This window comes from Schistocerca americana, chromosome 2 (assembly GCF_021461395.2).
Source record: "Schistocerca americana isolate TAMUIC-IGC-003095 chromosome 2, iqSchAmer2.1, whole genome shotgun sequence".
Taxonomy (NCBI): Eukaryota; Metazoa; Arthropoda; class Insecta; order Orthoptera; family Acrididae; genus Schistocerca; species Schistocerca americana.
The window spans coordinates 497,359,856-497,504,034 of record NC_060120.1 but is presented as its reverse complement, the minus strand read 5'-3'; positions in this window follow the sequence as shown (position 1 = coordinate 497,504,034).

The following is a 144,179-nucleotide window of genomic DNA, read 5'->3' as shown; positions in this document are numbered from 1 at the left end:
TGTTGCTCCTGTGATATTGCAGAAAGTCTTCGAAGGAATGCAACCACTGTACATGATTGCTAGCAGCGGTGGTCAGGGGAATGTAGTGCCGCAAGAAGACCGGCACTGGAATGTCACATGTCACTACCGAGAGGTGAGACCATCGGGTTCGGCTTATGACTGTGGCGCATCGTGCATTTACAGCAGAAATTGTAGCTAGAGTTGGTACCGAAGGGGTGTTGTTACAAACACGTTACTTCAATGGCAGCTCGGAGCTAGAGGTTCTGTACCATCCATTCCACTGACCCCAAACCACCTCCACTTGCGACATGCAGTGGTTTCAACTGAGAGCTCATTGTACGGCAATGTGTAAGTCTGTTGCATTTCCTGATGAAAGCTGGTTCGGTGCCAGAGATGGCCGTGTGTTGGTCAGAAGGATGCCAGTTGAGGTCCTGCAACCAACGTGTCTGCGTCATAGACACACTAGACTTATAACTTATAATGAGTGACTGTCGCCACCTCCTCGAACGACGGCTTCAAACCGTCAATCAACCAACAAGGAAGACTGGAAGCACGTAAAGTTTTAGAGCTGTGTGGCAGACCTCAGCTTTTCAAACTATTCCATTAACAAAATACAGCAACTTAGCATAAACCTTAGTTGCTCATTGTCCCAATTGCATTACCAAGCAGGGTCCCTTCCTTTCCTGGAATGAACCCGAGTGTCGTTGAAATTCATATGCCAGCATTAAAGTAATATCATTCCATTTCACTGCTTCAACTTCAAAGTTCAGTTAAAGTATTCATAGCTGGCTACAATATTTAGATTACACAAGCAGAAGTTGAGAGTGCGAGTTTTGTTACCATATTTTATCTTGCCTGTAACTGCAGCTCAGCTTGGTACGTGCTAAATTTTACTATTGTTAATTGTTCAGAATCATTTAATTCATGTTCAAAGTTAAATCTCTTATTTCTAAATTGCGTAGATTCAAGTAGCTTTTGAAATGATTGTTGAGGTAGCCCAAGACTGACGTTATTTTATAGAATTTCGTAGTGCTTCAGAAACAAAGTTCACTATTAATTATAGTCACTAAATAAACTTTCAATTTTCCGGTTTTATTAATTATTTTGCTAAATTAAGTCAGAAATATAGCGAAATTTATTACGTCTGACAAACATTCAGTTTTCACACAGCACGTGTCAACCTTCAGTTGCCACGCTTTTAGTGCTAATTATATGTGCATTAATCTTTCATTTTCAGTTATTATAGTAGTTGTCCATAGGACTGGCGACTGTAATTTTCCCCAAATCTCAAATATCTAATTTACGCCAGTTAATTGTTAACCTAACGAAAACACATTTACTTTCGTTATTAATTTTACCCCTTTTCTAAAAATTAATTTCCACCAATTTCATTTGCATTTTTCCCTTAATTTAGATGTAACCCTTTCCTCCCTCTTTACCGACAAATTAACTTCGGTGACGATTACTTTTCCCAAATTTCCATTAGGTGCACGTGGTTTAATTTTTACTGTCATTAAGATTGATAAGTGAGGGGGAGGTTACAAACAGCGTGCACCAACGACTACTCGCTTTCGTAATAAATCACCCATCTTAAAATTTGCTTGTTGTGGGATATTTTGGAGCCAGGATATATTCACTGTAGACTTTGTGCCTTTTAAGGTATGTGTATTAAAATTATGCTATTAGGTCTATACTGGAATACAGTGCCAAGTTATGGAGTAACTTTGCTGAAATCCGGACAGAAAACTCATTCTGCTACCCGCTTCACTATTTTTCACTATCTCTAAGACCTATTTCAACATCGCCATATGAGTACTATGAAGAGTAATATGAAGAAATAGGGAAAAAATGACTGTCAGAAGAACTGACTCAGCATACAGTAAAGTAAAAGCAGCCGTCTGTGTCATTAAAAGCAACGGTGGCAACATTAAAGAGTGCAACGGGAATTCTACTGTTAAATGCAGGGGACAGAGCTGATAAGTGGAAATAATACGTTGAATGAATCTATGAGGGGGAAGTTCGTCTGACATGATAGAGGAAGAAACAGGAGTCGATTTAAAAGCGGTAGTGGATTCAGTATTAGAATCACAATTTAAAAGACCTTTAGAGGACTTAAGATCAAAATAAGGCATAAGGGATAGATAACGTCTATTAGAAGTTCTAAAACCATTGAGCGAGGTGGCAACAAAACGATTATCAACATGTTATGTACAGTCTATGAATCTGGCGACACACTATCTGACTTTCGGAAAAATATCCACACAATTATAAAGGCTGCATGAGATGATAAGTCCGCGATTTATCGCACATTCACTTAACAGCTCATGCATCCAAGATGCGGACAAAATTAATATACAGAAGAATGGAAACAAAATTGAGGATGTGCTAGATAACGATCAGTTCGACTTCAGAAAAGGTAAAGGCACCCAAGAGGCAATTCTGAATTGCAGATGATAATGGAAGCAAGACTAATGAAAAGTCAAGACGCGTTCATAGGATTTGTCGACAGGAAAAAAGCGATCGACAACGTAAAATGGTGCAAGATGTTCGAAATTCTGAAAAAAATAGGAGTAAGCTATAGAGAGAGACGGGCAATATACGATATGTACAAGAACCAAGAGGAAATAGTAAGACTGAACGCCCAAGAACGAGGTGCTCGGATTAAAAAGGGTTTAAGACAGGAATGTACTCTTTCGTCCCTACAAAAGAAAGGTTCAGTAGTGGAATTAAAATTCAAGGTGGAAGGATATCAACGCTACGACTCGCTGATGACATTGCTATCCTAAGTGAAAAAGAATTATATAATCTGCTGAATGGAATGAAAAATCTAATAATCGCAGAATATGGATTGAGAGTAAAGCGAATAAAGACGAAAGTAATGAGAAGTAGCAGAAAAGAGAATAGCGAGGAACTTAACATCAGAATTATGGTCACGAAGTAGATGAAGTTAAGGAATTCTACTAACTAGGTAGCAAGATAACCAATGATGGACGGAGCAAGGGGGACATCAAAAGCAGACTAGCTCTGGCAAAAAGGGCAGTCGTGGACAAGAGAAGTCAGGCCTTAATTTGAGGAAGAAATATCTCAGGATGTACGTTTGGAGCACAGCATTGTATGAGAGTGAAACATGGACTGTGGGAAAACCGGAATAGAAGAGAATCGAAGCATTTGGGATGTGGTGCTACAGACGAACGTTGAAATTTACGTGGACTGATAAGGTAAGGAAGGTAAGGAATAAGGAAGTTCTGCGCAGAATCGGAGAGGAAAACAACATGTGGATAACACTGACAAGGATGAGGGACATGATGATAAGACATCTATTAAGACATCAGGGAATGACTTCCAGGGTACTAGAGGGAACATAGAAGGCAGAAACTTTAGAGGAAGACAGAAATTGGAATCCATCCAGCAAATAATTAAGGACATAATTTGCAAATGCTACTCTGAGATGAAGATGTTGGCACAGCAGAGGGATTCGTTGCGGCTGCGTTACACCAGTCAGAAGACTGATGACGCCAAAGAAAAAAAGCTTACTTTAAATGTGACTGCCTTGTCCACATTTTCGTGGGCGTATTCGTATTTCACATACACACAAACTTCCCTCAATGGCTGGTTGCGAAACTGCAAGAAATCCTTTACTTTTAATATGCTTCAATATTTAACGTTTTTTTTAAATAGTTCGGTAGTTAATTTAAATACATGATCGAGCTTACCTGTAATGATTCGACAACATTATTTACTTTAAGAGTAATTTACTTCGTAAATCACATCCACTTCTTCTGGGGATAATGCAAGTATATACTTTGTCAGAAGACGGCAAGTTTTCCACACATATATTTACATGTATTTCCTTTTATATTACATCAGAGCGGATCACCCAAGACTTGCAATGTTGTTTTTAAGAACAAAACACTGCAGATCACATATTACGTAAGTGATTTCACACGAATTAGGTCTTTATATCTAATAGTAGAATAAAGAGAAAAACTGTTATTCCCTACCATGTAAGCTATCTACCAATGTACATGGATATCTAATAGTAGAATAAAGAGAAAAACGGTTATTCCCTATCATGTAAGCTATTTACCAATGTACATGGACACTATAAATACGTAAAATTAACAGATTCACTAAGTATAGGAGTATTTTTACCAACGGCGTCAGCTGACGTGCGTTTCCAGAACTGAAACGTAAGAATCTCCATCATTACACATGGCAACTTGTCAGAGACCTTGAGTTATGATTACGAACTGAACAACAGCGGTTGAACAGCCGGGCTATATCATGTAAACACTGATATGTGCTACTGTTTTACTATTACATTTACGATAAGGGCTAAAATGCGAAAAAATGTGTTGAAACATGTCAGTTTAAAAAATTAAAAAAACGTGAACACGATCTAAAATATCGAAGAAATTGCGGTATTAGGCTATAACCACATGAGACTAGCGTCTCACAATAAGAGACAAAACATGAAGCTAAAGACAATGAAAAAGCTTTTCTCATAATTTCACCTTTCCGTATATGTAATCTCGAATTGCTTAAATGATCGGCACAAGAGTTATTTGTGTGCAGTTGGGAGTAGGTTGCCATTAACGCGGCGTTTAACCTTGAATTACTAATTCGGTCTATGGTTTACAGCTATATCATCCATCAGGGAACTACATTTGCATCCTAAATAGGATTGCTAATCCCGTCAGTGAGCTTGTGTAACTGTAAACGACTCTGCTACTGCAAGGACAGAATTTGGGAAATGGAGCAGGAGGATAACGCCGATTATTGCAGGTGCAACAAAAAGAGACAGCATGGCACTTCCCGCCCCCCTTTTCCCAGTGGCCAAAGAGTGACGTGGGTAAAAAAGCTAAAAGGAGGACTGGTAGGGCTTAACGTCCCATTGACGAGTTCATAAGAGGCGGAGCACAAGATCTAAACAGATGAGGGCGGGAAAGGAAACCTAACAGGTCCTTTACAACACACACTGAGACATTCGCCTTAAGAGAATCAGGTAAGCGTTGAAAAATCTATGTCTGCATACGTGGACATGAATTTGAACCCGAATATTTGCGAATGTGAGTTTGTTGTTGCATCCACTGTGCCATCTCGGTGGGTGGGCGTGAATAAGGATCGTCGTCACTTCACATGGAAGTCCAAGTTGTTGCCGTAACTGGTGGTTATCGCTCCGTCGATAAGAAGATGATGCTTGACTGTGATAAGTCGACACTAAGAATTTCAGTGCAAGTATTGGTCTTGTAGAAAAATGACTCCTCAAATAATATTGGACTAGTCATTGAAAATTTAAAGTGAAGCAGGTTCTCTCATTGATATTGCGATATGAAACTAAAGGTGCTGCAAGGGTAGCTGATAAGTGTCATTACCGTCTAAAGACCAACGACTGGATTCACGTACTCCAACAATTTTTGCTGTAAAAGTACTTAGAAAAAATTTTAGTACCAGGAAACTTGTAAGATAATAAGTAATTAATGTCTGAATGTAATAAAGTCTATAAACTATAAAATATACAACAAAGAATGAAACGACCTTGTCGCTAACGTACAGGCAGGAGTAGGGACAAGAAAAGAAAAAAAAACGTAGATGCTGCCGCTCCAGCATTCGTTCTCTAAACAAAATACAAATGAAACGGTCACACAAAATACGTTTAAGCTACATATTTATTTACTCAGTCATATCATCTTAGGGTTTGGGAAGCTGTCAATAATCCTCGGAACTGTTATACTATAATAGCAAGGAAATTTATATTCTGACCTAGCGCAATCGAAAATTAAATCTTGCTGCGAAAAATTTAGTGGAGTCAGTCACAGCACTATCAATTTCCCATACACTATTGTGCAAGTTTAAATATTGGATCAACATTTGTTGTTCCCGTTTAGCTTTCATACATCTACTTTGACATTTATAACTAACATATTACCCAGATTATTTTAGGAATACATCTTCCTCCATCATACACACATGCGGAGAAATATATATATAATAGAAAGAAAGAGACAGAGAGAGAGAAGAAACAACAACATCAACAAATAAAGAGAAAAATGAAAACTGGCCTACATACAACCACCAAAACACCAATAAAAAGAACATACGGTCGGCAACGCTACAGACAGAAAACACATCGAGGAAATAAACATTTTTAAAAACAGACTTGTGGAAACCCTAATTTTGATGGATGGAAAAGACCCACCATGGTTTGACAATCATGTTAGGAAAGTGCTATGATGTCACTGAGAGCCATCCTACGAATTTAAAGTTTGCCTTATCATCACAGATACACAAAATATTAATGAAGCCAAAATAATGTAACGAAAAATATGAAAGTAAAGCGCTATGTACCAACTTGACACAAATTCCTAAGAACTTCTGGTCTAATGTTGTAGTATAACTGCTCAATACACATCTTTTTCTGTCAAGATTCGGATAATCTGATATAACCTAACTATTATGTAACTATATTTTAAAGCACAATCCAAAGATTTCGAAATTGCAAATTATTATTAGAGTTTTTGTAAATGTGGACTGATATAAGAATTGCTATATGGTGAGAAACATCATTATTTATGTATTTCGAATTACTGCACAGTTTTGTTCCTTTGTGAATATTTGGATTTGAAGTTATAAACATACTGTTTTACTTAATAGTTCAAAAATATGAAATCAACAGAAGTTTGTATATCTTTTCGTTTTTGTGAAAAATTAATCAACTGTAATTTTTTGCTCAAAGATATGTACTACATCAATTATGTAAAAATATATTTGTATTAAAACTGTTGTATCTCTCTCCTTGATGACTTAGTGTGCGTGTTTCGTTGTGGCATCAGGCAGTTGCTAAAATCTCTTTGTAAGAGATTCAAGAGTATTTTTAACAATATATGATTTACTGATGTTCATAAAAAACAACATTAAGGAAGATATACACAAGATTTTCTGAAATACTTCTTCAAATGCAGGTATCAATCAATCCAATAATACATGTGGAAGGAGGCCAAATTTTTACCAGGTATGTATAACACGTTGGCTGAGACAGTAGATCTGTTTAATTCAACACATTAAGTTTATTAGAGAACAGAACTTATTAAATCTTATATTTTAATGTTTAGAATATTCTTCATAATCAAAAATTTTTCTCTATAATTTACTTGAACTTATAATGAAGATACTTATAATGAAGATACTTGCAATTGCAAGTTGCAGAAATATATGTAGTGCAATGCTTTATAAACTGAAGGAGTCACGTTTAGATTCTGAAAAGTACAACGTGCAGTAAATCGTGTGTAAAAAATTTGGTGATATTAAAATGTGACTGAGAATACTGCTGATGCTTAGTCTTCATCGTGCTGTACTTCTTCATTCCCAATTTAGTTCTTATTGGCTCACTGATGTATATATAATAGACCTATTATATTTATGTCCACTCTCTACAACAATAATAACTACTAAATTCATTTTGTAGCATGAGGTTACTAGGGAGATAAATACATTTTACATAAATGGATATACAGTAACTTAAAAATAATTATAACTCCCTTGCAGTAGAATTCTACGTATAATTCATCACTGTGTGTAAAATTCTGTGGGAAGGAACTATGATATAATTTTGTAACCACTTATTGATTGTAAAGCACCTTCTATGATTAAGGAAATGGCGAAATGTAAACAAGTGATAGTGCAGATTGCCTGAAAGTAACAAACTAGTAGAAATGATTTAGGACCCACTACAGCCAGGTTCATGATTAACAAAAAAATCTGAATCATGCACGAAAAATTAACATATAGGTACCCTGTTTCCAAGCTAGTTACCCTGGAGTCTTCTTTTATCGAATTTCTTGAGGTGTGATACTTTTAGTATTTATAGCTTGCTAATGAACACCTGGACTCACAAACATTTGCAGCACTTATGCAATAAACTTCGAGTAGGACGAAAACAAAACACTTCACCAACGCCAAAATAAACCACATCTAAAATGTCATTTGTAGGTGCTGGAAACCAGTAGGGTTACCGATAAATACAATTACAACCGAAACGGAATCGCTGGAAGCAAACACTTACCACTTGTTTGTCGAAGTACCAGTAGTTTAGCGTCATTTAAATAGCGGCGGCGTGGCTATAATACATGAAGGTAACTCCATAATTTAGTATATATTGCAGTCTTTTTCATTCTTAACACAATAACGTATTAATCAACGTTATCAGGAAAGTCTCCAAAATTTAATTACGTAATAAAGAAAATTCTATTTTTCCGTCATTATTCTCTTCCCAACGGGGTTTGGTACACAATATTTGTAACTGACCCACGATATCCTCTATACTGGCAATGAGACAGAGTTGACGATCGAGGACATATCTGGAAATTTTTCTGCTCAGAGAAGAAGCTCGACACTCTGCAGACAGTTCATAAAGAGACCTGCTGTGTGTGGAAGAGCAATGTCCAGCTGAAAATTCGCGCCACGTTTCCGTCGCATGAGCGGTATCTCAAGAGGATGCATGATGTCCGTGGAGTACCGTTGTATCGTCAGAGTTCCATCAATCAGTACCCAATGGGTCTCCAAACGATGACGCTGGGAGGAACTGTTGGAACGTTGGAAGAATAGGTCCCCTCACCCCACCCTGCAGCTTGTCACCATTGACGATTGTTATTCACAGCAGTGCAGAAACGCGGTGCATAGTATTTGTCTTGTAACTGAGCGAAATGTACCAGAACCGAGGGTGAGCTACACATTTAATTCAATTTTTGAGCGACATACCCTAAACGAAAATTGGAAGCCTACAATCAGCTTCAAAGTAATTTGCTTCTGACATTTAAAGGCCACTGTCTGCAGACAAATGTCTGCTCTCCGTGGTGATAGAAAATCACTTTGAAGTCTTTATCTTCTACAGAAGTCATGTGAAGAATCTGAAATTGCATATGATATAGGGATGGGAAAATCTACCGGTTAGAAACTGTACCGGTAATTTAGTTTTGAAAATCAGTAATTTTACCGTATTTGTTTGTTCTTGATTATAACTGGTGCTTTTTCTATTTTTTACTGACTGCCAGGTAAAACAACAAAAGATCGATTAGTCGCAACAGCAGCACTATAATATTTGGTTTTTAAATAAACTGTTCTTTTTAAATGAAGAACTTTTATTTGTAAAATTGCCACTGCATTGAAATATTGCCTTATTACAGAAAATGGGAAGAGCGATCAGCGCTATTTTAATAAAAATGCTGAAATAAACGAACAGCAAACACATGGCACAAAAACTGGTACACCATTGCTGCGTCAATAATGTACTTGTTACCATATGGCGTGGCCTATTACATGGTACACGTGAACATGCTGTGTGTAAGACTTGCCCCATACGCTGTGCGTGGTAATTTACCGATGTCATCGTTGGACATTCGTTGTGTTACAGAATGGTACTTACGAAGTGCTACATTTGCTGATAAAATTAAAAACGGGAGAAGGCCACAACAAATTTACGACATCATATAACGAGAAAACTTAAAAATTAACAAATTCATTCACAGTTTGCAAGAAAAATAGAAAGTATCTGATCTACTGCATCTACATGCTTTCATCTGCATGTAGCTCTTGAAAAGGGACAAATAAACATGAAAAATAGAGTTATTCTATCCCAGTTTTCATCCTTTACCACTGACTATATGTAATGTTCAAATAGTGGTATGATCCCCGATTACAACACGAGTTTTGAGCAGAGTTTAAGAAAATATGAATTAGTAGATGAACACCAGTGACTTTTAGTACTACTCAACCACTTTTCAGTTTTGGAGAAAAGTACCCACCTGGGGACAGATTTAGTATTAATTTATTCGTTTATTTAAATTAATAGTTTGATTCTATGTATCTTGAAACCGATGGAGTTAAAATTTTTCAGGCATTCTTAGATTTCTGCATTTCTTCTTCTTCTCGTTTTAAAGCCCCATTGGACCACTTCAGTAAATCATTTTCTGGTCGTCTTCTTCAGTAAGTTCTCTTTACGAATTTTCCAGTACCTTTTCATTCTTTATGATCTTTTTATCGTTCATCATCTGTAAATAACCTTTTTATCGTACATCGTTTGTCTATTTTTGGTTTATATTTTTCAGTTTCTTTAAATTCATCCATTTTGTTTTGGAAACGTCCAAGGTTAATTCTAGCCCTGTCATATCGTTCCTGATTTCCTGTATCCAGTCTGCTTGCTGCATCATGTTCCAAAGTTCCTCTATGATTTTTCTTGGTAAACTTGTTTCTAATGTCCACATGTAACCAAGAAAGTGATCCTTTGTTTCCATATAGTATCTGTAATGGGCTGCAGTTCGTTGTATGCCACTCCATTTGGTAGTATCCACCACCGTCCATCTATTTGATATTTGTTAATTATGCATTTTCTAGCTATTCTTCTGTACTTTTAGAATTTTGTTGATTCTATTTCTTTGAGCGTCTTTTAAAAGTCATCTCTGGTTGAACAATCATCTTGTAATATTTTAAGTTAGATCTGGGTGATAGACTCTTTTGTTTAACGTAGATCACACAAATTTTTGAGCTTTTATCATTTTATTTGTTCTTTCTTGTCACTCAAGTTTCCTGTCCGAGTTGTATGTTATGATTTCTCCTAGTTATATTAAATATTTCACTATGTTGCTGTCCTATTACTTATTGAAATGTGGGATGCCATCATTATGTCAGTCTTTTCGAATTGTATCCGAAGCCCTATTTTTGTGCTGTATTTTGCGGGCTTGTTATTTGATATCTGGTTTTTTGAGTGTTATTAGGTAGTAACACCACATCAAGTGAAATATGTTTGATCTTTCTTGGTTCCAGTTCTTATTTCCTCATCACATAATAATGGCAATAAACCATCTCCCTGTCTTAACTGAGCTTTGATTGTAAACAGCTCAGATATTACTTCTCTGAACTTAAGTTCCAATCTGGCTTTCGTTAGTCATTTTCATTGATTTGCGATGGAGTCTGGAATGCCTCACTGTTTTTTCATAGATGATCTGTGGGTACGATTATCAGCTTTCTTGAGGTCTACGAAGGTTTTCACTTGATGTCTTCTTTTGTAGTAATCCATTATCAATTTCAAAGTGATTTTGTGTTTTGTGCAGCTTTTCCGAGGCAAAAATCGTTTTTGGTGTTCTCCTATTTCTATTTTAAAATGATCTTTACAAAGATTGTATCTAATTCTTAACGTCACTTTATATGTGATATCGAAAAGGGAATTTCGTCTGTAATTGTCTGGATTTGACGTTTCTTACATTTCGTGTTGTCCAATGTTGTGGTAGTTCATTTATGTTCCAGATGCATTGTTGCATTGATACCTTCGCTGGTTCTGCTGCGTATTTCTGATACTGTTTCAGTTTTTCACCTTTCTTTGTAATTTTTGAGGTCTTTAAAAGCTTTGTAGACTTTATGGGTTGTGGGTGGGTTTATACTTGCTGCTGCGTTTGAGGGGTATCTGTTTATTTGAAATAGGATCGTCATAATTTAGTAATTCCAACGGTTTCTGCTAAAATTTCTGTATATTTATGTCGCTAGGGACGATATTAATATTTTTGCCTTTTAACATTAAAGTTGAAAAGCCATATGTCAGTAATACACTGTTAAACCTTTTGTAGTAATTCCTTGAATTTGTTTTTTCGCCTTATGCTTTTATTGTTAGAAGTATAGCGTTTTAGTATCGCAATTTAACCATCATTATTTTTTGGGTTATCCTTGCTTTTTGTGAATTCGAAGTGTGATTCCTCTGTTTATGACTTGATAACTCAACCATGTTTGATGCCTATTTACCACTGTTTCAGAACACCCATCGCTTCACCATTAGTGTTTTACCCTTGGATCAATTGGAACTAAATGTTAAGCTGTTTGTTCAACTGGGAAACTATTCCCTCTGGATCATCTGTTATTTATATGTCACTTGCGTGTTCTTCGTATTCCTTTTTATATATCGGCTTATGAGGGTCATGGATTCCCTTCATTTCAGGATAGGATTTTTTTCTTTGTCAATAGAGTGAATTTAATTTTTAGTGTTATTGTATAATGATTTGATTCAATGTCACTCCCTCTCGGAGCTGTCACATAGCAGATTTCCGGTGATAATTTTTATCCTTCCTAATATGATCCAATTGCCATTCTCCTTTGTACCACGTTGGGTGTATCCAAGTTTTGACATTATTTTGCCTTCTCGTGAAGTATATTACTTTGAGATTATGTCATGGTTTCTGCAGACTTCCACCAATCTCATGCCATTCGTGCTTGCTCTTCTTTGTGTTGCCCACTTCCCTATTGTCTCTGTTGATGCATTGTGGACTCTGTGACGACGGCTGATACGTATTCCTTTATACAATAATTTACCAACAGCCATATGTTGGTAAATTATTGTATCAAGACTTCCCTATTGTGTCTCTTTATCACTTTTTCCTTCCTAAATGCGCATTAAAATCGCCAATTAAAGTTTTACTTTGAATTTTATTTGTTTGTTGCTGTCTGATTTAAGAGCTCTCAAAATCCATCAAAGTCCTCACTATTTCTTTCTTATTATTTTTATCACTAGCTGTGTCATGGGAAATTATTATTCTGAATATTTATTTTTGCACATATTTTATACTTAGTGTTGATAGACTTGGAAGTTGTGATTTAAATCCAATAACAGGTTCAATTAGTTTCAGACCGACCACAAATCCTGTTCCAAATTGTGGACAGAACCTTTAGTCATTGCTTCCCATTTCTTGAATTCCAGTTATTAGTAACTCTTTAGTGATCGGTTTCACCTGTCAAATTTTAGAGTTTCCCTGGTTGTATGATGGACTTCATGTTGTGTGTAGCTATGTAGTTTGTCTGCCCTGTCTTGAGTTTAAATTTTTGTTTTCTGTCAGTCTTGGATATTTTCAGATGCTCCAACTCATCTAAGCTCTGTTTCAAGACTGCACACCATACCTTTCTGTAGTTTTCGTTGGACATTGCCCGGCGAATGAATTTTCCCTTAAAGATATCTGAGCCGTGGCCAGCTCGCGCTCATGCCGTTTGTTCTTTGGAGTTTTGTCTCAATCGAGTAACATCCTATTTCTCCCTGAGTTTCTGCCACAACGAGTTGCTGACTTGCCTCTGTCAGTGGCAGCAGCAGCGCTTAATGATACTAGTACTGCTGTACCATCTTTCGTGTGACTGCTATATTTCCGTATGGTGGTGAGTGTGGTAGTGGTTTGGTTGGGACAGAGCAGCAAGGAAGTCTCCACGGCGCGAGGTCAGACTGGGACCACTGGCGTTGTGCACACATGGTCGGATTGTGAGGCGCTAGCTACGAGAGCTACAAAGTTCGTTGCCTACAGAACCAGGACGCTGAAGTTGAGTGATCAGTTAACCTGTTATGAAACCTCAGTTGCTGTGACATCTCTTTATTCATTGCCAGTTGTTGTGTCCTTGGCCATTCCAGCTACCAGCAACGTATGGTGTGTTGGAGTTGGAAATTTTGCAGCTGTCTTCCTGTATGGTCTTTAAATATTAAATTGGTTTGTTACTTATCAGTGAAGTGCACCAGCGGTATTTTCTGCCTTGTGGTCGTTAAGGCCCCAGTTACCTGTCCTGGTCGTTAGCATAGTTTTCCAGCAGCGTGTTTTCTTCGCCAGGTCGATGCTGTCCAGCAAGGCGTGTAGTTCAACAGCCTGTTAGTTGTTTGTTCATATTTTTTTAGACGCCAATTTTGAAGACATAGTGTGGCTGATATCTTAGACCTTGGATGATATTTTCTGTCGTCATACCGTTGGGGGTGTGGAAGGGAATTGAGTAGGTTGTAGGCCAGTCCTTCAGCCATGCCTGGGTCGGGTTGCCATCCGATTATTTAACCTTACTCTTGGCTTCCTGTCTCACCTCACCTTACGTTACGTTAAAGCTACCTCTTCAAGCCGACCCTTGGAACACTTCTGAGCACCACTGTTCTGTTGGTTTTAGATTGTAATTTACCATTTTATTCTGATGTACTGAGCCAGGCCTACAGCCTTTTATTAATTTAGTTTGTTTTAATTTTAAAGTAAGGCCTTCAGCCGACTTAAATTAAAATTTGATGATTGATTTTTCTAAAAACTAAATTTTAAAAGTTTGTTCTATCTGAAATTCTTTTTGTCAATGCCCTAAGTCCTGAGTCGTTCAATGTCCAATGTGTGGCCTTCAGCCAAGCTTTTACGTGAAATACTTTTAAGATAAGGCCTTCAGCCATCTTAAATTAAAATTTTCAAAACTGATTTACTTAAAAATAATTTTTTTTAAATTTACTCTATCTGAAATTCTTGTTACCCAGGCTCTAAGCCCTGAGTTGTTCAATGTCTTGTGTGTGGCCTTCAGCCGAGTATTTAAGTGAAATTTTTTTTTTTTTTAAAAGTAAGGCCATCAGGCACGTGAATTCTTTAAAGTAATTCTTATAACTTATGTTCAGGCCTTCAGCCGTTCATGTTTTTGATGTGATTTTGGGCATTCAGCCCAGGACGTATTGCAAGTTTTCTGAACTAGGCCTTTAGTCATATTATTTTAATTTGATCCTTTTAAGGGAATGTGTAATTAAGTGGTTCTTAGGAAAATAAAGTTTGTGTGTTTTGTACAACTAACAGTAACTGATTATGGCCCCTCCACAACCATAACCTGATCTGCTCTACCGTGCGAAACCAGATTTCAATATCCCTTCATGTTTAACTTTAGAACGTTGTCAGCCTTGTCTGAAGCAAACTTCGAGTTATCATCTTACGGTTGTTAACCTTCTTTCTATATTTATTACAAGAATTAGTGGCAAGAAAAAACTGAAAAGCAGTTATTTCAGAAACAGGTTATTTTTGGGAAGTATTCCCCGGTTCCACTTGCGCTGAAAAAAACCGTTATAACCGAAATTCGGTTGTTGCAGCAATAAGCATCATCCCTAATGTGGTAAAGTATTCTATAGAGTCTCTACGTCTGTCAAAAATCTGTTTTTATGCCTTTGCTTTTAACGAAATGCAGAACATTTTTATGGAAGGGATAAAACTTTCCTGCCCGTTAACAAGGTAAAACTTATCACGTCATAACTCGAAAACTATTGTAGTCACTGAAATATCTTTTTCCAGGTGATTAGCAAATTATCTCACTCGAAAACGGATATTGCGACAGCTGTGAATGACATTGTATTTCACCTATAAATGCTATATCACCTAAAAGTTGCACCACAAATATTGCGCAAATGAAAAGTGCTACCGATGTGCGGTTTTCACAGAATGTATTAGTAGTTAGGTGCTCGTATTTTTAGCTAATAAACGGTTTCAGTAACGCTTAAAAACAGTATATTTTGTACAAACATACAATTTTCTAAGTAGGACAATGCCCACTGACACCAGCAATCTGAAAGCAGGGTAAATTAGAATGTCAGGGGTATTTGTTGCACGATTCATGTGCGAGTCATTGATGAGTTGTGCTATTTTCAAAAGTTCCCACTCTGATTCTTGTACAATACGTTGAAAGGGTACAGTACTGCCCGACATTGAAAATAGGTACAACATACTTTATTAGTTTTGTCAGAACAACACGTTTGTTTTGTAAAATAACTCAATTTCAATTAATACAGTGAAGCCAGATACCAGTGTGGGAAAGAATGACAATTTATTTATTTAATTGATCCCACAAAACAAATCCCTACATCCAGTTTGGTGAGATCTGTGAAATGAATGAATGTATGATCGTCTGCTAACCACAGATAGTGAATGTCAATATATGATCATCTTTGAGACGATCCTTTGGCCACCTTTGGTGGGACCAAAGAGATGAAATTTACCTGAGCTTTGAGCGCCTGAAATGTGGCTGACCAATACGGTAGCAAGGTGCTCCCCCACTTCAGCAGAGGTGCGAGAGGACCTCAAGAACGGCCATGTTTCAGCACTCTGCCGCTGGATCTTGTGCTGTTAAGACCTGTTTTAGTTGTGCTCCGTAAAGACAAAAGAGTGGAGACATGATATGCATGTGGAATATTTAAGAGTAGTTTGAAATAATAATTTCTCTATTTCAGGAACTTTTGTGGGGAGAATTAAATGTCAGGCAGGTAATATTAATGGGATTGTAGTAATCTTCGGAAGTGACCAACGGTCACAATGAAAGCACATGTAGCAATAAGTTGAAATACTTCCGTGTGCTTAAGTTAAGCTGAATTACTAGCGTGTGTACAATAAGTTGAAATATTTAAGAAATAGCGTATGTACCATAAGTTGAAATATTTAAGGAATGGCGTGTGCAGGACTTGAAATTAGAGACGAGTACTTCCACGTGATGAGTACTGTATGAGTCTCAATCTGTGTATGAGACAAAGGATAAAGAGAAGTACGCGTCCATGGTATCAGTTGAGGACTCGCGTGTGTGATGAATATGTTCTTAATATTACTTTGCGTGATATGATTCCGTGTGACGCTAGATTCAAACTCTGAGAGAGAAGCAAGGTGCGTCGGCCGTCTATCCAGCAACGCCACTTGGCTTGCATTGCACAGGAAGACGTGCATATATCTCCAGAGTTCATAGTAGGAAAGTAGAATTACGAAGTGGGGCAGTGTCGTGTGAAACTGGGATAAATATTAATTGAAGTGGGAAAGCTGAAAGTGATAATGTTTTGACTATTCCCTGTGTAGTATTTCATATTGTAGTGTGGTGTATGTCATGTAATTTGGGTATGTGTGGTTTGCATGGGAGAGTAGCGAGGTAGTTTCAAAAGATTAGTGGGTTATGCGTGTTCCTTTTGTACTGCTCGGTCTGGAGGAAAGTTTCGTGATGATGATTGTGAGAGTCGAAGTGTGAGAAATAATAAAAGATCCACCATCCTATCCAGAAAGTGCACTGTAGCGTTAAATAATTACGAGACCATAAGGTAATCACCAATGTTAAGCCATGCCCACTGGGCGGAATTTCTCATGTGTTATTGTAATAGGTTATAGAATTTGTGTGTTTAGGTTATAGAATTTATCAGAATAAATAAGATAGTGAAAAGAAAAAGATTGGTGGACTTTTCCTTCGAATTGTATGTTGTCATGATGTCCCGAATTTATAATGTGTGCGCCATTCATATTCAGTGCGGTGGCCACGTGTTGATAAAAGCCGTTAAATAAATGACATAAAGAAAATGTGGTATTGCCAGTGCGTAGTGAACAGTCTGAGTTCTGTAAATCACTGATAGTCAGATGTGCGTTTCCGCTGCGTATTATTCATACAGGAGGTTAATTTGTGACTTAATTGTGAGTACGAGAGTTCATGTTACTCGATAAATAAGAATGAATCCACTCGCTTGGCAGACCAATCATCTTGCAGGCCTGACTGCTTGATGCCACAGTATGAGGAAGGCATGTGGGTGCCTCTCAACGTGTGGTAGCATACACTAAAGAACGGCACAACTGAATACAGTCGTTACGTGGATTCTGACTAGTAACAAGAGAATTGACTATCATAGATTGTGTTGAAAATGACCACTGCACGCTTCCATTGTGGTGTGGAACGACTATTGCACATGTGCCAGCATTTCAGCGAAAATGTCGTAGCAGACTGCAGCAATACTTCGTTACATATCATTGAGTGTAGTTGGTATGACCTTGTAGACGGCGCCTTTCAGCTTTCCTCACAGAAAGAAGTTTACAGGCATCAAATCTGCAAAACAGGCCGGCCAAGGTACTGGTCCTCTGTGTCCAGTCCAATTATTTCGAAACAAGACGTGAATATATGCTGTAGTACTTCGTGCACTATGGACTGGACAGCCATCATGTTTTTACCACAAGTGCCTCCTTGTCCTAACATCCGTAGATGATGGTCTGTTAGTGTGCTGCGATACTTGGGCGAGTCCAGTGTTCCGTCTATGAAAAATGAGCGTACGATCCGATGGTTCACTATCCCACACCACACACTTACGCTCCGTGGACATTGACTCTCCACCTGATGAAGCTAAAAGGGATTGTCAACACACCATTTGTGCATGTTTCAGTGTTTACGTGGCTATGAGCGGTAAATGTAGCTGCATCACAAAACAAGAAACATGATAAATCTGGAGTTCTTGGTGTTGTGTTCTTCAGTCCGAAGACTGGTTTGATGCAGTTTTCCATGCTGCTCTATCGAGTGTAAGCCTCTTCATCTCCGAGTTGAAGTATCCTGTCTTAATATCCATGTACAGAAGTTAACACGATTCTCACACTCACTTCCACGCAGCTCTTGATGAAGAGTTGAAGTATCCTGTCTTAATATCCATCTAAAGAAGTTAACATGATTCTCGCAATCGCTTCCACGCAGCTCTTGATGGAGAGAGATGTAATGGCGATCGAACGTATGCGTAGGTACTTGCCTGATTCATTTCCTTGTGCGATTGCGTTGGAGCTAACTTGCGGATCAACTGCAGCAGCAGCAGCGGGAACGTTTATTTCCTCTTACGTCGTCACTTGCTTCCTTCTGTTACATTTCTAGGTGTTAAACTACCATTTTCCCTTCTCATCATTCACATACTGTTTCCTGCAGAGCGTATCCTTCATTGGGCCAAACAGATGGAAGGTACGAGATTCGGGATGTAGGGTAGATGAGGAAGAACAGTCCAAAGAAATTTCTCCTGATGACGACATCCTCCTGAGTAGTCTCCGTACGGAGATGCAAATGGCGGACTATTTTGCCTCCGGAGTATTTTACCCGTCATCATTTAACCATACAGTAGAACTGCATGTCATCGGAAAAAATCGCGGCTGTAGTTTTCTGCATTACCAGCACAGCAAGACCATTTTGGTTGATGATACAAGGCCAGATCTGTCAACTGTTGCCCTGCAGCTACAGAAAAGGCCGCTGTCCCTCTTCAAGAACAATACCGCTCCATTGTGGTAGTACCTACGGTACGGCTATCTGTGTCACTGAGTCACGCAAGCCACTCCACCGACGGCACGTTCCATAACAAACATACATATAGAACAATAACAAATAGCTTTTAATGAAGCAAAATGTGAAGCTGATATAATTCTCACCAAGCAGGTAGTATTAAATGTATAAAGTAAGATGGAAATAAAGTTTCAAGAGTGGAAATAAAATTCAAGTCGAAAGGGTATCAACGACAAGATTCGCTTATGACGTTGCTATCCTCAGTGAAAATGAAGAAGAATTACAGGATCTGTTGAATAGAATGAACATAATACAGAATATGGATTGAGAATAAATTGAAGAAAGGCTAAACTAACGAGAAATGGGAGAAATGAGAACAGCGAGAAACTTAACATCAGGATTGATGGTCACGATGAAGATGAAGTTAAGGAATTCTGCTATCTAGGCAGCAACCCATAACAGGCGTCGCAAAGAGGTCATAAAAAGCCGACTAGCAATAGCAAAAAGGGCATTCCCGAAAGAAGTATACTAATACCAAATACATACCTTAATTTGAGGGAGAAATTTCTGAGAATGTATGTCTGGAGCACAACTTTGTATGGTAGTGAAAGATGGACTGTGGGAAACTCGGAAAAGATAAGAATGATGAGCTCCTCCGCCGAATAGGTGAGGAAAGGAATATATGCAAAATACTAACAACAAGAAGGGGCAGGATGTAGCTAATCAGTTAAGATACCAGGGAATAACTTCCAAGGTACCAGAGGGAGCTGTGGACAGTAAAAACTTTAGAGGAAGGGAGAGATTAGAATACATCCAGAAAATAAGTCAGGAAGTAGGTTGCAAGCGTGAAATGAAGAGGTTGTCACAGAATAGGAAATCAAGGCGGGCCGCATCAAAACCAGTCAGAAGATTAACGGCTCAAAGAGAAGTATACCCAGACACATGATTTTTTAAAGGTAAACGGCTTGATTGGTTGTCATCTTTGGGAAATGTGTGATTCATTCGTTGCCCTTGTTACCGCCTTGACTGCTGCCTTGCATTCTATTCAATTGCAAGATGTTTAGATGGCTGTACATAACTCTCTTCTGTATACGGCCTTAATACACTATTCGCCTTATGCCTGGATTTGATCTTCATTGTAGGTAAATTTCACTCGTTGTTTTTCTAGTCGTAGGTCACTTTTCTCTCTCTTACTCCGCATGAAGGCTATGTGTCAGACAGAGTTAAGGGTCTTGTTTCTTCTGATTGAAATGAATGTTTTTCTGATATATTGTGTATGTATTGCAGTACTCTTCTTTAGAATTACTTCATAGTTTATAGTTTGGTACATCACCTAGCAACACCCCTGCCTACCAGCAGATTTCCCATTTTCATGGATGTTGGTTATGACGTTTTCAATATGAATTTTTATTACTTCCGGCTTATTGCGAATCCGTTACCATATATATTACATTGGCTTCACATTTTGCTTCATTAAAATGTTTCTGTTAAATAGGTGGCACCTTGTAAATCTGTGATTGTCACATTATGTTGACATCTATTTATATTATCGTTTTATTAGTCATTAGTAATATATGGAACACGGTGATGCAGATAGTTAACGTGGTGTTGACCTCCAGTAAATAGTTTTTGTTTTACTAGTATATGACAACATATAAATAAATACTTTAGCTTCAGATTGCACTCATCAGTATATGGATGTGATTGTTTTGCTTCCGATGATTCACGTTCATTACTATTGGCATTAAAGGTTTTTTATCAGTTTGTGACACAGATATTATCATCTGTGCTCAACATGTACGACTAATTTTGATCTCCAGTTAGTAGATTCTCTTCTACTATTACGTGGCATATATATATTGTTGTGGGTTGGCAGGAGAGCCAACACCGGGTTATTAGGGGAAGCTGAAATGGACGCGTTTTAGCTCACGCAGGCTGGCGTGAGGTCTAGAACAGGACAAGGAAAATAGAATTTAGAAAAAAACGGACGTAGCTGGTGGAATACTTAACTTTAATCCATTAATGATGAACGTCGCTCTTGACGGTACATTATTCATAATATCAATAGTAACCGGTAATGGCGCCTTGTTAGGTCGTAGCAAATGACGTAGCTGAAGGCTATGCTAACTATCGTCTCGGCAAATGAGAGCGTATTTTGTCAGTGAACCATCGCTAGCAAAGTCGGTTGTACAACTGAGCGAGTGCTAGGAAGTCTCTCTAGACCTGCCGTGTGGCGGCGCTCGGTCTGCAATCACTGATAGTGGCGACACGCGGGTCCGACGTATACTCACGGACCGCGGCCGATTTAAAGGCTACCACCTAGCAAGTGTGGTGTCTGGCAGTGACACCACATATATATATATATATATATATATATATATATATATATATATATATATATATATATATATATATATATATATATATATATATATATTCACAGAGTGTTCATCTGTCTTCTCTTTTTATTCCTTAATTTATCTATAACTTTGGTGTCACATCCTTTAACGTTTTGGTTTGCTATGTGTTTACCTTATATTAGCACTGCATATGATTTGATTACTTGCATTTTACATCGCCCATTTTGTTATGTATTTTACACTGTTATCATCGTGGTCTTTACAGGATGGTCTAACGTAACGCTGAAACTGCTAGCAAAAATGAAATGAGACGTGAGATTTAGACGGCTGAAGGTGTTTTGATTTGACATTTTATTTTTAAACCGATAGCAGTCTTGATGGTTAGTCGCGAAGGACTTTGATAAAAGAGTCATGAGGAGCGTTTTAACTGAACCACAAGCGTGGAACAATATTAACAATTTCGAACGACGGAAATTAATTCTAAACACTAGTGAAGGTACGTCTATAGACCCAAGAACGTCGCGTAGGAAATACAACGCAAAAAAAAGCAAAGAAAAAAGAAAAGAAAAAAGAAACTCAACCTGCAGGAATTACCCGAATGGGACGGAAACTGATAGATATGATGTACATGTACAGACAAACAAACTACGACAGTTTCACAAAAATTTCATGATGTGTTCAAGAGAAAGAGCTTCACAAACTGAACAAATCAGTTACGTATTGGTTCACCTCTGGCCGTTGTGCAACCTCTTATTCCGATTAGCGCTGTATGTAGGATGTCCTCCTGATGGATATGGTGCCAAATTTTTTCCAGATGACGCGGTAGATCGACAAAACCGCGAGATGGTTGGAGGACCCTGCCTATAATGCTCTAAATCTTCTCAACTGGGGAGAGATCCGGCGACCTTGCTGGAAAAGGGAGGGTTTTGCAAGCACGAAGACGCAATATGACAAGCAATATAAAATCTCGGCTTGTGTGGGCAGAGATTTTCTTGCTGAAATGTAAATTTAGGTTGGCTTTCCATGAAGGGCGACAAAACGAGGCACAGAATATCGTCAACGTAACTCTGTGCTGTAGGGGTGCCGTGGATGACAACTAAAGGTGTCCTGCTATGGATAGATATGGCATCCGAGACTTCGCTCCTGGTTGTCGGGCTGTACGGCGGGCGACAATCTCGTATCCTACCGCTCTCCAGATCGTCTTCAGACATGCCTTCGGCCTGAAACCACATTAATTGGAGTAGATTTGTCTTCAGTAACGAGTCCTGCTTCAAATTAAGCCCCGATGATCAGCGAAGACGTCTCTGGAGACACACCGACGGTGGTGGGATACCAACCTAACTGTAGCCAGCCATACGGCTCGACAACCAGGTGTGATGGTCTGAGATGTCATTTCACGTCTTAGCGGTACCCTTTTGGCTGTCAACCGCGGCCCCTTACAACGACGATATTCTATGCCACGTTTTGTTCTCCTTCGTGGCCAGTCATCTCCATTATAATTATCCGGGCTGTTATGCGGTGGTCGGTTGATGAATATTACGAAAGGCTCTACAGGGAGGCAATCGAAATCGCTGAACACCCAAATAATTTCAACCGAAAGGAGGAGGGCGTGAAATTAAACGGTATATGGATGCCGGTGTTAAAGAAGGTGTGTACCACCCGTCCACTACTGGGTGATGGCAACGGCGATCGACGGCAACGGACAGCGGCCAATTGCACTGACGTTTTCAAAACACGTGACTTCACGCCGTGGCGTGGGAGCGCGCGGACACGGAATTTAGTGGCAGTCAGTAGCGAGCCAGTGGGTGTGTTGGACCTTCCATCGAGCTACGGACCCCCTTGAAGATGTCTCCCGCAGTCGGAGACGAAACGTTGGGAATCGACACAGAATTCATCAACCGACCACGGCATAACAGCCCGGGTAATTATAATGGACATAATATTTCCGGCCGAGAAAGTCTACATCGTAGTATCAGTCATCATCTGTTTACATCTCAGCAAGATAAAATCCGCCCGCACGAGGCGAGAGAAAGAATGCTTCGTCTACCTACGAACAGGGCGCACTAAGAGGTGATTCGGCTCATGCAGGCCTTTGACTGAACTGTGTACCAGATTTCCAAAGTGTTACCTAACAGACATGTCATCACTTTACAGTGAAGGGCTGCAGTACGTTAAGCGATTGATGGCCTGGGCAAAGAATGGTTTCTCAACAGATTCGTGACTAGAAGTCGGGGAAGAATGAATTGCTTGAAAGTTTACTTTGCTAGGAACGACTTTCAGTTTCAATGTACTGTTACTGTATGTCATCAATCTATATCTGTGGGCAGAATCTCAATTTTATAGCTGTGAATTTCGCTGCTTTCTTTACCAAAGTTATTTTCGCAGTTACATTTCCGTTTACTTATTTACGTAGCTGTTAAACTCCGATAAATTATTCACAACAAAATCCGTTATTCAGTACATGAGATGAGGGAGAGGAGAGTAATAGGGGGTCTCCTGAACAAATCTTCTCATTGGTCACTGACTCTGACCATCAGTGACCTTGCTCTGTAATCTCAATCAGAAGTTATATTAACTTGCTCCGGGGCACGCTTCCCTCTCTTGAAACCCGATCCACACCACATACATCTTTCTCCACAAGAAATGTCTCTCTTGGCCAACGCCTGCTTTACGGATCAAGGAGCCGTTAGTTCTTACTCAAGTAGCTCCTCATTTGGCGTAATGAGGCTGAATGTGCCCCTTTCTAGTCCTGTCGCCAGATAAATATTCCTGGCGGAGTATGGAACTGAACCTGTGTCTAATGGATGAGGCGCTTACTCTTCTATGGATTTGAACATACATACATACATACACACACACACACGCACACACACACACACACACACAGTATAGAAGACGTCTACTAATATTACACTCTGCATTGTCTGTAACAGCAGAAATACTCTGACGCTTAATGTAACCAAAACGAGGAAAGTGATCTACGCACTGCAGTACTCACCATATGTGATGAGAAAAATATTAAGAGGGGGTGCTATAAAGTAATGCCTCCCAATTTCTTCTGTGAAAACTCTTAAGGCATTTTAAATGAAAAAAATTACTAAGATTCTACATCTTTAATCATGTCTACTTGAGCCGCTTTAGGGCTTCGAATTGCAGCTTGCAACAATGACGGCGTGTAACTTAACTACGTCAATGCGTTAAAAACTGCGTGATGTAATCAAGTTTTGAATTCGAAGAGTCCGTTCGCACGTGGACCACCCTCTCCTTCAGCTTGACAATGCTACACCACACCCGAGCGCTGCGACATCTACAGCAACCGGACTGCAGGGGCTCACTATCATGGATCGTATCCATACGGTCTCGACTTGACCCCAGCCGATTGTCATGTTTCCAAAACTGAAAGAGCATCTTGGATAAAATGACTCTGATAATGAAGAAGACTTGCAAGCAAAGGTTAGGTTGTGGCACCTTCAACTAGATATTTTCTGCAGTGGCGGTATCAACAAACTGGTCTCTCGTTGAGAAATATGTGATCGTCGCCTGAATGACTACATGGATAAATAAATATGCTGACTTAAGGAATAAAGATGCAGGCCGACAGTTACGTTTGTTTCATTTAAAAGCCTTACGAGTTTTCAATACAATATGATGAGGCATTAGTTTTCAGCGCGCGCTGATAGCAAGTGTATGAGGAAAACCGGCACAGTAGATATATAAGTTGGTGTACACAAATTAAAGCTGAATGTAACGTTCGCAAGATGTATGATTACCAAGGAGAATAGCTCGATGAAACTTGGACAACACATACAAAGAAACTCCAACAGCCTAATACAGAGCGTAACTGAATAGAAATTACAAATTTATTCAGAGACAATAATTAAACTGAGGTCACCGCGTTTAATGATTGTTCTGGCAAAAGGCAAAATATGGCCCTTAATAGGGTGCGTGATAACCACGGACGAAAGTGCATGCACTGAAACGTGCCCCCATCCTGGCCATAACAGTGATAAAGAGTTCTTGTGATACACTGGAGAGCCAAAGAAGCTGGTACACCTGCCTAATATCGTATAGGTATCCCGCGAGCACGCAGAACGCCGCAACACGAGGTTGCATGGATTCGACTAATGTATGAAGTAGTGCTGGAGGGAACTGACACCCTCAATGCTGCTGGGATGTCCGTAAATCCGTAATAAAACGAGTGGGTTGAGATCTCTTCTGAACATCTCATTGCGAGGCATCCCAGGTATGCTCGATATTCATGTCTGGGAAGTCTGGTGGCGAGAGGAAGTGTTTAAACTCAGAAGAGTGTTCCTGGAGCCATTCTGTAGCAACGCTAGTCGTGTGGGGCATGGCATTGTCCTGCTTGATTTGCCCATCAGAATACGCAATGGACACGAATGGATGCAGATGATCAGACAGGATGCTTACGTACGTGTCACCTGTCAGAGTCGTATCTAGACGTTATCGGAGGTCCTATACCAGTCGAACTGCACGCACCCCATACCCTTACAGAGCCTCCACCAGCTTGAACAGTCTCCTACTGTCATGGAGCATCCATGGATTCATGAGGTTGTCTCCGTACCCGTACACGTCCATCCGCTCGATACATTTTGAAACGAGACTCGTCCGACCAGGCAACATGTTTCCAGTCATCGACAGTCCAATGTTGACGTTCGCAGGCGAGACGTAAAGCTGTGTCGTGCAGTCATCAAGGGTACACGATTGGTGCTTCGGCTCCAAGAGTCCATATCGATGATGTTTCATTGAATGGTTCGCACTCTGACACTTGTTGATGGCCCAGCGTTGAAATATGCAGAAATTTGCGGAAGGGTTGCACTTGTGTCACGTTGAGCGATTCTCTTCAGTTGTCATTGATACCGTTCTCTCAGGATCTTTTTCTGGCCGCAGCAATGTCGGAGGTTTGATGTTTTACCTGACTTCTGATGTTCACGATATGCACGAGAAATGGTCGTACAGGAAAATCCACACTTCATCGCTATCTCGGAGATGCTGTGTACCATCGCTTTTGTGCCGACTATAGCACAACATTCAACTCATTTACAACTTGATAACATGCCATTGTAGTAGTAGTAACCGATCTGACAATATCGCCAGACACTTTTTGTCTCATATAGACGTTGCCGGACGCAGCGCCGTTTTCTACCTGTTTACATATCTCTGTATTTGAATAGGCATTCCTTTGGCGCTTCACTGTAGATCATTCCTTTCCTGTATCAGCACTGCTGACAATTGTTGGATGGGCGTTGGTGGATGAGGATGTGCTGTAGTTCGTGCCCCCGCAACGCATTCCACATGTGCTCGATATAACTGAAGTCCGGGCAACGGCAGGCCAGTCCATTCCACGAATATCCTATCGTTCCAAGAGCTGCTCCATCTGCTTAGTTCGATAACGTCACGCATAGTCATAAAAATGAGGTCAGGGCCCAATGCACACGTGAAGAGATACATATGGAGTGGGGATACAGTGTCACAATAACGTAGACCTTTGAGTGTGCCGTGTTCAATGATTTGGGGATTAGTAAGGTCATTCAACATTATAACTGCCTCTACCATGACACATAGTCCATCAAAATTCGTGGGTGCATTACGTGTTCCTCCTTCTCAGCGTATGATGGTTTGTAGCACCCTGGAACATTGTGAAAAATGATCGTTTTGGTGGTCCATGTGCTATGGTGACGGGAGACATGATGTTGCGTGTACTGACTTCTAAGTCTCTCAACACGGTACAGTCGCCGGTCAGCGTTATTGTGACGCTGCACTTTTTCTTTGTGTGCATAGTTACTGTTGAGGTTTATGCCCTGACTTCATTTTTATGGATGACATTCCGCGAGCAGGTTGGATAGAGCAGATGAAGGAGCTGCCGAAACGGGAGAACATTTGGCGAATGGAGTGTCCTGGCCGTTGCTCCGACCGACATACCGTTGGTGAGACTTACTGCAGCATTTTCACATGCACCAACGACCGTACTGGAAGAGGAATGGAACGTCCTGCAACAAGAACTCCTTACCAACCTTATAACCATCATGATAACAGATTCCAGAGCATGCACTGCCGTCAGTGCTAGTCACACTCCGGCTGATGTACTGAGGATCATCTTGAATTAATCAAAGCAGTTATTGTGTTAGAATAAAAGTATCGTTTAAGTTCGTCTAATTTCGTATTTATTCAAATTACCTACAACTGCATCTACATCTACACTCTGCAAGCCATCTGATGGCATGTGGCAAAGGGCACTTTTCATACTATTAACTGATCCCCCTTCCCTGTTCTACTTGCAAATCGCGAGGGGCTGTGTAATAACGTATCTGTTGTTTCCGAGTTTCATCATAGTATTTTACTCGTCAGTGACACACCATGCAAAAGTTTCTATCGGCCTGCCATTTTTCACACCAGTGAGTTATGTATATGACTCGATGACTCACCGTTTCAACGCCCAACCTGGCGGGATGGCTGCTATTTATATCTGGCGGCGCGGGTTTTGTTGAATGGTTGCCGCAAACGTCACCCACGCATCTTGACTAAATGTCCTTGTTTACAATAATTTCGCTGGTCCCAGAACGGGCATGCCGGTTGTGGCACCTAGGCAGGCGGGAAAGCTTCATGCTATGCCAGGACCTTGCGGCATGTACACTACTGGCAATTAAAATTGCTGCACCAGGAAGATGACGTGCTACAGACGCGAGATTTAACCGACAGGAAGAAAATTCTGTGATATGCAAATGATTCAGAGCATTCACACAAGATTGGCGCCGGTGGCGGCATCTACAACATGTTGACACCAGGAAAGTTTCCAACCGATTTCTCATACACAAACAGCAGTTGGCCGGCGTTACCTGGTGAAACGTTGTTGTGATGCCTCGTGTAAGGAGGAGAAATGCGTACCATGACGTTTCCGACTTGATAAAGGTCGGATTGTAGCCTATCACGATTGCGGATTATCGTATCGCGACATTGCTGCTTGCGTTGGTCGAGATCTCATGACTGTTAGCAGAATATGGAATCAGTGGGTTCAGGAGGGTAATACGGAACACCGTGCTAGATCCCAACGGCCTCATATCACTAGCAGTCGAGATGACAGGCATCTTGTTCACATGGCTGTAGCGGATCGTGCAGCCAAGTCTCGACCCCTGAGTCAAAAGATGGGGACGTTTGCAAGACAACAACCATCTTCACGAACAATTCGACGACGTTTGCAGCAGCATGGACTGTCAGCTCGGAGACCATGGCTGCAGTTACCCTTGACGCTGCATCACAGACAGGTGTACTCAACGACGAACCTGGGTGCACGAATGGCAAAACGTCACTTTTTCGGATGGATCCAGGTTCTGTTCACAGCATCATGATGGTCGCATCCGTGTTTGGCGACATCGTGGTGAACGCACATTGGAAGCGTGTATTTGTCATTGTCATACTGACGTATCACCCGGTGTGATGGTATGGGGAGCCATTGGTTGCACGTCTCGGTCACCTCTTGTTCGCATTGACGGCACTTTGAACAGTGGACGTTACATTTCAGATGTGTTACGACCCGTGGCTCTACCCTTCATTCGATCCCTGCGAAATCCTACATTTCAGCAGGATAATGCACGACCGCATGTTGCAGGTCCTGTACGGGCCTTTCTGGATACTAAAAATGTTCGACTGCTGCCCTGGCCAGCACATTCTCCAGCTCTCACCAACTCAAAACGTCTGCTCAATGGTGGCCGAACAACTGGCTCGTCACAATACGCCAGCCACAGCTCTTGGTGAACTGTGGTATCGTGATGAAGCTGCATGGGCAGCTGTACCTGTACACGTCATCCATGCTCTGTTTGACTCAATGCCCAGGCGTATCAAGGCTGTTACTACGGCCAGAGGTGGTTGTTCTGGGTACTGATTTCTCAGGTTATATGCACCCAAAATACGTGAAAATGTGATCACATGTCAGTTGTAGTATAATATATTTGTCCAATGAATACCCGTTTATCATCTGCATTTCTCCTTTGTGTAGCAGTTTTAATGGCCGGTAGTGTAGCTCTCTTTTCACAATGATCTTTTGTCTTTGACTCGTGCCGTTACACTTTTCCTCTACTAGAAGTCTCTCTGAGTTTGTACCAGAAAGTAGTTTTCGGAGACCTTTTTGCACACACATTTCAAAAGACACGTGAAAGCTAGGTCCCTTTCATGATCACAAAACACGAAAGATGCACTAGTTGAAGTAATTCAAAGTTAAGTATGTCAATTTACACAATAGAACGCGAGAGACAAAGAATCAAAACTCATAATCTTCTCTTCTCAATTCTGTAATTCAGAAAAATTTAGAGTTTCATGGTGGTCATTCACCACTCAGTCCCGAATACCGCACTACAGCACAGGCAGGTCTGCCTTCTCCCAGAACGAATATAAAAATGTCTTGTTCAAGATTTAGGTCAAAAGTATCTTCGGAAGTTAAAATCTTTTAGCGACCTTTCAACACCCAGAATGTGTCACCTACACGATCAAATACCACTAGTTATCACAGGTATACCGGTACTTTCTTCAGGAAGGAATGTAAAAGCGTCCTCTCAAGATTTTAGTGAAAAGGGGCCTGAATAACTCCCTTGAGCTCTAAAAGTCTCTGACTCTACATGATTTCAGCATTGTTCTGCCACTTTCTGCTTTTCGATTGGGTGAAATCGATCCCACCGAAATACATCGTTCTTAAGATCTAGGTAGATGATTTGACACATCTTGACTACTTTCCACTCTAAATCATTTTTAAATTACTACTATTTTTAACATAAATTCTAATCAGTATTTAAATGATCTTACTGCAAAATAGTCAAATATTTTTTTTAAATAGCTGCGTAAGTATTACACGGTACGAGATATTATTGTGCATTAGGTTTCTGTGTTATTATTGAAAATACGATGTTCTGCCAACATTTGCGTAATGGAAAGATATGAAAAAGATAATAAATCAAGAAATAAAAGAAATTAAGATACTTAGCTTCCGGGGAGGATAGTTATAACGCAATGCTATCATCTGAGACATGGGTTACCGAAAGCGCAATAAGCGTTTAAAAGTTGTTAATTCAGAGATTCACTGTGAAAATGTATAGACACTGAAAATGTTAACTTCTGCAGTCTGAACGGCATTGAAAATATTGTTGTATCACTGGATGTGCGCCATTTTTCTGAGATTATACATGTATTCAGATTTGCTTTATTATATAACTATTATTTACTGTCGAATTTCTAAAGAGATGTGACTTAGCCATCTTTCACATTCTCCCGAAGTTTGCATTGCTGGTGCATTCCGCATACTGCTTGGCGAGCAATCACTGTCCAGCTCTCCTCTTCTGAGATTTTACCCATTTCTGGCCATGCTGCTCAACTTCCTACCTGGCTGGCGTGTAATGGTCTCTTAGCTGGACCGGCCACAGCACGTCCTGGGGCCTCAAGATAGCTTTTAGCTGTACAGGCAGATTCATCTCACCTTACAAAAAGCTCTGGGCGGCTGATAAATTCACATACATAAGCCTAGCAATACAGCGTGATACTTCATCATACCTGGTCTCAGCACGTGCAGTGAGTATTCGTTTTCACTGTAATCACTTCCCGTGTACATTCATACATCGGTTTCTCTGTGCACAACAGGTTGAATTCGCACAACAATGGGACTGTAGGTATGGGCTTCGCAGGGCACACTGTAATTTACTCAGCCCAACACTACAAAAACTCCAAAGTGTAGGACATCCTGTCAAGCACTACCAGTAATACGTCACTTACCTTCAATCACACAGGTATCTTCAGAGCTCTTTGTGCTACCATATAGGAGTACCTGACAAAGTGCTCTGCACATAAGGAGAATTTGCATCCGAACTTGCAATAGGCTTCTATCCTAGGTGATGTAAACATTGGCCATATGGCAACGCAATATTGCTAGTAGTTCATGCATGCAGGTTATTTTTCCTGTACCTTCTGATACCATTAAAGGAAATGTTCTAGGGTTAACAGCGCTGGGGTCATGTGCCCACAGGTGGCTTGGTTCTGTGCTTTCTACAACACTGTCACCTCAGTGCGCCCATCAGTATTATTATCCACGAGGGACTGTAGAAATCTTGCGATGGCCAGCTGTCAACGACATGCAGGCTGGCCCTAACTACACCTATATATGAAACTTAATGTGGTGGCCGGAGAATTCTGGCACTATTATGTAGTAAATCTCTTTCAGTGCTGACTAACTACATGGCGTGGAGTCTGATGACCCCATGATTATCCTATACGTCATTCTATACCAAGCGCAGAAGGGAATTTACCTTTCCCACGGTACCAAGACTTGAAAATCCGCCCTCATGCATCTACAAACCATCCTTCTGCCAACATCTGAGCTGTGGTACGAGTTAGGTGGTCTGGCAGAGTTTCTCCAGAAGGTGTTGGCAGGTGGACCACACATTTGTCTACAATATGACTTGCAACTTTCCAAAAGTATCATCCAATCGCCGTAATATATTTTTCTGCCAAGACGCTGAAGTTCATCCCTAATGTTCAATGATGCTCGGAGAATTCCACTTCCAATTACTGGATGAGGGAGACCGCCACTATCAAAATGATTACTTCAACGACCTCTGCACCCCATATCGACCCTACCACCTGTAGTCCTCCAAGGACTGACCCTGAACTCGGTCCAGATTGCGCCCTAGAAGAAGAGTAAAGCTAGGAAATCTCCCAGGAAGTTTCATATCAGCGCACACTCCGCTGCAGAGTGGAAATTTCATTCTGGAAACATCCCCCCGGCTGTGGCTAAGCCATGTCTCCGCAGTACCCTTTCTTTCAGGAGTGCTAGTTCTGCAAGGTTCGCAGGAGAGCTTCTGTAAAGTTTGGAAGGTAGGGAACGAGATACTGGCAGAAGTAAAGCTGTGAGGACCGGCCGTGAGTCGTGCTTCGGTAGCTCAGATGGTAGAGCACTTGCCCGCAAAAGGCAAAGGTCCCGAGTTCGAGTCTCGGTCGGGCACACAGTTTTAATCTGCCAGGAAGTTTCATATCAGCGCACACTCCACTGCAGAGTGAAAATCTCATTCTGTAAACATCCCCCCGGCTGTGGCTATGCCATGTCTCCGAAATATCCTTTCTTTCAGGAGTGCTAGTTCTGCAAGGTTCGCAGGAGAACGTCTGTAAATTATGGAAGGTAGGAAACGAGATACTGGCAGAAGTATAGCTGTGAGTACCGGGCGTGAGTCGTGCTTTGGTAGCTCAGATGGTAGAGCACTTGCCCGCGAAAGGCAAAGGTCCCGAGTTCGAATCTCGGTCGAGCACACAGTTTTAATCTGCCAGGAAGTTTCACATCAGCGCACACTCCGCTAAAGAGTGAAAATCTCATTCGAGGAAGAGGAAGTTTTCAGTTAGCTCACTAGGCCATCCCTTGACCTTATTGTTCAAGGGTAAACAGGACTAGCCAAAGGGATAATTGGTTCATTCCTTTAGGTTTTACCTTTTCTCTCTGCGACTTCCCTTCCCATTTTGAGGCAGGGATTCAGAGGTACCTTTCAATGTGTGGATTAGTCCTACAAGCACCACAGTGATGCGAACCAGGAATTGCAGTTTTACATTGACCGGAGAGGTCATTTCAATCACCTGATAATGCATTTGGTATCATGTAGTGAACTTCTTTGATTTCCCTGTCAGAATATAATGTGTGGTCAACATTATTCATTGCCTTATATGACACTTGCATATCTTGCCTTCTCTTTCCATGCATGCTCTTAGGGCTATAGGGCTTTCGTATTTACCACTTTAACCTGTTGTCATAAATAGCAATTAGCTATTAGCAGTCAGAAATATTATGCACAGCTGGTACGTGTTCCACCCCCTCGCCCCAGGAGGACGGCTGTAGTTTAGCCTGTAAACAACCATACACGGAAATAATCCTATACTTCGATGCACTTTTGAGCTATAGGCTGGTGCCACAATTTCTAGTGGAGTTTCCCAGTCCGTATGGTGACTATTAATGTAATAACATTTAGCCCTACTGCACTCGTTTAAACTCACCTAGCGAGGTACCGCTGTGGTTCGCACGCTGGTCTCGCATTTGTGAGGACGACGTTTCACACCCAGTTCCGGCCATCTGGATTTAGGCTTTACACGATTTCCCTAAATCGCTCGAGGAAAACTCCGGAACTCCTTCTTTGAAATGGGATGGCCGCTTTCCTTTCCCATCCTTGACACAAACTGAGGTTGACCTCGATGTCGACGGGACGTCTTCTTTGTCTTCTTTCTTTTCTCTTGTCTTCTTTCTTTTCTCGTTCAATCCTCCCATTTGCTAGAGGATATTGAGACACTTCTCGGCTACTACTGACAGAATTTTCTCTCTGTTGTATATTGGCACATTTTAATCGAGTAACAAATGCTATTGCGTCATGATAGGGGGGCACAGCACGCCCTACGCAACTAACTTAAGGGTGCTGCGCGCGCAGTCTCGCTTTCAGTATGTGTTCCTCAGTTTCCTCATTGGTGGCTTTAGGTCTAACAGCAACCATGATTCAAGTGTTTCAATGGAGGCTTAGCGTTTTGCCTTGTGCTGTCAGTTTACAGCACAGTGATTAGGTGCATCCATCTTTTGGACTGTTCGAGGAGACACACTCCGAATACTGCACGTGAGGGAACCTTGGCCTCAACATGCTGTAGTCTGAAGGATCGGACTAGTCACTGACCTACGGCTGGTGCTTGTAAAACGCTAGCAGTTTCCTACGTTGTTCTTGGCGCCAGGAGTGGAGCACCAGAGTGAATTTAATCTGCTGAGAAACATTTAAAACAAACACTTTCAGCTTTTCTATCACAGTGGGGTGACTTGGTATTTCTGTGATTGGCGTTGCAACAATGACGTTAGCTAATATTTGCCTTTCAGTGGCATTGCAGTGATGCCTCACCCTGTGTTCTCCATTACAATGGTTATAGCTGCCGTACCAGAAGATTGACAAAATTCACGTGTTAAATTATTAAATTATGATTCGTTTTGCAGGAATTATGTGCCCTCGGAGCCATTGTTTACTGACATTTGGCTTAAGAAATGGTTCCAGGTACAGGAATATCTACCCACATACACTTACGTTCCAACTTCATTATGTGCTATTCTGGTTATGTATTTGGTGTCGACATAAATTAATGTAAGTTCGTGTTCTATGGTACTTAAATTAAGCTGTAAGCTGTTGTGACTACAACTGATTAAGCAGAACGTCTGTAGCATTAGTAGTTGCTTTATTTAACACGGCAGCCTGTGTTCAGAAATTAAAAAATTTTCTTGTATTTACAGAGAAGCTCTAATAAGTATGCTCCATGTGTTCTTCAGGAATTGTCTGCTTTCATGTTTGTTTATTGTGTATATTTTATACGTTTCCATGTTTTTTAGAGTTTTTCAAATGTAGTAATTGCTGTGTTGGGACATTACAGTGCCCTGGAAAAATTGTAAAATTACATCATTTCACCTGACAGTGTGCATATCAAGATTGGCAGTGGAAGATGTAGTTGCTTATTGTAAACTGGATCCATTGATGAAAGATTTATACAGTCTTTTAGTGCTCGTGGAGTACGTGTGTTAAGCATGACATCAACCAACTTGTGTAAATTTTATGGTTTTATGTGACAGCAGCACCAACATCGAGTCATATAAAACGATTTCTGTTCTTTTCTCAGTAAATGGGTGTTTACTGGCGGTGTTCACTCCTACCTGCATGCTCTTTTTCTCTCCCTATGTAATGTCTGCAAAACCGCTTTATTAACTCTGCCATTTGATTGGCTCCCTGATCAGTTATTGTGGTCTCCAATATCCATCACTTTTTAATTCATTGGTTTACATTTGCCTGAGCTACATTTTCCACCAGCTGATCCGGCACAGAAATCATAGATAAATAGCGCGAAACTTCTGTTGGTCTCTGGCAAACTCTATAATGAAATTTGCTGATGATTGAGCTCAGCCTCTTCTGATCAGGTACACAGTTTGTCACATATTGTTCGACGTCCTGCTTGAGCGTTTTCCACAGACAATTCTCCACAACAGGATTTTCAATAGTTTGACGACCTTCATGACCTGCTGAGTTAGAGTTGTAGGTTTGCCTCAACTCTTGATCATGTACACTTGCTGCATGACTGTACATCGTTCATACTTCGTTTGATTGCACACTATTCCATCGTCAACGCAGTACTGAGCTTGAGTCACGAACTGCTGGCAGCTGTGGTCAGTGGTCTGGGAACTGTGTCACTCGTCCACAGAAATGATAACAGCTCAACAATTTGTCACTTACGACTTAATTCGTCAGTGTTCTCATGCGTATTTACGGGGAGACTGCTTGGAATTTTAAGGCAAATCAGCCATTTTGGTCACGCTTAATTCCTTACATCTTCTTTTGATATGAATTGCGATCCATTGTCTGATAGCACTTGCTTTGGTTTGCACAGGTCCATTTCGCGGATATTGCCTTACCGGTTGCCTTCCTTAGGGGGTAGAGCTTACATATTTTGAACATATTTCTGACCCCACACATGAGCTGTGTGAAATTGCTACGGGACCAGTGGACCAAGTAAATCGACGCCCACAATGTCTTTGATTCCATTAGGAATTTTGGGGTGCATGGGTCCCTGATGGTTAACAGTAGTTGTCTTAGTCTTCTGGCACACATCACGGGTCCGTAATATCTTTCTAATATTTTTGCTCATGTGAAAGAAAATATAATTCTTCCTTAGCTTTTCTAGACATTTGTTTGCGCCAAAGTGGGCATTACTGAAATGCGTGTACCACACCAGCTTCTCAATAGCGCGTTCCAGAATGTACAACTTCCATTCCTGCGACGATTTATCCACACTACAGTATTAAATGTTTTGATGAATTAAATAACATTTTCTCAATTTATCTTCTCCAGCACACCCGTATCTCACCTTCACACTCTTCAATGCAACTCTTCATTTTGCTGTCGTCGGATATTCTTAAGTAATTCGGTAACAAATGACTCTTATTGAACACCCTTGATCAAATTACTGCTCAATTCCTGCCCTTGTGGTCCATTAACAATTATGTCATCAACGCCAGGTGGCATCCTCGAAAGTGCATCTGGTATGATATTTTGGTTCCCAGTTCGGTAGACAACACTAAATTGATATTCTTGTAAGGCAAGGGCTTATGTGGTGAGACGCCTATGGTATAATTTTCCATCAAGTAGAAAGGTCAATGCCTTATAGTCTGTGACTACCTTGGTGGTTCTACCAGCCAGGTAATATCTGAATTTTGTGAGATTCCCACATGTCAGCTAGTGACTCTATCTCTGTGACTCTATATAGCCGTTCCCATTTTGTTAGATCCCTGCTTGCAAATGCGATTGTTTTAACATTATCCGAGTCCATTTCATCCAACTAGTATAAGTGCACTCCTAATCCATAGTCTGAACTGTCACAAGCCAAGTGAAACTCCTTGCTCAAGTCTGGGTGCGAAAGCAGCTTAGGATCGCACAGCTGTTGCTTTATTTCCTCGGAAGCACGTAGGAATTCATCTGTCCAATCCAATAACACTTTGTTCTTCAGCAGATTCAACAAGTGTGGGTTACTAAGTGACTGTCCACTTATAAACTTCCTACACCATCCACATAAACCAAGGAAACCTCTTAATTGCTTCTTGTAGCGCCGTGCAGGAAAATCCTTGACCGCTTGTAGTTTGTCCTCATCCCGTTTGATCCCTTGTGTATTGACGATGTGGCCAAGAAACTTAACTTCACTCGTTCCAAAATCCGATTTCTCCAAATTCGCTGTCACTCCTGCCTTCTCAAAGCCATGAGTACCCCTTCAAGTGTTTTAACATGGTCTTCCCAGTCTGCAGTTGCTATCAGGATGTCGTCAACGTGCCCAGTGACCTTCTTAATCAGCTGCTCACCTAGTACCTTATGCAATGCTGTAACAAAGGCAGAGGTGGAAATATTAAGGCAAAATCGTAGAACACGGTACTTGTAGCTTCTTCCTTCATACAGGAATGCAGTCTCCCCCTTATGCAGGGGGACCTGCCAGTACCCCGATCTGAGATCAATGATACTGAATACTCTTGCCCCATGAAATTTTTGGAGTAAGTCTTCCAAATTCTCAGGTCTGTGTCTTTCTGGAATAATAATTTTACTCACTGAACGTGCATCCAATACTACTCTGACATCTCCATTTCTCTTTTCCACAACGAACAACAGGTTGTTATATTATCTAGTTGACCTTTCTGTTATTCCCATTTGCAATATTCTCTGGAGCTCTACTTCCACTGCTTCACGTTTCGATTGAGGTATCGCATAAGGCATTTTTTTTAAAAGTTGTTTAGCTGTTAAAGTGTGCCGGCCGGTGTGGCCGAGCGGTTGTAGGCGATTCAGCCTGGAACCGTGGGACCGCTACGGTCGCAGCTTTGGATCCTACCTCGGGCATGAATGTGTGTGATGTCCTTAGGTTAGTAAGGTTTGAGTAGTTCTAAGTTCTGGGGGGCTGATGACCTCAATCTGAGGTCATGTAGTGCTCAGAGCCATTTGTTAAGGTGTCAGATTGTTTGGGCCTTCAGCCTAATTGAAAGAAATGATTTATTATAAGGCCTTCTGCCTTTTAAATGTCTGATTTTGCTTTGAGTCTTAGGTTAATGGCTTTCAACCGATTTTAAATTAAAGTGGTCTTGCCCTTAAAGCACGAGATTGTATGCGCATTCAGCCAGTAAATTAATGCTGTTTTTTTCCTTTTTTTGGAAAATTTTCTTGGCTCTTGTAATGTTTGGTCAAATAAATAAAGTTGTATGTTCGAGTGTAACTGGCAGGCGCTTATTTTGGTCCCTTTTCACAATTTAAACTACCTGTCCTGTCCTGCAGGTTTAGCACGGCGTCTGACTGGTAGCAGAGCGTCGTTGTGCTTGTGCTTGCCATTCTAGTTGCTGTCTCTTTCACTCCTTTTTCTTTTGTGTTCTGTGGCACGATATTGTTTTGGCTGTTACTTGTTTCAGGTGCTTATCGTAATGGCAGTCACTGTCGAATGTTTGACTTTGTTGAGGGATGCACAACCCCGTCCCTGGTTGCGCCGCTTCGCTACTTTCAAAGTAAAGTCCTCGAAAGCGTTCCTTAAGTTTTGGAAACACATAAAGTCGTATGGGACCAATTCGGCAGTGTATAGAGGATGATCAAGATGGTGAACACAAGACGTCAGATTGTTGCAGATGTCGGAACGGTCGTATGTGGTCTGGCATTGTCATGTTGAAGGAGGGGGTGTTCCTTGTGCGGGCGAACTCTTAGAATCCGAAACTCGCTTACACCACCCTGTTTTTTACGCACCATCGCAGTTACACTACAGATCGTCATGTTAAGGGTTACAGTCGGAGCCCTTTATTGACAGACGGCCCCAATAGTGTGGACATGGAGGATAAAGCTGTAAAATGTTAATAATAATTTTCTTACTTAAAAAGATTTAAGGGTTTTGACGTAAAAAATTCGAGGCATTACTTTTCAGCATGCCCTCGCATGTTTGACACCTGAACATGGCTAGGTTTTCTATATCATATTATCCGTATTCCTCAGTTTCAGTAATTGCATAAGGGTGTCGCAAAAAATTTCGGTACTTTTAATTTGCTTGCCCTGCGTAAGATCCCAGTAAGATTCCACAGAATTTTACTACAGCACTTAATGACGGTCTAAGAGCACGCAAAACCGATGTAAGTGACCACGCGGGGTTCCCTGCGGTAACATTCGCTATCGGGAGACCGCGTTGATGAGATCACACGACATAGTGCAGGAGGACACGCCTCGGTCGGCCAGAGTCGGTGTCGCTCGGTGTGGGGCAGCGGCGGCGACGGCGGCAGCGACGCCTGCGGGGGCGGACCGTGGCGGCGCTCGGCGCCGACCGCCAGTGTGGCGTCGGACGTGGCCGTGGGCGCCACGCGGAGCGGACCTCCTGCCGGCCGGTGAGTAGACGCCGAGGCGAGCCGAAGCGCCCACCGGCGAGCGAACAGTAGACGCTGATGCGTGGCGGGCAGCCGACTCGCAGGGGTCGCTGCTCTCGATGCACTGTCTACAGTAACTGTGGACTGTCACAAATCTTGGCGCCTATTTGTTTTCTTCCATTTTAGACTTTTTATTATTTTTTTGTGAATACAAACAATACCAATGCAGTTCTCAAGTCGAGTTTCTAGTGTCGTAGTCGTTTAGAAATTTCATGTAATTAACTGTTACCCAAACCATATATATTTTTAAATTAACAACGTAGAGTCGGCACTAATATACTGCCGAATGTAAGTGCTATTGTTAATTAAAAGTTTGATTAACTGGATGAAAGGTTACCTTTTTAAGAACTGATTTGTGTTGCAGTGTGTGACTATGACTAGTTACATATTTTATCATATGTAGTGTTATTACTGGTTAACCAAAGCCCTAGCAGTTACGTAGTTACCCCCTGCAGTAGACAATTACGATAGTGATGTCCATCATTGCTTTACTTGGATTCTACCTTTTTTTTCTGTAGTATGGGAGACATTACATCAATTGTACTACAATGGAAGGATTCTGTCAGAACATTACAATAATGCGATGTACTATTTCTTTACTTATTTAATTTGCTTTTTGGAAGTACCGTATAAGATTCCACGAATTTTACTGATGTGGTGACGGCGGTTCATGGATACACGAATTTCACCTTATACTTTTAGCAAATTCACTGTTTAATAATTTTGTGTGAAATGTTGGTAAAATGAATATAGAAATGACATACACTGCTCACGCAATCACAAATTTAATAATGCCTGAAACGCACATACTTGGTCTATAAGCTGTATGAATAAAGGGTATAATTCAAACTATCTTAAATATATATAATTAACACGTACATTATTTATTTTAACTATTGTCTTAAGGACACAGTAATTAATTTTAGAAATTATTTAGGTGCTCTTTGATAGAGTAAGAGTAGAATTTGATGAACTACAGTGAAAGCCATTTGACAGCACCCGTATTTCATTCAATTGTCTCCTTTTTCTCATTGATTGAAACACTGTCAGTGATAATGCAATTAACAAGTCGATAATAGACAACATTAGACTGATTCTATTATGAACTTAACAATTTTAAAATTTTACTTGCAATAGCCCCTACTACGCACTGTTACAACCTCGATTATTTACCCCTACAATAGTTCTTTCAAAAATCTGATTACCGTATATTAATTAACCAGTACACTTGTTTCGAATTCGAGTGAGATGTATTAGTAATAAGATATTTTATAGACATCACCACGCAGGACGTCCATGAAGGTAAATTTGATTAATTAATTGCACTTTTAACGAGAACTATCAGCAATGATATATCACAGTGGAACAAACATTTTCCGTTCGTAGTGCTCAAGTTAGTCATAATGGATCGTGCGTTCTGTGAAAAAAGGACTTGTGACTAATTTTTACGTTCAGTGGACGTTGTTGCTGTTTTATTTTGATTATAATTTGACTGCATTTTGCATCCATCTATAACTTTCTTGAAAACTAAGAGTACTCTCCATTTGCAGAATCACATCCCTCATAGAACACTGTCTTTTGTTGGACGTCTAGTGCCTGCTGCCGGAGTACAACGCTAACCGTGCACCTAGCGGGTATGAGCGTATAATGCTGTCCAAGCGACTCGCTCCAAATCACGTAGACACTCTTTAAATTAAATAATTAAGGCCAGAATTTAATAGTTGACTGCTGGAGCATTACGCTTTTGTCATCCGTAAGACAGATATCGCATTTGGTGTGTTCAGAAAACTGCATTTATGCATTACAGAAATTTCTGTAAGAAACAACAGAGCATATAGGAGGTTATTTCAGTCATCTTAGAACAATTATTCAAATGGTTCATGATTCGTAACTCGGAAGGACAGATGGGTAATTTACACACTCAAGTTAACCTCAGAACTGGTCGTACGCCATGAGGAAGAGCTGCTTTTCCAGTTGCGAATGCAAATCAGAGCCCTTGTCATTTAGAACCACACATAATTCGGCGCTTTGAGAAGATGATACCATATTATGAGTATTTATTATGCACACAGGTCACGGGGCTCTGTTAACTATTTGAACTCTGAATATATTTACCATCAGCAAATGATTGATATTATTCATTCTAGTGACATGGTCGCGTACAGTGGTAGCATTATATAATTCCTCTATTTAATTGTTAAAAAATAGAAGTTAGTGTATAGAACATTTCATTTATCACGTTATTAACATCACTAACTTTTAAGCGTGGAATGAAATAGTAGCAATGAAGAGGACCCAAATTTTTGGTAACACTTGCGTATTAACATGTCTGTGGAAAACTGTTCTCTTGTCACTGTAAGATACTTTATTGCACCAGTTATTAATTGAGTGGGCTCTTTACTGGTGACACATACGTTCAACGGAAGTTCGGAGTCGGTAAATTTTTAAGTACTGCATATGATCTGCTTATAAACGTTTTTGCGTCATTTTACTGAATCCTATACTGGAAATTGGTTGCAGTTACAAATTAAAGTCCTTACGTACTAATCAGCACTACCAATGAGTTAGTTTGCATCTTACTTTTTTATCAATAATGAAGTGAATCACTCTGCAGAGAGGCATTACCCAGTGTTGGTACTTCGTCTCATATTCTGATTACGTTTCAGCGCTGAGGAACGTGATATGGAGCAGCAGAATGCTGTCTCTCTCATTTACTACTTCGACGAAATCGGTTGACTGAGAGGTCAACTGTATATTAATTTCGCATGTACACACACATAAAATGCATAAAATTACTTTCCCGTAACAGATTTTCAGTTGTTAAGCCATTCCTTCTACTTAACAACTGATTGTCTCGAAAATAGAAGCGCATAAATTTTCAACGTGAAAAGACTTACACCAATTGCGGATTTCTGTTTGAAATTGTCTTTAGCAACAGAAGCGTATGTGTAATTTAGCTGTATGAATTTAAAATCTAGCACATCATTCTCATTCTATCGGCAGCACGGCAGTGTGTAGTCATTCAATTTTCGACTGAAACCACAAAGTCATACGCGACAGTTTATCATCTTCATTGAATTGGAAACGTCGGGCGTCCATCCTTCAAACAAACCGTCCAGCCACTCGATAACAAATAAGATGATTCCCCAAAAACTTCTCTTTTAAATACGACAGCACGCCGCATATTTAAAGTTCTCTCTATAAGGTGCTTTCTGATAATTCGTTCATTACTACACGTTTCCACTCAAAATAAAATGAGATTGACGCTTCATGTTCCAGCCAGAGCGATAAATAAAATTGAATGTGCTATCAATGTATCTCTCTTACTGTTGCAACGGCAAAAAGCATCCATAGGCCAACATGTTTTGCGACACAATCACAAAATACTGGAGTGTGATGTGTTGCTCATAAGTGATAGTTTCGGGGGCACGTCGTGCGACATAAGCTGGTAGCCTTAAAAACCTTTCGCAGTTTAGAAGGAAGAGCATAAAAATTTCGAGTATATCACTGAAGGTGAAGTATTCCAGAATCCAAGATGAGAGCACAGTGTTAGCTCCAGTTTAGATCTGCTTATGCTACGTTTACTGAGATGACTTATCACTATGGATTCAGCTTGGTCTCCTCCTGTTAAGACCTCTTCATTTTAAGACCTCTTCATTTTAAGCCCTCTTCCCAACTGGTTGGGCAATATAGTTCTACTAAAAATAGTAATAAATGTTGTAACTCTGTCCTTTTGTTTCCATGTGATCTGAAAAACCTTTATGGCCACAAATTATCTGCAGCCAGTACGTGTATTTGTAACAGAGCCACTTAATATATCCGCGATATTATTTTCTTTCTACTTCATTTCTAAATAATCTATATTCTTTTTGTGAAGAATTTCATGATTTAGTGACTATCAGTTGGTGAAAATACAATAGTCAAGATACGACAGTAATGGAAAGAGTACGTGGCGTAAATTTCTTCACTGGATACTCTCCCATTCCGTTCAATTGCTTCGAAAATACGACAACATAATCGCATCACCTTTTGCGAAAAAAACAATTCCACTCTAAATTAAAAAGTGATTTTCCTGTTAAATATTGTCAGTGCACAATTCTCCGTTAAGCTTTTCACCACGTTGTACAGGTACCGTCAATCTTACGAAGCAGCGACCAAGAAGATGCACAGAGTAGCCAGTTGTTTCGGCATCTCACCTCAATTATCTCGTAGCTGATTCAGTTCACTACGTCAATAAACTGCATTATTGAATTCTATTCCCTTAGGGCAGTTTGGCAGGCAACGCAGATTGAGCTGTTCCTCCCAACCATAACATCTCTGATCACAAATGTTCTGATTAAACCTAGGTAATCGCTTTATCAAAATCATATACGCAATAAGAGAATGTGCATTAGATGGACATATTTTCTGACACGCAGTAACTGATAATTAAACAGTACATTATCCCTCTCATTTCCCCTAATAACTGTAATCGTGGTTCCCAAGCGTTCTATCGTTTAAACTGTGGTAACCCGATTATAATACAGCAATTGTGGAGGATGTCCTGTATAAAGTGGAATCTGAAACTTGGTTTAATTTGGACTATCACTTAAACTACTGTCAGAATCCTCGTTAAGTAAGTCAAGGACATTGAAAACGAACCGAAGACAGAATTACAAACCTTTGGAATTTTTATGTGATGCTTTCTCTCGGAGAAATGAGACAAGTAAAGAAATGAAACAAGTCACTATGTAGGTGAGATTTTTCTTGTAATTTTTACCGTTTGAATCTTTAGACTGTCGACTTCCTTATTCTTGCTGAGTTTATTCACACAACTACTCACTTACAAAGATCGGAACATTTTCTTTTAAAGTTCTGTAACCATAGTGATAATTACGCTCGAGTCTCAAGCTAAGATGATCCGAAATGGAGAAAAGAAATTCTGTTGGTTGTTCGAAGTGCAAAATGCAACAAATTATAATTTGGTCTCTCGTGGAATGAAGATCGGTTTGTAAAAATAAGCAGATAGATTCGAGAGCGACACACTGAGGTGCATACACAGAAGCGATCAACATTCAGTAGCTTTGTTTCCAAAGCGACACAAGGCACTTGCCAACACATTGTAAGCTTCCAGAAGGTAGGAGACGAGGTACTGGCAGAAGTAAAGCTGTGAGGACGGGGCGTGATTCGTGCTTGGATAGCTCAGTTGGTAGAACACTCGCCCGGGAAAGGCAAAGGTCCCGAGTTCGAGTCTCGCTCCGGCACAAGGTTTTAATCTGCCAGGAAGTTTCAGTGTAAGCTTGTTTGCTAACAGTTATCTCACAACATCTTTTTCCAGTCTCAGAGATTGATCTTGTTAGTATTCACTATTTAAATATGTAGGCTGTTATCGTATTGCTGAGTTTATACAGATCAAAATCCTCACTACTCCCCTTTAGTGCGAGAGAAGGTAGAGCTATGGAGTTCAGTTGTTTCAATCTCTCATAACTTTTTCCTCTCATCTGTATACCCGCTATTACAAGCGCATTTACAGGTGCGTCTGCTACTACAACAATAACAACAAAACTATGACATTTACGAGTAGGCCCTGTTACTACCAGCTCCAACAAGGATTTTCTACTGCAACTAAATTTATGTTGCAAGTACTTGCTACCAATGCTAGTGCTTCAGCTACGATTACTTAGAATAATGTTAGGGTCTCTGACCCTCGAAGTACACTGTACAGTCCGGTGTAATTCGTCCTTGTAACAATCTGAGAAGAATGCAGAAACTTTATTAAAACTGGAATACAATTACCTTGTCCGCACCCGATCGTCCGTGCTGTAGGATCCGGCAATATCTTATTGCTTCCAGATAACATGGCGACTGTTCCATCGGAGCAAGCGATCGTTCAGCTATCAAACTTCGTTCTCGTACTCTAGACTCGTCTATTGACTCTGATTGTCTTTGCTAAATATACTTATGTCTTGCTTTTTCTGGCGCAACATCAGCCTGTGAAAGTCTTCCTTTAGTCTAAATTATGTTGTAAACAGATTTACGTCTTAAAGCCTGCCTAGCAGTCCTTGCAATATCTTGAACTAGAAAACATTTCCATAGGACATGATGTGGTGTGTTTTTATTTCGCCACAGTCACAGCTGGTCGCTGTCGTCTTACATATTACGTTCAGATAAATCACCTGTACATTCTACAGACGAAAGAGAGAAAGAATGTTTAATATTGTACTTGAAAAGTAAATACCTTACTGCATTATGTTTTAAACGTAATTATTAGAATTCTTTCTGCAGGAAAATTTTTTCGTGTACATTTTTATAATTGTGATTCACTTTGAGATTATAGTAAAAGTAATATCTTGTGATGTAAAATCCGAAGGAAAGGATCTATATGCCTCGTCCCTGCTGAGTCGTCTCACTTAAGACGGTGGTACAGAAAGGTCAGTAACATCTATCAGTTGAGACTGATGACAGTTTATGGTATCCAGCAAACAAAAATAAACGCTTTCACTTTGAAAAGCAGTAGATGAATGCTTATAAAAGAAGTTGCTTTCGTTTCGTAAAGTAATTGACGAGTTCGTAAACGTTGTTTTTGGCTCGCACGGGGCGAAAGCCTAGAAGACGTGGTGCGTTTCTGTGCATAACGGAGTTTGTTATTAAAGGGAAGAGGAATATCTGTTGCACCACAGTGTGATTCGTGAGCTGTAAATCTGCGTAGCTCCCGCGGCACCAGCGAAATTAACCTCTCTCTGATTGTTCGGAATTAGTTCCTCTGAGTCAATGCGGTAGGCACCTACAGTCTAAAATTTACGCTTGTCAGTACAGTTTCATGATAAGATGAAAAGCAATTTTTGCGTAGCTTCATAAACTGATGTACGAGAAGTCTGTTAACTGTTTGTGTGGACCAAACTTGTTTCTACCGTCTGTCGAGACGACAGCAATACAGTGCAATGATCTGCAGTCACGTAGTACCGCAACAAATCTTTCTTTACAATTTGGAAGTCTGTAACGGAGTGGCAAACTGAAAGGAGTGCTTTCAAGAGTAGCGTTCTACCAGTTGAGGTATCTGAAGCGCTCCTCAAAGATCGATTCAAAGCTCCAATTCACGAGTACCCTTTTGCTAATTGAGAACGGTAAAGACCTCTTGAGGACAGATTCGTTTCATTAACAGACATTAGTTATCCTCGTTTTTCTCACAGCGTTTGCCGTTTCAGTACTTCGATTCAGTGTTATTCGCCATTGGCGAACAACGTCAATTGTGATACGTTGCAAGCTGCAATAAATTCCTACGTATTTCAACAAAAAAGTACAGTGTTTCATAAAATATGTTCGACGGTCATGATTCTTTCGAAATTAAAGCTAAGCACGTATTTAACAACTACGTGCTATATAATAACGATTTGACATTCAATATGCTAGCTAGTCCGATAAGCCATCGTCTTCGCACATATGCACTTAAAGCACTGTGGTTACTCGGACACAGCAGCTTTCTGGTGTCACAAGGATATTGCATTCGATTCCTTGAAATAATTTTCTTATTTTACGATAGTCATTATCACTCAAATTCAACCACTATCAGGTCCGGAAAAACATGAGTAATGCCAACTGGTGAGTTATATGACCATGTTCAGTGAGGAGAGGTAACGTAAATGCAGTTGTTTCTGTTAGCTACAATAACTCTTATCACAAACATTGTGACACGCCCTTTGCTCCGGATAAGACACGCCTGTGCAGATTGAGGATCGCAGGTGTGTAACACAGAAGGTAACTGGTCCGATTCGTTTTCTAAACGATTACAGTTATTTGTTATACATTCTTGTAGAAAGAATTCGACAACTTCAGTGCAGTTGTCGTCAGGAGTCGGAAATTTCCACCAATTAAGGAAGATTTACAGTGTGTGTTGCTTGTTATTTTCTTGTGTGTTTTAGCTTACGACCGAACTTTCAATTAAACGAGTACAAAGGCAAGATTAAAAAAGTCTTAGAACTTTGAAACTAACGCAGGTTGCCTTTTATTGTAAAAATCTTCGATTTTTTATTCAAGAGGCCTCAAACATTAGCTGCTTTTTTGCATCAGCTAGTTTACTACTTACACACGGTAAGTTCTTATGTTCCATCCAGTAGTCTGTGTCTCTGTTCTTTAATATCAATATCCAAACATTCTTTTATTAGCCACTTGCGTATACCGGTGCAATTCCTGTTAAAATGTTATTAAAGTATTACGCGGATGAACAAGGTATTTGTGTGTGAACAATACTAAAGACGATGCATCACAAAACATGTTAGAAGAAAATAACTACACAGTTTGCAACAAAATGTCTAAAGATTTCTTGTCGAATAAGATCGCAGTGGGAACACTGTGTTTCCGGAAGGCTACTCCCTCTTTCCATCTTCATCACAAACTGAGCTATATAACAAGTGGACTGATATACTGTACTGTTGTGTCTGTGAAGATTTTCGTGGCGCGTCATTTCTATAAATACGCTATATGAAAACACTTGCTACATAATTCAGTGGTTGGGACAGTGAATACGTATTTGCGTGGAGCGGGCTTTAAATTCTCGATACCACATTTAGACAGTTTGTGGTTTCTATATCGACCCACTACCATGAACGCAATAACATCAACAGCTAAGGGCGCTCAATTGTAGCATTCTTTCATCTTCATTCTTGGAGTGTTGTATTCTCTCCGTCGAGTCGGTTTTAATACATCATTTTCCCGGAAGACTGTTGTACTCGTATGGCCTGGGCGATGTCTGGTGCTTGGAAATTATAGAACCTGCCTTGACAACGCGATGTTTCCGAGCAGCAGTGAGCAGTTGTATTCGTTGTATGGCTCGGTCTGCGAAAGCAGACGTTTGCAAAGTCGTGCGTGTCGGACTGAAGCAGCAGGCAGTAGGACGTATTAATATTCATTACCATATTAAGATGACAATCTGGAGCTGAGCGCTGTATGAATATAATTTTGAGTATCGTGGGAGTAATTAAAGTGAAGGTAGTAAATAATAATGGGGGAATTTTACTTGTATCTTACATGAATTAATTGTTGTAAATGGCGACTGTGTCATCGATTCATTGAGATGTTATTACATATTCAGCTCCTGACTGGCGTATTTCCAGAAAAGAAGTTTGACCCAAGATGGAGATCAGAAAATTAACTGGACGAACTCATATGGCATAAATTACTGTGACTTGGCTAAATATGTATAACACAATTGGCTTAGAAGGCCTCCGGTTTATTTCCAAGAAAGGGACAAAGCTCAGGAAAAGGAGCGGAGGGGAAGACATACGATTTGGGACTGGAGGAAGGCGTAGGAGAGAGGGTGGGGCAGGGTAATGTAAAGGAAGAGTGGAAAGGGAAATAAAGGGCATATGAGGAAGGTGACGGGAGAGAGAAGTTGAGAGTGCAGTTTACAATTTTATCGAAAGTCCTCATTGCATTATAAAACTGACAGTAAAATTCAGTGTTATTAAGCATGTCAAGGTTTTAAGGAACTTGGTTTGTAACATCAAACCAGTCATAACCAATGAAAATCGCTGCAACGGTCCAGTAGTTGTAGACATTAAATAATTCAGATGAAAGAAGCGATTAAGAATAGTTTTACATCGTACACGTGAAACTGTGTAATAAACGAGTTAAATAACACCAGTCCTACGTAAGTGATCCGATAGTCTTGCAACGGCAGACTTTCAAAGAAGATGCTTTTACGAAATAGGGTCCGTAACAATGAAGATTGTTTTTGTCTACTCAGAGCTTATTTTGTAAGGGGCATAAAACACATTAATAGAGTTCTCACACGTTACTATTCGAGTGGATCATTAACGTCTAAACGTAATGCAGCCGTAGCCACACACATTTTAATACGGTGTACTGTATTCATAAACTCGCGTACAACGTTCAAAATGGTTCTGAGCACTATGGGTCTAACATCTATGATCATCAATCCCCTAGAACTTAGAACTACTTAAACCTAACTAACTTAAGGACATCACACAACACCCAGTCATCACGAGGCAGAGAAATACAACGTTCAATCAGTGGCTTTTAAAACTACATTTTGGTGTCATACCTTCAAATTTAACGGTTTCTCTGCAACAGTAAGGTAGTTCTGAGGAGGCCCACATAAAAAAATCGGCTCATATTAGTGCCAAAGATATAAATACTGAGTATCCTAGGAAAGGATCACATTATTTTCTTATGTTACGGTCTAGCAGAGCAATCAGGTTTTAAGCTCCCTTATCGCTTAGTAATGTGAGATTAGAGATTTCTTTTCCCCGATCCTACAATAGTAAACAGACCTTGGCAGATGGACGATGAGCTACATCTCACGCACGGTGCATTACAAATCAAGTGTATTGGCCTACAGAGCTTTTAGAAGGCAAGAACACCACTCGAACACAATTCGCTAAAGTCACTCACAGTTGTTTTCCAGTACAGCCCCTGAAGTTTTACTACACTGTACAGGGGGGAAGTGATAAGTTCCGCAAATTACGAGCACAACTGCATACCTCCGAAAGTGCTTCATCCAAAACTCTCACTTACACTTGAAGCAAACGTATACACGTTTCTTTGTCATTGGCCATGGGAGGCAATTAATTTATTTATTACTTTTTACCCTTTTATCTATAATTTAAACACAGGTTCTATTCGTTCTTACACAAATTATTGCTATCAACAGTAATTTTTTTGCTATAACTCGGCAACTAATTATACAATATATACTATTACATCCCACGAAATACCACTTCCCATCACCACAATTATTTCTGTTCTTAATAAAAACTACACCTCTACCAAATCTAACTACGTCTATCACTACTTTAGAATCCTTAGTTCTTGTCTACCATACAACGCATTCCAACTTTTGCCGGTCTGTAGCCACAGTTGCCAGTACTCTGAGCGCAGAGAAGGGCGTTGTGCTCGCAGCTGCCTCTTCCCGATGTCTGTCGGCTTCATGATTGCGGTGGACGTCTGCCCTACTCCGGGGGAGCAGCGTTGCTGCTGGTGAAGAACGAAGCAAAATTCCGGCCCACGTCTACATCTACATCTTCACTCCACACGCGGAGGGTACGTTATGTACCAGTATCGTTTCCCTCTCTTCCTGTTACACTCGAGAATCGTTCGCGGGACGCCGGTTCTTGATGCTTCGGTACCGAGACACTGACCACGGTTGAGTGTCCACTCCGGTATTGTCATTACGATCGCCTTGCATGAGACGCTGGCTGTTCTTTTGCCTGCAGCTGTTCACCTCAGCTCTCTTCGCTGTTTTGCTTCTCGACCTTCTCTCGCAACCAAGCGTAGTGCAGTGCACGGGAGTTAATTGATAAGCTAACGCGTTACCCAAGGCTTTTATTGAAACAACGTCCTCAGTATTGTCCAATATTTGCCAATTTGTCCAGCAACTCATTCTCTCTTTCACATCGAGTCTTCGTGCCTATTCAGTTGAAGCCGATTAGTAGCAGCAACATCGGCATACAGTCGACATTCGCAGATAGTATTTACTGGCGTGCCTTCGTCACCACTGGCACTTTCAGAGATTTGACTTCGACCAATTCAGTGCCAGTAGGTAGCTGTAAGGCCCGTGACCCGTCAAGAAGTGTGTCTCTCCTCTTCAGGGTTTCAGGTGCCTCATTCCCAGTCTCTGTTTTATATTTGGCAGAAATCCATAGGTTAGCCACGCTGTTTGTACCACAGGTAGCGGATCTCAATGTGAATTCGCTGCTTGCTTGTGGCCCATATTGCTATTAATTCAGAATATGCGTCTCATGAGGCCACCTTTTTACCTATCCGGTGATCGAATGGACATATTCGTAGAATTACCTGCAGCTACTCAATAGACACAATACTAAAAGCTTTCCTTAAATGAAGAAGTGTTCAACGTTGCACCCTGTTAAACTACCGTGCTGCCTATTGGTTGCCCTCTGTTGTAGTTAGAAGCTCCGTTCATTTCTCGATAATTACGCGATGTTTCGTTTCTTATTATCAAATTCGGACCAGACCTGGTTAAATGCACAATTTTTGTTTCTCTGATCGTATTACGAAAATATTTCAGAGTTATTGTTGACCTGGCAGGATCTCATGTGTGCATGGATATTGCTGTCATTGTCCATCATTTTCTTTTCACTAGACATTGTTCAAGTACACTTATCTACAATACATCTCAAGCCTTTACATTACTAAATACACATTCAAATCGTAACAGTAAAACAGTAAAACAAGGAGGCTTGTATCTTGCGGCTGTTCTTCGATGCGCCGAATACATAATAGCTAAAAAAAAATAAAAAAAAAATACGGTCCGGTCGGAATTGCTCAGGTGCACACAAACTGTACAGCTACGTCGGAATGATAGTACACATCCATCCGGACATACGATCAATTTTCCTTTTTATTGATATCCTGCTTCTGCCCCCCGACCCATTGCGTGGTGTTAAACGTAAGCTCTAGAAACATTGTTTTTCATCGTTTCCTAGCTTAAATTAGCTACTGATATTTTTCAAGGAGGTAATTTGAATCCGTTTACAGCCGTTGTTATATTTTTCGTTACTTCGTAAACGGTTTTGGTGTTTCTGTGGTAACTCGATGTTGCAAGTAATTAGCTCAGATGGCTCGAGCTACCTTCAAATGCATGCTACTAGCTATGAGAACATCAGTGTCACCTCACAGCAGTTCTCGTCTGACCTGTTCGCTTATCTTGAAACATGCTTCCTCAGCTGCTGTTCAGCTGGACAATACTACCACCTTTGCTATTGGTCTGTACATGTGGTATAAATGGCTCAGTAACGAGGTTTCTGAACCGATAGTTTCTTAATTTTCTTTTTCGTAAGGGTGCTTCAAAGATAATATAGCTATTACTTAGGGTGCACTGTACCGCAATATAGCACTCCGTCTTCAGGCCACAAGTGGCCCATCGGGAGCATCCGACCGCCGTGTCATCCTCAGTTGAGGATGCGGATAGGAGGGGCGTGTGGTCAACACACCGCTCTCCCGGTCGTTATGATGGTTTTCTTTGACCGTAGCCGCTACTATTCGGTCGAGTAGCTCCTCAATTGGCATCATGAGGCTGAGTGAACGCGGAAAAATGGCAACAGCGCATGGCCACCGGATGGTCACCCACCCAAGTGTCGTCCACGCCCGACAGTGCTTAGCTTCGCTGATCTCGCGGGAACCGGTGAATCCACTGCGGCAAGGCCGTTGCCTATACCGCAATAGACGAGAGAGAAACACAACATATTCATTTCGTCAGCATTCTCATGATATATTTAGCGTATGCTAATTACACAGATTTCATGAACATGTTATTTTTCAACGTTGTTGCTTTCCTTTCTTTGCTTCAAGAAACAAAAGAAATGAAGTGATTCATGAGGCTTACACATTTAATGGTCACTATTTTCCCGAGTGTAACCGAATCCCGACCAGAAAAACAAATATTTTCATCTCCCACTTCGATTATCACAGTTTTTTGCCTTCGTAAGACTGATCCACTACAGTTGCTAATATCAAAGAATTCCATGCACAAAGAGGCCCTGATAAACTCACATTCGTATTGTGAGTACACAAATTAGGAAGAAGAATGGGAAGAAGACTGGTGTTTAACGTCCCGTCGACCTTGAGGTCGTTAGAGACGGAGTAAAAGTTCGCATTGTTTAAAGGATGGTGAAGCAAATTGGCCATGACCTTTGAAAGAAATCATCTAGTCATTTGGCTGGAGCTATTTAGGGATAGCACGGAAAGCCCAAATCTGGATGGCCAAACGGGGATTAGAACTGTCGTCCTCCTGAAAGCTAATCCAGTTTCAGAACCACGCGCCACCTCGCCCGGTTCACCCACAGCTTTGAGTAGTATTAAGTGCACTGATGGCGTAAGATGTTAATAACCGTCTGTGACACTAAAATTTATCAAGAAGGCACATGTTATTTTGCAGAAAAAGGACACTATACTCTTTGCAGATAAAAACAAACAATTGTTATTTATTCCGTGTTTTAACGACTTACTCATTTGAAAATTCTTATAGAACCGGCACTTTCATTGGAACGTAGAACGCTGTCAGGCTCTATGTTAGAACCAGCGTTTCCTGCGGATGGCACTAGTATGTTCAACAGCCAAGTGTGAAATATTTGTTAAAAAGAAACAATGTTTCCGTGTGTAACAAAAAATATCCCGTATAATTTTCCGGCGTAGCATTTCTGAAGCACTGATCATGAATCTCATTTTTTCAGCAGCCGTATAAGTGGATAAGCTCCATAGTGCATTCTTTCGAGAATACTGTCAAAGTATTGCACTTGAGCGAATTGACACTTGTTTGACTAATGTAATGATATCGGCCAGTAATAATTAGGGTAGAGATCAATAGGTTTCGATTCGAGGTCGGGAGTGATATTTTGTTAACTACTATTCTCGTCGAAGGCGGAGAAAATGGCTCGCTAAGAGTTAAAATGCAAGTGGCAGATGCTGAAGTAGACGGAGGTCATCGACTCCTCTTTCAGATAACTTTAATCCGATTTCCAGAAGCAAGGAGCAATAGATTTCTAAAGTTGCTGATATTCAAATTTAGTGATTGGTCTCATACTACAACCTACAAGGGAGAAATTGATGTAGCGCTTAGTGTGAAAGCAAGAATGTAAAGTTGTTTTCGAGTGCCTTGCCCGTGTGTCAATTACCAGCCGTTACAGGTCCTCAGTTTACATGGCATGCAATTCCAGTTGCGAATATGGACAACCATCAACTGTGTAATGGAATGACGACAAGGAAAATGCCTTACCTGGATCCGAACCCGGGTTTTCTGTTTATCGTGAGCGATCACCTTACCATTCTTTTCGTTAACCCCTTTTTTTCGCGGGCAACTGCTCTGCCGACTTTTTTTCTATTTTTGTATTTATTTATTTTCTTCCTATTTTTTTTTCTTTTTTTACTGAGAACGGAAGGAAGAAACAACGCAAAGAAACATTCCTATAGCTCCCCACATGCGGTGGTCGTTACTGCACGAGCGCCGTACTCTGGCATTGTTCCTTTTTTTCTTTTCTTTTGTATTGACGAGTACAGTCAGCGGCAGGCTGGATGAGAGAAGCCGGGCAGGCGTCGAATTCCGAGGCCTGGCACCGTTAGGCTCTCCGACCACGACTCAGGGGCAGACGCAAACTTCCGTATGCATGCCTGTCGCAAGGAGCATTGCATTGTACTTCTGAACAACGCAGGCACTAAAATATCAAATTTATCCGCCGAAACCGGGCAAGCGACTTTCAGTTAAATTATCTGCCCTGCACGGTAATATAAAGTACGAGTGCAGGTCGTAGACACACGACTCAAGACATGAGGAAGTTTTGGTGCGGCCATGAGTCGAGATCGGATAGCCGACTGCTCGCGACACAAAGCAAATCCGGCACAGCACAGATTTTCACTGTCGTCCTTCTGTGATACAGGTGATGGTTGTCCACGTTCACAACTGCGAATTCATTTCATGCGTTTCATAATGGCTGTAGGCGCCGCAGTGTCCGTTCCTTTGGACATGCATACATATCCGAAGGGACATTGCATCGTACTTCTCAACTACACAGGTACTGCAATATCGGACCGTCCGAGGTTTTGCTGTACAGAAGTCATTCAAAAGCATTTCAACCAATTTTGTGAAAGTATTAATGCAGACGTATGAGTACTGTGACATTTTTAAATTCCTTATATTTGTACTGCTTTGCGTTTATTTCATACTGAACATCAGCCGGATAGTATTTAAAAAATAACAAATAAGAGAAAATATATACAGGGTGGTCCATTGATAGTGAGCGGGCCAAATATCTCACGAACTAAGAATCAAACGAAAAAACTACAAAGAACGAAACTCGTCTAGCTTGAAGGGGGAAACCAGATGGCGCTATAGTTGGCCCGCTAGATGGCGCTACCATAGATCAAACGGATATCAACTGCGTTTTTTAAAATATAAACCCTAATTTTTTATTACATATTCGTGTAGTACGTAAAGAAATATGAATGTTTTAGTTGCATCACTTTTTTGACTTTGTGATAGATGGCGCTGTAATAGTCACAAACGTAGAAGTACGTGGTATCACGTAACATTCCGCCAGTGGGGACGGTATTTGCTTATTGATACATTACCTGTGTTAAAATGGATCGTTTACCAATTGTGGAAAAGGTCGATATCGTGTCGATGTATGGCTATTGTGAACAAAATGCGCAACGGGCGTGTGCTTCGTATGCTGCTCGGTATCCTGGACGGCATCATCCAAGTGTCCGGACCGTTTCCGGATAGTTACGTTGTTTAAGGAAACAGTAAGTGTTCAGCCACATGTGAAACGTCAACCACGACCTGCAACAAATGATGACGTCCAAGCAGGTGTTTTAGCTGCTGTCGCGGCTATTCCGCACATCAGTAGCAGACAAATTGCTTGAGAATCGGAAATCGCAAAAACGTCGGTGTTGAGATTGCTACATCAACATCGATTGCACCCGTACCATATTTCTATGTACCAGGAATTGCATGGTGACGACTTTGAACGTCGTATACAGTTCTGCCACTGGGCACAAGAGAAATTACGGGCAGATGACAGATTTTTTGCACGCGTTCTATTTAGCGACGAAGCATCATTCACCAACAGCGGTAACGTAAACCGGCATAATATGCACTATTGGGCAACGGAAAATCCGCGATGGCTGCGACAAGTCGAACATCAACGACCTTGGTGGGTTAATGTATGGTGCGGCATTATGGGAGGAAGGATAATTGGCCCCCATTTTTTCGATGGCAATCTAAATGGCGCAATGTATGCTGATTTCCTACGTAATGTTCTACCGATGTTACTACAAGATGCTTCACTGTATGACAGAAAGGCGATGTACTTCCAACATGATGGATGTCCGGCACATAGCTCGCGTGTGGTTGAAGCGGTATTGAACAGCATATTTCATGACAGGTGGATTGGTCGTCGAAGCACCATACCATGGCCTGCACGTTGACCGGATGTGACGTCCCCGGATTTCCTTCTGTGGGGAAAGTTGAAGGATATTTGCTATCGTGATCCACCGACAACGCCTGACAACATGCGTCAGCGCATTGTCAATGCATGTGCGAACATTACGGAAGGCGAACTGCTCGCTGTTGAGAGAAATGTCGTTACACGTATTGCCAAATGCATTGAGGTTGACGGACATCATTTTGAGCATTTATTGCATTAATCTGGTATTTACAGGTAATCACGCTGTAACAGCATGCGTTCTAAGAAATGATAAATTGACAAAAGTACATGTATCACATTGGAACAACCGAAATAAAATGTTCGAACGTACCTACGTTCTGTATTTAAATTTAAAAAACCTACCTGTTACCAACTGTTGGTCTGTTGTGAGCCATATGTTTGTGACTATTACAGCGCCATCTACCACAAAGCGAAAAATGTGGTAAAACTAAGACATTCATATTTCTTTATGTACTACACGAATATGTAATAAAAAAATGGGGGTTCCTAAATAAAAAAAACGCAGTTGGTATCCGATTGACCTATGGCAGCGCCATCTAGCGGGCCAACTATAGCGCCATCTGGTTTCCCCCTTCAAGCTAGACAAGTTTCGTTCTTTGTGGTTTTTTCGTTTGACGCTTATTTCGTGAGATATTTGGTCCGGCCACGATCAGTGGACCACCCTCTATATTAGGTTGGACCCCAGTTTTACATGTTTTATTCGTCACAATATAAGGTTTCTACTAACACGATAAAGACTCGTTATTTAATTTTGATTATGGCAGTAGAAGGCGCACTAGCTCTTTAAGAAGGTAATGCCAGTTTGCGACTTATTACCTGAACTGCTATTATGTCCATATGTGGTGATACGGATCCCTTTTGAACTAGAAACATTTATGAGCAAAGAAAGGAAAGGTCTTTCGTAAAATTCATTCTCCATTATTCAAACAATCAGCAATGTTGTTTCAACGGATGCTCAACCAAATTAGTGAATATTTTTGTGCCCTAGCAATAAAGTCTGAATCAGTAGTTTTCAACGTTACCGGAGGATTATTTCTCAGGCTGTTGGACTGTGTAATTTTCACAGTGCTCTTTCATATCTTTGAAACACCAAAATATTCATTTGTAAATGTAGTTGGTGTAAAGATGTAGTTTTGACTTTACGCATTTCCCACGGTCGCCATACACGACCAACGGATCGCAGGTATCCTTGGGATGCGATAGTGCCGCAGTCGGTCACTCGTCTCAACCCAGCCTTGCGACGCAACTTCAACAAATACTACGAACACCACCTCCGTGTCCAGATGTTATACTATGGAAAATGTGCTGCTATGTTTAGCAACAGCTGCAGTTGATCTCTGTATTCCCAAGGACACTTGCAAAAGATAAATAATGAAACGGATATCGCAATTTTTATACAGTCCTGGTTGACTCTCATAGAAATAAAAATCTTGGTTTATGTACAACAGAAGGCAGTGTCGAAGAATTTGTGATTTATTCTGTTAGTGCACCATTTTGACTGTAAGGGTTGACCATTATGCGACTTTGTGCAAGTGGCCGGGGAAAGGTCCGTGAATGAGACAGTCTCACGGTGTTACCTGTTATTCATCATCTTGGTAAGACGCAGCTGTAACCTACGTAGCTCTTAACTCTTGCTTTATGAGCGTCTTTTCATTCCATCTGCCACGAAACATTTAATAACATGTGTAGAGAAGAAGTGATCTTCTTGTATCTATGGCATTGTCAGTTCATGGCAAAACTTGACTCTTTTCTCCTCAGTGCGTGGTCAGTACCTACAATTCTTTGCAGAGCACAGAAATCACCTCAAATTTACATTGCGGTTTTGTGGTGGAATTGCTGGTGTTTCCTTTTTTGAAGGGCGTTTGTGGAAAAGGAAGCATAGTTCCAACGTTTATGCGAAAGTTGTTATGTACACAATACGAGCTATTGTGGGAAAAGAAATTATTGTTGCCTTTTTTAAAACATCTGTAGATTTGGCATGTGAAGGGTATACAAAATTATTGTACATTTCTGAAGTACCATTAATTCATCATATACTCTCATCTTATGATGGCGAAATTTTGAAAACTACCGTTTGTTTGAGTAATAACAGATTACGTTTCCCAGTTACATGAGTTGCACAACCTAACTGTGCTGATTATACCTTTAATCACTCTATTAGTATTCAGTCGCTTTCTGGCTGGTTGGTGTCGTACATTTATTATAATTGTTTCTTAATGGATTAGAGTCACAGAACTGTAATACATGATCGTAAAAGACGTTACATCGCGAACAATTGTGGGCCGGTGAAATGGAACATTGACATCCATAAAAACTTCATCGTTGTTTAGGAACATAAAGTCCACGAATGACTGCAAATGGCCTGTAGTTAGCCCAGTGTAACTATTCCTAACTATTCCCAGTCAATTATATGTTCAGTTGGACCAGAGGACCCAGTCCATTCCATCTAAACACAACCACACCATTATGGAGCCACCACGAGCTTGCACAGTGGTTTGTTGACAACTTGGGTCCGTGGCTTCGTGAGATGTGGGCCAAACTCGAAACCTGCCATCAGTTCTTACTAACTGAAGTCGGGAATCATCTGACTAGTTCACGGGTTTCCAGTCGTCTAGGTCCCACCCTATATAGTCATGAGCCCAGGAGAGCCGTTTCAGGCGACGTCGTGCTGTTAGCACGGGCACTTGCGTCGGTCGTCTGCCGCCACAGCTCTTAACGCCAAATTTTGCCTCACTGTCCTAACCAACACGTTCTCCGTACGTCGTTCACTGATTTCTGCGGCTATTTTACTCAGTTTGCTTGTCTGTTAGCAATGAAAACTCTACGTAAACGACGCTGCTTTTGGTCGTTAAGCGACGGCCGTCGGTCACTGCGTTGTTTGTGGTGAGAGCTAATGACTGAAATCTGATATTCTCGGCACAGTCTTGGCACTGTGGACCTCGGAGTATTGAGCCCCTAACGATTTCGGAAGGGGAATGTCCCATGCGTCTATCCCCAACTACCATTCCGCGTTCAAAGTCTGCTAATTCTCCTCTTGTGGCCAGAGTCACTTCAGAAACCATTTCATATGAATCACTTCAGTAGAAATGGCAACTCCACAAATGTACTACCTTTTTATACCTTGTGTACGCGATACTAGCGCCATCTGTTCATGTGAAAATAGCTATCCAATGACGTTTTGTCACTTCAGTGCATAATTTAGGATGTTTACTTGTGTCACACTGCTTCTGTTCTGCACAGGCTTTTCGCAGTAGTCGAGAACTTTTCTCTGTAAGGTTTTGTTTATTCGTATAACTCTCAAAATTGTATGTATTTAATTAATCCTTCAGATCTTTTGTTTACAAATTTTCGAATCATCAATCTGTAACCTACGCACTGACACCAGCCTTGACGAAGCCAATTGATCTCGAATGATTCTACGGAACAGCCGGCCGAAGTGGCCGTGCGGTTAAAGGCGCTGCAGTCTGGAACCGCAGGACCGCTACGGTCGCAGGTTCGAATCCTGCCTCGGGCATGGATGTTTGTGATGTCCTTAGGTTAGTTAGGTTTAACTAGTTCTAAGTTCTAGGGGACTAATGACCTCAGCAGTTGAGTCCCATAGTGCTCAGAGCCATTTGAACCATTTTTTTTGATTCTACGGAACAAGACGCAAGTCTGCAGCTCGGGGTCGTGCGGTAGCGTTCTCGCGTCCCGCGCCCGGTTCCCGGGCTCGATTCCCGGCGGGGTCGGGGATTTTCTCTGCCTCGTCATGACTGGGTGTTGTGTGATGTCCTTAGGTTACTTAGGTTTAAGTAGTTCTAAGTTCTAGGGGACTGATGACCATAGATGTTAAGTCCCATAGTGCTCAGAGCCATTTGAACAATATACATGAATAAAAGACACTAAATTGGGCAACTGCAAATAATTATGACAGGATTTGAACCAAACTACTCTGCAATATAAAAGTATGACTTCCGTTTCTGAGTTTTAATGTTCAAGATGGCTCTCAAAAAAAAAAAAAAAAAAGAAAAAAGAAAAGAAATGCCGCTCGTGACTAGTAGTACAAGGACGTTTGACAACAATGGATGTGGGACACGTGTAACGCAGGAAACAATCGACGTTCCTCCGAGCTGTATACGCCTCCCGCAGACTCACTTGCTCTTCGTGTAGGCTGTATTAATTTTACGATTGCAATGGTGACTTTTCCAGAGAACACGGGCAGAGTACCATGTGTACGGGATGTGCTTTCATTAGCGCGCAGGAAGAAATAGACATCTCATCGGCTCGCGCGCCTGTCATCTCTTACTCAAACGCCAGCCTTCTCCCGTAGCTCTCGGCAAAGCCGCAGCTCGCGCCACGTAAATACTGCGCTGAGTGTTTATGTTCCTAGCGTTTACTTACGGCCGACTCGTTTGTTTTCGCAGACTCTCGCCACTTTGGACACATTATCCTAGAGGTCTCTTTCCACGATCCTCACAAACCGTCACCCGAGACCTTGTTCTATGGAGTCCGGAGCTACATCTGAATGTTAGGCACCCATCTCACCAAATAAATCTTGCCTCAGTATGCTGTTTCGTCCAAAATGTCTGTGCGTGCGAACCAAGGCATACAGACAATATGTCTGAAGTAATAGATTGACACACTTCTTTAGCGACGAGAACATTCACATGTATGGTTAGGTGATTTAACGGAGAGCCCAAACAGCGAGGTCATGGATCCCATAGGATGAGGAAAGGAAATCGGCCATGCCTTTTCAAAGGAACCGTCCCGGAATTTTTCTGAAGCCATTTAGGGAAACCACGGAAAATCTAAATCAGGACCATTCATATGGCTTACACTTCAAATAGACCAGTCAAATAAGATCCAGTACGTAATACACCACATAGTTATCTTGGATGATGCTTACTAGGTGCCGATGAAGACAACGTAGAATTAGTTTCCGTTCTCCCTCAAATATTTAAACAGTTTTTACGATTATTTTGGACAAATTGGCTTGGCATGTAGGTGACACTCTAGTTTACCGCAAAATGTTAGTTCGGGGCTTTCAGCTATTGATTTCATTGAACTGCAAAGTTTGTACTTAGTTTGCCTTCACTGGCACATCGATCACAAACTCCAGATAAGAAAAGCGTTTGCCAAGGGTTCTTTACAAAGGTCTAAAATGAGATTGTTAAAAAATTGTTATTACTACTCCTACAGGCTCTTACTTTTGATATCCCAAACCTTATATGCAATACTATGAAATTTTCACGTTCCGAAGCAGACTTGTACATTAGTAGTTATATACTTATATGGATACGATGTCTGTTCTTTCGGATATGTCAGAAAGAACAGACACCATATCCGTATAAGTATATAGTTCTGGCAATACAGGCCATGACCTTCTTCTGTGGGAATGCACACATATTCCCCGATCTCTTACGGGACTTGGTAAGAATGTCTTCGACGAGTAATGAGTGTGTTGGTGTGGGACGCTACGAATGTAGTGTGTGGACATACAAGGTCAGAATGTGGGTCTCGCGGGAGGCGTGCGCGAGATCCTCCCTGAAGTCGCACTCTCCTCTGTGCCCTCGTTGGCTCAGATGGATAGAGCGTCTGCCATGTAAGCAGGAGATGCCGGGTTCGAGTCCCGGTCGGGGAACACATTTTCATCTATCCCCGTTGATATATATCAACTCCCGTCAGCCGCTGAAGGTAATAAATTACTTCTAATATCACTGGGTGCCTAGTATTCAGCTAATAACATCAGTTTAAGCAATCAACCCCGAATAGAGGGTTTTCTAGAATTATTCATGTAATACTTAACAACGTAACTCGACAAATGGTGTTCTTTTTACGACACTGTTTTGATAGTTTTATGAAGAAATCCCGCAATAGGACATTCGGATGAGTATCATTCACACCCTGCAATTCCGAAGGTTTAGAGAGTAGATATGTGGAAAATTATTGAACACAAGCTTAACGTGTTATGCATCCGGGTTGTTGACAAGAATGATACAGAAACAATGAAAAGAAAATGAGGATATTTTATGTGACTCTTAGTTTGGCTGTACTAAAGTTAAGTGGACCAAAGAGGCAGTTCTGAAGTTGCGCTTGATAATGCAGGCATGACGAAACAAAAATCTAAAAACTTTCACAGAATTTCTCGACCTAAAATTGGCATCGGATATCATAAACCGTTGGAACACGTTAAAAATCTCTCGAAAAGTATACTCTTTAAGGAGAACAGATTAACAAACGTACCAAGATTAGCAAGAAGAGGTGGCGAAGAGAGAAGTGCACGGATTAAGTGGGTGCATGCTTGCAGATTTTCTGCTACAATATTCAATCTGTGTACCAAAGGAACAATACCGCAAATAAAGGGCAGCTTCAGGATTGGGACTGAAAGAGAATATGAGGGTGAAGCATATCAAAAATAAAATTCGCTGACAACATTGCTGTCATCTGTGAAATTTAGGAAGAATTACAATACCCGTTGAAGGCAATGAAAAGTATCCTGATAACAGAAGATGAATTAAAAGTAAACGAAAGAAAGACGGTGTACGCAGAAGTGGGTTGCGTGAAATTAGCGACAAATGTAACGTAAAAACTGATTGCCTTACAGAAGCAGACTAGCACAGGCAAAAAGAGCAGTCTTCGCTAAAATAAAACTACTGGTATCAAACCCAGGTCTTTGTTAGATAGAGGAAATTCTTAGAAATGTACTTTTGCAATTCGACAGTGTATGAAAATGGATCATAGATTGCAGCAGAAGCAGATAAAAATAGAATGAAAGCATTTGAGGTGTGTTTTTACAGGCACTTGCAGAAAATTAAGGAAACCGTTGAAATGGTAAATGAGTATATTCACTGCAAAATACACGTGGGAAGAAATATATGGAAAATACTATCTAGGAAAAGAAGACAGGAGGACAGCTCATTGATTAAGACATCAGTGATTAACTCTGGCCGGCCACTGTTGTCGAGCGGTTCTAGGCGCTTCAGTCCGGATCCGCGCTGCTGCTTCGGCTCAGGTTCGAATCCTGCCTCGGGCATGGATGTGTGTGATGTCCTTAGGTTGGTTAGGTTTAAGTAGTTCTACATTGTAGGGGACTGATGACCTCATATGTTTAGTCCCATAGTGCTTAGACCCATTTGAACCATTTTTTTTATTAACTCTGGCAGTGCTAGAAGGTGCCGTAGAAGGTGAAATTTGTGGTGGGGACAGAGATTATATTACTTTCTACAAATAACTGATACCCTTGTTTGAAAGTGATAGTCTGAGGTGACGAGGTTGGTGCTGGAGAGGAAACGTGGAAAGCGGCATAAATTCTGCCAGAAGACTGTTGGAGAAATGTGAAATCTTCAACATGTAAACTCACACGGTAGTAATGGATCTCTTTCTCTTCTCTTAACATCAGCAAAACATAAGCAAGCCATGGCTTCCATTAATTGGCCGCCCTGTGTTTCAGCACCTAAAAACAGTTGTCCGCATTAGGTGACGTTCATTATGTTTCACACTTGTTATCAAACATTAATTTATAAAAGTAGCTTACAGGAAAAATACAAGCCGATTTCCTGATGATGTTTGACACTTTCAGGGTTGATGAGAAAGGGTAAATACATCAGTTTGAAGTAAGGGACCTGGTGCGGAAACGACCGAGTCGGAAGATATATGCAAACATTGTTCCGATGCCTCTGATGGTGAAATACATGTACCAACACTATTGTCGCTGAGATTATACAGTAGAAAACATTCAGAGGTGGTAGTAATGGACCAAACCAATAAAAATGTGTAGTAAACATTGGCTTCAAATTGTATACCTTAAGAGCTGTGAGCTCTTGTTCACGTTATTCTAGTGATAGCAAAATATGTCCGTCTCTTTCCACACACACACTAGCAAAGAAGACCTACGCTGTACACAATGAAAATGGACAGAGAAACGTAGCTATTGCGTGTAAAATATGTTACGAGATCTTTTTCCTTAATATTGGTTAACAGTTCCACGATAAACCGAGCAATGGCAGCTGTGTCTCTAATATCAGATTCTCACTAATCGCAGCTTAGTATGTGAGCACGTAATCAGTGGGAAGTGTCAAAAAACGTGACTATTAGTAGTAGTAACGCGTGTGGGATTCGCATCAGAAAAATGATTCTGACTCTTTATGCAGACATTGTTATTCGCTTACGTCTTCTATAATGACTTAGACAGTCTCTTACAAGTAAACATGCAGCTGGTACCTCCTCCCCTCTTGTTAAGTAGCTTGTAAAATTTGGAAACGCCTTACTGCACATAACACATAAACGTTCTGTATAAAAAAGTTCACCAAAACACTTCATAAACTTTTGGGATGAACCGCAGCCTTCAGAGCTGTCTACGTAATTTGTATATATGTGAAATATTGAATATTCTTTTTTCAAAAACCTGTCTCCCCGTGCAACGTGTGCTTTAGATGTCGTATTCAACTTCTGAACAAAACTGAGTGTTGGTTGGCCCTGTGATGGACATGGTAACAGTGTGGTCAAAAAAACATAAATCTTAACAAAATGCTGAATCTGAAAAAATAAAAATGAATCTAATTAAATGCTAAGAGAAACTAGTTGTGTCCTCAGTGAAAACTATTTAATTGACGCTCGATACTGAAGTACTTTTTGGAATTTGCAACATGAAGTTGAATGTCTGACTCAAAATATCCACGACATAAGATACTGCTCTACACAAAAGAAAATAACTGTTTAATACTACCTTTACTGCTCACCGTAAATTAATCTGCTTACTTAGTACAATACCTGAAAATTCTGACGAACTGCTGTTTGCGCCCAAGAGGGTAAAGTGACAGGAAATTAACTTACCCTTGCTCATCATGCTATTTTGAATCTTGTGTACCGATGTTCTCGAACGTAAACTGAAATCAGCACATGTAGCAGCTAGAGAAAAATAAACTTCTCTAAATTTTACGTTGCTTGCCATAAACAATCGGTGGCTGCGAGTGGCAATGCACACATAATAAAATATTTCAAACTTTACTAGGAAATGATGAAGGACAGTTTTAATTACAGAAAAAGCTTTCTTCAAAAAATTAAACTTTGATAACTGTCAAAAAAGACTTGCAATATAAGAAGACTCTAACATTTACGAAATTCTGTCACTACAAAAATTGCAGGCGTATCAAACAGTTGCATTGTTAATGACATAATGAAAACAAAGAGATCCAATTTACACAAATCATTAATATCATTAGTTATCCAGGGACAAAGATTGCCTTCAATTGATGGTCCTGACAAACAAACATTTTATTCTTGCACGTGCATAGGTTATCTTGAAATATTACTCAAAAACATCTTCCACATCAATAAAATCAATAAAGCAGTTTTATGAAGAAGTTTTCATCTCCATAATAAAGTATTCCAGTTAATTTTCCCAGCTTCACAAATATCAAATCTCCTTCTCTGAAACTCAACTGGTGCCTGTAATACGAACGCCTCAGCGCTGCACAACCGACTGACAAGAAGTGCACCACAGATTACATTAAACACCGTGTTAAGGAATTTATCCGGTACTCGTACAGCGCGCTTATGCATTTTTATCCCTGTACAGCAGAGTTGAATTATTTACAATGACGCAAAACATACGAAAACCTTAAAACTTGTCCATTTAATTCATCCCTTAGACAGTCTCTTTCTGTCCTGAAATAACGTGCCTCTGATATTATATGGTAGTTGGCGTCTACCTCTAAGAAAGATTGATCGAGATCGCAGACACGGGACAGAAGTACGTTTCAGCCACATTTATTAAAAAGACATACAAAAAATATATAAACAGATTAAATATCTACAAATACAGCAAATAACTTTGGATTACTGTTTGCGACTGAAGACTGATATGTAGAATGGAGTGCAACCTTGTTATATGAAAACGTCTTTCACACAACTAATAAATTTGATGAGTATTGGCTTTTTGCTGGTAGCAGTGTAGATCTGCTAGAATTCAGTACATTCTTGATGAGAAACTTTAATTATTAAGCACTGAAATCAACAAACTTTAAATGAACTCTGAATAGAATAAAAAATTGACGTGAGAACTGGAGAATGAGTGACGATCTGGCTTGAAATAACGCAGCTGTAAACAGTTTAGGCTCCAAGTCATTGTTAACTGATTTTCACGAGCACTGTCTTGAATAATTTGAGTTCACAATGTCAATAGTGCAAAACTGTTCAAGTTTTATCCCTGGTGTCATCAAAATACCGTTAAATTATGACCGTTAGGTCAACACACTTCGTTAGGCGACAACTACGTAAAGTTCCGACACTGAAATTGCCCTTAAAAGCAGAAATGTAACTTCAATTTGAGGTGTTACCAAAGGAGAACTGTTAAAAGATAAACTGAAATCTGACTTAAACCTATGTATTGTACTTAACTAATATATATCTGTGGGATCTTATTTGTATTGATGCTCCGCACCAATGAAACGTCGGTTACCAGTAGATATTGTTGCTGCAGAAATGTGTTGTCGGCAGCTTACTATCTGAGACGACTGCTGCAAGGTCTCTGGTGCCGACGCTCCGTTGTCTTGCCAGTCGCTCATCCGTCAGAATATACAGTAAATAAAACTTCAGTGGTCAGAAAGGAGAACAGGACAAAATCAATCGAGTTAATTTAATAACAAGAACGCAGATTTGCAGAAACAATAGTGGACGGCCGGTTGAGCAGCAACCCCGACGCAGAGTCCACTCGTTTATTTTTCATTTCTCCAAAATTAAACCGTTCAGGAGATCGGCTCACTTACAAATTCCGATCTAATTTTGAGTATACGAAAACAGACCACAGACCACTGTCCCAAACGAAGACAGTCCGTTTCATTCATAATAGTCAGCTTAACTCGTAATAGCAATCCAACATCGCTCACCATCGATCCTGTCTCTGCGTTCCTGTCCCTTCGTAACATTATTCACAGATATTAATTTCCCTAACGGACTGAACACCAAAAATTATAATGAAATTACATACACACAAGGGATTAACATTACGCAATAAATAATAATATTGATCTTTTAAATTTGTATTTTTGAAACGTTTCAAGGTAATGTTTTGGTATCTCGGCCAGAAAGTAAACAGTGTTAAGTCAATGACACTTCATCTTAAGTGCATGACTGGGTGTTGTGTGTTGTCCTTAGGTTAGTTAGGTTTAAGTAGTTCTAAGTTCTAGGGGACTGATGACCATAGATGATAAGTCCCATAGTGCTCAGAGCCATTTGAACCATTTTTTTTTTTGTTGTTAAGTGCACTCACTTAGCAAGTAAACAATGTTACATACTCCTTGACATATTTTAAGAGCAGAATTTTGGATAGAATTAACGACTTTTCTAATATTTTGTTAGTCTATCCCTTTTTTGAAAACAATAACTTATCTGAATAAAAAATGATGATGGATGTACTTCAAATTTCGTGTTTTCCAGATTTCATTTGAACTTTGCTGTGCAACTTCTCGAAACAACCAACTTGTTCCTTACTATTGTTTACAGCGGATGTCTTCATATACTTTTTATTTCTGCAATATTTTATTCAACTGACACGTTCCGCATTAGTCCTGTAATATTTGTCGTGAATGTAGTCTACCAAGCAGGGAACCACCTGTACAAGGTGATCCAGCTGTCTTACCGCTGGGATTTATGCAGCCCACAACGCCTTCAGATGCCACATGCAAGATTATCATATTCTCTCACTTACTAAACACAAACTATTAGTCGAACAGAAAAAAATGAACAAGATATTTTTGTAGGAAATGCAATGTAATTGATTTTGTACTGAGATATGTTACTGCTGGTGGTCACGGTTTTCGAGTTATTCAAGAAAAACGCATTTGTGGGTCACATATGTACGTTTTTCTTTAATTATTTCGAAAACTGCAGTCTCTAGCGGAAACGCATTCGAGTACAGAATTTAAGTGCGTTACATTTCCCGCAAAAAGATCCCCTTAGATTTTCTGTATGTCTAATAGTCTGCACACAACGACAATATGACAATCTTCCGCGTAACATTCGATGGTGTTGCAGGTTGCATAAAACCTAGCGGTAGCGGCAGCTGAATCTCCGTGTATACGTAACTGGCTTCCTACTCATGTAGTTTCGGCTATTGTATAGGGCAGACAGTTTTATTTTAAGCCACGCCACGCTATAATCCATGAGGTCCCACTCTTGTATCTCGTTGGGTGATTAAATGTATTCCCGTCTGGAAAGGCGCGCTATCAGCAGTGCATACAGTGACGTCAGCAGGGCCGGCCAGGGTGAGGCTACGGAAGGGATCAGGGGCGGCTCTCTTCTGGCCGGTGTCCGGCCAGACAAAACAGCAGCGGCGCCAGCCCACCCTTATCTGCTAGGCAGTGAACACACGGCGCTGTGTCCCGTACGGCGGGCGCATTAACTTCAAAACACATTCACTGCTGCGTAACGTAGGCGAGAATGTTTTAATTAAAACTGACACACACCACTGTGATAGCTGCTACCGGACTCGACGCTAATTAGAAACACATCTCTGCCCTGAAGAGCCGAACATCGGTCTGCTTCTCGGGAAAATATATCCGATCAAAACAGGCGACGAAGCCCGAGGCAAATGAAAGTCTGCTCAGTAGTTCTATATCTGTCTCTGTCTGTCTGTCTCTCTCTGTCAGCAGTGGCGTGCCAGCTGTAGGATCAGCTCTAATGACGTCGTCACTGAAGGAAGTTGTAGCTCATCTCACTTTCGGTACGCTATCGAACACAAGCGAATTCGTTGGAAGAAGTCAAGTTTGTACTAACTGCAAAAAAGGTTTTATTTCTCTTCTAGAATTTTTACGATGTCTCGACTGCACATTAAACCGAAAAAAAATTGTCTTAGATGATCTCTACTGGCGACACTGGGTTTGAATTTGCTGTTTTGTAAACAAAACGTTACAGTTCCCCAAAAAGAAACTATGTCTGTATTATCTGCTCAATTAGAGACACCCAACAGTGTGATGCAAGAAGTTTAGAGCGTTTCATTAATCTGATGCGATTATCTAACTTCCAACGAAGACGAGTTCCACCATAATAAAATACAAAATTTGAAGTTTCTAAGGATTAGGAACGGAGACACATAAATGAACTATTTATGGTTACATGACATAAACCAAATGACATGCATCAAGCTTCAGGAGATATAAACATGGTTTCATATGAAACAGCTAGGAAAAGAGTAAAAAACAGTCTTTGTACATCTTTCTATGAATGGAGAAGAATGAGGTCTTAAAAAATAAGCTACCACAAAACGTATCCTATGCTATGCATCCTCTCCATACTTTCAGAGTTGATTTAGGAAGAAACTGGCAGTGAACAGCGATCTGAAATTTCGACCACTTTATTGTCGATCGCTTTGACTTTGTTTCGGCTGTAGAAAGTAAACAGTTTGGCATCTGGAAGCCACCTGTTAGCAAATGATAGGAGGAGTGCTATATCCTAAAGCATATTATGGAGACAGCGTAATCTATCACTCACATTCAGCCCCCACTCAAATTTCAACACGGAAAAGTTAATTTGAATCACTCAGAACACTAGGTAATTCATGTGAGAGGTAGCAAGATCCATTCATAACAAGGTTACAGGGATGAAAACGTCGGTGCATATTACAGCATGCATCAGTCAGTTACCTACAAACATTTTATTGTAAATTATATGCGACTATCCTTTACTACCATTAAAGGAAGGAAAATATGCTGGCGACAATATACTATTGATTAGTTATTAATATTATCGATAGAGCTAAAAGCAGCACAAGGTTGCCTTTTTTAAAAGAGCTACCAGGAACATAGTCATGGTTCAAAATCATTTGATAGCAGAAACTTTTTCATGCTTTCATGTGAATGAATTCATTTGTATCTGCTGATGGTATCTTTACATCAGCCGTTTTCAACAGGAATTTTCTATGCTCCTCCGTGGCACGAATCATTTCCAACAGTGTCAGTGTATAACACCGATAGCTATCATTTTTTGTGTATGCCGACTGGAGGGTGCAAACAAATTGGAAATCTTCTCTCGTTTAAAAGCCACAGGCGGAACAAAAGCAGTGTCTGAAATATCAATAACAACGTTGCGTGATGGAAAGAATTTCATTTTTGTCTTACTGCATCTTTAATTATTAAAAGCGCTTCATTCCAAGCAGTTTCTGAAACATCAGTAGTAACATTATTTGATGAAAGGAGTGCACGTTTTGCTTCCTTATTGGGCCTGAATTATTGAAACTGCAAACCATTCCAACATTTAAATTATTTTTTTTATTAGTTACAGCATCTGTAAAAAATTTTATAAGAATATGTGCAAAGGAAGCATAATATTGTTACTTATTCACTTAAATTATCTCGTTATCACTCATGGTTATAATTTTTTTAGAGTGTATTAAAGAATTTATTTTAATTCTTACTACTACCTCGGTGAAGTATTTTCAACTTATAATTAGAAATTTCATTACGTGTATCGTTAGGAGTAGTCGGCGTAGAATGGATGGCATGTGATCGTCGGAAAGCACTGTTTTACTCTGTATACATCTAAAAGTGTATTTACACGAATAAGACGCTTTAGTTTTTGTCTATTGGAAATAATTCCGATCCTCCAATTCAGTGTAACGTTTTGTGGATCCTTCCCTTGTTTGCAAGGCAAATGTCTGGAACTAGAAATCCACTCCAAAAACTAACAAAAAATTCCTGACTCTACAACGAGTCACAATTCCACACCCTGAGACTCTATCGTAAATTTCTTAAATGGTTTAATTGTCCTTTAGCTTTCATTACTAAATAATGTTATTTAGTAAGCAGAAGCTGACCCCGCTCTTAGTCATTTTAGTCAAGTAATGTATACCTGTAAGGTGTCATGGAAAATACATTAGACTTCGGAAAGGTCGCTGTTTGTCGTTATTTTCATCAGCATTAAAAGGATGATATTTGGTTTGTGGGGCGCTCAACGACAAATTTCCACGGTTTTTACAGTCCAGTCTCGTCATTTACCCGTGTGATGATGAAATGATGAATATAACACAAACACCCAGTCCCCGGGTGGAGAAAATCCCCTACCCGGTCGGAAATTGAACGTGGGACTCAGTGATCCAGGGTCAGTAACGCTAGCCACCAGGCCATGAGCTGTGAACTCATTAATAGGAGGAGCGTGGGACTGATCATCTTACATTGCATTGCATATGAAGTCAAAATCATCATCGAACATCTAGTTCCGCCTTCAGGGCTAAAGAATCTAATTTGACTTCGTAATACGTTCAGTATGTCTTCAAGAAAGTATGATCTCTAATACAGAGCTCGCTTTTGCATCGGGGGTAAAAAAAAGTAAGCGTGCTGAGAAGTGACCTTTACTCGTCGCAGATAGTATAATCATGCTGACTTCCTTTACGATATCGGCTGCAGCTATAAAGTGATGTTCCTGTAGCAAGAAATGTTCTTCAGAGTCGTCTTTTTATGGAGGACTGGAGGCAGGAGAGCTGTCGAGTAATAGGATTTCCACTACTCAGAGGCATGTGCGGCAAGAGCGGATGGAAGAAGGAAATAAGGCACAGCTACACGTTCTAAGGCTGCAACAAGGAGACGTCACCGCAAACGAGAAATAGCGTGCCAAGGATTACGCACTGTTCGTTGAAAGTAAAAAATGTAGCTACAAAAGTCAAGATATTAACTACACTTTGTTCAGGTATTCTCAGTTCATGCAACTAATCTATCAAAAAGACATTTGACTTGTATCTTAGTTGTTCGATTTATTTACAGGGGAAACTTTTTCACTTTTGTTTTAAATAATCTACAAGGAGTGTAAGCCTTAAATGCCATACAGATAGAGATAAAGGAAATAAAACAAAGAAAAATCGTGCTATTATCTGAAGTCACGTATAAGACGGTAAATTACATTCTTGGGTCGCATAATAAATATTTTGAACAGAAAACTCGCGAACGCACATTGATAAGAGCGAAAGAGTTGCACTACACCACCTCACCATAACTGTCTTATGAGAAAACAGAGGCACATGTACTTCAGTATTGGCATACGCATTTTGTGATTCAAGTAGCTTACGTAGTGAGTACTAGAAAAAAATGGCAGAACAGACGCAACTTAGGATCATCTTCGTTTCGATTTCATGTGCAGGTTACATTACGCTTGCTCCAACGGAGAGCAGCGCGCTTCGTTACAGGATCATTTAGTAATCGCGAAAGCGTTACGGAGATGATAGATAGACTCCAGTGGAAGACTCTGCAGGAGAGACGCTCAGTAGCTCGGTACGGGCTTTTGTTGAAGTTTCGAGAACATACCTTCACCGAGGAGTCAAGCAGTATATTGCTCTCTCCTACGTATATCTCGCGAAGAGACCATGAGGATAAAATCAGAGAGATTAGAGCCCACGCAGACACATGCCGACAATCCTTCTTTCCACGAACAATACGAGACTGGAATAGAAGGGACAACCGATAGAGGTACTCAAGGTACCCTCCACCACACACCGTCAGGTGGCTTGCGGAGTGTGGATGTGGATGTAGATACAACAAATTACATGTCAGTGTAGCACTATTTTTCACTCGCTTTCTACAAGTAGGATAAGCAGGAAAAAGGTTTCTAAGAAAATGCATCTCCGGTGTCAAAACTTATCTGGTATCTTTTACTTCATCGTGTGAAACATACACTGCTAAGACACAATAGTATGAGCTCCATCTCAGTAGGTTTCTGGAGGTAACTGGCACCATTGGTCATGCGGTTCCCCTTTAATTACGGCCCTGTGGTTTGTGGACATGGAGTCGCGCTCTGCAGCACTTTACATGAGTTCAGTCGGGTTCAGATAAGGAGGTTGTGCTGGCCGAGACATCAACGGCAGTTCACTATCACGTTCCTCAAGAAACTGTAGCATGATTGTAGCCTTATTATGTGGACAGTTATCTTTCCTGGAAGATGCTATCTATCGGTGAAGACATCAAGCATAATGGCGTGCATGCAGCTCGAAAAAATAGTCACGTAGTCAAAACCAGTCGTGGTACCTTTGATCTCTTGTTTCACCGAAGCCCAGGTGAATGTCCCATATAGCATAACACTGCATCATGGCACGGGTCATATTTCGTGTCTGAACGTCACCATTGTTCTTGTGCGACAAGAAACGTGGTTTATCGCTCGAAGCGATAGATCGTGTATCCATAATCCCGTGTCTTTGCAACCGTACTGATTGCTTGTTAAGACAATGGGGGTTCATAAGTGAGTGGACGTGGATAAACCCCCAGACACAGAGATAACAGCAAAAGAAAAACTGCAAGAGGAAAGTATCGCATCGCGAATTTGTGGAATGGTCGTTCTATGGACTGCGTAGTCGTAGAGAAGGTTCCTGGGCATCCGCTGTAGAGGCAAATATGGGAGAAATGAAATTTCGTATGCGAGGAGACGCTGCACCAGCAATAATCATCAAGACCTTGGTGCAGGAGAGTAAAAAGATATTTCTGTAGGTTGCCAATCCTGCGAATTCTTGGAGTTGAAATTTTGGGAATGTCATGTAATTAAACTGCCAAAACTAATGTGTTCTAAATTCTGCTTCTTTGTTTATTTACCGTCCACTAGGGATTTCTCAAGCAAGTGACGCTCTTTCCAATAATCGACCACTGGTAGGCACCAGTGGTACTGCTCACGTGCCATCACACTGTACACGACAGTGCAGAACCAGTTCTGCAGTAGTATAGCCAAAACGTCAGTTCTGGTTAAGTATCATACGAAACACGATTATAGAAACAGCAGCTGGAGGCTAAACAGACAAACGATAAACAATCAAAAATATCACAAGCAAAAACCGGGCTGTCTGGCAAACTGGCTTAAGGTGGAAATGTTTCTCTCTTTACGACTCTACGTCGGCATTCGCCGGAACAGTATTACTTCCGTGTGGATTTTTCCGACAGTTACTTCTCTGGAAGACCGTTTATCGAAAGGATTTAAGCACAACACAGTACTTCTTCGCTTCCTACCCGCTGTTTTACTGCGCATTTCGTAAGCGTAATGAATTTTTCGCGTGTGCCATTTCTTTTCTGTAGTGAAACGTTTGCATTAAGCCACCAAGCCATAGACTGCTTTATGTGTATTGCCCATTAACCTGTTGGCTCCGTGTTCTATATTTACACGGTTTATCCTACCGACCTCTCTAAATACACGCACAGTCAAACAAAAGCTGGAACATTATGAAAGCCACGATACCTCACTTAGGTCATGTCATGCGCTGCTGCAGAATACAGTTACGTGGATCAGATACTCCACAAATATTTCTCTAGAAAAACTGAATTCCAGTAGTAAACACTACGTACAATATGGTGAGGTTTCTGTTTCTGATGAAATGAACGACACCGGGGCACTATTGTTGATTCAAGCAACGGTTCGCTTAATGGCGAGATTATTTTGTACCTTTCTCCAGGAAAAGTATAATTAAAGTGGAGGTAATTAAAATACGCTTAAAATTAAAGCAACACTTGTCTTTTAGTCTGAAGTAGTCTACAAATGGATATAATAGTCGAGTAGTTCAGTTTAAAAACTAATAATTTTGCAAAAAGGTGAGAAACAGTAAAATAACGTCCTACATTATAGCTGTTTACAGCTTCACGACTCCTGCTACACAACCGCAAAACACTTTATAATGAAATTTCCTCTTTCAGAAACGTCAAATGATTTTTGTGTATAATGAGAGTGTGCCAAATCTGAAAGCAGTAAAATACCAAAGTAAAGATTGAACATATCAGTTTGATTGGTAAAACCTCGCTAGGTTCAGTCTGAAATGGGACATCACATTAACAGAAAGATTTCTTGAATGATCTTAAACATTTAGTTACCAGATGTTCTTGTTAGTACTAAATTATTCCTTTATTTTACATTATCCGGTGATACGTAGTTTCGGAGATGAACCAATCCAAAGTGTAGAGTATAATCTGTGAAATGCACATTCTTGTGTTACAATATGCTACACCACTTACCAGTGAACGACCATGATTTTTTTTTTTTTTTTGGTTACGTTAGGGGTTGAATTCCCATGAAATAAAGATCGCACATGAAATCTTCTTTATTTGGATTGATCACTAGTTTAGGCTAATAATCTAGCCATTTTCAGATCATAAAACATTCTCGAATACTTTTGGTGTCATTAAAGGCTTTAGACATCGCTAAAATCTTCTTAAACTGACAACATCCACACATGACATGATTAAAAACAGCTTTACATCGTTCGTGGCTAGCGTAATTGAACGATTGTCCCAGAACAAAGGCTTTATTGTGCTACAGCGTAGCATTTGACACAATCCACACTATTATTATAAATACGAAAATAACTCTGTCACTTACGTTTTCACGACAAAATAGCTGAACCAATTTCGAGCCAGTATAACATGAGCTATGAGGGAGTACAGGGACTACTTCACGGAAAAAAGGAAAAAAAACCTGAGGGTGAGGTATGGAATGGAATATATTCTTTTACATTAGTCAGCATAACCCACGTTACAAAATTATTAAATTCGTAGTGTAATGTATACTACTTCAATCGCACGATATCTGCCCAAGCCCCTCCGCACACATTACTCTGTAGTGATGCCACAAGTGGCGTGTCATCATGAGACTTGTCATCATGAGACTCGTTGCAGCTGGAGATGGGGGAGGTGGAAGGGAAGGATAGGGATGTGGGGAGGGAGGGGTAAGAGGGTTCACGTAACGAGCTATGCAACCTGAACAGGCAGACATGTGAGGGCAGCTGGCGTTATTGCGTATACAATTATTATAAAATCCACACGACGCCAAACTATAAATTATTTATTTTCTTTCTTTATTACTGCATGCATTTATAAATAGACACAAAGATATCTACACCATCGTGTACCCAAATCACTTATGAATGAAATCAGTAGTATTGTAATATATTGTACCGGGGACCTAGAAACGACGGAGAGGCTTCGTCCCCGCCGCGGCCATCAGTGGTTGACAACCCCACAACAGGCTACAGCAGCCCACTCACCCCACCGCCGCCCCACACCGAACCCAGGGTTATTGTGCGGTTCGGCCCCCAGTGGGTCGCCGGGGAACGTCTCACACCAGAGAAGTGTAACTCCAATGTTTGCGTGGTCGAGTAATTATGGTGCATGCGTACGCGGAGACAGTGTTTCCGCATCAGTCGCCGACATAGTGTAACTGAGGCGGAATAAGGGGAACCCACCCGGATTCGTCGAGTCAGATGGATTCGCCTTAAAAACCATCCACCACACCGGACCTCGACACTAATCCGCCGGGCGGATTTGTGCCGGGGACTGGCACGCCTTCCCACCCGAAAAGCAATGCGTTAGACTGCACGAATCAATAGTAAGTGCAGGCTTGGTGATGCGAAATGGCTACAGAAAAACAGTGAAGGGGCCATTAAGTAACTGACTACCGGCAGGAAAGTTTCGACGCGTAGAAAATAACTTGCCACGAAACTGAAACCTTGTGCATCAACATTATGACTGCTGCATGAATTCAACTGTTAAACGCAGAGAAGGGAAGGGTGGATCCAAAAGTTTCTCTCAGGGCTCCTACGAGAGGGAGGAACAGTGTGCTGATGTGATGGATGAAATGAATGCCGATATGAAAAACTTAACGGATCTAGTATTACAGTTTGACACGTGAAAGACTTGCAATCAAAGAAAACAAGTGAGGTAGATAACATTCGTCCTGTATTTCTAAAATCGTTGTGGAATGTGGTAAACAAACGACTACTCATGTTAGTGTGTAGAATCTGTGGGACTGGAGACATACAATCGGGTTTCCGGATGTACATCACTTTCCTTCTTTTATTTTCTTATGGCACAATCACAAAATGTAAAAAAACCTTCTGATATCAAGTTATGTATTCCCTTTGCAGCATATACATACACTGGATTACTACTTACGATAAACCAGACAGCACGATTTCATAACCTGTAGTCAATGGATCTGAAGACGGTATCTTAGTCCTGTCGAAATGAGTAATCCAGTGTACACACATGCTATCAAGCCAATAAAAACTTCGTATCAGAAACTTTCTTTATATGGAATTAAATGATCACTCACCACCTAATAATGTCAGGGAATATCCCTCTTCTAGAAGAGGGTGTCGTAGGTAGCAACAATTATTACAGAGGAAGACAGACTGGAATACATCCAAAAAATTATTGGAAGCGTTGGTGTAATAAGTGGGTAAGTGACCTTTATATAATTTCGAATCAAACACCAGAGACTGTTCACAAACTTGCAAAATATTTTTATCTGTGTTATCTTTTCCCAAATCTTTACCTAGGCCACCACCACACCATAATATCTTATTACATAACTAATTTTAAAATATTGTACTTGTCTCGCTCTTGAACCTAACGACTTTGCTTTCTTTTGAATGTGATATCAGATAAATAAAAATATAACTAAAGAAACAAGTATTTGCAGTAAACAGCCTACTGAATCTTACGAGGAAAAGTGGATAGAGTAATAAAAATCAGAGGTTTGGAAGGTAAATAGGAAACTTATTGTGCTTCATCTGATGCACTTTATGCAGCATCTGTAATAGTTCTGTCAACGACCAACTTATTAGAAAATTCCGTATCTCAGATTGGCACATATTTCTTGCAAGCTTCACAACATATTTATATTCTCAGACTTAATTGCAGAGGCCATTAATGAAATTTTTCTTCTGGAAAAGTCAGGGTAGTTGAGCGAAATCATGATAAACACGTTGTGATAAGATGCATTACACCGAACTACGTCGACATCTGCATCATACTCCGCAAGCCAGCTAATGGTATGTGGCGTAGGGTGCTTTCGGTACCAGTATCTGATCCCTACAACCCTGCTCTACTCGCGAATAGTGCGTGGGAAGATTGACTGTCAGTAAGCCTCTGTATTGGCGCTAATTTTTTAGAATTTTCTCCTCGTGGTCAATACGATAGATGTATGTCGGGGGAAGTATTATGTTGTCTGACTCCTCTGATAAGTGCTGTCCCGAAATTTCAATAGTAAACCTCTCCGTGATGCACAATGTCTCTCTTGTAACGTCTACCAGTGGAATTTGTTTAGCATCTCAGTAACACTCTCTCGCCAGCCATACGATCCCGTGACGAAATGCGTCGCTCTTCGTTGGATCTTCTCTATCCCCTCTACCAATCCTACCTCATAGGGATCCGAGATAGATGAACAATACTCAAGAATCGGGCCAACGAGCGCCTTATAAGCCACTTCTTTCATGCATGAGTTACATTTTCTTAAGATTCTTCCGATGAATCTGAGTCTTGTATCTGCTTTTCCCACTATCTGTTTTATATGGCCATTCCACTTAATGTCGCTCTGAATGGTTACGCCAAGTTATTTTACGGCAAACGCTGCCTCCAGCTGCTTGTCATCAATAGTGTAGCTGTAAAGTAGTGGATTTCTTTCCCTATGTATGCGCAATATGTTACACTTATTTACGTTCAGGGTCAACTGCCAGACTGTGCATCACTCATCAGTTCTCTGCACGTCGTTTAGCAGATTCTTATTATCTTCTGGCATTGGTACTTTGATATAAACGACTGCATCATCTGCGAATACCTCCGCCTCTGTCGATTTAGTTCTGTTAAGAGCGACGTGTTGAGTTCTGTCTGTAAGACAGTCTTGAATCCAATCGCAGGTCTGCTCCAATACCTCGTAAGCTCGTATTTCTTTCAGTAATCGGTAATGAGGGACGGTATCAAATGCCTTACTGAAGACAACGATCACGGCATCAGCCCGAGCGCCGTTGTCCACTGCGCTGTGGGTCTGATGGAGAACAGAGCGAGCCTGAGTTTCGTAGGATCTCTGTTTGCGGAATCCATGTTCATTTTTATAGAGGAACTGTTCATTTTAGATAAACGTCATAATTCTTGACCATAAAACATGATCAATAATTCTATAACAGAGTGACGCAACGACATAGGTTTATAATTGTTTGGATCTGTCTTACGGCCTTTCTTAAAAACGGGAATGACCTACGTGCTTGATCGCACTGAAGTACTCAATGCACATGTGCTTTCAAACAGTAAATTTTTCATTATCAGTATTATTAATATTAGAACGACACAGCTTCTTTAGGCAGGACTAGAAGTCTAAAAATAGATCTTGTGTAACATCAACCTTAGTAAATTACTTCGATGTATTTCACATACAATACTCTCACTATTGTTTAGTGCAATGACAAGGCTGTCGGTGGATATAGCTGATTCCTACCCCAAACGCCCGACGCCAACAAGTCTATTCACTGTCACTGTGTTATTCTGAATTCGTTCCATGGACAGTTCTCGTTATTTATTGCACCATACGATCATCCAATATTCAAATTATGAATTGGCAGTAAAATCTTACTTTCGGCTCAAAGTGAAAATCTCTGGTTTTTGCACCAATGCTTTGATTAGAGGATGAGCAATGTAAGTGGTGCTTCGAGGTGATAGATGCTGATGCAGCACGGAAAGCCATGGCGGACACCATCAACCCACTGAGGTTACTGATGAAATAAAAGTTTCTGGATGAATTTCATTGCCGACGCTCTGGTACATTGTTAGCGTCTATCGTGCTAAAATGGTAAATGGGCCCCGTTTTATAAGTCTTTGACATTGAGGTTTGATTCACACTTATGTTACTTGACTAACTTTTTAGACTCCCAGTTCAAGTAATAAGTGTATCGCCCCAGAGACTGAACAGCGCTTCAAATGCCACGTAGCTTTGTTGCCTATGGCCACTGCTCGCAAACTCTATTTACTTGCACAATTACATCACTGAATATCGAGCTATAAACATCGGAATGTACCACTACTATACAAAAATGAGTGAAACATTATTATATTTGCCTAGTAATGACTCTTAACGTAGAAAGCATTTAATATTTATGGTATTGTATTGTATGTTAACCGGGAAGCTACAAACGACTGAGAGGCACCGTCCCCGCCGCAACCGCAGTGGTCCACAACCCCACGACGACTACCGCAGTCCACTTCACCCCTCCGCCGCCCCACACCGAACCCAGGGTAATTGTGCGGTTCGGCCCCCGGTGGACCCCCCCCCCCCCCCCCAGGGAACGTCTCACACCAGACGAGTGTAACCTCTATGTTAGCATGGTAGATTAATAGTGGTGTACGCGTACGTGGAGAACTTGTTTGCGCAGCAATCGCAGACTTAGTGTAACTGAGGTGGAATAAGGGGAACCAGCCCGCATTCGCCGAGGCAGATGGAAAACCTCCAAAAAACCATCCACAGACTGGCTGGTTCACCGGGCCTCGACACGACTCCGCCGGGCGGATTCGTGCCGGGGACCAGGCGCTCCTTCCCTCTCGGAAAGTCCTACGTTAGACAGCATGGCCAACCGGGCGGGCTTATATTTATGTTACTTTTGATAATTTCACTACATTTATGATTTAGCGTATAGTCTGAGATAAAAGAAATAATGGTGCATATTTTAAACTTAACATTCAAATATCTTGCAAACGGACGACAGATAACGTTAAAGTAAAAAAGTGTTATTGCAAGATACTCACTAAAAGGGATTCTGTTCAAAATGGTTCAAATGGCTCTGAGCACTATGCGAGTTAACTTCTGAGGTCATCAGTCGCCTAGAACTTAGAACTAATTAAACCTAACTAACCTAAGGACATCACATACATCCATGCCCGCGGCAGGATTCGAACCTGCGACCGCAGCGGTCACGCGGTTCCAGACTGAAGCGCCTTTAACCGCACGGCCACACCGGCCGGCAGGGATTCTGTAAATATTGAGGAACACACGTGGTTATAATTAATGTACTTATGGAACACTGACTCTTGTAGCATCGTTTACAAACCACAACCGCTCTATGTTCTTTTCCCAGCCGGCCGAAGTGGCCGTGCGGTTCTAGGCGCTGCAGTCTGGAACCGCGAGACCGCTACGGTTGCAGGTTCGAATCCTGCCTCGGGCATGGATGTGTGTGATGTCCTTAGGTTAGTTAGGTTTAACTAGTTCTAAGTTCTATGGGACTAATGACCTCAGAAGTTGAGTCCCATAGTGCTCAGAGCCATTTGAACCATTCTTTTCTTTTCCCAGATTTGCTGACCCTCAATAATTTGATACGATGTCTCATCTTCTCAATAAATACCAGAGTCTTTCTACAAATAACGGCTCTTGTTATTTTTACACCCTTTAACACATAAATGATGTCCCTCCTAAGAGTCATCAGGCGAGTTTTCTCTGATGTTTCGGCAGATAGCAATTTCGTTTCTCCCATGTGTAGCTTGAGTGAGTCCAAAGAAATACTGCTCATGATATCCTGCATACGAAGTCCAGCTTGGACGGAAAGCGTCGGTTTCATTCCCATTACAATCTAAACGGTTTTTAAAATGCAATATTACCTGCCCATTCGATAGAGCGGTCCCAGCTTAGTGTAGTACGATATCATTTTTACTGATATGTACTAACAGTTACAGTAAATGTCTAAGATTAACCAGCACTCCATCTGCGACTGAGTAGCGCTGCTACATGACAGCAACAGTCAGCGCGGGCCAGGGCGATTCTACCGCTGTTGGAGTAATGGCTATTCTCCGTGATTTACTGGCCCTGTTAATCATATCGCACTAGACTACTTTGAGAATACTCTGAGGAATGGGCATTAAAAATTTATATTTTTTGTAACGGTAAACAAACTGACGCCTTCCGTTTGCGCTCGCCGTGGCATGAAAGTAGTATTTCTTGAAGGTGACTTCAGCTATGTATCCCAAAACCGAAATTTCTAATATTTGTCGAAATACCAGAGAAAACGCGCCTGACGACTCCTAGGAGGACGCTCTGTATAGGAAACTGTCCTTTTAGGTGCCTTACATGTGATGTTTCATCTGCAAGTGTGCGAACTTTCGAACAATTCCAACAAAGTGTGGAGACGTAGTGAAATTATCAAAATGGCCTCTGCCCAAGACATTATTTATAAGTAACTTGCCATAACCGAATTCCTGATTTCGCGGAAAGAAACCGCGGTGAACATCAATAAATGGTAACGATGATCCACAAATGGTGACGATACAGTTCATAGGAGTGATATTGGGCAGTGGGTAATGAGAATAAAGGCGGCAGGAAAGGCATATGGTAAGTTTCCTGATCGGCCAGGCCAGGGATATCCTGTCGCAGTCACTGCACCCGATATGTGAATCGTGCGGATGCCATTATGCAGGCAGAGTGGTACATCGTAACTCGACAGTGGGTTCTACAGCTATTGGAAGTGTGTGTGCAATGACTGAGACTCTTGAATATTTAAAGACGTACTCAAGGTGGCTCCACGAATACTCACAACAGACCAGATTGTTGAAATAAAAGCCATTTCATCTGAAATGTTGGAGTAGTGTGAGGCCAATGGAGAGGCCTTTCTGTCACGGAGCTCTGCAGGTGACGAAACATGGGTTCGTCACTGTGAGCCGGGAACAGAAATACAGTCACTGGAGTGGCACCATCCGCAATCACTAAGAGAAGAAAGCTCCCTCTGCTGGCAAAGCCGTGATGACAATATTTTGATATGTGACAGTGTTATTCTCGTAGATGTGTTGCTAAAGACATCAACCATTAATTCAGAGGCATGTGTGAAAAATGTGAACAAAGTCAAGAACTATTTCTGACGCGTTCGGTCTGGCAAGAATCCCAAAAAATCTTGCTCAACATGATAGTGCACGGTCACACACAAGTCTCAGAACCTGGCAACACATTATCAAATTGTGTAGGACACCAGTGCCCCCAGCACCCTATAGCCCAGACCTGGCTCCCTTGTAGTTCTATCTGTTCGATCTATGTGAAGGGGTTTTCCACGTAGGACCAAATTGTAAGATCATGACAGCATAATTCATGCAGTCGAAACATGGGTACGAGGCTTGTTTACCAGCAGGAAATACATGCTCTTACAATACAATGTCGTAATTCCATAAAATGTTATAGTGACTATACAGAAAAATAGTATATTTAAAATATATGTTGCTTGATATTTTCATCAAATTGTAAGTCTTAAGAATAAATATATTCTGAATGAAATTGTGTAACTTTTATATCGGACAACCTTCATAGATACGTGTCAACACAACATGTTTTATTTACAGGCAGGCTAGCTGGAAGAGTATGTTACATAAAAATTACACAGTTAGATTGGTCGAGGTTAGTGATAAAGACAACAAATAGGCCAATAATTCCATGATAAAAATCGAATTCGTAACTTCCACATGTCCTGACTGTTGATCATTGCGTTTTAAAGATATTTCTGTATAATTTAATAAAGTTATTAAATGAAAATCTGCTTGTTTTCTTGCATAGTGCCTGTAGTTGCAGTACAGAAGGTGATGAACGGTGTCGGTCTGTCATGCCTTTCCGACAGTGCCTTAATAACAACATACAACGCCAATTTGTTTGTCTGACTCTCGCTGTTACTCCCTATTTGAGCAGTATTTAGCTGATACCTATTTTAGGATTTTTACTGCTAATTATGTCATCGGCTGCACATTTTTTTCTCTGCTGTGCGCGCCATCAGCAGCTAGATTACAACGAAACTGTTGAGTCGTGTGACCCTGTCACCCACGCCCAAGATTTGTATTAAAATTTTAATAGGTAGTGATTTCTCAATAGCTCAGTGAGAGTGTTAAAGTTGTGGTTCCAGAGCAGATTTGTGACACTACAGTATTTATAAAATAAACTGATATTTCATCGTTCTCAACGTCCTGTCCTGATTTTCTTCACAAAATAAATGAAATATATTGACTTTTACAGTGTTAAAAGTTATCTACGTTTGAAACTATGTCCAATTACCTCAATGAATCAGTTACCGCGATGTTCCTTAAAAAAAAATAAAAAGTGAAGCAAGCAAACTGATCCAGGCTCCTCAATATCATGCAAAACCAGCAACCGTCTTGAGGGTGAGAGACCGAAAGCTATAGCCCTTCACAGCCTAAAGGCTTACGACATGCATCATTGTTTTCAGTAAAGAACAAATATTTTTTAAAAGTGGATAACAGACTCAATCACATATATTTACTCAATTTATTTGTAGTAGTGTATTACCTGTGCTGAAGCAAATTGTGGACTCTTTATGTATACGGATCTTCATAGTATGGTCACAAACGGCTTTTGTGTACATTTCTCTTCTTTGGTAGCTTATGGGATTTCCCTCGATATGACGGGGGCTCGTCTGATATATCTGTATTTTTCTTAAGGGTGTCTATATTTAATTGAGATACCTCTAGAAGAGAATAATTCTTCAATATTAGTCTCATTAACTGATTAACTTTTCGTTCCTTCATCGCTCTTAGCAGTAAATGTTCCTTTACTTAATAACGTACGCTAAGACCTGTTTTAAACTACGATAATCAACAATGACTGGTGCTGCGTAGCAACAATGGAGAAGTATAGTGATTCAAAATTATTTTTTCACAGACTTTTACTCTCCCCAGTCGGAAGACATAGATAAAGCAGTCGTTAAGGGTGTATCCACATGTTTTTCGCCTTGCGATTCATGGTACTCGTTACTATGGACCTTCATCAGCATCAGGCTTTTTCACAACTTTCTTTTTGGCGAAAAAAGAAAAGCTGTGGTGCGGTAAAGCTCTTAATTTTATTACTTCCACCTGGAACGCTACTCGGAGTAATCTAATATCGGGAGCGCGCTTAGCTAAACTTCGGTAGCGGCTGTTGCGAGCCGCTCACGTTTTCAAAGTTATCGTAGCCAGGGGCCACGCTTCGAATACGCCAACGCAGTCGCCCGCCCGTGGAAAGCCGAGCGCATGTACTCAGTGGCTCCGGTCCACAGGGTAATGACGTGAACACGCCAAGACGAACTCGGGGGGCGACACGATCCAAAACGGCCAAATTTGATTTTGCGAGCAGACACTGAAGTATTAATGGACTGTTGGGAAAGGTACCCGTTCTCATACTCGAAATCCCGCTAGATTTCGTGCAGAGTTTTATGCCGAATATGCTCTGCTTATGTGAGCCGAAGTCTGAGATAAATAGAAACTTGAATATCTGTTTAAGTATTTGTTACAGCGTGGAATAAAATGTTTGTACGTGGTCAGTCGAGATAGCAAAAATACTTAACTCATCGATTGCGACCTGATACAGCTTTCATAAGATCTCTCTATTGATATTTCTACATTCGTACCTCGTCCTAATCGCATCAGCGAGTACTTCCAGTATTTACCACCTAGGGCTATTGGTCAAATTTCTTTACTGTACAACCGTTTCGACCCATGGAACTTCATTCGGTTTATAAAACGTTCACGACCCATACTACTCGACACAAAATCAGTATAAAATATCACCCAGTATGAAACTGAAAATGTTTTATAAAGCTGATGGTGGTCAGTGAACCGAAACTGATTGTTCAACGAGTAAATTTGAACAGCAGCTCTTGGTGGTAAATCATGACTTTCATCAAATGCTTACAGCTTTGGGGCAACACTTTCTTAAAATTTATTAGCTCTATGTTGCTTACACGGTTCATTTGATGCAATTCTCCAATCCTGTCGTTTTCAGCAATGCTCTTTATTTCGGAGTATTTGCCATATCCTACCTCCATTTGGACTTGTGGGTCGCTTATCACTATGTCATTTTACCATCTACCTCATTTATACATTGCACTGCTGAGGTATAAAAATTAAACCACCCCTTCAAGAGTCTGTTTTCCACGCTTGACATTTAGTCATCCTATTTCTCGGGTTGCTGCGACACTGCTACACTTAAAAAAGTACCACAATCTAAATCTCTTCTTTGAAATCCTCGAAGTTTAGGCATTTCCTCATACAGGCCATCTCCATTATTCTGTCAATTCCCCATTCTGCTTTGCATAAAGACAAGAATAACCGTTGATAAACAATGCTTTTGCATGTACTAAATTTTATTTCAGTCATCATCATGAAAATGTTTCTCTAAGTAAAGGAATGAAATGTACTCGTATGTTTGCTAATTCCTTCTGAACCAGTCCCTCTATAATTACTTCACGAGGGGCTCTATTTCTCGTTAAACCTGTACGTTCGTGTGCTAGTATTTATTCAGTTTTCCCTTGACTGTTTGCGCAGTAATTTTGCATATATTGTTCTTGTTTATAGCAACCACTTTTAAAGATACAAAAAAAAAGGGTTCAGCACTGTCCAACTTACACAAAGTTGCAACGACGAAATGAATATTCATCGATGATGATTTCGCGAGAATTCGTGTTCTGTCTCATTGTTATTGGAAAGATATGCAGAGCGATCGAAGGGACGCAATAGTTTTCGCATACATTGGTTAAGTGATGAACAATATTCCAAGCCCTTCGAAATCGGAAAAGATCTATAAAGGAAGACGAGCAATTATTCATAGCTCTGACTGGTAAAGGATATTAGCTGTCAATAAAGGGAAAGCTCTGTCCTCTTTACGTTTCAGCAGTGGTGTGTGCAGAGTAGTAAGGTTGTTGCAGATGATACAGGACTAGGTATTGATGTAAATGGTTACTTATGTAACAACTCATGTTTTACGTCCAATAGAACTCGTGCAGTGGAAAAAGATGAAAGCATAGAAATAGCACACCATGTAATGAGTGAAGTGAAGTGATAAAAAAACTAAAAACAAAAAATAAGAACCAATAAAATTAAATGTGAGTGACGAGAATATGTACCACACGTCTCTCAAGAACTGGTCCCGTGTGAGACACCACACCATCTCTCCCCGTTTTGGGAAACTTATGGAATAGTGATGCCGACTTTAAAACAAAAAGGACATTATAAATAGCATAGTGTAAGGGGTCCGTAGGCCCTTACTATAACTTTGCACTCGGCACAGGACGATAGGGCGAACAATCGATTGTGACGTGTTGCGAGAGCGAGTGTGGAGATGCGCCATAGTGGTTGGCGGGAATGGTGTACGTGTGGAGGCCATTATTGAAATACAGGGTCTTTAACCGAGAAGGGTGTCACCATCGCCGTGGTTAGACCCCTAAATAATAAATTAATACCGGGAAAGTGGTGAAGTATCATTATGAAAGTGATCAGTGACGTTACTAGTGCCGATATTTAGTTTCGCGTCTACCGCGCCGGCCTAACCTGGGATTGCAGTGTCGGATGCAGGGACGGATTAGCGTGTGACGATAATGAAAAATGAAGAAAGCTTGTGCTGAGATTAGCCGTAACTAGATATGTATGACGAAGGCAGTGGCTGTCTCCTTTTTGTGTTTTGAGAAGAATATAAGTTCGTAATTAGTAAAACTGTGTTGGTGTTCCTTATTACCATACATTCAGTATCATAGTATTGAACAGGACGAACTGGAAAGTACCAACTTACATAGCAGTCAATTCCGATTACCAGCCCCATTAGGTTCACGGTCACGTTAATAATAAATATTGGGCTGCTATTCGATCAGATCAGGTCGGGATAAAAGCGGAGGTGTTACAATAGTAAGCCAAAATTAGTTTATCAGTTCGGTAACGCCCCTGTATTATCGGTAAAGTGGTAGGCAGACGGTAGATAAATGTAGTGATGACAGCAATTCGATGATGAAAATATGATTTTTAATTCACCTAGGGAAGCATAAATCTACAGGAGGCAACAATAACCCCCTATCGAGAGGTAGGGAAGAAGAACGAAGAAAAAAAAGAGAACGAGAAGAAGAAGTAGTTCAGTATACACTGATGAACCATAACACCATGACTACCTTATCTAAAACCGTATTGGTCCACTTGTGTAATGCAATTCAACAATGATTCTGAGTACCATGGATTCGGCAATATTTGATAGGTTTCTAGAGGTTTGTGGCACCAGCTGCCTACGCACTGGTCACACATCCCCTGATTTACGGAGAGTTGGTTTGTGGAGCGGAGATGGAGCCACGTAGTGTCCGGTTGGGTTTCATCGGATTCAGATATGCCGAATCTGTTGAACAAGACATCAACGTGAGTCCATGATCATGCTCCTCAAACCATCGCAGCACTATTCTGGCCTTGTGACAAGGACAATTATGTTGCTGGATGATGCTGTCGCTGTTGAGGAATACGTCAAGCATCATTGGTTACAGGTGGTCCCTAACAATGTTCACGGAGTCCACAGCTGTCATGGTGCTTTAGATTACTACCGCAGGTCCCGTGGAAGCCGAGGTGAATGACCCACAAAACATAAAATTGCTCCCACTGGCCTGCGTCCGCGGCGCACCACATATTTCGAGCAGCCGTACTCCTGGATAACGGGGTACCTGGACACGACCAAAATTAAACGGGATTCATCCTAGCAGACAACGCGATTCCAGTGATCCGCGGCCCAATCTCCATGTTTCCGTGTCCTTTTTTTTTTTTTTTGGTCCTTTCCTGTGCTAGGACTGCAAATATCATTCGAAAAAACAGAGCATATGACATGCAACAAACAAGCACCAAAGTTTTTGAACAGGAAATATGGAAAAATAAAAAGGGTTTCGGAATTTAACTTTTTTTTTGGTCATCAGTCTACTGACTGGTTTGATGCGGCCCACCACAAATTCCTTTCCTGTGCTAACCTCTTCATCTCAGAGTGGCACTTGCAACCTACGTCCTCAATTATTTGCTTGACGTATTCCCGTCTCTGTCTTCCTCTACAGTTTTTGTCCTCTACAGCTCCCTCTAGTACCATGGAAGTCATTTCCTCATGTCTTAGTAGATGACCTATCATCCTGTCCCTTCTCCTTATCAGTGTTTTCCACATATTCATTTCCTCTCCGATTCTGCGTAGAACCTCCTCATTCCTTACCTTATCAGTCCACCTAATTTTCAACATTCGTCTATAGCACCACAACTCAAATGTTTCGATTCTCTTCTGTTCCGGTTTTCCCACAGTCCATGTTTCACTACCATACAATACTGTACTCCAGACGTACGTACTCAGAAATTTCTTCCTCAAACTAAGCCCGGTATTTGATATTGGTAGACTTCTCTTGGTCAGAAATGCCTTTTTTGCCATAGCGGGTCTGCTTTTGATGTCCTCCTTGCTCCGTCCGTCATTGGTTATTTTAGCGCCTAGGTAGCAGAATTCCTTAACTTCATTGACTTCGTGACTCCTTAACTTCATTGACTTCGTGACAATCAATCCTGATGTTACGTTTCTCGTTGTTCTCATTTCTACAACTTCTCATTACCTTCGTCTTTCTCCGATTTACTCTCAAACCACACTGTGTACTCATTAGACTGTTCATTCCGTTCAGCAGATCATTTAATTCTTCTTCACTTTCACTCCGGATAGCAATGTCATCAGCGAATCGTATCATTGATATCCTTTCACCTTGTATTTTAATTCCACTCCTGAACCTTTCTTTTAATTCCATCATTGCTTCCTCGATGTACAGATTGAAGAGTAGGGGCGAAAGGCTACAGCCTTGTCTTACACCCTTTTTAATACGAGCACTTCGTTCTTGATCGTCCATTCTTATTATTCCCCCTTGGTTGTTGTACATGTTGTATATGACGCGTCTCTCCCTATAGCTTACCCCTACATTTTTCCGAATCTCGAACAGCTTGCACCATTTTATATTGTCTTGCTTCTATTATTAGCCGTAACGTCAGAATTGCCTCTCTTGTCTCTTTACTTTTCCTAAAGCTAAACTGATCGTCACCCAGCGCATTCTCAATTTTCTTTTCCATTCTTTTGTATATTATTCTTGTAAGCAGCTTCGATGCATGAGCTGTTAAGCTGATTGTGCGATAATTCTCGCACTTGTCAGCTTTTGCCGTCTTCGAAATTGTGTGGATGCTGCTTTTCTGAAAGTCAGATGGTATATCACCAGACTCAACGTGAATAGTCGTTTTCTTGCCACTTCCCCCAATGATTTTAGAAATTCTGATGGAATGTTATCTATTCCTACTGCCTTATTTGACCGTAAGACCTCCAAAGCTCTTTTAAATTCCGATTCTAATACTGGATCCCCTACCTCTTCCAAATCACTCCTGTTTCTTCTTCTATCACATCAGACAAATCTTCACCCTTATAGAGGCTTTCAATGTATTCTTTCCACCTATCTGCTCTCTCCTCTGCATTTAACAGTGGAACTCCCGTTGCACTCTTAATGTTACCATCGTTGCTTTTAATGTCACCAAAGGTTGTTTTGACATTCCTGTATGTTGAGTCAGTCCTTCCGACAATCGTATCTTTTTCGATGTCTTCACATTTTTCCTGCAGCCATTTCGTCTTAGCTTCTCTGCACTTCCTATTTGTTTCATTCCTCAGCGACTTGTATTTCTGTATTCCTGATTTTCGCGGAACGTGTTTGTACTTCCTCCTTTCATCAATCAACTGAAGTATTTCTTCTATTACCCATGGTTTCTTCGCAGCTACCTTCTTTGTAGCTATGTTTTCCTTCCCAACTTCTGTGATGGCCCGTTTTAGAGATGTCCATTCCTCTTCAACTGTACTGCCTACTGCGCCATTCCTTATTGCTGTATCTATAGCGTTAGAGAACTTCAAACGTATCTCGTCATTCCTTAGTACTTCTTTGCGTATTGATTCTTCCTGACTAATGTCTTGAACTTCAGCCTACTCTTCATCACTATTATATTGTGGTCTGAGTCTATCTCTGCTCCTGGGTACGCCTTACAATCCAGTATCAGATTTCGGAATCTCTGTCTGACCATGATGTAATCTAATTGAAATCTTCTCGTATCTCCCAGCCTTTTCCAAGTATACCTCCTCCTCTTGTGATTCTTGAACAGGGTATTCGCTATTACTAGCTGAAACTTGTTACAGAACTCAATTAGCCTTTCTCCTCTTTCATTCCTTGTCCCAAGCCCAAATTCTCCTGTAACCTTTTCTTCTAATCCTTCCCCTACAACTAAATCCCAGTCGCCCATGACTATTAGATTTTCGTCCTCCTTTACGTACTGCATTACCCTTTCAATATCCTCATACACTTTCTCTGTCTGTTCATCTTCAGCTTGCGACGTCGGCATGTATACCTGAACTATCGTTGTCGGTGTTGGTCTGCTGTCGCTTCTGATTAGAACAAGAAGTCAGCCTCATTCCGTGACCACTGTAATCATAACTAACGATGTTGCTGGGTCGGCATGGGAACACGTAGGGTTCCTCTGATACGGAACACCACGTTCAATACTGTTTGCTGGGTGGTGTGTTCCGAAACACTTGTGGCTGCTCCAGCACAGTACCCTGACGTCAGTCCGGCAACAGATCACCGCCTATCCTGCGTTAGACAGCGGGCAAGCCTCGGATACCTATGTTCTCGGATGAGTGTGGACACCCAAATTCCTGTCACCTACTCGTGATTTCTGCATTCATAGCCAGTTTCCATAGATGGTCACAACAGTAGCACACGAACGGCTGACCAGCTTATCCCTTTCCGAGATGGTCGCTCACAGCCACTAGACCACAGTAATCTGGCTTTTGTAAAAGTCGCTTAAGTCAGCGCATTCCCGCTTCTGCGCCACTGAACGTTGCTAGAATGATTCCTCATTCGTCTCTGCTCCGCTCATGTATTTCTCTTACGGCATCACGTGCCATCAGCGATACCAGGCGGTATGAAAAATGGCTCTGAGCACTATGGGACTTAACATCTGTGGTCATCAGTCCCCTAGAACTTAGAACTACTTAAACCTAAGTAACCTAAGGACATCACACACATCCATGCCCGAGGCAGAATTCAAACCTGCGTCCGTAGCAGTCGCGCGGTTCCGGACTGCGCGCCTAGAACCGCTAGACCACCGCGGCCGGCGGCAGTATGAAGCCTGGGCAGTGGTGAATGCGTTCACAATAAATCAGTATTTTTGCCTGACAACTGATTTGTCGCTGAATATAAGATTTCATGAGAAAGAGAAATCATTATTGAAAAACAAATATAACAAAAGGGTTAGGTGGCAGTAGGGTTGGCCTATCTTTACAACAGTATGGTGTGAGAAGAGAAAAGTTACTGTTATAGAGGCTCTGCAAAGCTGCGTAAGCAGTAGTGACCCTTGAGTTATGATGATAATGAATGAATTACTAAAAGTAAAAATGAATTGTCAAACTCAAAAGTAATACAAAGAACAGAGAGAAATACACCGCAAAGATAAAATGACCAATAAAAATAAATAATGCATTACCACCCAGCACTATGAATCTCAATTGAAACTTATGTGAGTGATATCAGTAAGGAAAATAATCACCAAAAGCACAACGAAATGTGATTTGTACAAATAACGTATACAGCATTTGATACTTATAACAATTACGTACGAAACGAGTTGTGCAGCTCGCACTAAATTAAAAGATGTATGTAGACAGTTCATTCTGACAGAAGTAACATCCAGGAAAGAACGCACGAAACCCAACAGTTCAAGAATTCTTTCTATAGTCGTGTCTGTTTAATAGCCAATAAAGAAGACATTAAAAGATTGTAGTTGAAAGATGATTAACAATGCCTACATTCAACAAAATAAAATCCCCATACCGAAGGACATGCATACAGATAATTGCATCTACTAATCTACACTACTGGCCATTAAAATTGCTACACCAAGAAGAAATGCAGATGATAACCGGGTATTCGTTGGACAAATATATTATACTAGAACTGACATGTGATTACATTTTCACGCAATTTGGGTGCATAGATTCTGAGAAATCAGTGCCCAGAACAACCACCTCTGGCCGTAATAACAGCGATGATACGCCTAGGCATTGCGTCAAACAGATCTTGCATGGCATGTACAGCTACAGCTGCCCATGCAGCTTCAACACGATACCACAGTTCATCAAGAGTAGTGACTGGAGTATTGTGACGAGCCAGTTGCTCGGCCACCATTGACCAGACGTTTTCAATTGGTGAGAGATCTGGAGAATGTGCTGGCCAGGGCAGCAGTCTACCATTTTCTGTGCGCAGGAAGGCCCGTACAGGACCTGCAATATGCGGCCCTGCAATATCCTGCTGAAATGTAGGATTTCGCAGGGATCGAATGAAGGGTAGAGCCACGGGTCGTAACACATCTGAAATGTAACGTCCACTGTTCAAAGTGCCGTCAATGCGAACAACAGGTTGTAACCTCCCCACAAAATTAAATAAAATAAATATGAATATGATTCTAATTTAGTGTAACCTCAAAACAGAAAATTCATTGACATTTAACCTCCCCACAAAATTCATTTACATTTAATCTCCCCACAAAATTCGTTCCCATTTAATGTATGCTCAAAACAGAAAAATTCCTAAATCTCTCAACAGTAAAAATTATTATTATGTCGTTGACATTCATGTGTAACGTCCCAACAAAAAAAAAATTCAGAAACCTGGTAATAATACAATGTAACTAACCTCACAATTAAATTGTCACTCACTTATGACTTTTCAATAATTGACTGTGAATTTAACCTGATAAATTTTGGACGTCAACAGTGTTGCGTCATGGCCCTGAAAGATCATTCTGAATAAAAAAAGAGAAAAATTGTTACCTCAATGAAGTCACCAGATAACGCATGTACATCTGTTCTTAAAATAATGCTTTCTGGCACAGCCCTGTGCAATGCTGGCCGATAGATTTGTCATTTATGAAAGGAAGCAACTGATTTTTCTTATGCAACAATCGGGATGATCATGGATGGGAGAAAATAGTAAATTCTTTAAATTGAAATGAATGGTTGTTAGAAGTTACTTTTTATGAGAAAGATTATTATTACGAGATTTTTAAAACATTTACATGGGACTTGAGATGACATTACTACACATGCGCGAGGCTGCTTTTTACTTTATACAATAATAATTAGGCTCCAGCATCGCTGCACCACGACCGGCCACCCAACACGATACACCAGATCAGACCAGAGCAGACTGCAGACTGGCAACAACTTACTGCTACAGCTACACAGTTCGTACTGCAGTCAACACTGTTCTCTGGTCAGAGATTGTCTTATACCTTGCATATCGCAGGCAGTGCATGAGCAATACATCGAAATTACATGTGCTCAGACCTCTTACATAAGCCTCCACTGGGGGGAGGGGGCGGGGGCAAAAATTTGGCAGCGATGGTGAGTCAATTGGACTTGCCATGAGCAACAAATTTTTCTATAATCTACTTAATTAACTAAGTCTACAGTCACAGAGTATATATATATATATATATATATATATATATATATATATATATATATATAATAGAGGGAAACATTCCACGTGGGAAAAAATATATCTAAAAACAACGATGGTAAGATTGGTAAGTCACATCATCTTTGTTTTTAGATATATATGTATATATATACATATAAGTGCAGAACATGAAATGAAATAGAGCGCACATGCACTGAGTACAGAACATATCAAGAAATGACAAAATGTATACGCAATGGGTACAAAACATATTAACAAATGACATAAAGTGCACATGCACTGTATATATTTTTTACCATTTTACAAGAACTAGGATAGGAAAGGGAAGGATTACATCATTGTTGTAACACAGTAGGTTGCACGTAGTTCCACTGAAAGTCCATATATTTCTACAGAAGCATAACACCAAGTGAGACAATCTGAAATTCTCTTCCCTGAAGTATTAATCAGTGTAGCCAAGACACTGAAATGTCGTATTAAAATTCAATGTTATCATTTTGGTAGTACATTAGGTACACCAAACAGTGGGACCATAGTAACATCTCCATCGTTCAAGGTGGTGGACAGCATGATGTGTCAAAACCACATTCTTGTAGATTTCATAGTCTTTCACCAACGTAGAATTAGTGCAAAAACCAAATATAGTGCTCCATGATCATGAGGATGGGCAGGACAATCGGATATTGCAGTAATTTCTGGTAATTAGGTCAGAAGGTGAAGGACATTAAGTCTTATGCTAGTCATCATTGAGAATTACACTAGTCTATCAACCGATTTGAGTAATTGTTGGCACTCATTGCCTAGTAACTAAATATTTCTGTACTATGTATGGAGTATTACAGAACATTATTCATAAGTCATCTGATAAACCATTGTTTATCATTATTCAGAAGTGATCATTCAAAACAAGAGTAAATTAATGGCATAGCATTTACGTTATTCATCTAACTATAGTAATCATTGGCATTCATTGGCCAGTTACAAACCATTTTTATGCATTATTCAGAAGTGATCATTCAAAGCAAGAGTTAATTAATGGCATAGCATTTACATAATTCATCTAATTATAGTAATCATTGGCACTCATTGGCCAGTTACAAACAATTTTTATGCATAATTCAGAAGTTATCATTGAAAGCTGGAGTTAATTAATGGCATAGCATTTACATATTTCATCTAATTATAGTAATCATTCGCCCTCATTGGCCAGTTACAAACCATTTTTATACACTGTTCAGAAGTCATCATTCAAAACAAGAGTTAATTAATGGCATAGCATTTACATAATTCATCTAATTATAGTAATCATTGGCACTCATTGGCCAGTTACAAACCATTTTTATGCATAATTCAGAAGTCATCATTCAGAACAGAAGCTAATGAGTGTAGCATCAAGCTACTGGTATTCATATATGATATCATATGCGTGACACAAGACAAATTTAAAATGTAAGAAACAGTGGCATTCATTGGCCAGTTACTAAACATATAGCAAGTATTGAATATTACAAAACATTTTTCATCATTCAAGTGACATATGACATATTTAAAATAATTATTGGCACTCATTGGCCAGTTCCAGAGTATTCATATCGTTTTATAAAACATCATTCAGTATTATTCAGAAGTCATCATTCAAGTGACATAACAAAAATATTATTTACAGAAATTATTGGCATAGCATTTATGCATTATTACAAAACATCATTCAGTATTACTCAGAACTCATCATTCAAGTGACATAGGACATATTTAAAATGTAACACACTGTAACTATTACTCAAGGTCTGTGGTCCAATAATATATAGATATAATGGGTTCAATACATCTAAGAAATTTGCATTATATTTAGAACTAGAAATACATCTTGAACTAGTAGCATTATTTGTTTGTATACTGGTAATAGCTGGGACTGGTAAATATTTTTTTTTTGTGCTAGCAATGCATTGAATTGGGATCGAGAATTAATTTCTGGGGCATGAAAATATTTGCTTTTGACTTATTGCTGGATATAACGATTAGTAACGTCATTTGTCATGAGTCAGCTGTAGCAAGGTTATGAAACAAGTAGAATATATGTGATCACATTAATTAATGACACACACAAATGGGTAAAAAAATGCAAGTACTAGAACAGGTTTAATGACTAACTGCTTATAGCACATTAATTTCATGAATAGCTTCTCCTAGAAAAAATACAAAATGTATTATTGAGCTGAAAGAAGAAATGCATATTATGCTGAAAAGTAGTGAACTTCGAATTAACGGGTAATGAAACGTTAACTCAATATGTATGTACTCTAGCTGTCCTTTCCGAAACATTCAGTCATTATACCATGCGACATAAGACATACTGTCAAAACGAACTGCAACAAATACTTAAATAACTACATAGCATTTCTTAACTAACAGTAAATACATAAACTTCATCATTATCCTCATCTGCAAAGAAAAACTTCATTATTCATATTACCATAACTTCATTACTATCCTCACCTGCAAAGGAAAACTTCATTATTCATATTAGTACATTCTTCATATAATTATTCATCATCGTTTATTATCATCTGCAAACAAGACACTTCATTATTCATTATTCATATTACCATTTACTTCATACAACTATTCATAGTATAGAGTTTCTTATTTCTAGCATATTTCATCACTAAAACAAAGAAGTGTAGTTCTGTCTGACAGCCTGCATCAATCGCCTCGTATTCTGAAAGACTGCTATCATACGATGTGTATAGTATATTCTTGTTAATGCTTGTTATTTCTGATCCATTTACTCTTCATGACATGGTATTGCATTTTCTTTCGTTCATTCCGAAGGTGAAATTCCCATTTCATTGTAATCCACTGTGGTTTGTTTAATTTATTTCTTTTAAACGTTATTGCTTTCTGAAAATGATGAATAAATATTAATATCTTGCATTTAAATCATATACTCATTAAATAAAAACTTGTTTCTAGTGATATAATTAAGCATAGAGCATAGCATAACAGAAAACTTATTGTCAAAAACATAGACAGTTTTCAAGTACAAAAAAAAAAAAAAAAATGTACATGGAGTATCATAATGTAGTAGCAAAAAGAATGTAAAATAGTCAAGATATTGAGATATCATAAGAAAAAATCTCAAAGTCCACTGGTGTTTGTTACATCTTAAACATTTCATAGTGCATTGAGACAAAACAGGAAAACAGTCATAAATACACGAAATATGGAAAATGTGCACAGTCTGATACATAACGACAAGAAAAGCGACCTGCTAACCTTACCTTGCCGGGCACTTTCCAAGAAAAAATATGATAATCATCAGTAAGTGTTCATATAAATATAATTGCATAAGTGGTCATACAAAAATCAGGAAATGGCATTACAGTGTGATAAATCATAAATTATTTTCATTCAATAAAGGGTTTAATATTGGAGACATGGTGATTGCCTATGCTTTTTATGCTTCTCAAAGTTTCGACGTGTACTACATTGGGGGGAGGAATGCTGCGAATTCGATATGGACCTGCGTATAGAAGCTCAAATTTACTGCATCTACTCTTTCCTCCGTTGGATAAATAGTGTGTGCGTACTAATATCTTCTGTCCAATGTGAAAGTCACGGTGTGTACAAACCTGTTTTTGCTGTCTTCTTCGGCGCTCTGTGGCACGTTTGATGTTGTTGAGTGCAATGTCAATTATTTCATGGTGTAAGCTCGTCAGGAATACATAATAACCAGTTGTTGCTGTCAGGGCGAGAGCGGCGAAACAGAATATTATTGCGTACAGTGCAATGGTTTCTGATAGTAACATTATTCCTATCTTGCCAAAGGTGTTTAATTTCTTTCCACACGTTGTCTTTACTCTGCTCTTGTGCTATATCTCGTAATGATGTCGAAATAAAATTTTCAAATGCAACTTGTTGAATATACATGACGCTAGAATTTGCTTCGCAGAAGTTGGTTGCGATGTCTTGCTGATTGTTGCTGAGAGAACGGGATAGTGCGTCTGTTACAATATTTTGTGTACCGGGAATGTGAACAATTGTAAAATTAAATTCCTGTAAATAAAGTTTCCATCTGCTTAATCTGTCATGTGTAAATTTTGCTGAAAGTAAAAACTGTATCGCTCTATGATCTGTGTAAACGGTCGTATGTCTTCCATAAAGAAAATGCCTAAATCTCATAAATGCCCATACAACACATAATGTTTCAAGTTCAGTAACAGAATAATTGCGTTCAGCAGGTGACAGAATGCGACTCGCAAAGGTGATATTTTTAATTACTGTATTACCGTCTTCTTCAATTTCCTGAAAAATGTGTACGCCTAAAGCTGTGTTAGAACTGTCGGTGGCAATGGAAAAATTTCGAGTAAGATCTGGGTGTGATAAAAGAGGTGCATTCAACAAAGCTTGTTTCAGATTAGCAAATTCAGACTATTGGTTTTTCATGTAAAAGTGTGTCTCAAATGTCGTCAAAAGTAATAACATTTTCGTGAACAAGATTCTCTGTGTCAAAAGTATTGCTTGCGTTGCTGGAAGATTCATTCTGCACTGTATCTAGTGAAATTCTTTCTGGCATGCTGTTATTTTCGGGAGGATGCTGTGGCATTTCAACTATTTGTACTGTTCTGTTACTTCGTCCTGACGTATTACGTTCGGGATGATATCTACTGTCTGGTTCATTCATGATAATCTGTTGTTGCGGATGATTTTGCTGCTGGTAAGACCGACTGTTATTAAACGTACGCTGAAAATTGTGCTCATTACTTTTACGTCTGTCATGATAGTCATTTCTATATGGTGCATTGCGATATGAGTTGAAATGGTGTGTTTTCTGTACGTACTGATTTCCTTGTTGCTGTGCGTTACTATTTGGTGGAGCCGACGCTATAAATGCAGACGGCGAAACATTAAAGCTTGGTTGACCTTGCACATTATATTGTTGGTTAGGTGTGCTAACCGGTTGGTTTTGTTGCTGTTGTTGGGAAAAACCGCTATTGTTACCAAAATGTGGTTCCTGTTGCTGATAATTTCGACGATACTGATGATTAAAGTTTTGTTTGTTATTAAAATAATGCTGGTAGTTCCTGTCATTTCAGGAATGTCTAATGAAAATTGTCACTTTCGGTAGATCTTGTCATATCGGGTTTTCTTTACACGTTTCCAATCCTAGATAGATCGATAGTTAAAGAGTTATTTTGATAGATATAAAGGATAGTAAAAGAGAAGGCAGCAATGCAGAAAACTAAAGATGAAATAGCACTACTACGGCACATATTCATTGAAGTGTAATGAATCCCCTGAGGTCACTTATGCGCTGCAAATAAATTTTAGTTTCTGCATTACAGGCAATGCCGGTGAAAATTCAAAAGCAAATTGTTGTATCCAATACAAGGGGTGAATCTGTGTTCTGTCATTTTTAAATACTTTAAATTTCCTAACGGATAGAAAGTGCTTGTAATCAAAATTATCGTCTCTGAATGTGTGAACAGGTTCAGGATTGTATGAGAATCTATTTGTCTGTGTCTGTTCGGATTCTAAGTCGCGTGGTCTCTGTAAATTACTTAAGTTATCCTGGCTGTGTGAGTGTGACAAATGTTCGGAACGTGGCGTATGCTGCGACTTGTTAGTGACTGAAACATTTTTCATTTCTGTCACTTTAAAACGTTCGTCAATTTGGCTAATCTGTTGTTCAAATTTCTTATCGACTTCCGTATCCAGAGTGCGTGAAACTTCTGCTGACATTAATTTGAACTCGTCGCGTTTCTGTGTTGCGTTTTCTGAACATTCTTCAGTGACTGCACTAATTTCATCTCTAACTTCGTTGTGGCTACACGTGTGCTACTTAATTCTTGTGCAACAGATCTAATTTCTTCACTACTGTTCCTAGCACAAGCCTCAACTTCCTCACGTAATTGTTCTTTAGTATCATGACATTGCGTGGCAACGGCTGTAATCTGTTCACTAAGTTGCTTGTTCTGTTCGTTAAGGTTGTCGTATTTTTCAGTCGACAGTTTGAAACTTTCATTAAGTTGTTTGCACGATTCAGTAAGTTGTTTGAAATGGTTGTCGTATTTTTCATTAAGTTGTCTGAAATTGTTGTTTAGTTTTTCATTCCACTGTTTGAGATTTTCATTACGTTGTTTGTACGATTCATTAAGTTGTTTGAAATGGTCGTCTTGTTCTTTCTTGATTTATAGTAATAGTGCTACAACTTGATCCCAGCCAAAATTAGTTGCTGTATTCTCTGTGCTGTTTGATGGTGCATCTGCATGTGTCACGTTTTGTGTAACCATTTGGTCATTGTCTGACTCGCGAAAAGGTTTGCCAATCGGACGTGCACTGTTGGTCACTCCACCGGAATCAAATGAATCTGACGTATTCTGACTACACTGTTCATCTTCGTGGGAAAAATTTATCTGTTCACAACGCAAATTTTGCAAACTGAGCAGCGTTCATTGTATCAGAACGTGCCGCGTCATCAATTGTTACATTTACTGTGGACATAATTGAATTTGTTTGTTCATCATTAGGATCAAAATCAGTACTAGTGATCGGCAGGCACTGATTATCTGTAATTAGGGGATTTTCAATATTGCACTGAGTGTCGCAAGTATTATCGGTCAAATTATTCGAGTCGGCTGTTTCACTCATTGCACATCGCGATGTACTGTTAACAGTTTTTCGCGGCGTTTTTCACAAATCAAAATTCAGCACAAAATGAAACAAAGACAAAGAAAAAATGGAACAAACACAATTACAACAAAGAGCAATAAATTGCCGATGATCTGTGAAAGAAAGAGTAGAAGTGAAGCTGTGACGACGGGGCGTCAGTCGTGCTTGGGTGGCTCAGTTGGTAGAGCACTTGCCCGCGAAAGGCAAAGGTCCCGAGTTCAAGTCTCGGTCCGGCACACAGTTTTAATCTGCCAGGAAGTTTCAAGATGCCTGTCATCTCGACTTCTACTGATACGAGGCCGTTGGGATCCAGCACGGCATTCCGTATAACCCTCCTGAACCTACTGATTCCATATTCTGCTAACAGTCATCGGATATCGACCAACGCGAGCAGCAATGTCCCGATACGATAAACCGCAAACGCGATTGGCTACAATCTGACCTTTATCAAAGTTGAAAACGTGATGGTACGCATTTCTCCTCCTTACACGAGACGTCACAACAACGTTTCACCAGGCAACGCCGGTCAACTGCTGTTTGTGTATGAGAAATCGGTTGGAAACTTTTCTCATGTCAGCACGTTGTAGGTGTTGCCCCCGGCGCCAACCTTGTGTGAATGCTCTGAAAAGCTAATCATTTGCATATCACAGCGTCGTCTTCCTGTCGGTTAAATCTTAGTGGTGTAGCAATTTTAATGGCCAGTAGTGTATGAATGTAATTAATTATTCATTTACGCATACATCGTGTGTCATGTTTCTCTGCCAACAGCTATCACCCGTTTCTTATGACATTGTTGTTCTCAGAGACAAATACGCGCCGAATAGGTAGGACGAAAGGTCGAATACTTGAATGGACTGTGGCTGCAGAAAATTAAAGAGGATGGATCGTGCTGTGGTGACATGTGGCGCAGGCACCGCACCCTTTTCCATTTCATTGTCTGCTGGTCAGAACTGCTCGTGGCAGTGACGTTAAGCACGTCACATCACATTCGCCCGTCCCGATTACAGCCAAGTGTGAATTATTCGGCAGACGCGTGAAATTCACGGATCGGCGGCGCCCAATGGACCGTGTTCTAACCGCGTGTCACAGTTGGCGTCAGTTGGACGTGTTTCCTGTTCTCTGCTGGAGATGAGTCTGCCCCATTTAGGCACAGAGCTTGCACTAAATAGATACTTTAAAATTTTCCTGTAACTATACTAAAGGAGATGCAGCAGAACCTGGAACAAATTAGAAACAGTACCGCTGATAAAATCAACATAGAAATCCTTAAAAAAGTCAGATTAATATTAGATTCTTATAGTTCTTAAGTGAATGCTGGAGGACGAAGGTGGTACCTGAGGCGTGTAAGACAGGGGAGATGATATACTGCTTTACAAAAAAAGAGGACGCTATGTCCGTCAGAACTAGACAGAAACAGGCTTTGTAAATGCTTGTTACAAGCAGTACACAAGAATTACTAAGAAAAGAAAGAGTAAGGTACCTTACACTCTCCTAATGGCGGAATAATAGCCCTTTGGGAAGGGACGATCTTGCATTAACGGCATTACTCTTGCGAATCAGTTAACTGAAAAGCGGTGAGAATTTGACCTGAAGACTCACACCGCGTTCAGTGTTAATAGAGGAAGGAAGGCAAGTGCGCTTCAAAAATTTGATTTTTAGATTTTAGCATATTTGAAATGCCTCGTCTTTCCTGCATGAAACAGTTTTTGTTTTATATAAATACGACAATTTTTTCGTGAGATATAATGGTTTCCCTGGCGCTCTGTGCAATCTGGAACTTAAATGCCACGTCTTCCTTTTTGTACCATGCAGAGAAAATGCTCAGCATTCTGTTGCTCTCCGTATATTATTTCATGGTTCAAAAATGGTTCAAATGGCTCTGAGCACAATGGGACTTAACTGCTGTGGTCATCAGTCCCCTAGAACTTAGAACTACTTAAACCTAACTAACCTAAAGGCATCACACTCATCCATGCCGGAGGCAGGATTCGAACCTGCGACCATAGCGGCCGCGCGGTTCCAGACTGTAGCGCCTAGAACCGCTCGGTCACTTCGGCCGGCTATTATTTCATACTTCTATTGTTTTATCGCTTCAGTGTTTCCTACCCTGTATTTACTATTGCTCGTTTTTCCGATCCTGTTTGTTATTGTTTTCGACAGTTAATGATTGTACTTAGTGAAGTTTGTTGTGAGCGAAGTACATGTTAATTTGTATTTTCTTTGGTTCCGCGTGTTTTCATAAAAATGCCGCGAAAAAAGAAATTCTCACTCAAATTAATGTTCAGAGGAAATAAATACGTAAAGGTAATTGAGGTTAGTGGGCCAAAGGACCCAAGAATGTTAGACATAAAGAAAATCAGCACATCAAGAAAGGAACTGCACTGACTTCAAGGCATTTCGTTCCAGTCAGCTTGTAAAGATGAACATTCGTTTGGAAATATTATGGTGAACCTTAGCATGCTCTGTGATTTCATTTCCAAAAATACTGTGTGCAGAATATGTGGTGGTGACATAAAGCGATTGTGTCAAACCTGACACTGAGTTGTTCAAAATGTGGTGCAGTTGCTACAACAATGACATAAAAAATGGCAAATAATAATTCATATGAGAACAACATAAGGCTAGTTTATGGTCTCAGATCTACTGGTAAAGGGATGGAGGCAGGCAAACTCTTATGTGCATTACTTGACATTTCAAATCCTCCTGCAAAATTTATGACTTACAATAATGTTATTGGCATTGCGGTTGCTGAAGTTTGTAACATCTCAATGAAGGGGGCAGCGGAAGAAGCACTAAAGGAAAGTGACGATACTGAAAGTGGTGATATTTGTGTGTGTTTTCATGCCAGCTGGCAAAAACGTGGACACACTTCACTAAATGTTGTCGTGACAGCTACAACATTTGTTACCGGCAAGGTAATTGATGCAGAGATTCTAAGCAAGTGCTATTAAACTTGTGGCAGTGGAACTGAGAAAGAACATGAAAATAACTGTCTAATGAATTATACTGGTGCAAGTGGTGGGATGGAAGTAGCAGGATTTCTCAGGATTTTTAATCGTTCATTGGCAAACAGAGGTGTCAGATACATACAGTATTTAAGGGATGGTGACAGAAAGGCTTATGACCGGGTATGTGCAGAACAACCCTATGGTCCTAATGTCAAAATTTCTAAATTGGAGTGTGAAAAATAGTATTGAAAGATGGTAAGAAGATAGGTGGTAAAGGTCGCCTGACAAATGTTGATATAGATAGATTACAAAATTATTGTGGCTTGGCCGTAAGAAGACATGTAGTGAATTTAGAAATCATGAAAAAAGCTGTATGGGCTATCTTTTTCCATAAGCTATCCACAAATGAAAATCCTGTGCATGGTCTTTGCCCAAATGATCCTGACACTTGGTGCAAGTACAGAAGAAGTACCAGATATGACCACGAACATTCTTTACTTGCATCAGTAATCAATGAAATTAAACCCATATTTAGAGGCCTTTGTAAAAATATCTTGTTGAAGAAATGTCTTTATGAGAAAAATCGAAATTTAAATCAATGTCTGATTTATGTCATTTGGAACCGGTAACCTAAAACTTCAGCTTACGACCCTCAAATTTGGTGTTTATGATGCTATTTTACACTTCAGTGGTGGTGTGATTAGAAAACTGGATGTTTTTTAATTATTGAGCATAAAATCTAGTGGAAATACTGAAATATATGTGGTGCAAATGGATAAATAGAGAATCCGCAAAGCACATATTGCTAATTTAAAATGCACAAAAGAAGCCAGACAGAAAAGAAGAGGGACCAAAAGAAGAAAAGAAGACCAGTATGGTTCAGATAATACTCAATATGGTGCAGGAAAATATTATTGGTAAGTAATTATCATCACTAACTATACTAGAATTGTAATACTAAACTTTAAATTAATTTTTCTCAAACATACATTTTTTCTTACTTTCAGGTACCATTATTTGATAAACTAATGGGGTTAGAAACATGAAAATTGGTCGACTTATGCTGCAGATGGTGATAAGTTATTACAAGTAAATTGAGAACCACCAAAGAATCAGAAACTGTTTTATAATAATCAATAAACAAAAAAGTGGAATTTTAATAGTGAAAGAATAAAATTTGGTTTTCCATAAAACCACAAGAGGTATTTTGTTCATTTTACTTGTTAATTGAGGCATATATTAATTGAGGCAGGTAAAAGATCATTTGTCTCCCATAAATTAGAGAGCGGGGAATTCATGAGATATGCGAACATTAGGCAAGCTTGGGTGGCCTGGGATGCTTCATGCCGTGAGGAGTTAAGCGCGAAGTTTAACCTGGACAAGATGGTATCCCACTTCTTGGTCGATTTATGGTGGTAAATAATCAACGCTGGCTTCAAGTATCGGTTAACTCTTTCAGCAAAGGAAGATGTAGTGGTAACATGTCTTATCTCACTGCCAAAACAGAATTGTCTAAGTGACCTCGCCAGAAAGCCGGGAGCGTCATCTGTAACTAAGGCCCGTGGAGGCCCGAACCACCTAAATATATCAGTAAGATGAGAGACGGTGGTAATAGTGGTCACACTCCGGATAGATATGAACCAAACGAACCTGGAGAAGGAGTACACCACTACGAGAATATATGAATCTCATGTTTCGTTCGAGGAAGTGGCCCCACATAATCAACAAACAATTTTTCTAACGGCTGATCTTCCAGTTCCGATTGCAGCAATCCTCTTCTTACAGTCTCGGCATTCTTTGACTAGACCTCTAATGTCTTTATGAAGTGTCGGCCAGGTCAGCTGCTCCTTGACCTCCTCTAAGGTTTTATAAAGTCCTAAATGCGCTCCTACTGGAGAATCATGGAAGTACTGGAAGACCAGAAAAGGTTCATAGAAGACAAATTCTAACTTCCCCAGACCTATCTCTGTGGTTACACAGAATGCCGTTCTTCCATCTAGTATTTGCTTACTGAAGCAACCCACAATGGGTCTTGTTCTTGCTCAGTTTTCAAATTAGTAAACAGTTGGGATACCTCGACAAGGATCGGACATACTAGGTGACTGCCTGGCGTTACCTCATCAAGCTCGTGCTGTTGGAACATTCTGCTAAAGGCGTCAGCAACCTGATTTTCAGATCCTTTATCGAGCCGAAGCTTAAAATGGAAAGCCGAAATGCGGACCGCCAAACTTCCGATATGCCTGTCGTCTAGGACGAGCTAGGATCTAACTAAAGGCCTGATTATCCGTCTCTAGGTCAAATTAACGATGTTCGAGATACAACCGAAATTTTTCCAGGGCAAATAACACAGCTAAGGTTTCGCTCTCATATACCGAGTAATTGAGCTCAGGCCCCTCCAGATGTCGGGAAGCAAATGCTAACGGACGCCTGATATCTTGATCTTCCTGTGAAAGATCTGCCACCTCACCAGTATTGCAAGCATCAGTCTGTACCAAAAATCTTTTCTTGAAGTCGGGGGCGGCTAGAACCGGTGGGTTGGCAATCGCAGTTTTAATTCCTTCAAAGGTTGCCTACTGACTTTCAGCCCAAACGAATTTCTCTTTACTTCTGCGGAACAAATTTAACGGAGCGGCAAGTGGAAATAATTAGCCATTCCTACAAATCGGGCAACCTCCCTCTCATTCCGTGACTGCAGAAAATTCCTCAACGCTCTAGTGCGATCCTGATCAACGCTTATTCCGTCCCCGGACACCAAGTGGCCCAAAAATGACACCAGGTCGAGGTTATCTTTGACGGTTTCACAGTCAGTCCCGCATCCCTGACCAAGGATAGTACCTTCCGTGTGTGCTCTAAATGCTCTTCAAAGGAGGCACAAAACATAATCACATGGTCCAAACAATTAGAGACACAACGAAACCAAAACCACTTACAATTTTATCAAAGAAACGGGATAAAACTGCTGCACCGGTTGACAAACCAAACGAAAGCCGGTTAAATTCATATATTGAGTCCGTGACGAAGGCGGTGAGATGCTTAGATTCCTCCGTTACGGGTGTCTGATTATAAGCCTAGTTAAGATCTAGGACCGTAAAGCAAGATGCTCCAGAAAACGAGGTGGAGCAGTCAGGGAGATCGGGCAGTGGCAGCGATTCCAAGATTTATTGAGAAGCCTGTAACTAATCAGAGGTCGTAAATCCTACCCCTGGTCTTTAGGACCCAAGAAAATTGGGGAAGTACAGGGGGAGGTCGACGATCTTATGACTCCGTCTTTTAAAAAGCCCTCAATTTTGTGCCGCAATATTTTTTTCTTATGTGGTGACAAGCGATATGGAGACTGCTGAACAAGCACATTATCCGTGACACGAATGTGGTGTCTAATGACGTATGTGACTCTCAACCTGTAACAAAGTAAGTGACGAAATTCTCCGATATGTTCATTTTACTGTTTCCATTGCTGATTAGAGAGGTGGTGTATTCCAAGCAGGCACGTGTTACTACTGGTGTCACGTCCTATCCCCACATGAGCACATGAACCAAAGGCTATTCGATGGTTAGCGGAAAATTTGAAATAAAATGAACGGGTACCAAAACGTAACACCATACCGGTCTTATGGATGAAATCATGCCCTATATTAAGTCAGGCACCAGTCCCTTAACTAATAAAAACTTGACAGGCCATGATAATTCACACACGGAAAGATTTCCCCGCACAGAGGTAAGTCTTGGCCGTAGGCCACACGACATCACTCAATCGAGGAACGTACTGTAGATAATCTACATGTGTCCATATTCAATAAACCACTCGTAATTAAGAAGTGACACAGATCTGCTTGAATCTAGTAACTCACACCACGGTTCATGCTCTATAGCCGCACAACAAATGGTAAGGTACCCGTGGTGGCTGCCTGTATGCGACTACACCGCCCCTATCTCCGAGGATGCAATCGCGCCCCCGCCTGGGATCGTTTCTCACGTGCGCCGCATCTAAAACAAATCCCTGATTTCATTGACCCTCGTGCTCTACCTATCATGCCACCTTCTGGACTGGGAGTCAGATAATCTTTGATGTTTCCCCGTTAACTCATTGCAGTGGTTGTCGGCAAAAAACAATTTCATAACAGAGTTAACAAGGTTCTCTAGTTAACGAAGAGTGAGCGGACGAGGAAAGAGTGTGATCCGAGACCTTTCTTCAGACCGAATGCCTTCCAAGATATTAGCTGCTAAAGTCGCCTCGGGAACATCCGTACGTAGTGCCGATACTGCCTCACGAACCCGCTCTGCATATTCAAGGAACGATTCGTGGGAGTCTTGCACCGGCCGATAATATCTACTCTTTAGCTCTTTGCGCATACGGTCTGATAACTCACCCTCCACGACCGATTGCCTCAGTTGCTCTATCGTCTTACCCTTCTGTAAGGTTTCGGATAGCTGATTACTAAAGCTACCACGTGCTAACGGATAGATTGCGGTAAGTACTACGTAATGGGGGATCGTTAATGATTCATCATCCTACTCAAACTTAACTAGCAGCCAAAGTACCTGTTGTATATTTCCTAAGGTCTCAATCGACAATTCCCGAATACTACGTATTTGTATACTCGTATTTAAGAGACACGTCGTTGGGTTAGGGAGGCCGACAGAATAATCCACAGACCGATCATTAGGCCTCGGGCGACGGATCAACATTCGTCTGTACTCACCGAGTATTATCGAAGTTCGTGTTTCTGTATTTCATTTGTTGCTTGATGAATTCCTCTTTCTTTTATGACGACGAGACAGAAAAATATAGCTTAACTCTTGGACACTGTTACGGACATCCAAGTTAAAACCAAGTCAAAATCAAAGATAACGGATGATAACAGAACCTTATGTTATTTCGCGACTGGTTTATGTTTTATCACCGACCAATTCGGTGTAGCGCTATTGGACTGTAAAAGTACTGCGGAGGTCCGCTCTTCAGATCTACGTCAGAGCATCCAAATTTAGGTTTTATGTGGTATCCGTAAGTCACTTAAGGCGGATACCTGGATGGTACCTTTTCCCTAGTCGAGATTGTGCTCCCTCTGTAACAACACTGTTAAACGTTGCCTTTCCTTGCTTCGACTTTACTATGCTGTAGCTGTGTGGTTTGAAGCGGAATATGTGGTGCTGTAGTCGCTATCGGTGGTTACTGAAGTGCACTTAATCATATTATGTCCTCATTTTAATCTTTCTAATAGTTACAGACGAGTACTTGAAGAAAAGGGAATGTTCAGAAGCACTGCCGAAGACAACAAGAAACAGTTTATAATAATATCAAAAATCTTCATGACAGAGGAATGAAACTATAAAGTCTGATAAATGGATTGTACACGTAGGTTATCTTTTTTGTGAGTCATCAGCATCTTACCTGATGTGACCTGTCACTAATTCCTGTTCTCTGCCATCCTCTTCATCTCAGAGTAGCAGTTGCAACTTACTTCCTCAATTATTTCCTGGATGTATCCCAACCTCTGTCTTGCTCTACACCTCTAAAGCCATTATCCTCTACAGTTCCCTCCAGTAAAATGGAAGTTATTCCCTGGTGTCTCAACAGATGTCCTATCATCTCGTCTCTTCATCTTCTTAGTTTTTTCATATATTCCTTTCCTCGTCGATTCTGCAGACAACGCCCTCATTTCTTACCTTATCAGTCCACATAATTTTTAACATTCTTATCTTAACGAAGTGCTAAAATAGAATAACGGCTTCACAGAAAGCACTGGAACACAAAAATGAAACCGAACATGTTTTATTAAGAAATAAAAGTACGGAATAAAGACTTATATGATGCTAGGAGCAAAAGGGAAAATTATGCCGTATACAGAAATATAGATTATGTAAATTTGTCTAAGAGTAGGGAGGTGTACCATATCGAAATAAGCAGCAATGTCAGCATCTTAATAAATGCATATTACACAGGTACACTTTACAATGATATTTAAGCAGTCAACTTAATATGCTGGCAGGTACGAACGAACGAAAAGAAAAGAAAATCTCGAATTGATCGAATTGAAGAAAAAGAGAGTGCTTAAGGCAAGTAGTACTTAGGGCTACCTTTTATAGGTTGAATTAGACAAGGCTGTTTGGAATCGTCCTCGAGAAGATACGAGAGAACACATGGAAAATTGGAAGCTGAGGAACTGAAACGTTACGATTATGGAAAAGATGGAATACAATCCTATTTTGGGTAGGCACCACATTTCAACGGTGTAGGTGGTTGAAGGCATAACAGTTAACAGATGCAAGAAAAGATTAGGTGCACTCCAAATGTCTTTACTTTATAGTGTTCAAATTACGAATTATGAAACAGACATTCCGCAAATAATGCCATATGAGGACTATAAAGCCAATGGAGGCATTGGATATGTTGGTGTCTCGATAGCAATTATTACTGAAGGAGGCATAGTAATACAGAAGGATCCTGATAAACCGTTTACTAAATATATGCGGAGGTAGGTAATTTCTCTAAAGTGGTGTAATGCTGTAACTGTTTTACTTCACACGAAAGATAACAGAAAGGCTTAAGGAAGTATAGAATGATTATCCTTCTACCTACAATGTACCACATATTCACTAAAGCTGTCACCCATCGCATAAAAAAACGTTAGTATAGGATGAAACTGGTTTACCGCAAATGGGAAGATAATCACACAGACAAGTTAGTGTAAGCAGACGATGGTGGACGATTTTCCTTATTAGCTGCCCCATTTTAGCGTTGTCTGCTGCTGTGATTTGTCTGTCAGAGACTCTTTCCACAGTAACGAAGCCAGAATTAGAACGATGCTGATTCACATAGCGGGATGTAGTGCTCTCAAAAATTTCTGTCATCCTAACTGAAGTATTCGGTCTTTTTGTACTTATATAACTGCATCACGGTCTTTTAAGTTATGTATGGAAATGTTCTTGACAAGAAATCACTGGCCAAATTATTAGGAATTTCATAACTATTCTGTCCACTATGTTTATCTCATTTATTTATTTATTTCTCATAGTTGTGCTCATTACTGGCAGTTCAACTACAGATATGTTCAATATTGCATGATGTAGGATTGTGATGTCTCGTTTCCTTTTATCATTTTATTTAGTGTGATTGGGGGAAACTGTACTGTGAAGCAGAAATACCAACTCGGAGAGGATAAAATGTCACTTTTGTTTCCGAATGTGGGAAACAGTTGTTTCTAAAAGTTAAGATAGTAATAATGTTATTTTCACATTTATTGCAGTACACTGAAACAAGCATCCGATGTAGATAATTTTCGTTTGTCTATATTTTGACGAAGAAATGTTCTTTGTAAAGATGTACTTAGTTTTATGACGGGTGTTAGACTCTGTGAGGATTCTGGAATCAGTGCAATTATGCAATAATTACAGCTGATGTGCTTCAGTTAAAACTTTCTCAAATCTAATTTCCTTTAAGATCTCGCAAAATTTCCCAATGAGGCAAAAGAGTAAGCTAAGAGCTTCAGTTCTGAGTCGAGGGTACCATACCGGTTGTTTAATGACGTATATTGATGGGTTAAGCCGGAAAACGGTAATAATCAGGCTTAAAAGAAGTTACGCTGTACACATTACTATAGTAAATTATAAACACAACGTGGACTTACAGATCGTGAAAAAGAGATGTAGAACCCAGCCATCTAGTGCTTTAATTTTTCCGCATTCAATAATCTTTAGAACTCAGGATGTCCTACAATGTTCCTAATCTAGAGCCTCTCCCTCCAGTTCAGTACACTTTCTACCCACCGTGTCCTGGACAAAGTAATTTACATATTTTAGTCTTTATAAGTGGCCAGGAACTACTACTGTTTGCTTTCTGACACTTCCAGTAACAACATTTTTCAACTAAGAAAGTTTACTTCCGTCTGGAATATTATTGCTACCTGAACAGCACAACATTTCTTCAACAAGTGTGTCTTCGAATTTATTCAGCGGTGGAGCAGGGAACTTAATTCAGTAATCAAACATTAATAAAGTACACAATTTCTCGATTTCGATTCCAGGACAAAAAGAGAAATAATTCTATGTTGACAGAATGGGTACCTGTTCTTTTCGTTTTCACTACTTTCTCGACATGTGGGATTTTAGAACTCGTTCTAGTTTCTATGAACTAAACAGACGGTTCGTGTAAAGTAGAGTGATTAGTTGGGTCGCCAGTAAATTGGTGGACTTGACTCCGCCGGAATATTCCTGTGGAGTCACATGACGTAGCACTTATAAATAATACTGTCCACAGTCCGAAGGTTGGTCGGTTGACTTTCTCAGACGTTTTATCTAACTTTACCATCCATATACAGGGTGGTGAACATTGACTCAGAAATGGCACACCAAATATCTGTGGGAATATTATGCAACAGTTGTTTAATTTACTAACTACTTTTGTGATCCTTAGCGGCCTGTGTGCTGTGACTTCACAAAATCGCAGACTTTGAACCTTGTCATCTGAAGAAATGAAAATCGGATGATCCAGATGTCCTGCTTCTTCTTGATTCACAAATCGACAGCAGAAATAAACATAATATTGTCTGAAAGATTAGAGTCACGTATAACAGAAAATTTGTGAGGATGGAGATGTACAGCGATTTTTTAATGTTCCATTTCCAAAGGTAAAGACACAACTTATCCCATGACCAATGTATCAGGTGTTTCTTTACGTTGTCACGGAATTCCGAAGAAACACTGGTATGTGACAATTAAGAACGAAAGTAGCTTTGCATGGTATGTCTCCGTCAAGTAATACAGCTGTATGGAACTTGGACCATACTTAAAAACAACTGCTGCTCTTATGGCGAGAGATAGAATATGTTATGCACCCACGAACACTGTTGAACACGATCGTTTGGTGGTATTCGCGTTATGATGTGGGGTCCCATAATCCTTGAACACGGTACATTCGCCACGCCGTTGTGACACTGTATTCCTTTCCCACGTGTTTCTTTTCTGGAGTGCATTGAGCCCTGACTTCATATTTATTGATAACAGCGTGCGACCGTATTGAATTACGTAGGAGGAGAAACGAGAGTATATGGGACAAGAGTATATTACGCGAGGGACTGGCCTGTTCGTTCCCTCGCCATAATTCGCATCACGAACGGTCGGATGCTTTGGGGACGCGTATTATAGCACATCCGCGAGCACCAATGATCATCCACCTGTCGTCGCCCGCACTGGCGAAGGATTCAGACGCCCTACGACAAGAACTTCTTACCAACCGTGTGGCTAGTAAGGTTCAGAGCAGGCAATGCGTAGTGACGATACACGCAATTAAGAGCCATGTCCTGCATTTTGTGATGTTCAGGGAACCATCATAAATCGAGGTGATTTCAGTGTAATTATTGTCTTTGAATAATCCCAAAGAAAGCAAGTGTTGACAGATGCGAAAATTACCGAAGTATCAGTTTAGTAAGTCACGGCTACAAAATACTGGCACGAAATTTTTACAGACGAATAAAATAACTGGTAGAAGCTGACCTCGGGGAACATCAGTGTGGGTTGCATAGAAATGTTGGAACACGTGAGGCAATACAGACCCTACGACTTATCTTAGAAGGCAGATTAAAGAAAGGCAAACCTAAGTTTCTATCATTTGTAGACTTAGAGAAAGCTTTTGATAATGTTGACTGGAATGCTATCTTTCAAATTCTTGAGGTGGCAGGGGAAAACTATTGGGAGCGAAAGGCTATTTACAACTTGTACAGAAACCAGATGGCAGTTATAAGAGTCGAGGGGCATGAAAGGTAAGTAGTGGTTGGGAAGGGAGTGAGGCAACGTTGTAGCCTATCCCCGATGTTATTCATTCTGTATATTAAGGAAACAGTGAAGGAAACAAAAGAAAAAGTCGGAGTAGGAATTAAAATCCATGGTGAAGAAATAAAAACTTTGAGACTCGCCGATGATATTGTATTTCTGTCAGAGACAGCAAAGGACCTGGAAGAGCCGTAGCACGGAATGGACCGTGTCTTGAAAGGAGGATATAAGATGAACAGTAACAAAAGCAAAACGAATATAAAGGAATGTAGCCGAATTAAAAGCGGGTGATGCTGAGGAAATTACATTAGGAAATGACACACTTAAAGTAGTAAATGAGTTTTGCTAATTAGGGAGCAAAATAACTGATGATGGTCGAAGTACAGAGGATATATAATGTAAGCTTGCAATGGAAAGGAAAGCGTTTCTGAAGAAGAGAAGTTTGTTAACATCGAATGTAGATTTAAGTTCCGGAGAGTCTTTTCTGAAAGTATTTGTATGGAGTGTAGCCATGTATGGAAATGAAACGTGGACGATAAATAGTTTAGACAAGAAGAGAATAGAACCTATCGAAATGTGGTGCTACAGAAGAATGCTGAAGATTAGATGGGTAGATCACATAACTAATGAGGAGGCATTGAATATAATTGGGGAGAAGAGAAAATTCTGGCACAACTTGATTAGAAGAAGGTATCGGTTGGTAGGACATATACTGAGGCATCAAAGGATCACCAATTTAGTACTGGAGGGCAGCGTGGAGGGTAAAACTCGTAGAGGGAGACCAAGAGAGGTATACACTAAGCAAATTCAGAAGGCAGTAGGTTTCAGTAGGTACTGGGAGATGAAGAAGCTTGCACATGATAGAGTAGCATGGAGAGCTCTATCAGACCAGTCTCTGGACTGAAGACCACAACAACAAATGTGATTCTTGTCACTGTGTATTTCTTCATTACTTCCTGGACTGTACCGCAGCAGTTCTGCCTTAATATGGTGCAAGTTTCATCGTGCAGTGTTACTTAGCGTCCCTGGCACAGAAAGGTACTTTCATCCATAAGTTTTCCACGCCACTGTACCTCTGTGCCAACTTTGTAAGGTCTACCATCTATTTTTGCCCCTTGCGTTTTTACGAAACAGCAGGTTATGGCATGGGGCACTCTTGTGCCACCTTTATTTGGGCTACTTCGTATTATGCGGCAATGTATATTGAGATATGAACGCTCATAAGACGATTATGACGTGCGGCAGATGTTGGACTAACAGGTGTTCGTGCTCCGAAATCTGATTAACAGGGACGATGCTTCTGTTGAAATAAGTGTGTACACAACCCATAGTCGTTCCTGTAAAAGGTGGCAGAAACAGTGCAACGACAACCATTCTGTCACGCAACAGAAACGCGGGAAGTACAAGAAAGTAATTTTGCAATAAGGACAGGAAACTGTATGCCGTGAATGTGATTTTCTGCTTAGAGTCATAGGAATTACTTCTCAAAACAGTTTCTCAAATTAAGAATATCATATATAAATAATCTTAGACGTAGGTATGGTTCAAATGCGTAAACTTTTGCGGCGGGTGCTATATTTAGAGAAACTAAACATTATCGAGAGATTTTAGAATTTTGTTCAGGGATTTTTCTGAGTGTTTTGATGTAAGGGAATTGCAGTCTCTGCCAAATCATTACGTAGCTGTTTTGTAACTAGGGCTTATTAGTCTTTCGACCCAGTTACTTTTTTTCAGTTAAAATACTTTCACAGCAGAATAAGAATTTCTAATTAGGAATCACCAAAACGCACAACACACCACAAAGTAAAGCGTCGATGTTCAGATGACAAAGCAACATTATGTCGTTGCTGTCGCTGCAAAACAGCGCAGCGTAACATCATGGCGTCGCTCTTCTATTCGATTGGATGTACCCTAACGAGCAACTTACCGTCCAGGTCTTCATCAGTCATACTTCTGTAAAGGTTTGTTCAAGCGCAACCAATGCAACTGGGAATGGAATATTAGTTACGCAGTTGAGTTTATTGTCAAATGTGGAATACTATAGTCAGCTTCAGGAAGCTCTGCGATTGATAAAAAGGAAAAGTCACCTATCAACTTAAAACACTGTTTCCAGAAAATGAACAGACACACTGGGCTGTTTCTCTCTCGTCGATGGACGAGTAGTTGCTTTGCAGAATCCTTAACTCTCGTAACAACATTTTAAAAGCGAGAGTTCTATAAAGACTTGCGGAATCTCGTATACTTCATTGCGAAAAATAAACTCTGTCGATGTCAATGTTTCCGTCGCTGAAAGCAACTAAAAATAGGGCCGTTATTTGCTGAAAATACTGTGGTTTGGCCTTGAGTCGGCCCGCCGTTCAGCGGAAGCCCGAGCGTGAGCGACTTCCATCTAGCTTGGAGCTGTGAGTTGCGGGTGGCAGCGTGTGCGGAGATAAAGGAGCAGATACTCCACACGCCTCGACATCCTAAGATCAACCACAAGTATGATACTAGGCGTTAAAATTTAAACATGAGGAATGACTGCAAATACCAAAACCTTACTTTTTATGCGTGTACACTATTGTGTGAATAAGAAACGATTATATTGTAGGCGATTTGGGCGGTACAAATGGTTCAAATGGCTCTGAGCACAACGGTACTTAACATCCGGACTGAAGCGCCTAGAACCGCTCGGCCACCGAGGCCGTCAGATTGAACAGTAGGGGCGAAAGGCTACATTATTGTCTTACAGCCGTTTTAATACGAGCACTACGTTCTTTGTCGTCCACTTTTATTTCTACCTCTTGGCTGTTGTACATATTGTATATGACCCGTCTTTCCCAACAGCTTATTCCTACTTTTCTCGGTATTTCAAATATCTTACAACATTTTACATTGTCGAACGCGTTTTCCGGGTCGGCAAATCCTATGAACGTGTCTTCATTTTTCTTAAATGTTGCTTCCCTTATGAATCACAACGTCAGAATTGCCTCCCTCGTGCCTTTACCTTTCGTTAAGCCAAACTGATCGTCATCTAGCGCATCCTAAATTTTCCTTTCTATTCTTCTGTATATATATTCTTGTCAGCAACTTGGAAGCATGAGCTGTTAAGCTGATTGTGCGGTAATTCTCGCACTTGTCAGCTCTTACCGTCTCCGGAACTGAGTGGATGATGCTTTTCCGAAAGTCAGATGGTATGTCGCCGAAGTCCTACATTCTACACACCAATGTGAATAGTCGTTTTGTTGCCACTTTTCACAGTGATTGTAGAAATTCTGATGGAATGTTATCTATCCATACTGCTTTATTTGATCATAGGTCTCCCAAAGTTCTGTCAAATTCTGATTCTAGCACTGGAGCCCCTATCTCTTCTAAATCGACTCCTGTTTCTTCTTCTATCACATTAGGCAAATCTTCTCCCTCATAGAGGCTTTCACTGTATTCTTTCCACCTATCCGTTCCCTCCTCTGCATGTAACAGTGGAATTCCCGTTGCACTCTTAATGTTATCATCCTTGCTTTTAATGTCACCGAAGATTGTTTTGACTTTCCTGTATGCTGAGTCTCTCCTTCCTGCAATCATATCTTTTTCGATGTCTTCACATTTTTCCTGGGGCCATTTCGTCTTAGCTACCCTTCACTTCCTATTTATTTCATCCCTCATCGATTTTTATTTCTGTAATCCCGAGTTCTCTCCTTTCACCGATCAATTGAAGTATTCCTGCTACCCATGGTTTCTTCACCGCTACCTTCCCAACTTCTGCGATGGCCCTTTTTAGAGATGTCCATTCCTCTTCAGCTGTACTGCCAACTGAGCTATTCCTTATCGTACTTCGTCATTTCTTAGTACCTCCGTATCCCACTTCTTTGCGCACTGATTTTCCTTGACTAATGTCTTATACTTCAGACTACCCTTCATCACTCCTATATTATGATCTGAGTCCATATCTGCTCCTGGGTACGCCTTACATTCGAATATCTGATTTCGGTTCAAATTGTTCAAATGTCTCTGAGCACTATGGGACTCAACTTCTAAGGTCATCAGTCCCCTCGAACTTAGAACTACTTAAACCTAACTAACCTAAGGACATCACACACATCCATGCCCGAGGCAGGATTCGAACCTGCGACCGTAGCGGTCATGCGGTTCCAGACTGTAGCGCCTTTAACCGCTTGGCCACACCGGCCGGCCTCTGATTTCGGAATCTCCGTCTGACCATGATGTAATCTAACTAAAACCTTCCCGTATCACCCGGCCTTTTGGAAGTATACCTCCTGTTGTGACTCTTGAACAGAGTATTCGCTGAAACTTGTAACAGAATCAGTCCTTCTCCTCTGTCATTCCTTTTCCCAATCCCATGTTCTTCCACAACCTTTTCTTCTACTCCTTTTCGTACGACTGCATTCCAGTCTGCCATGACTATTAGATTTTCATATCCCTTTACATACTGTATTAGCTTTTCAGTATCCTCGTACACTTTCTCTATCTCTTCATCTTCAGCATGTATACCTGAACTATCAACTATCGTTGTCGGTGTTCGTTTGCTGTCGATTCTGATAAGATCAACCCTATCGCTGAATTGTTCATAGTAACATTCTCTCTGCCCTACCTTCCTATTCATAACGTATCCTACTCCCGTTGTACCATTTTCTGCTGCTGTTGATATTACCGTATATTCATCTGACCAGAAATCCTTGTCTTCTTTCCACTTCACTTCACTGACCCCTACTATATGTAGATTGAGCGTTTCCATTTCTCTTTTCAGATTTTCTGGTTTCCCTACAATGTTCAAGCTTTGGACATTCCACGCCCGTCTCGTAGAACGTTGTCCTTCCATTGATTATTCAATCCTTTTCTCATGGTAACCTCCCGGTTGGCAGTCCCCGGCAGGAATCCGAATGTTGGACTGTTCCGGAATCTTTTGCCATTGGAGAGTTCATCATGACACTTCTTCAATTACGTGTCTTTAATGCAGTGGTTTCCATGGCCTTCTGCATCCGTGTGCCGTTGATCATTGCTGATTCTTCCGTCTTTAGGGGCAATTTCCCACCCCAAGGACAAGAGAGTGTTATGAGCCACTGTCCGCTCCTCCGACCTCTTTGACAAGGCCGTTGGCAGAATGAGGAGTGACTTCTTATGCCGGAAGTCTTCGGCCGCCAGTGCTGATTATTAATCAAAATTTAAGAAGTGCATATATTCGAACCAGGATCCGAAGACTTTTGATTATAAATCAAAGATGTTTCCCCTTTTTTTACGTCACAAGAAACCCGGTTCAGTTCGTCGTTGATTCATTAACTCAGTGTTTTTATTATAGAGGGCAGCTAACCCTCGGACCGAACACGCTGAGTTACCGTGCCGGATGCCCCTAGAACACTGTGGCTACTACAGTACGCCTGTAAGATCCGTGGTTCGTGGTCCTTGCAGTTGTGGTGAGGCTAGCATGTCTCAGCGATACAGAGAGCCGTACCGCAGTTGCTACTACAACAGAGGGGTATCTGTTGAGCTGCCAGACAAACGTGTGGTTCCTGAATAGGGGAGGCAGCCTTGTCAGTAGTTGAAGGGCACAGTCTGGGTAACCGAATAAACCAAAACGACTTTGCTGTGCTGGTATTCCGAACGGCTGAAAGCAAGGGGAATCTACATCCGTTCATTGGGGGACGTATGAAGGTAAGCCGCAATAATAGCCGTCTTCGAGATGTAGCGGTACTGCTTGCGTTGATACATATATTGTTGCAAGCATGTACATTTCCTGATTGAAGATGCGTGACGTGGCTGTTCGATTCTGTACGGCTGAGCGAATCATATGTCTGTCCTCTCGGGCAGTAGTGGCGTAAGACAGTTGAGATTCTGCATGGCGCTGAATATGGCTCCTCTTAACACATCGATTTCATATTCGCATAACAGTCGTGGAATTCCGACCAATGCGAGCACCAATATCACGGGACGTTAAGCAACAATCTCAATAGGACACTGTTCTACCACTGTCGAATTTCAACAACTAATAGCAAATGTTCCTCATGACGCTAGGCACAACATGATCTTCGCCACGCAGGATTAGCCGAGCAGTCTAAGGCGCTGCAGTCCTGGACTGTGTGGCTAGTCCCGGCGGAGGTTCGAGTACTCCCTCGGGCATGGGTGTGTGTGTTTGTGCTAAGGATAATTTAGGTTAAGTAGTGTGTAAGCTTAGGGGCTGATGACCTTAGCAGTTAAGTCCCATAAGATTTCACACATACACACACACACAACATGATCTTCTCACGAGCAACATTCAGATGCTTTTACTGGGCGGAATCTCACCGTGTAATACTTACTTACAAGCCTTATGTACATCGCGTCACTGATACGTTGTACCGTTGAGCTTACCATACACGAACACTTCATGCCAATTTGACGTTTCTTACATGTCGCCGTCATGCTGATGCTATTGAAATGGACAGGAGTGTAATTCTGTTCCCTTGGAAATAATCTGCGACAGGTACATGGTTGGACAAAAATATGGAAACACCGCGAGAAATGCTGGCTTGAAAATAAACGCAGATGCTACAGCTTGCGCTCTTGGATTTGATCACGACTGATATCTGCTCAATGTCCTCTGTGTCCTGTAAGTGCCAGTCATGGTCAGAACATTTTTCTACGTAATAGTGAGTGCAGTATATCACGACTAAGTGAGTTCAAAAGTGGGCAAAATGTTCGCGCCCGCGCGGTGGATGCTTCCATAACCTAGGGAGCTGAAGAGTTTGGTGTTTCAAGAGGCCCTTACAGAAGAATTATGTCGCATACAGGGAGAGCAGACAAATATAATCAGCTGTCATGACGCGGGCCGAAGTGTGTGCTGAGTGATCGTGGCGGACGGTCACTGAAAAGGATTCTAATGAACAATAAAAGAACTACAGCTGCAAAAGTCACTGAACAACTGAACATCGCACTCATGAACTGCGTCAGCACCAGTGAGGTCACCCAATTCCGTTTGATTCAGTCTGATTTATCATCTACTTCGCCACAATCAGATGCACGGGATGCGGAACGCCTGTTGGGTTCTTTTTCTTCTTCCACACTACAGTAACTGTATACCACAAGCTCATAATATTTGGGTGGATTGGAGTGGAGTAAAGTATGTGAATGTGGAATAGTTAGAACAGTAGTTGGAAGATTAGGGTATCGTACTGTTCCTATTTACTGTATAGTTATCTGTGTGGTTCTAAGGATCCCGTAAAACCATAGGCGTAGAAAAACCCATTGGCTTTTTTTTTTTTTTTTTTTTTTTTTTTTTTTTTTTTTTTTTTTGCATTCGCATCCTATGTCTTAGTATAACTGAACAAGAGTTGCAACATGCATAGGACATCATACAGCGTATCCGCGGCGAAACTGTTATTTCATCACAAATGTAATAATTATTCACTAAATTTACAGATTATCATGGTTATTTGATTTAACAAGTTTTATACTTCGCAAGTACACGAAAACGAGAAACTGCTCACTAATGTTTATACACTATGTTAATAATCTACAAACACATGAAAAGCGTTACGTTTTATTGTTTAACTGTTATAACAACTGTAAGAGAAAATTACTCTCAAATTAGGTAGGGAAAAAAAATTATATCAGTTCATCCCCCTTATTTGTATGGTGATTTGTGAATTCAGCAGATGGAAATACATATAAATAAACTATATTTCAGCCCGGAACAGTCGCTCCCGAGTATATTTCAATCCCTTTAGTATTCGCGGAATGTAACTCATAAAAAGAATACCAATGGTTGAATGTTGTTGCCATATGTAATTAAAATCCCGTCTCTTAATAAGCGAAATTAAAATACTTTCATGTAAAACAAGGGTAATAAAATGGAAATTTATTATATACGCTTATCTAAATCCAAAATTAGTGAGGTGTGACTCATGAAGTGAAGAAAACAATAAAAAAATTGTTTGCTGAACACTGTTAATTCAGTTATGAAATGAGGTTATTTTTAAAACAGAAATCTCTGTTATCATAATTAATTAGTCTGTAATGATTATTTTATCATTATCAGTCATTAAACGCCTATCACAGGATAAAGACCTCATAATGTGCATTACGGTATTTGATTATATGCATCTACACAGTTGGTGAATGATTCACAGCGTAACTTTTCTTTGGGTTTTCGCTTTGCATTTTGTTATCTCTTTCAGCTTTGCAGGCGACCACGTTTGTTCGTTTGCCACACGTTCTCCCGGTTACATGCATCGCTAAACTTCATTTTGATTTTTGTTCCTCCACCTAACACAGTAAGGTGCCTCACGGAGAATAAATGAAAATGCAGATTTAGGCGTTTTCACTCTAACACTGTTTAGGAAAATGATCACTGGAATTGCCCTTCTTGTTTACTATGATTATAACATACTGACATAAAACAATATCCTTTAAAACGTTATAGGGACAGATGCTACACTGATACTTACAAAACGGCATGTCTTCATAATTAGTTCTGTTAAACTACAAAACACATATCAGTCGTACATTTAATTTATTTTATTTATTCTTTAGTCCTTAGTCTATGACTGGTTTGATCCGGCCCATAACTAATTTCGCCTTTGTGCCAATTTCGCTATCGCAGAGCAGCATTTGCCCCCTAAGTCCCCAATTATTTGCTGGCTAGATACTAATCTCTATGTTTCGCTATTGTTTTTAGTTTCTACGGCTCCCTACAACTACCTCTAGTACCATGGATTTTACTCCCTGTTGTCTTAAAATATGTCCTATCAAAACGTCCCTTTTGGTGAGTGTTTTCTATGTTTCTTCACCGTCTCAACAGAGAACATCCTGAATCCTTATCATATCAGTTCACCTTACCTTCAATATCCTTTTATAGCACCACATTTCAAACGCTTCGGTACTCTTCTTTTACGGGTCTCCCACGGTTCATGATTCATTGCCACAGAATGCTGTGCTCCGACAGTATATTCTAAGAAATTTATTTCTCAGTATTTGGTACTATCATGACCCGCCAGGGTAGGCGAGAGCGCTAATGCGCTGCTTCCTGGACTGGGGTAGGCGCGCCGGCCCCAGATCGAATCTGCCCGGCGGATTATCGACGAGGGCCGGTATTCCGGCCAGCCTGGATATGGTTTTTAGGTGGATTTCCACATCCCGCTAGGTGAATACCGGGCTGGTCCCAACGTTCCGCCTCAGCAACACGACTCACAGACATTTGAAAACGTTCGCAGTATTTCATGACTTACACTAGACGCAGACAGCTGGGGTACACTACTTCCATCCTGGGGGGTTCGGGGCGGCGTCAGCAAGGGCATCCGGCCCCCCTCTGCAACTAACACTGCCGAATCCGTAATAACAAAGCCGACCCCGCATTGGAGCGGGACAAAGGCCCCGAGAAAGAAGAAGAAGAAGACATATTTGGTACTATCATGCTTCTCTGGGCGACGAATGCCCTCTAAGCCTGCGCTAGTCTCCTCTTCATATGCTCCTTATTTCGTCCGTCACGGGGAATTTTGCTCCCAAGGTAGCAGAACTTCGTGACCACCAATTTTAAAGGTAACATTATCACATATCCCGTTTATGATACTCCTCGTATCTTTCGCCTTTCTTCTGTTTACTCTTTCTTCTGTTTACTCTCTGTTCATATCACGTACACATCAGATTCTCCTTTTCATTTAACAGGTCCTGTAATTGCCGTCACTTTCATTGATGACAGCATTGTTAGAAGCGTACAGACAAGGGCATAGATTTCCATACACCTTATCTCCTGTCTCATCAACGTACACTGTCTCTCATATCTCTCTTCGACCTTAATACACTTTCCTGATCAATACGGCAGAAACACTCGTTCCCGTCACAGCAAAATCCTGTCTGTCCACCATTCGGCTGCTTTCTCGCAGTGCTATTCAGTTGTAGGAACACGCCTCTGGGATGAACTCCCTCATTATATCAGAAAAATGAATAACATCGGCTTCAAAAGCCAGTTAATGTACCTACTGAAGGAAAGATAATGTCTACCTTTGTCCCTGTACGTACTCCTTACTCTTTGAGATCTTTCTCTCTAACTACATCTTCCTTGTTTTCCAACTTTGTTGTCTGGCTGTACATAAATTTCTCTCCCTCAGAACTTGGTATGTCAGAAAATACCACTTTCTTACATCTATAAATACATTTTGCGTCTACCACTATAACTATTATTATTATTAGCAGCCGCAGTAGTACTGCTAATATTAACATTACTACTTCTAAGCAGTACTATTAATTGATATTTATCTAAACATATTTGAACCTCTTTTAAATCTGGTAATTCTATTTTATTACTATTCGTCATATTAAACGGCCTTTCAGCAATGGTGACACTGTTTCCCGTCAGATAACCGAAATTAAGCGCTGGCGGGCTGGGCTAGCAATTCGATGGGTCTGCCGAGCGCTGTTAGCAAGTGGGCTGCACCCAGCCCTTGTGAGGCAAAATTGAGGAGCTACTTGATTCATAAGTAGAGGCACCGGTCTCGAAAACTGACATACGATCGGGAGAGTGATATACTGACCACATGCCCCACCACATACGCATCCAATGACGCCTGAAGTCCGAGGGTGACACGGCGGTCAGTCGGAACCGTTGGGCTTTTACGGACTGTTCTGGCGTAGTTTAGTTTTTTTGTTTTCCGTAATATTAAAATGGTTATTATTTCTTAGGTAGCTACTATCTTCTTTATCTTGTGGTCTTGTCCCGATCTGCGCAATGTGGCCATGGTTATTTTGGTCAGGGTTTTCTCTTTCTTCGCCGTCTCAGCTGAGGACATCCTAAATCCTTATCATATCAGTTCACACAATCTTCAATATTTCACTACATTGCAAACGCTTGCCGGCCGTGGTGGCCGAGCGGTTCTAGGCGCTCAGTCCGGAACCGCGCGACTGCTACGGTCGCAGGTTCGAATCCTACCTCGGGCATGGATGTGTGTGATGTCCTTAGGTTAATTAGGTTTAAGTAGTTCTAAGTTCTAGGTGACTGATGACCACAGCTGTTAAGTCCCATAGTGCTCAGAGCCATTTTAACCATTTTGCAAAAGCTTCTGTACTCTTCTTTTACGTATTTCCCTCAGTCCATGATTCACTGCCACAAAATGTTATGCTCCGACCGTATGTTCTGGTTAACTGAAGGGCTAGCCGAACGCCTTTCACCAATTCGTTATCACTCCCGCCCCCTCCTCCCGGAACGAAATGTGTGCACCCCAACTGTCTGTGTATGGTGGTGTTAATGTGGAAGTGAGCGAAAGTTTTCTAATGTTTGCTAATCGTGTAACTGTGGCGGAGCGTGGTTACCGTCACATTTTTCGCCTAGTCGGGCGAGGGAAAACGCCTGAAAACCATTTCCAGGCTGGCTGGCACACCAACCATCGCCGTTAATCTACCTTAAGCCGCGCTTTTGCACGCACGGCTATGAGGGCGCGTGTTATTTTTTAGGCTATGTAAAATCAGTACCGTCTGAGCCTTTCGAAACGGGTTAAATCGGTTCCTAAACTATTTTTTCAGCCTTAATGTTAATCTCTCGAACTCTTCATTAATTTCCTTCATTGTTTCTTCGATGTGTAGGTTGAACAATAGAGACGAAAGGTTACAGTCTTGTCTCAGACCCTTTTTGTTCTAGCACTGTCTGGCTTGGTAGTATAGCGGAAAGGCGGTTGTCTGAAAATCGAGGGGTCGCAAGATCGGATTCCATCGGATGACGGCAAATTTCAGTCTACATATAATTTGCCCTTCCCTCACCAACGATGTGAAGAGTCAGCAGGACCGACACGGATTTCGAATTCCATGTCAAACTGTAGCACCCTCTCCTCAATCAGGTATCCACCTTACACTTGGAACTGACAGACCGCCTAAGTGACGTCCAATTGAGAGACCCTGCCTTATACACACAGAATTCTATCACAAACTACGTTCTTGGTCTTCAGTTGTTATTATTAGCTATAGATTCTTGCACGTATTGTATATTACCCGCCTTTCCCTGCAGCATATTCGTATTTTTCTAAGAATCTGAAACACCTTGTACCGTGTTACATGGTTAAACACTTTCTACGTCGACAAATTCTTTAAACTTCAAGCCTGCTTCCACTATCAATTACAATTTCCGAACGCTAAACTGCTCGTCTTCTAGCAGCGTCTCGATTTTCTTTTTCATTCGCCTATATACTGCATTCGTCACAAACTTGGATACATGAACTGCTAAGCTGACTGTGCGATAATCTTCAAGATTACGTGGATGACTTCTGAAGGTCTGATGCTATGTCTCCAGACTCACAGACTCTACATATCAACTTCAATAGTCGTTTGGTTGCCACAACCCCCCCCCCCCAACCACCCACCCAATGAGTTTATCAGTTCCGAGGGAATTTTATCTTTCTCTTCTGCTGTTTTTCATGGTAAATCTAACAAATCTCTCCTATGTTATGTTAACCGGGGACAAAGAAACGACGCAGTGGTCCACAACCCCACGACGACTACCGCAGTCCACTTCACCCCTCCACCGCCCCACACCGAACCGAGGGTTATTGTGCGGTTCGGCCCCCGGTGGGGGCCAGACGAGTGTAACCCCTATGTATGCGTGGCAGAGTAATGCTGGTGTACGCGTACGTGGAGAACTTGTTTGCGTAGCAATCGCCGACATAGTGTAGCTGATGCGGAATAAGGGGAACCAGCCCGCATTCGCCGAGGCATATGGAAAACCGCCTAAAAACCGCCCACAGACTGGCCTGCTCACTGGACCCTGATACAAATCCGCCGGGTGGATTCGTGCCAAGGACCGGCGCTCCTTCCCGCCCGGAAAGCCGCGCGTTAGACCGCACGGCCAGCCGGGCGGGCAATCTCTCCTATACACAGCATTCCCTATAACTCCCAAAACTCCCATTTATTCTCCAATAACGTCAGCAAATAACTCCTCCCCACGTAGAGGCCTTAAATGTGCGGCTTCAAAGCATCCACTCCCTGCGCTAACAGAGGAATTCCAATTTTAGTCTTAATGTTGACGGCTTTGTTTTTAATTTCGCTAAAGTTTGTTTTCAGTTTCCTATATAGTGTGTCAGTCTTACCGACAGCCGTTTTCTCTTAGGTATCTTCCCATTTTACCAGCAGACATTTCTCCTTGGCTTCCTTGCACGTGTTATTTCTTTCATTCCGAAGTGACTTGTGCTGCTGTATTCCTGCCTTTCCTTGAACAGTTTCGTACTTCTTTCGTTTATTAATTGAAGTATTTCTGCTGTTATCCATGGATTTTTTCTGGTTTTCCTTTCTTGTATGTATGTTTGCATGTCCAAAATTTGTGAGTCCCTTTTTAGAGATGACAATTCCTCTTCAACTGAACTGCCTAACGCAGTATTAATTATTGCAGTATCTTCAGCCTTAGGCAACTTAAAACAAATCTCATCATTCCTCAGTACTTCTGTTCCTCTCCACACTGATGCCTGAGGACTTTTCTTTATAATTACGAGTAGTACACCGTGATCCCAGTCTGTATCTTTCCGTGGGTAGTGTATCCACTATTCGTAGCAGAAAATTTATTGCAGATTTTAATTAGCCTTTCTCCCCTCTCATTCCTACTTCGAGGACGAATTATCCTGTAATTCCGGTATTCCTTCTCCCGCTACCGCATTCCAATCCGCTATGATTATTAGCGGCAATAATGCTGCACGATCATTTCATTTCATTTGAGTACCGTTCTTTTATGCACTGAATTACCCGTTCAGTTTCCTCATATACTACGTGTACCTCTTCAGCTACTGCCTGTGACGTAGGCGTGTATAGCTGAAATTGCTTTGGTTTGCTGTCGGTGTTGACGACAGTATTCCTATCACTGAACTGTTCACTGTAATTCTCTGCCATAATTTCCAGTGAATAAAGAACCGTATTCCTGCGATAGCATTTTCTGCTGTTGTTGATGATTCATCTCACTTGAAAGCATTATCGTGTTACCATTTCACTTCGCTAACAACCACTAGTTTTAGAAGGAGCATTTCGTTTTCAGGTTCCCTAGTTTGCCTATCACGTTCGGACTTCTGACATTCCATGCTTCGACTCGTAGGGTGTTACACTTTCGTTAGCTATTCAATCTGTTTACCATGGTCACCTCCACCTTGGTAGTCCCCTCAAGAAGACCCTAATGTGGGACTAAGACGGAATCTTTTGCCAATGGGCAGATCACCAGGACATTTTTTTGAAGTACAGGCCATATTTTCAAGTTGATACACATTATGTATCTTGAACATAGCAGTTTCCATTGTCTTTTGCTTTTTTCCTCAAGGTGATTGCTGATTCCTCACAATCTAGGGGCAGTTTCCCATCCTGAGGGCAAGTGGTTTCCTTGAACGTCTGTCCGCTTCTCCTCTTACTCTGACAGGACCTTTGGCACAATTATTGTGACTCCTTGTACCGGAAGCCTTAGGCTACCGTGTTCGAACTAGGGACCCAGAACGTTTTCATTACTATTCAAAGACGATACCCTCAGAAAACGGGTTGTCTTGCGCAGCTTCTGTTATCTGCCAAATATAGAGAACAACATACCCATTCAGGTCTTCTGTACAATCGACAAGCTCATACTGGCTAGAAAGATATAATGTTCTGCACAGTGTAAGAACATCTAAATAACATTTTTTTCTGTTCATGAAGTCATAAGCTGTATCAGTTTAGCGGCCACTGTTAGCTTCTGCGATATGTCCCTTCCACCCCATCCCCCTCCCCCCACCCCTTTCCCCCGTCACCCCTTTGAATGAGTGCTCTTGGTGTCATACACGCACAGAGAAAGTAGAGACATAAGGTAAACTACATATTTAAATAAGACATCTTTTACTACCACTGTGGACAGCTTTGGTTGAAGAAAGGAGCATTTCACTCATTTTTTCTACTTCTCGTGGTCTACCTTTTCTATATTACGTCTCCGTAGCCTAACATGAAACAATTCCATTACAGCTGTAACGTGCCTTCTTTTGTAACCTGTCTGGAAACCGCCGTTGACGGCGTGGTATGTACCTCTTTGTTCTTTTCTCCACCTCTGAGAAGATGCTCCTCTGGACATTTATTGCTACTGACAATATCAAGGAAGACGGTTGTGCACCGCTACCTCTCACCGTCTGACCGAACGGAAGAATGAAGAAATACTCCGTTTCTTTCTCTTAAATCCCATCCCCTCCTTTATTCATGTTCTTAAAGAATTTTCTCGTTTACGCTATCTCATGTTCATCACATCCATTGCAGGAATTCTACGAGTAATTACATCATTTCAAAATGAGTCACAAACAGCAAAAGGTTATTGTGTGTGTTGTACAATACAAAACACGAATCACTCACTTCCTCAATGGCAAAGCTACGCATTACAAATTTCTTGTACTTCTTTGTACCTACAACAACGGACAAAAAATTGGTTACCCCCCGATAAATTGTACGCTAATAATATGCAACATAGAGAACACAGGCACTGTGATCCTGGAAGAATGGGAATATATAATGCATACTCATGATGAACGTGTTGATGGAACGAGAAAAGTTGTATATGTTCTTGGCAACCTGAATGGTTGGGCCTAGGTCTTGGTACAAAGGAACACCATGGCAACATCACATACCTCTCACCTCCGGTTAAACCTCACATTGGCCATCGGGGCACTCCATGTGTTGTATCATCTGAAAAGAGCCAGAAATACTACCCGTCACACCATACAACAGGCCACAATTGTTCACCCATTGAAAGCTTACAGCTGTGTGAACCTCTGTGAGCACTGGATTTTAGAGAGGTACCCGACTACAACGGTCCATTACAAGCAGGTTCTTTCGCTATGTTCTCTCAAAAATTGGTGCCGTTAGAAGGTGTACAGTGTTTACTAGGAGACTGTGTGAGACGGATCTGCAATTATTGACAGCAGCATTCCTTGTCGGGTTTAAAGCCGACTATCGCGACAAGACGTCATGAGGCATTGCCCATTAGGGTCCTTTTACGAGCACCGTTCTTACGCCGTAGTATGTGATTTAGGGTAGTACATCATTCCTCATTGACAAGTTGACTTGTCTGCGCGGATACAACAAAAATCCGCTAAACTTCATTCACAGCGTGCGCACGGGCACGTCCATACACGATAGCTGCTTTCTGACATTCTGTTATGTGTCCCACATCCATACAATTGACTGTTATACATTTTACATCGAAATTAATGCGACGATCTATCAAAAGACTGAATAACTAATTTCTGCAGCGCGGATCGCCGCAAGACGTGTAGGAAAGGGAATCATTAGGGTTCTGGAGGTACAGACAGGTATGTGAAAGCATGCCGACTGGTGGAGGATCCCGATCGAAGCGGCCTCGCAGATACTAGATCAGGGCTTAAATCCTGCGATTTTGGTGAACATAGGAGTACGGTGAACTCGCTGGAAGTTTTCGAACTGCGCATGTCATTGCGAGCTGCGTGACACGTTCCATTATTCTGCTAGTGGATGTCATAGTACCGTCGAGAAACAAACTGCATGCACCTATCCTCAAGGATAGATGCATACTTTTGCTGATGCAATGTGACTTCCAGAATGACTAAACAACCTAGGGAATGCCCTCCGCCCTGGACACGTCCAACTATTCCTGCAGGGTGTTTGCTTTCACAAGTTTCACATCGCATATGCAAACGGCCATCTGTAAGGTGGAGTGCAAACGTGATTCATCTGAACAGACCACCTGTCGCCACTCAAACGACACCTGTCGCCACTCAATGGAAGTCCAGCTGCTGTATTGGGGTGCAGATGAACAACTGTCAACATTGGTACAGGACTCAGGAGCCTGCTTCGGAGGCCCATACCCGTCGTCGAGGAGACATTGTTGGTAGCCCCTTGGTTCAGCTGAATGGTCAGTTGCTCAACAGTTCTATTCCTCTACATATCTTCGCTGCTATCGTTCACTCCTGTAATCTATGGGCTATGATGCGTCACAGTTGCCTCAGAGCCGATTTTGGATAGAGCGATTTTGCCTTGTATGGTACACTTCAACGAAGGTGGGACGCGAACAGTTTACCAACTCAGGAGTTTCGAAAATGCTTCTGCCCTTGGCCAATAAGCAAATGAGCATGCCCTTTTGCCGTTTCTGCATTACGACAACGACTGTACTGCTCCTGCGTCCGCCTGACGCGCTTTATATACACCCCCCCCCCCCCCCCCCCATTAAAGTGACTGGACCTTATACATCCACGACTCTTCCCCGTTCTGACTTACGTTGATAACAGAAGGACACATGACTGCTTCGTATTAGTTTTGCAGATTCTACAGCGCTACAAACAACCAGTACCTTCGTTTATGTGTGTAATGGTTCAAATGGCTCTGAGCATTATGGGACTTAACTTCTGAGGTCATCAGTCCCCTAGAACTTAGAACTACTTAAACCTAACTAACCTAAGTACATCACACACATCCATGCCCGAGGCTGGATTCGAACCTGCAACCGTAGCGGTCGCGCAGTTACAGACCGTAGCGCCTAGAACCACTCAGCCACCTCTGCCGGCTATGTGTGTAATAAATTAGTTTGTTGTAACTAAAACAGTGATGCGATGTCTTATTGAGACGTTTATCCTTTTTTTTTAAAATGCAATCACAATCCTTTTTTTAATGAAAGCACAGTCCTGGTTTTGTATACGTGGAAGGATGGAGAATTAATTTACGCTTGTCGCTCACCCAAGCGGAACAATACCAAATGTGTATTACATTATTACTTTTTCTCCCTGCGCGGTGACTGATCCATTAGGCTCCAGCCATGCAGTCATAATGAGTCGAATTATTGCACTGATGTTTCTGCCAAATATTTTTCGGCCAATTTTCGAGTGAACAAACCGAATGAGGCTAATACATACTCGATGATTTATCTGAAGTGGTAGGTTGTGCCTCGGCTCATGCACCTGCAGACATTCGTAATGTATCCAGAATGAGATTTTCACTCTGCAGCGGAGTGTGCGCTGATATGAAACTTCCTGGCAGATTAAAACTGTGTGCTCGACCGAGACTCGAAGTCGGGACCTTTGCCTTTCGCGGGCAAGTGCTCTGCCAGAGCACTTGCCCGCGAAAGGCAAAGGTCCCGAGTTCGAGTCTCGGTCGGGCACACAGTTTTAATCTACCAGGAAGTTTCATATCAGCGCACAGTCCGCTGCAGAGTGAGAATCTCATTCTGGGAACATCCCCCAGGCTGTCGCTAAGTCATGTCTCCGCAATATCCTTTCTTTCAGGAGTGCTAGATCTGCAAGGTTCGCAGGAGAGCTTCTGTAAAGTTTGGAAGGTAGGAGACGAGATACTGGCAGAAGTAAAGCTGTGAGGACCGGGTGTGAGTCGTGCTTCGGTAGCTCTGATGGCAGAGCACTTGCCCGCGAAAGGCAAAGGTCCCGAGTTCGAGTCTCGGTCGGGCACACAGTTTTAATCTGCCAGGAAGTTTCATTCGTAATGTAGATATATTCGCTGTGCGTCACAGAAATTCTTCAACCACTCCATCTAAAATTGCGAGGAACGGGGGTAGCTGTCAGATCATAGAACAGCTAACAGCAGTGAAATTTGCTGCCACTTGTGCTGTATCGGACTGTACGCGGACGGAGTGTCGTCGATGTTCAGTACGTATTCTACAAATTCCTCAAGTGGTCTGCCCTATATACGAAGGTAAGTGGTTATTGCAGATGCCCGCTTAACGCGCTACCAGATCATCAACGGCAGAAGAAAAATCAACGTTTTATCTGCGAGGATCAGGGTTTTTCTTCAAGAAGAATCCCCCTAAATAGTAGGCAGAATGAAACAGGCCTTAGATCGCATCCATTGAAGAGCGCTTGCTTCAAACATGTATGCATGCTGCCTTACCATCATTCCTATATCCTTCTGCTTTCTCTGTTTATCTGTAGCCCAAAAAAAAAGGTGGTGGCTACTATTTTCTTCTAAATATACAGTCAGGCCCACAAGAAAATGTACGCCATAATTTTAAATGTAGCGTCCGCGGTGACATCTCCGGCAGTGGTCTCGAATCTATAATCAGTGCGCTTTTCCACAGTGTATAGATGAATAGTGTGAATGTATTGTTTTAGCGGTTGCAGTTTAAAATGGCTGAAAAATGTCTCAAGCATTACGAGGCATCGTTCCTTGTAAATTATTCAAAGGGACCATAGCTTTCATACGGAGCTGCTGCCGTAATTCTTACAAAGTCAAAGATGTTCGTCGTGAAGTAGGTGAGACGATTTTTAGCGGTTGGAAACGTGGACGAGTTACCGGAAAGAGGGATAAGGTCCAAGCAATAATCGAAAAATGCGGCGATTGGATTAACTATTAGGTAAATCCCCCCATGAACCATGGACCTTGCCGTTGGTGGGGAGGCTTGCGTTCCTCAGCGATAAAGATAGCCGTACCGTAGGTGCAACCACAACGGAGGGGTATCTGTTGAGAGGCCAGACAAACGTGTGGTTCCTGAGCACGGGCAGCAGTCTTTTCAGTAGCTGCAGGGGCAACAGTCTGAATGATTGACTGATCTGGCCTTGTAACCCTAACCAAAACGGCCTTGCTGTTGTGGTACTGCGAACGGCTGAAAGCAAGGGGAAACTACAGCCGTAATTTTTCCCGAGGACATGCAGCTTTACTGTATGGTTAAATGATGATGGCGTCCTCTTGGGTAAAATATTCCAGAGGTAAAATAGTCCCCCATTCGGATCTCCGGGCGGGGACTACTCGAGAGGACGTCGTTGTCAGGAGAAAGAAAATTGGCGTTCTGCGGATCGGAGCGTGGAATGTAAGATCCCTTAATCGAGCAGGTAGGTTAGGAAACTTAAGAAGGGAAATGGATAGGTTAAAGTTAGATGTAGTGGGATTTAGTGAAGTTCGGTGGCAGGAGGAACATGGCTTTTGGTCTGGTGAATACAGGGTTATAAATAAAAAATCAAATAGGGGTAATGCAGGAGTAGGTTTAACAGTGAATAAAAAAATAGGAGTGCGGGTAAGCTACTACAAACAGCATAATGAACGCGTTATTGTGGCCAAGATAGACACGAAGCCCACACCTACTACAATAGTGCAAGGTTATATGCCAACTAGCTCTGAAGATGATGAAGAAATTGATGAAATGTATGATGAGATAAAATAAATTATTCAGGTAGTGAAGGGAGATGAAAATTTAATAGTCATGGGTGACTGGAATTCGAAAGTAGGAAAAGGGAGAGAAGGAAACATAGTAGGTGAATATGGATTGGGGGAAAGGAATGAAAGAGGAAGCCGTCTGGTAGAATTTTGCACAGAGCATAACTTAATCATAGCTAACACTTGGTTCAAGAATCATAAATGAATGTTGTACACATGGAAGAATCCTGGAATTACTAGAAGGTATCAAATAGATTATATAATGGTAAGACAGAGATTTAGGAACCAGGTATTAAATTGTAAGACATTTCCAGGGGCAGGTGTGGATTCTGACCACAATCTATTGGTAATGAGCTGTAGATTAAAACTGAGAAAACTGCAAAAAGGTGGGAATTTAAGGAGATTGGATCTGGACAAACTAATTAAACCAGAGGTTGTACAGACTTTCATGGAAAGCATAAGGGAACAATTTTCACAAATGGGGGAAAGAAATACAGTAGAGTAAGAATGGGTAGCTCTGAGGGATGAAGTAGTGAAGGCAGCAGAGGATCAAGTAGGTAAAAAGACGAGGGCTAGTAGAAATCCTTGGGTAACAGAAGAAATATTGAATTTAATTGATGAAAGGAGAAAATATAAACATTCAGTAAATGAAGCAGGCAAAAAGGAATACAAACGTCTCAAAAATGAGATCGACAGGAAGTGCAAAATGGCTAAGCAGGGATGGCTAGAGGACAAATGTAAGGATGTAGAGGCTTATCTCACGAGGGGTAAGATAGATACTGCTTACAGGAAAATTAGAGAGACCTTTGGCGAAAAGAGAACCATTTGCATGAATATCAAGAGTTCAGATGGAAATCCAGTTCTAAGCAAAGAAGGAAAAGCAGAAAGGTGGATGGAGTATATAGAGGGTCTATACAAGGGCGACGTACTTGAGGACAATATTCTGGAAATGGAAGAGAATGTAGATGAAGACGAAATGGGAGATACAACACTGCGTGAAGAGTTTGACAGAGCACTGAAAGACCTGAGGCGAAACAAGGCCCCAGAAGTAGACAACATTCCGTTAGAACTACTGACGGCCTTGGGAGAGCCAGTCCTGACAAAACTCTGCCATCTGGTGAGCAAGATGTATGAGACAGGCGAAATATCTTCAGACTTCAAGAAGAATATAATAATTCCAATCCCAAAGAAAGCGGGTGTTGACAGATATGAAAATTACCGAACAATCAATATAATAAGTCACAGCTGCAAAATACTAACTCGAATTCCTTACAGACGAATGGAAAAACTAGTAGAAGCCAATCTTGGGGAAGATCAGTTTGGATTCCGTAGAAATATGGGGACGCGTGAGGCAATACTAACCCTACGACTTATCTTAGAAGAAAGATTAAGGAAAGGCAAACCTACGTTACTAGCATTTGTAGACTTAGAGAAAGTTTTTGACAATGTTGAATGGAATACTCTCTTTCAAATTCTAATGGTGGCAGGTGTAAAATACAGGGAGCGAAAGGCTGTTTATAATTTGTACAGAAACCAGATGGCAGTTTTAAGAGTCGAGGGACATGAAAGGGAAGCAGTGGTTGGGAAAGGAGTGAGACAGGGTTGTAGCCCCTCCCCGATGTTATTCAATCTGTATGTTGAGAAAGCAGGAAAGGAAACAAAAGAAAAATTCGGAGTAGGTATTAAAATCCATGGAGAAGAAATAAAAACTTTAAGGTTCGCCGATGACACTGTAATTCTATCAGAGACAGCAAAGGACTTAGAAGAGCAGTTGAATGGAATGGGCAGTGTCTTGAAAGGATCATCAACAAAAGCAAAACGAGGATAATGGAATGTAGTCGAATAAAGTCGGGTGATGCTGAGGGAATTAGACTAGGAAATGAGACACTTAAAGTAGTAAATGAGTTTTGCTATTCGGGGAGCAAAATAACTGATGATGATCGAAGTAGAGAGGATATAAAATGTAGACTGGCAATGGCAAGAAAAGCGTTTCTGAAGAAGAGAAGTTTGTTAACATCGAAGTCGTTTCTGAAAGTATTTGTATGGAGTGTAGCCATGTATGGAAGTGAAACATGGACGATAAATAGTTAGGACAAGAACAGAAAAGAATCTTTTGAAATGTTGTGCTACAGAAGAATGCTGAAGGTTAGATGGGTAGATCACATAACTAATGAGGAGTTATTGAATAGAATTGGGGAGAACATGAGTTTGTGGCACAACTTCACAAGAAGAAGGGACCGGTTGGTAGGACATGTTCTGAGACATCAAGGGATCACAAATTTAGCCTTGGAGGGCAGTGTGGAAGGTAAAAATCATAGAGGGAGACCAAGAGATGAATACAATAAGCAGATTCAGAAGGACATAGGTTGCAGTAAGTCCTGGGAGATGAAGAAACTTGCACAGGATAGAGTAGCATGGAGAGCTGCATCAAACCAGTCTCAGGACTGAAGACCACAACAACAACAACAAATGTACAATTAGTAATAACATGTATTTTCATGTAAAAATATAGTTGTAATAGTGTCTTTAATTTCATACAGATAACGTCGTACACTTTCTTGTGGAACTGACTCTAATTCCGTTATCTTTCCAACGAACGAAGACATACAAAAATATGAATTGTTCTAGATTACTGTCATTAACTAAGGACCAAGACAGTCTATATCACTTTTTTATTCAGCTATTGTTACTGTCTTCGATCAAATTATGCCATGTTCAGATTTGAAACTAAAATGTAGGTGCGATGCGCGACGTTAAACGGAGCTGAAAATGGTAGTGGCAGGTCTAATTTCGGCCACGACATCAATATTCCAAAACCTGTTTCAACGTTACTAACAACAGTCATCTCCCATCACCACGCCATTTGATACTTCAGTGTGAAACGACATCTGCTGTAGACCAGTCAAAACCAAACCTAGTAAAATAGTCATACCACAGCAGCTCTTCCCTCGAATCGAATTCATCTCCTACGTCCTCCTAATCCGCAACAAAACTATAAAATAAAGAACAATGTACGTGAGGAGGATTTACGTTGAAAATTTTAAGGTCAGTCCGCTTTTTTGCAAAAGAATAAAACAATTTCGCCATGCAAAAACGTGATAAAATTCGTTTTAGTGAGTTATATGTAGACAGATCTAACGTGAAAATTATTGACATAATATTACAGGACAACAAAAACCAAATTTGTTGAATAGGATAATAAGAGATACACAAGTTGGAAAATATTTCTGTGGATTTCGTCACAGTTGAGATATACTGTTACTATATTTCGTTGGTTAAATGAATCAAAAAACTTCCTGCAGTGACAGATTTTTATGCCTCGCCCTGTTTCTTTCGTAATTTTTCCATGGTTTTCTCATAGTAGGTACTCTTCCTGAGCGTCTTGCTACCTTTAATTTGGTTTCCATTGAATTTCAATCTGAGATATATCAAACGAACTTTATTTTTTTATGCTGGGTGGATCTTAGGATTATTCAAAGATTAAGTGGGTATTTACTTCCAGTCTGAAGTTTAGATGCATGAGCCTTTAATGTAGATTGTTTGATGACGTTGAGGTCCTCCTGAACCAGTTACGTGGTATCAAGCTTGATACTTTGTTGGAACGGTACGACGTACTGTACTTTAGTTTACTAGTAACGTTTCTGTGACGGTCCATGGCTCTTAGGCACTCGACGTTGATAATAATAGATCGGTATGATCAATTCTAACGTGTACCTTTCACGGGAAACCTTCTGAAACCATTATAGGAACTGTACGATTGGACTAATTTGAATTCCCAACAGCATGTACAACCGATTTAGGCTGTTTTATTATAAATTACACTTGTACGCGAGCGTGGAATCTTAATATCCCCAGTCTGTATTCATTTAGACAGCAGAGCCATCACGGTTTGGCAATGGTTTTTGTTGGGTGCGCACCAACTTCAAGGAACTACATCTCAACAGAGACAGAAAAATGAATACATGTTTCATGAACATTTCAGTTCACAAATGCCCGCACTCTTTCATCACGTGGATTAAGTACACCACCATGTAGTTTAGTTTACTCTGTTATGAACGATTCGATAGCATTTTTGTTCTTCGATCTGTCTAAATTGCAAAATAACCTGGTGGTATCGGATCTATAAAGTTGTGCTGAAGCTATTTCATTCGAAGTAAAATCTTCCGACACTTTATTCATTTTAGTCACTTGTTCTTTTGTTATTGTTTTGTTGTATTGTAACTGTAAAATACCTTTGAAATATCGTCAGCTTTTATCTCCTCCTGTAATTACGTACGACACTGACCTAACAAACATGATGTTCACACTGCGAAAATATTGATCTCAAAGAAAAAACCAGTCACATCTGCGAGATCGTAATTTATTAAATGTAATTGTGGAAAGGCCTGTCTCATCATTGTTTCAATGAGAACTAGTATTAAGTTGCAGTGCAGTACCCGGAAAGAAATATTTTGAAGAAAAACAACGGCTGGGTGGGAAATAGTGAAGGCTAGCCGCTCAGGGTACTGTGTTAAGATAATGGCGATAGTTGAGATGTTGAGCCAATTATTATCCTTGCTTCACAATGCCATCTGTACCATTTTTTTAGATCAATGATTGACGGCTACTGCAGCCTCCCCATCATCAAAAAAATGGTTCAAATGGCTCTGAGCGCTATGGGACTTAACATCTGAGGTCATCAGTCCCCTAGAACTTAGAACTACTTAAACGTAACTAACCTAAGGACATCACACACATCCATGCCCGAGGCAGGATTCGAACCTGCGACCGTAGCAGCAGCGCGGTTCCGGACTGCAGCGCCTAGAACCGCGTGGCCACCGCGGACGGCTCCCCATCATCACTTAGTCTATAAAAGGAGAGTTTGATAACTTAAAATTTGTTGTAGCTACTAATGGTTGTAACCCAGCGAATGTAGAAGACTATATGAAAGAAAACTATCGGGTAACAGGAATAATACGCAATTAAATCTTTTGTCACCTCAACACACGTATACGAAACTTCCGTTTGGGGGGATTTATAGTATCATTCAGATAAGTTATACAAAACTTTCGACGTCGGTGTAGCTTTTCCAGCGCATAAAATAGTTCAGAACTCCTACTAAAGATTGGTGTGCTACCTCTGGGGTTTACTAATTGGAATGCAAAGTCAGTCATAACTTCTATATTGGTCAAACAGGAAGAACATTTAGAAAGATATTTAGCAAGCATTTTTTAATAAAAAATGTCACTGAACTACCTCTTTGCGTTTGGTGAACACCTCAGGACTTCTGGCCACTAGCCACTGCGTTAGCTGATATTTGCATCATACATTGTGCTCGGAAAGGCAGAAAGCTTGATTTACTGGAAGAGCTGGAAATAATTAAACATAACTTACATTTCTATGGTGCTAAAAGTGGCAATTGCTCTAAATAAAGAAAACTATGAAGTCTTCCACGTTAGTACTAAAGGCAAGACGCTAAATTTCGGTTACACGATTAATCACACAAATCTAAGGGATGTAAATTTAGTTAAATACTGATTACGAATAACTTCAATTGGAACGATCACGTAGATCGATGTTGTGGGTAAAGCACACCAAAGACTGCGATTTGTTGGCAGAACACTTAGAATGAGCAAAAGGTCTATTAAAGAGACTTCTTGCTCTACGATTGTCCGCCCTCTTCTGGAGTATTGCTGTGTTGCCGTGCGGTGTGCGAACCGCATCAGATAGGACTGACGAAGAACATGGATAAAGTTTGGGGGCGCCCATCTACACAGGGAGAAATGATCATCGTGATAAAATAAGAGAATTCAGAGCACGAGCGGAGAGATTTAAGTCTTTGTTCTTCTAGTGCATCGTTCGAGGGTAGGACGGTGGAAAAATAGCTTCAAGGTGGTTCGATAGACCTTCTCCACCTGGCACTTAATTGTGAACTGCTGAGTAATGATGTTGACGTAGATGGGTATACGTGAGTGGCCGACGAACAATTGCTGAACGTTCAGCTCACCAGCAGGATTCATAGCCATTACTATTCAATGATCTCAGTTTTTAAAAATTTTACATAAATTTGGTGCTCTTCTAAAGGATTTACATTTCAGTAGACTGATCCCCGGTTATCGGGATTACGCCACACTTTGGTGACTATTTTATCTATTTGGAGCAGTTTAAAGGTTTCGTTAAAGGACTACTACGATCTAATTTAACTTCATAATTTCATCACAGTGGTTCAACCACTTTTAGATGATTTTTGTAGGCCTTACATCTGCTGACACATAACTGCTTTAAGCTTCAGCCTGCGTCATGTACGGTCATTGTATGCAAGCCTCACTCCATTGCTCACCTGTGTAGCTTCTTGACACTACTGTCGTGAAGTTGCGGCGGCATCTCGGTGTATTATACTTGAGTGTGTACACTTCACTGTGATTGTGGTCCTACCGTTGCACCTTTCTGGCGGCTGGTATGACTTTACTAAGATATGCTTCATTCAAATTGTTTGGACTATATTACATATTTTTCACTTGGTTTCTGCAGGTATTCAGTGTAGGGGTGATTCGATCAAGCATGAAAATACGGGTACCACAGCACACATGGATGTATTAATGAAAACAGTGTTTCATCTGCCTATAAAGGAACCAAGCGGTCACTGTAGTAATCGGGTTCATTACGGAAAATAATCAGCATTAGCCAGAGATTTGAGTAGATTAACATATAATACACTAGCGTCTAAAATTAAATCAACAAACATAAATTTTGCAGTATTTGCGTGTATTGCGGCACGAAGCAGTATAAACAGATGATAGTAAAGAATAAACAATGCAAAGTATGCAGAACGTAAACAACTACAAAGTGCTTAACGGTAGACAAAAATGTTCGTTTTTCTTTCAGCGTAACGGATTTGCACTCACACTCCGACAACTGATTACTGTGCTGAATATGGGGTGTGGCCACCTCTGGGAGCAATACAGGCCTGACAACGACGGTGCATGCTGCGAATGATGTCTTCAATCTAAGGCTGAGGCAATAACGCCCATTCTTCCTCCAAAGCTGCTCGGAGTCTTGAGGAGTGGTTGGTGGACGCTGGCGTGATGCAACCCGTTTCGCTAGTGCATCCCAGACACGCTCTATGGTATTCGAATCAGAAGAGAGAGCAGGCCACGTCATTCATGCAATATCTTCTGTTTCCAAGAAAACATCAACCACCTGTGCTTTATAAGGTGGAGCATTATTGTCCGTCAATACGAAGTCAGGGCCCACAGCACCTAGTAACAACCGCACATGAGGTCTTAAGATATCGTCACAATATCTGATAGCAGTTAAACGTCGCCGATCCACCCTTAAAATTTCACAATGAGCAGTTCGAATGGTCAACATACCTTGCCCACATCATTAGCGATCCTTCTCTATATCGGCCTCTTTCCATAATATTTGTGTCCCGAAATCGTGTTCCGCTCCACGTTCGCTCCAGATGCGAATCCATCCAGAATCGCTCTCCAGGCCCAATTCTGCACCCATCTGTGAGAACAATACAGGTGACGTAATGACGACTGCGCTCTAGACGTCCCCTTCTGTGAACATGCCTCAGAGGTAGACAAACAGCAAGGCTCCGACAATAAAGGCCAGTCTGCCGAAGCCTCCTGTACACCGTTTGCCTCGATACAACGCGTCCAGTGACATGCGAGGTCAAATGCCAATTGCCACGCAGTACTAAGGCGGTACCGTCGTGCCCTCAATGCCAAATAACGGTTCTCTCTTTCTGTTGTCACATGTGGTCGGCCCTGTCCTGGTCTTTGGGATACCTTTTCGGTATCTACAAACTGTCGTCACGTCTTTGAAACAACAGAACGATTCACATTAAGCCATAGGGTCACATGATTTTGTGACTGTCCTGCTTCCATTCTTCCCATGGCTCTCCACTGCAGAGAGTCCGGCAGGTGTCTTCTCTGTGGCATATTGCACCGTCTGTGATTGTGCACACAGCGATTGTGGATGTGGGACTACCCGACAGATACTACACTGTTTGATGGGTGCCCTTTCGTTATCGCTGGGGTGGTTGTCCGTTCACCGAAGTGCCATTTTCCGGGCAGAACACGATCGTACGGACATCTGTTGACAGTTGGTATTATTGTAACGTGGCATAGACACCGAACGAGGAAATAACGGTTTGTTGCTTCAATTTTGGGCACCAGTGTAAATGGATAAGGAATTATAATTGCGAAATGTAGCTCTCACACAGGATGGTAAGCACAATAGAAGCTTTATCACGAAACTAAATCAAGAGTATGGCAGACGACTGAAAGAATGATTATAGGTTTAAAAAGCACTTGGAAAAATACGTACGATCACCAGTAGCTGGCTGCGAACGTTAAAATCGTGCCATTAGCCAATGTTGAGAGTTCATTAGCTCCACGTCTCCTTCGAGTCGATGATTAAATTGCCGGATCATTCTTACCACCCTCGTAAAGTGCGAAGCTGGAAAACAGCTACAGTAACGGCTGTCATTCTGATTATAATTCACCTTCTGTACGCAGTAGTAAAGTGGAGACCTCCTTTGGTACGACAGCAAGGCTTGGTCTGAAATTTGCTGTTTGTGGGAACACAGGAATCTCGCCAGCCAGTTGCAGCATACCTTGCGAGTTCCATCCAACAACAATTTAGAAACGTTAAACAACCTTCAACTACTGTTGCCCAAATTACGCCGCTGTATGGGAAGGAAGGAAGCAGACCTCTCCCAGTTATGGCAGTATTTTGAAGCTGGCGAACAGGAAGGCTTGCACGCAGGCATACTCGAGAAAGCATGTGCTCTATGGAAATTATCATTATGAGCCAATCTAAAATTCTGTTGCAACAGTTGTAAACTAACACTTCTCGAGGCTCAGGCCGGAGAGTAACAGGGGATCCTTCGCCCCTCCCAACCATATGTGTGCACCTGCCTATGCCCATTTTGTTTCCAAAAAGGTTTATTTAGGCGTGGTACAATGGAGTCTTACAACACCTACGGCTGGCGCTTTGACTGTCCACTACTAAGATGGCCTGAAAGTCAGATCTCGATATGAACACGTCTATAACCCCTCTTGGTGCCTTTAAGTGAACTTCTATGTGGCCCAAACCGCCTAGATCTGCATAAAAATAACAAGCCCCCTCGTTATAATAAAAGAAGGAAATAGAAGAAGATATTAGGTGAGTAGTCACATGTAGTACTGAATACTGCCTGCAATTATGGCGCAGTGTCAGAGGTCGACTACATTGTGCATAACATCCCTATTTAAATACTTTGCAGACTAATAATTATAGTCATTACATGTCACATGTTTTTAGATTGTTTAAAACCTTTAAGTATCTGTGGCAAGAGCAATCCATTGATGCTTAGTTTCTCCTGGGCAACTGGCCAGCTGTTGAAGTGTGGATGCATGGATGCAGAACGGTTACTCTATACTGACAGGCGTAGTTCTCTTAGTGGTTCAATACGACCGTGCAGAAAACACCAGGTAGAAAAATTTGTGACCTGTTTGCGGCAAGACTATTGGATCTAGGGAAAAAAAAGATCAACACGCAGATATGTGTACGTATTAATGTACAAAATATAAAAATATTTGCACTTACACTCGTTACACCTTACAAGCCTAATGAAAATGCTACACCGAAAAATTTATCATCTGTTTTTTACCATTCGTCTTCAATCACTCGATACGAATTTCATGTGTCCTGTCTGTCTTTATTGGTGTGAAGAAGATTGGAGTTTGGTAGTCAAGGCCTGTCGAACCATAGCTGTGCTGGTATCAATGCTTATGGCGTGTCAGAAGGATACTACGCATATAATTTGCGTCTTAAGAAGGTGTTCTCTGTCGTCAGCAGAGTGTAATCACAAAGGACGTTCGAGGACATCGATTCATGAGACGCTTGTGGGTGGAGTCGGGTGGCGTGCTGAATTACCGGACCTGCTGCCAATCGTAAACAAAACGCGGGTCCGGCCTGGCGCGTCACCTATAAGCCATGCACATTTTTTATCAGCCGCCCTGTCCCTGCGCTGCCGTTACCTCTCGCGCCTGCAGTTCGCCGAATAAAAATGCGCCCCCTGCGTCGCCATGCGCATTGACTCGCAAATTCCAGAGCTGCCACCGGCCACGTCACACTGGTCACAGTCACGAAGAAGAAAACCATTATTGTCACACTGACTACTCGGATTACGTGCGTGCGATGCACGAAGAACACAGCCTAGCTTCAAAAAGTGGTAAGAGTTTAAGAGTTGTCTTTACCAATTCCATTTCCTCGCGACGGGAAATGTATATTGAACACCAGCCTGTGTTTTGCCTGCGACGAACATGTATCTCATTCCATTACGAGATGCACAAGCACACCGCAGAAATACTTAGGCACTCGTAGGAGATATCACGCTAGTATCGTGTATCACCATCTCTTACTGTGATAATGGGCTCACTCCGGCAAGAAAGAGACAGCACAAGTTTGTTCAGGTTTTCGACCTCTTGGTGAACCCACTTGAATGGTTGTTGTTATGTCTTTACCACATCTCATGGTAGGAAAAGTTAAGTATGTCTCTCGGTTATCTAATGGTTTAAAATAGGTTCTAACGATGCAGCCAGAGTGAAA